At 34.0% G+C, this 144,179-nt stretch overlaps 8 protein-coding genes, 1 long non-coding RNA gene and 2 other non-coding genes across 12 annotated transcripts; 8 read left to right on the forward strand and 3 right to left on the reverse strand.

The window, feature by feature from the left end:
• The first annotated feature begins 10,162 nt into the window (after nt 1-10,162).
• Nucleotides 10,163-17,131, forward strand: LOC146956864 (uncharacterized). The gene is made up of 12 exons (XM_085732167.1): nt 10,163-10,342; nt 10,962-12,431; nt 12,684-12,691; nt 12,874-13,055; nt 14,545-14,605; nt 14,687-14,785; nt 14,966-15,060; nt 15,134-15,247; nt 15,736-15,803; nt 16,063-16,173; nt 16,489-16,720; nt 16,816-17,131. The coding sequence occupies exons 2-12, from the start codon at nt 11,047-11,049 to the stop codon at nt 16,924-16,926; spliced, it is 2,466 nt and encodes an 821-aa protein (XP_085588293.1). The 5' UTR covers nt 10,163-10,342; nt 10,962-11,046; the 3' UTR covers nt 16,927-17,131.
• Nucleotides 17,132-18,231: 1,100 nt separating this feature from the next.
• On the reverse strand, nt 18,232-19,984 carry LOC146956865 (uncharacterized). Its single transcript, XM_085732175.1, has 2 exons — nt 19,510-19,984; nt 18,232-18,777 (listed from the first exon to the last, which is right to left on the reverse strand). The coding sequence occupies exon 2, from the start codon at nt 18,770-18,772 to the stop codon at nt 18,377-18,379; it is 396 nt and encodes a 131-aa protein (XP_085588301.1). The 5' UTR covers nt 18,773-18,777; nt 19,510-19,984; the 3' UTR covers nt 18,232-18,376.
• A 2,912-nt stretch (nt 19,985-22,896) lies between these two features.
• Nucleotides 22,897-22,970, forward strand: TRNAI-AAU (transfer RNA isoleucine (anticodon AAU)). Its single transcript has one exon. It is a non-coding gene; the product is annotated as a tRNA-Ile (tRNA).
• Nucleotides 22,971-31,338: 8,368 nt separating this feature from the next.
• Nucleotides 31,339-31,412, forward strand: TRNAI-AAU (transfer RNA isoleucine (anticodon AAU)). Its single transcript has one exon. It is a non-coding gene; the product is annotated as a tRNA-Ile (tRNA).
• Nucleotides 31,413-39,863: 8,451 nt separating this feature from the next.
• Nucleotides 39,864-41,062, reverse strand: LOC146956868 (uncharacterized). Its single transcript, XM_085732186.1, has one exon. The coding sequence runs from the start codon at nt 40,981-40,983 to the stop codon at nt 40,066-40,068; it is 918 nt and encodes a 305-aa protein (XP_085588312.1). The 5' UTR covers nt 40,984-41,062; the 3' UTR covers nt 39,864-40,065.
• A 6,456-nt stretch (nt 41,063-47,518) lies between these two features.
• Nucleotides 47,519-50,312, forward strand: LOC146956869 (eukaryotic translation initiation factor 6-2-like). Of its 2 annotated transcripts, XM_085732209.1 has the most exons (8): nt 47,519-47,603; nt 47,831-47,876; nt 48,059-48,155; nt 48,295-48,380; nt 48,597-48,641; nt 48,865-48,995; nt 49,694-49,804; nt 49,883-50,312. In XM_085732209.1, exons 2-8 carry the CDS (start codon nt 47,867-47,869, stop codon nt 50,090-50,092), a joined length of 690 nt encoding a protein of 229 aa, XP_085588335.1. In that variant the 5' UTR covers nt 47,519-47,603; nt 47,831-47,866; the 3' UTR covers nt 50,093-50,312. The 2 variants fall into 2 exon arrangements, with proteins under 2 accessions (XP_085588335.1, XP_085588326.1); XM_085732200.1 differs by lacking the exon at nt 47,519-47,603 and having other exon boundaries at nt 47,616-47,876.
• A 1,424-nt stretch (nt 50,313-51,736) lies between these two features.
• On the reverse strand, nt 51,737-54,060 carry LOC146956870 (uncharacterized). The gene is made up of 2 exons (XR_015021350.1): nt 53,915-54,060; nt 51,737-52,015 (listed from the first exon to the last, which is right to left on the reverse strand). It is a non-coding gene; the product is annotated as an uncharacterized LOC146956870 (long non-coding RNA).
• Nucleotides 54,061-63,129: 9,069 nt separating this feature from the next.
• LOC146956871 (eukaryotic translation initiation factor 6-2-like) lies at nt 63,130-72,091 on the forward strand. Its single transcript, XM_085749786.1, has 9 exons — nt 63,130-63,264; nt 69,198-69,261; nt 69,442-69,496; nt 69,573-69,671; nt 69,770-69,855; nt 70,021-70,065; nt 71,231-71,361; nt 71,502-71,612; nt 71,691-72,091. The coding sequence occupies exons 1-9, from the start codon at nt 63,130-63,132 to the stop codon at nt 71,946-71,948; spliced, it is 984 nt and encodes a 327-aa protein (XP_085605912.1). The 3' UTR covers nt 71,949-72,091.
• Nucleotides 72,092-82,476: 10,385 nt separating this feature from the next.
• LOC146956872 (uncharacterized) lies at nt 82,477-99,859 on the forward strand. The gene is made up of 22 exons (XM_085732228.1): nt 82,477-83,078; nt 84,609-84,671; nt 87,148-87,247; nt 87,347-87,473; nt 87,602-87,701; nt 87,777-87,854; nt 87,954-88,013; nt 88,131-88,235; nt 88,405-88,515; nt 92,523-92,564; nt 92,756-92,869; nt 92,951-93,135; nt 94,805-95,091; nt 95,683-95,804; nt 95,947-95,989; nt 96,079-96,170; nt 96,898-96,946; nt 97,484-97,554; nt 97,674-97,793; nt 98,245-98,345; nt 99,099-99,144; nt 99,598-99,859. The coding sequence occupies exons 1-22, from the start codon at nt 82,887-82,889 to the stop codon at nt 99,646-99,648; spliced, it is 2,259 nt and encodes a 752-aa protein (XP_085588354.1). The 5' UTR covers nt 82,477-82,886; the 3' UTR covers nt 99,649-99,859.
• An 8,583-nt stretch (nt 99,860-108,442) lies between these two features.
• On the forward strand, nt 108,443-113,668 carry LOC146956873 (uncharacterized). Its single transcript, XM_085732239.1, has 2 exons — nt 108,443-108,886; nt 112,864-113,668. The coding sequence occupies exons 1-2, from the start codon at nt 108,719-108,721 to the stop codon at nt 113,407-113,409; spliced, it is 714 nt and encodes a 237-aa protein (XP_085588365.1). The 5' UTR covers nt 108,443-108,718; the 3' UTR covers nt 113,410-113,668.
• An 8,666-nt stretch (nt 113,669-122,334) lies between these two features.
• Nucleotides 122,335-125,295, forward strand: LOC146956874 (heat shock cognate 70 kDa protein-like). The gene is made up of 2 exons (XM_085721602.1): nt 122,335-122,554; nt 123,579-125,295. Exons 1-2 carry the CDS (start codon nt 122,335-122,337, stop codon nt 125,192-125,194), a joined length of 1,836 nt encoding a protein of 611 aa, XP_085577728.1. The 3' UTR covers nt 125,195-125,295.
• Nucleotides 125,296-144,179: the final 18,884 nt, after the last annotated feature.

Here is a 144,179-nt window from a genome sequence, read left to right on the forward strand (position 1 = left end):
AATCATCAACATAACCAAATTCACCAATTTCTCAATTCATTCTCAACTTTCAACAACAATATCAAATCTCATCATTAATTCACCAATCTTGATACCCAAAGTACCAATTCAACAACAACATGTTCCAAATCAATAACAACAACTAATGAACACAAATTCATGCATAATTCAACATCACAACATCAATTCTCATCAAACTTGCTCAAGAACACAAAACACCATCAACTATGCATTTGAACATGTTAATTCACATACTAACATGCAATTATCATATAAATCATGTTCTCAAACATAACAACAACAATTATGCACGAATTTGACAACAATTAGGTTCAATTAATCAATTCAACAAAAATGGGTAAAGAGAAAAAAAAAATGAATTATGGTTGAAACCTAACCCCCTTACCTCTAGCACCAAGAATCTCTAACCCAAGCTTCAAATGAGCTCCTAGATGATGAGTCCCCTTTTCAAGCTCTAACCCTTGTTCTTCCCTCTAGCCTCTTTCTCTTCTCTTCTCAAATGAAATGAAAATGTTTGTAAAACCTAGTTTTACCAACAACTAGAGTTTATATACTAGCTCTACTCAATTGGGCTTATTTCTTAAACCTTAATGGGCCTAACCCATTTCTATTCTAACACTCTAAATGTCACTACTCACTTACCGGTAAAATATAACACTAACGGTCACTTAACGGTAAATAAAATAATTACTACACCCTCTAGCAATTAGTAAAATAAAACCCTCACTAAGCACTAAAAATAACTTTCTGCAAAATTACAAAATTGCCACTGCCCTCAAAATGACCAAAATGCCCCTAAGCCCATAATGACTAAAATACCCTTCTAACACCGAACTCTACGAATCCCAACCAAAAATACACACAGAGACAATTAATCACATAAGAGCACATAGAACACACATAAATAAATAATAAAATAAATCTAGCGAAAAACGGGCTGTTACAACATGCCTCGCGATTATAATAGAAATAAAGAATAAAAAAGTTGGTCATACCATCTCAATTCCATGTAATTCTTTCTCTTTTCAATTTCTTTGTATTTATTTTATCAATGCACATGTTAAAGTACATATTAGTTGACCTATTTAAGGACTCTTTTTAGTTTAGTACCATTAGAGTCATCCAGTCTTTAATAGGTACCTTTATTTAAAAATTATAAATAAATAACATGTACACCTGGGAATCATTATTTAAAGATCCTTGTTAGTTTACTACTATTATAGATGCTCTAACGCTTGATTGTTGTAAAAAAAGCTTATGGATTTTTTTAAAAGAAGCTAAAATGGAATTTTAATAACCAAACTTCTTTATTTGCCTCGCACAAGATGTGTTAGAGAGAAGCAAAGAGAAAAATCAAATTACATCAGAAACAGTAATGGAACAACTGAAAGAAAAATAAAAAATAAAAACCATTACAAGAAATTTAAAGGATTAATCCACCACGAATGATAGTCAATAGCAAAATTTTGTGCTTCGCTTTCAGCTAACCAAAAGATTGTGCCTTTATCTTGTCAAGCAAGTGGTGAATATTATTTTGTGAATTCATGAAGATTCTTGCATTTCAACCAAACTAAACGAATAATGTCTTTCTTATGTTTAGAAAAGCCTATGAATGAACCAAACTGGGCTAAATGATCGGGAATATGAAATGGCGTAACCAAGACAAAGCCTAAACAATCGTACACAACAAACCAAATTTTAAGGAAAAAATCGCAATGAAAAAATAGATGAGCGACACAAATCTGGAAGCACCCTTCTTTTTACCAAATTGTCGTTTGTTGGTAGACGGTTGAGAAGTAGGCGCCACACAAAAGATTGACTTTGAGAGGGATATCTTTGTGCCAAAAAAACATGAAAGTCATCTTAATTGATATGTTGAGTAGATGTTTGTTGAAGAAAATTATAAGCACCGCTGACGGTGTAAGATTTTGAAGTGTGAAAATTCCATCGCCACCTATCAGTAACATCATTTGGCAAAATAATATAGTTCAAACAAACACTACATTCCCTCAACTGCTCCTCCTCGCATGCCCGTAAAGGTCTGCACCACTTCCAAGCCTCACCACTCTCATCCCACCCTATGTGCTCAATTTCAGCCATCGTAGTCATCTTGTTATCAGAAAGCTAAAAAAGGCAACTGAACATATATTTCAAAGCCACACCTTCCATCCACGGATCCCACCAAAATAAAAAGGAATTACCATCAGAAGAGCCTTAAATTAAAATTAACATTGAGGCCAGAAATTGCCTCGAAAATCAAAAGACCAGCTTTCAGGAAACGAACATTAGCTCAACTTTTAACTCCCATCAAAAGAGTGTCATCCGCGAATTGTAAGTGAGAGATTAGGATATTATCTGAATGGCCGACATAATACCTAGTGAATACCATCCACAATTGTTGCTTTCATGAAGACATTAATATCTTCGGCAAATATTAAGAAAAGAAACAGTGACAAAGGGTCGCCTTGGCGAAGACCTCTTCCAAATTTGAACTCATTGGTTGGACTCTCGTTAACTAGAACAGAAGCGGGAGCTGTAGTAACACATTCCATGATCCATTTCCGCCAGAGGGTACACAAATTCATCTTAACCATCACTGCTTCTAAAATATAATGTCATAAAAGCTTTCTCAAAATCAACTTTGAATAACATCAATTCTTTCTTTATGAAAATTTTTAAGGGTCTAAAGTCTCACGTAAAATTTTACAAGGACTCAAAAGTGGGATTTTTTCATAGGGACTAAAAACAAAATTTTGAATATTTATAACGATCGTTTACTTAATTAACCATTTATTTTATAAGCATGAATCTATTAGATATTTGCACTCAGCCATTTGTGTATTTTTATGTTCTTATATATGCACAAACAAATTTTCATCTTGATATGATGAAATTTTGAAAACTCGTGAATATTCTCAAAATATCAACATTAACATAATGTTTTCAAAATACCAACATTTATACAAAAGGTCAATGTTGAAACATTGACATCATAAAAGACTCACAAGAAATCTATGAAATAAAAGGAGAAAATATGTAAGTTGCAATGAGAAATTGTGAAAAATAAGTGGGTATTTAAAGTCATAATGCATACATAAATTGTAGCAATAATTAAAGGAAGTCTGAACATGTGTTTTTTTTTTTTTTTGTGTGTTTTTTAATACATTTTTGGAATCAAAAAATGGGTATCTATGTTTAAGCTTTAACTTTTGATTTTTTCATGTATGTTTAAATAAAAATTGTTTCTTTTATAAATACCTCACACAAGTCACAACAAAGAGAACACACCACAAAGTGAAGAACAATAAAAAGAAATCTACACTCACTTTCTCATTTTTCTAATGAGTAACTTCACAAATTTCTCCTCTTCCCCTTTTTTTCTCTCTTGTGTGTATTTGTTTGTTTCATTCATTTGCTACGAGAACTCAACAACTTTGTTTTGTGTTTTTTCTTGTATGGAAAATGCTTAAACACACGACAAATGTGTTTGTTTATAAGAAATGACAAACACTTCTCTCGTATGGTAGTGTTTATCCGAATCAATCTTGCTTGTTAGTTGCCGCTTCATTAATTGTTAAAAGGTGAAAATAAGTTGCATTACCCCAAGCCTAAAATCTTACCACCACATAGTATGTATTCTATAGATGCTTTTTTCTTATATTGCCTCTTCTATTTAAAAAAATTATAAAAAAGCAATCATTTACATATAAAATCAAATGAAGATAACTTGTCGTGCATGATTCGTGTATCATGTTTATCGTGTCCTATACATACTATGTGGTGGTAAGATCTTGGGCTTGGGGCAATGCAACTTATTTTCACCTTTTAACAATCAATGAAGCGGCAACTAACAAGCAAGATTGATTCAGACAAACACTACCATACGAGAGATGTGTTTGTCATTTCTTATAAACAAACACATTTGTGAGATTAAACTGATCATTTAGAATAAAATCAAAAGCAATAGAGAAATCAAATGGTAACCAATAACTTATTCGTGCGACCATAACAAACAATATTGTGATGTGTTTAAGCATTTTCCTTTTGTATGTACCTTTGGAATAAAAAAATGGATATATCTCTTTAACCTTGCAGTTTTGATTTTTTTTTCATGTTTAAATCAACTTTTATCAACTATTAAATAAAAAATAATAATTGTTTCACTTTCATCTTTTTCTCATAAAATTTCTCATCTTCCCTTTCTTTCTTTCTTTCTTATACTTTTATGGAATTGAAACTTTTTATGACTTTTTTTAATTTGGAATTTCTTTGTTTTGTGTTTTGATTTTCATTATATGTATTGAATATTGAATGCAACAGCAACAGATTGAGATTCTCTTATTTACTATGTTGAGTTGGAGTTTAGATTCAGATTATGTTATATGAAAACTTTTTTAATGATTATTGAAATGGTAATTCATTGTGTTGAGTTGGATATTGTTTTCTTTATTTATTTTATGTTTTTAAAATACATGTTTATAGTGCAATATGAGGAGGTTGAGATTATATAGTTTCAGAACTTTTTGAATGTTTGCTACATATTGGTAATTTACCATTGTACTATTTTGAGTTGGATTTTTAGATGTATTTTAGGAGATTATGTTATTTTAGAATTTTTTTTTTGAATGATTATTAACACATCGGTAATTTTGAGTTGAATTTTTTGGCTTGTTTCATGAGAATAAGATTATGATATTTTTCTGAATGATTATTACTTATTGTCAATATACTGTGTTGAATTGGATTTTTAGGTATGTCTGAAATCACCTTTGACGAGACACGTGATCATTTTGTTATTTGGATCATCTGTCTTCATTAAGCTTATTTAAATGTACAATTGAATCAAATTCTCATCTTGACGATAAAGAGTGGCAAAAGAGCAACTCTAAGACACTGAAAGAAATTCAACTATACTCTGGACATGAAGCATGCAACAAAATAACATCATGTGCAACTGCAAAGGAGACATGGTTTTTACTGCACTCTATATATGCCAAAGAGTTGAATTGCAAAGAAAATGAAAGAGAAAAATGTTGACACTAGAAGTAGACTGTTATGAAAGCAGCGATTATGGCCTTATACCCGTCTTGATTGCGGCGTTACGAGGTCATAAAAAAATGACAAATTATTTGTTCTCGCCTATGAATCTGTCTATTTTCGCCTCTGATTATTACAATCATGGAAAGAAACTCATGACATTTTGCATCCACAATGACATTTATGGTATGATTTATTACTGACAATTAATTATATTATCTTTGATGATATTCAAGCATGTATTGCTGATTTAATAATTAATAAAATGTTATAAGCTGTTTTTTTTTTAAAAAAAAAATAGTTAAGGGATTGAAAGAGCAATTTAGTCTAGTATTATTACAATCAGAAACAAGTTTTGTCAAAGCAATATCAATCCAATTAACTCTCTTAATCCCTTGGATTTGGTCAAATCCTTCGAACTCTTCTAATTCCTTGGATTTGGTCAAAGAGTTCAAGACTCACACGACCAAATCCTGCCTTCCCCCAAGCTGAGCTATAAGAGTTTTGGATCACAACATATTCTTGTCCTTTGGCCCTTTTTGTTGAGCAATCTTCAATGCCAAAAATGTGCTTTGCACGTAGTGGTGTCTTTGAGTAGTTTCAGGACTATCTAATTTTGTCCACTTAACTTCCCGTCTTCTAGCTTGACGAGGTAACCAATCGATCAAAGACTGAGGTGACAACATTGGTTTCTTCTCTCCATCAAGAAAGGAAGAAACAACTTCGGCAAACTGAGTGGTGCTCACAGCCCAACAAAAAGTATGTTTTCCTGGTCTCTGACATCAGGTAGCCAAACTTTGTCTTGGTTGCTAAACTCAAAATCTCTTACATCTCCTTCATCTTCGGTTTCATCTTCGGATTCAACCCTTTCTTCCACCATTACCAGATTATCGAAATTATTCCCTGTTATTTTCCCAACTGACTTTGGTTGTGGGTATTCAGATGTTGGTTTCTTTCTTTGTTTTTTTTTCTTTACCTTTTTCTTTTTGTACATTTGATGTTTGTGAAGTTGTACTGGGTCTGAGAGAATATCGAGGGGTTGATTGCCCTAGCTTACTTCCTTCTCCTTTTGATTTGTTGTCTCCTTTTCCTTTAGATTTGTTGCCTCCTGTTTGCCCTACCTTACTTCCTTCTCGTTTTGATTTCTTGTTTCTCTTGCTTGCACCATCTCCTGCTTCTGGTTGTGCCGCCTTTCCTCTCACTTCTGATTTATGGTCTTTCTTATTTGCACTGTCTCCTACAATGGTTGCTTTTTATATAATGGTTTAACTGGATGAGTTTAATCATTTTTTTTAATAAATTGGTAAAGGGATTGTATAAAAAGTAGAAACAACAGCGCAACTTCAATCGTAATAAAAAAAGAAAAATGTTTCAAACATTTTTTAATGAACCGGTAAACGGATTGTTTCAATGAAATGTTATAAGCATCTTTCTCTCAAAAAAGAAAACCTAATATGTTGATTTGAATCGAACGAACATCGAAACAAAATGGTAAAATAAAACAACAACGCCTTGCAGTGGGTCGAATTTAATTTCTTATTTCAATTTCACATTTCAATTTTTTCTTAGTAATTCACCTTTTCTTTCAGCATTAATATTGTTTTCATCGCTTTGTTTATTATCTAATTTTTATTATTATATTCATATTTTTATTCTCATAAAAGAATATCCAATGTTTTATTAAGATTTATCGTATTAACATATATCGTTGTTGTTCATGATTAGTGTGAACTCGAAGAGCTTGATTTGAATTTATATCATTGTGCGTTGATAAATATTAAATAAAACGCGAGACAACTATTTGTCATAGGTAAATATATATACGTGACGTAAAAATCCATACCCATAAATATAAGTACATAAAATCCTTAACGAGTACAGTGCAAATATTTAAATAAATTCTCATATAAAACAAAAAAATTATTTTTTTCTAGGGTAAAACAAAATATTTAAAAAAATATTATATTAATGTTGATATTTTAAAAATACTCATGAGATTTTAAAATTGTATCGTTCATTTGTTGAAAATAAGCCAAAATTACATCATTACTGACTGTTCTAAGAATATATCTTTCTATATTCGTTACAACACGATCATTTAACCATTGATCAAACAAAAATCAATTTAAATAATAATCCAACATGAAGAAAATAATAATCCAAACAAAAATCAATGACAAAATAATAATCAAAACAAGTACACAAATGTTTCAAAGACAAAATAATAATCCAATTTAAATGTATTAATGTTTCAACAAGTACCCAAATGAAATCAGTGACCTAAAACCACAAGAACAACAACAATAACAGATATTTCTATGACAAAAATCAATGTTTTAGTTTCTAAGTTTCAATTTAAATGTTTCAAAACCTAAAACCACATAAATTCTACAATGTTTAAACAATGAACAAGATGAAAAAGAAATGTACAACATAAAATGACGACCCCTTATGATGTGTTCATGATAAGTTATACCACCCCTTGTGATGTGTTCATGATAAGTTAATCCATATATAATAAATCTTAATGTTGGTAAGAATGTCTTAAGTAAAGGAAGAGGCCCTTTGAGACATTCTCGTTGAATCTTATATAATCCTAAGTAGACTTTCTTGTTCATGGTGTAGTAGATACATTCTCTCCCTCTATCAACCTCAAGTTAAAAGGATCCATGTGTTCGAGTATTTGATGATTATGATGCATGAGTTATTTCCATGCGTAATAACTGTTGATTGTTGTTGTGTGTTCGAATATTTGTTGATGTGCAATTAATATTCTTTTACCCGCCATACTGTATTTTTGAAAACAATTACTCATTTTCGTATGTTTTCCTGTGGCTACTTGCACATCATTTATGCGGGTAGACTACTAGACGACAACAATCGAAAAGCTCAAGATCAAAGAGACAAAATGATAATGATTGACATGCCACCATCACAATGGATATTCTAGGTTTTGTTTTATATTTTAGTCATTCAACATATTGATCTTGATCGATTGTCAATTGAGTTAATTAAAGCCAGATTTGTCTAACGTGACACATTGTTGAGATTGTTGTCTATATTTTAAATAATTTTTTCAGCAAGTTTACAATGTGATACTTTTATGCTTGTGAGTGTTTAATTTTAAAACAATTTTACTATATATATTTGTTATTAAATTATGCTTTTAAGCAGTTTTAAGATAGATGATGTCACAACTTTCAGTTGGAATCATCTCCATTTCTTAAATAAAATGGATGTGCCTATTACAATGGTTTGAATTCAATAAATAATATGAATGCACACATTTTTAAAATTGGAGACATCAATTGAATATTTATACATCAAAACTTTGATAAAGGAACAAATGGAAGGGATAAAAAATGGAAAGGATCTTGACTCCACAACAAAATCCTATATGATCCCTAATTAACTATCCATCAACACAAATACTACGATGAAATATTAAGTCACACCATTTTTTTCCACTTCTACCGTATGCTAATAATACTTATCTTAGTTTTATTTATCTATTTATTGATGGTGCTAGTCATAATCTTGTGACTACGAAATTGATAGACCGCTACAAAAAAGTTTATGGGATTATGAGTTTGTTAGGTGTCTTATTTTAATTTTTTTTTTTTGGAAATTTGATTGATAAATTTGTATCAACTTTTTTAAATTATTTTACATTTATTTGTTATAACTAGGAGTGAACATATGTTGAGTTGAACTAAATTTTTCAAGACCTAAATCTAGTCCAATGGAAAATTCAAGGTTCAAGTTAATTTTGTTATCTATCATATACTTATTTTTTGACTCGAACTTGATTTTCTAGAAAATCTGCTCTAATTTGCAAGTCTACTAACATATTCAAATAAGTAATATGACACGTTTAAATAGACTACAAGCTAATATGTCAATGAGATTAAGTTCTATTTTGAGATTTAACATGATATTTAGATTGCGACATATTTTGACAACTTTTTTGAACTATATTTTATAATAATATATTTAAATATCTCAAACTAAGTTAATATGTTTAAATTAATAAAAACATTTTCCATAAAAATGTTAAATACAAATATAATAAAAATAGTTATTAAAATATATTATTCCAAGTTATTTAAGTAGGCTAACACGGTAGATCCAAAAGATTTTTTCCGTTGATTGAAATAAGACATTTTTAATAAAATTAAGTTTTTTAAAAAACTTTAGCCTTATTTATTTTAAAAAAATGACCTAACCTAAGGAACCTAACCTAATCTTAAAGCGCACTCAAACATAAATCGTACAATTATCTAATCAATTCCACCTTAATTATAACCAACAATAAATATAATGAAAATATAAATTATTTCTTTTTCCTAGAAATTAAACTTTAGAAATAATATTAGTATTAACAAATTTAATACTTCTTTGTAATTTTCACAATTTAATTAAATTAGTCATACTATTTTTTTGTTACATGAGCAAATGACAAAAAAAAAACTATTAACCACAATAATAAGTAAGATCCATACTGTCTGTTGCATAGCAAACGAAACTCAGCCAAAAAAAAAAAATCAAGTATACTCAGGTCACTGATAAATCTTGTTTTAAGTTTAGATGATATTCCTCGTGAGTTTAATTCAATTGGTATGAACAATGCATAAAATATGCAAGATTTGGAGTTCAAACCCCGATCATAAAAAAAAAGCTAAAAAATCATCATACGTGTTACCCTTCTCAAAAGTTTGACACAATTTAATCGGTCTTTACTTATAAATTATTAAAGATAAAAATAGTCTTTTTTAAGGGAAAGTAGATAGCTAAAAACAAGTGGCATTGATTTTATAAACTCACTTTGAGCTGACATATTTCAATACCCAATGGACATAACTCATATCCATATGCTTAGCAAGCATAAAGACACAAATGACATGAACTCAACCTACAACATGATAAGGGTAGATTGGTCATTAAACATCTGCACTTTGATTGCTTCGTGTCTCATTGGAACAACACAAGCATACTAGATTTGTAATAAGTTTCAACTGGAACGGTATTAGATTCTGACGTGGCTTTGTAAAAAAAAAAACATAAACATAAATAAACTTAACAACATTAGCTTCCTCAAAAAAACATCAAACGAACGAAGACACAAACACAACAACGTAGTAGAACAACACAAACCTGTTTCAAACAAAAACTGTTCTATGTCTCAACAATTCCCAAACTTCAAATCAAATCAAAATTAACCGAAACTTACCACAATTTCTAGGGTTTTCATCTCCAAATTCCACAATCACAATTCAACAAAAATGTATGTTTAGTTCCTTAACCACTCTTTCTTTTCACTTTTTCATTTTTTTTTTTAAATTATCATATTACTTAGTGCATCTTCTTTCATATTGTTTCTCAGTAGAAATTGTTACATGTTTTCACCTTAATTCCACACTTTAGTGCTTACTATAACGTTAAATTGTGTTTCATATTCTTCTTTTTGTTTCTCTAATTCATCTTGTTTCTCTAGGTTGCTTATTTTTTACTTTTTTCATAATTTGGTTTTCAGATCTATTACTGCTATAATCTTTCTTCTTAATTTCAATTCCACACCATTTTCTTTTGGTAAGCTCACACATTTAATGTAATTTATTGTATATATTGTAACCCTACTAACTGTATTGTATGTTTGTAACTATAGAAACAAGTCAACAATTTCAATTTGGATTTTTATATTTGCTTTTATATTTTATGTTGTTAATTTGATTTTCTGCTAATTGTACTGTATTGATGGTGTTATTTATCAATTGTTGTCTCTTTGATTAGAGCATATACTGTTTTATATATTTAAGGTGTTTCATTTATAGTAATGCATGTGTTGTTCAATGATATTGCTTATTGAATGCTTCTGAAATTCGATTCTTTTGTTGGCTTTGCAGTTATGGTGTTGCGGAATTTTGTGTAAGAAATAGACGGCAAAGATTACTTTCTTTTTGAATTGTATGATTGTGTTGGGTTTTCATTATGAGTGGTACACCTAAGAAATCTCATGAAGAGTCTGTTCATCTGTCTTCAAAACACCCGCATGAAGACGCAGGTGCATATCCGAAATTGGCGCCGTCTTCAGTTTCAAATGAGTATCATATGTCTTATGATATAGGTCAGGATTCTCGGGTGGTAAAAGCGCCTCGTGATGTGGAGAGAAGATCTCCTCTTCATTCAGTGTATCGGATGCCGTCATCTTCTAGTGATCCTCATGCCGAGCATCCTGTTGGTCCTGAGAAGAGGTTAGAATCAAGGGAATCCAAGGATAGTAGAGATATCCGGTTTGAGAATCGTGATACGAAGACTGAGAAGAAGGAGATGTTTGGAGAAGTAAGAAAGGATCCTCAGAGTGCTAAAAGTGAAAAGGATGCACATGTTGAAGTTAGAGGAGATGACAACAAGGATGGTAGACATGATCGGGATAGTCATAATGATTCAAAAGGTGATACTAAGACAGAAAAGGATAGTTTTAATGCGGCTAGCGGCCTTCACTTGGATTGGAAAGAATCAGAAAAATACCATAGGGCAAAAATATATTCTGATCCTCCTGGCGCGAGTTTGGAACCCTGGCCCATGTTACGTGGGAATACACAAGGTTCAGTTGAGGTTGGAAAGGAGAGTTCATCAGCAGAACCAAGGGAGTATGGCGGGGAAGCTCGTGAAGCTGTTGGGGAGAACAAAATTGATTCCAAAGGTGACGATAGATCTAAAGAGAAAGATAGAAAAAGAAAGGAAGTGAAGCATCGGGACTGGGGGGAGAAGGAAAAAGAAAGAAGTGATCGTAGAAACAATATACAAGTTAGCAATACGGGTAGTGACTGGAAAGAATCTGTGAATGATCGTAGAAACAATGTACAAGTAAGCAATACGATTGGTGATGGCAAAGAACCTCTGAAGCAAGATAAAGATGTTGAAAGGTGGGAGAGGGAGAAAAAAGATCTTCCCAAAGAAAAAGAAAATTTAAAAGAGAAGGAAAAGGATCAGATGAATAGGGAGTCGTGGAATGGAGCCGAGAAAGATGTTTCAAATAGCGAGAAGGAACCTGTTGATGGATCGGCTAAGGTTCCTGAACAAGAAACTGTCTTACCGGAGCAGAAGAAGCAAAAAGATGTTGATAGAGAAGCTAAAGACAAGAGAAAAGAAAGGGAAGCTGATTTAGTAGGAGACAGGTCTGATAAGCGCAGTAGGGGCTTTGACAAGGAATCAGACGATGGATGTGCTGATGGGCAAGGGGCAATAGAAAAGGAGAGTGAAGTCTATAACTATAGTGGTCAGCACCGTAAGAGGATACAAAGATCACGGGGGAGTCCTCAGGTGCCTAATCGGGAGCCTCGTTTCAGGTCCCGCACCCAAGACAACGAAGGGTACTTTCTTCCTCTTCCTTCATGTTTCATTGTTTGCTAAATCATCTATCCAATAAATATATTGTCATTCAAATATCTTGTAAAATTGTCTATATATATTTGTGTTTTAGTTATAAAAGTTGAAGCTTCATAATTACATTGGATAGATGTTTACCTTAATTGATTAGAATCCTATTTTTATGGTGTTTTTTTTTTAGTATGGTCCTTCGTTATATTCATTCTAGTAACTATAGCTGGACATATATGTTGCAGGTCTCAAGGTATGCTATCATTTTGTTTCAGTGGCTTCATGAAGGAACACTGGTGCCGGCAGAAATTATTATTGGCCCATTGATAATCAATTGCTGGCACTGTTTAGCTGTGGAATGGAGTAGATTAGAGCTTAATATTCTTAAGTGCCTTTTCCTTTGCTTTTTCCAATATATAAGTTCTGGTATTTCAGGTAAAGTAGAGGTTTCTTATGTTGTTTATAAAGTTGGTGAAAGCATGCAAGAGCTGATAAAGTTGTGGACGGAGTATGAATCATCTCAATCTCAAATTGAAAAAAATGGTGAAAGCTCTAACAATGGCCCCACTCTGGAAATTCGGATATCGTCCGAGTATGTTACTGCTACAAATCGCCAAGTAAGCTTCATTTTTCTTATTATTGTACAATTGACAAAAGAGTCTCATCAATTGCGTTCTTTTGGTGGCTTCATTTAATATTCAGAATGTCTGCTTCTATTTTTTAGAATGTCTGCTTTAAAAGATATTATTATTCTGATAAAATTAGTTTGTGTAGCCGTTCCTTCTATTTTTTTTTTTTCATTTTACCTTTGCTTCATCTTTTGCTTGCATTGATGCAGTGAATATAATGCTGCATTAAATTTATAAATTTGTACTAGTAACATTTCAATATAAAATACTAAAATTATGATTTAACCCTTTTTCTTTTTCACACATTTTGTTCCTTTAATTGAGCCTTTGATTGTAATTGGCCATTCTTCATAATTTTCATGAACATTTTGTAAACTATTAGAGGCCTTTTCTAAAGAGGCAGCTTATCAAGACACTATAAATATTAAATACACATTGATGCTCTTTAATATGCATTCCTTTTAATACTTAAAGGCCTTGTTCCTTACTGTTGAACATTCACTGTTGGCTTTGTCTGTTTAACTTGCTGATATCTGTGTTTGGGTTCTTAGTTTTTCAAAACAAGATTGCTTCCTTTGTTTATGAAGGACAGTAATAATTATGTAATAAATATTTAACTCTAAAACTAATAATCCGGGATGCTAATATGGATATGGATATTGATGTCTCAGAACAGGATTGCTAATAATTATGTAATAAATATCCATATTCTGCCAATAATCCGGTACCTTTTGATTTATCTGAATCTTCAGCTTCTTCCATAGTTCCACCTCTATTTAAGACTGCGTAATTTTTTTTTAGTCAAGTAGTTATCCTCTTATTCTTGAAGTCTTCCTTGGAAATTTAAGTCCCTTGCTTGCTATTTTTAAACCAAAAAACTATAGGTCTGAACTTTTCAGTTGATCTTGAAATTGTCGTCAGTATGTAATCCATCCTATACTTATATCTTACAGCATGCTTTTTCATCGAACAGTTGAAAACAACTTAGCTTAGTGATTACTATTATAAGGGTGAGTCGTTTATAAACTGTACTAAGTTCCATAGCCATTAAGTTTGCATAGAAATCATTTATGCAATGATTATTGGACTAGATTGACTAGTCTGGTCCAAGTAACTGCAGTCGGGCCATCTTAGTGTCAGTCAAATCTGGTTGAAATTCTTTGAACTTGTTCATAATGTTAGGCGATGGAGCTGAATGGGGTTAAAAGTAGTAACTTCCAATTTTATGCTATTATGAAAATCTGAGGCTTGGTGACTTCCAGTGCTACCACCGTAAACTAATTTATGCACCCTAGTTTGGCATGAAGATTTATATTTAAAAAAAAAAAAATGATTTCACAAGATGGAAATCTCGATGTTTTTTTCTTTTTTTGCCTTTTTTCTATATCCTTAAAATTTAATTGTAATACTTTTCGAACATGATTTTTCTATTAATGCTATATCATGTATTAAGTAAGAGTTACATTATTGTATTCAGGTCAGAGGCGGCCAGCTTTGGGGGACTGATGTGTACACATATGACTCCGATCTTGTTGCTGGTATGTCTTTTACAAAACTGGTGCATTAGGGTGTTCTTACATATACTGGAAGATACATGCTTGACGTTAGTATCTGCACAGTTCTCATGCATACAGGTTACTGTCGCCCAACAGCATCTCCACCTCCTGCAGCCATACAAGAATTACGCGCAACCATTCGGGTGCTACCTCCAAAAGATTGTATGTCCATACAGCCATAATCACTATTATCTTCAATAATATTTACTTGCCTTTTAAGTGGTAATGACTAAGAACTGAGAGTATATTTAGAATCGGATTCAGGAGACATAAAGTTTCTTTTCTTTCCATTTAAATATTTATTTGGCAATCTAAAGATTTTAATTATGTATGTAACATCAGGCTATATTTCTACACTGAGAAACAATGTACGTTCCCGTGCTTGGGGTGCTAAAATTGGCTGCAGTTATCGAATTGAACGGTGTTGCATTGTGAAGGTAATATCAAAAGGTGTGCAAAATCTTCTATCGATATTACCAACTTAATATCTAACTGTTTGTTTATCTTCAGAAAGGAGGTGGAACTATTGATCTTGAACCTTGCCTCACACATACATCAACTATTGAGCCGACTCTTGCTCCCGTGGCTGTGGAGCGGACAATGACTACCAGGGCCGCAGCCTCGGTTTGTTTCAGCATCTATTTTTTTTTTAATAAGCAAAATCAGCATCTAATAATTGCCTCCAAAATATAATCAATAACTGTTATGTTGTTTCATAGATGGAACTTGTCGATGCCTGCATTTGTGCTTCTCAATAATTCAAGCATGCACTGTTAATTTCTTGAAGTTAAAGTTTTGGTGTTTATTTTTTTCTATTTGGACTGTTCAGTTGGTTATGTTCTATTTTCTGGATTCAGAAATTGTGCTTTGTTATGCTTTCAGGTGGTGCAAACAAACTATTTTTTATTTTTTTTAAAAGATTGTCTTTCTATCAGTTTCCATAAATGTGTTATTAATTCCAATGAAAAGTAAAGTGTTATTAATAAGAAAAAAAGATTGAGAAGAATATAATGTCCTACACGTGTTGAAGCATGGTATTTATGTTGCTAGCCTAGCTAGAACGACCCGGCCTTTAGTATTTACTGTCTTATTTTGCGGCTTTCATTTTTCAGAATGCATTGCGGCAGCAAAGATATGTTCGAGAAGTCACGATTCAGTACAATCTTTGCAATGAGCCTTGGTATGGTAGTTTATGTTGGTAAATTGATTGACTAATCTAATATTGTGCTGTGTTGGTGCAAAAATAATAAAACCCAATTTGTGTTATTTTAGTAATATTTGAAAACATGTCAATATTCGGCTATGCAACGTGGATCAGGAAGCAGTATTTCTTATCCTATATTAGATAACAGATGCAATACGACATATATTCTGCACCTTATCTTGATATTATTTTATACACCTATCCTTATCATGATTTTGTATTTCTTAATCATCAGGATCAAATATAGTATAAGCATTGTAGCAGACAAGGGTCTAAAAAAGCCACAATACACATCTGCTCGATTGAAAAAGGGAGAAGTTTTGTATTTGGAGACACATACGACCAGGTATTTTGACACGGAAGTTGTTGCACTAAACGAGTAATTTGTACTGTACATAAACTGTTATGTGCTTCATATATGATATTGCTTAAAACGTCATTGCATTGAATCCACTGATTGTTATTTTGTTGAATGTCAACATGAATATGCTTATGTAAAATTACATTGAATAAAGTTTCAATGTTATGATTGTTGTTTTCATTTATAATACAACTTCATTCTTTGAGAAATTTTTTAAGTTCAAAGAATTCATGAAGGTGTTGTTGAAGTCACGTAGAAAAAGCCTCCTGGCGTTCTTTTAACTGAGTCATTTTGTTGTAGATACGAGCTTTGTTTTGCTGGAGAGAAGTTGGTCAAGGCTACACCAGCAACTCAGGCGAATGAACCAGGCGCAGAGAAGGCTCAAAATCACCATCCACATTCTGCAAATGGTGAAAAAAGTGAGCCTGATCATGTTATGATTGATGCGTTCCGGTGGTCTCGTTGTAAGAAGCCTCTGCCACAGAAATTGATGCGCACAATTGGCATCCCTCTGCCTCTTGAACATGTCGAGGTATTTTCATATCATTCTAAATATGTAGAATGCATACTTAAACTGTTTTCGAATTTTTTAGTTGTATGATGATTGGATATTTGCACTATGATTAGGTGTTGGAGGAGAACTTGGACTGGGAAGATATACAATGGTCTCAAACTGGTGTTTGGATTGCAGGAAAGGAATATACCCTTGCAAGGGTGCATTTCTTGTCAATGAATTAATTTTTTTGTTTTGTTTTTTGGAGATTATATTTGTCTTTCGCTTCTACTATTAAGGGAGTGATGGTGGGATGAAATAATCAACAAACATATTAATTAATTAATGTACTTATTTGGAAAGATATTGTCTCGTGTAACTGAAGCAGTCATAGTTTATGTAGCACAGTTATTGACTTAAGACCAATAGAAATAAAATTTGCTTCCTATAGTTTTCATAGTGCTATTGTTTTCACAGAGATTAATTAATTAATGGTCTATTGAAAAAAAACAAGTAAGAATGCAACAAAGGCAAATAAATTAAACCAAACAATTGGACTTGAATAGCTAATGGACGATTGTTTAGAAGAACCGTTTGATTCCGACTGTTTAATTAAGAATCAAAGGGTTAACATAAAAAAGAAAAAAAAAAACAGCAATCAAGAGAATAAAGGTAATGCTGAAAATGCAGTTGAGAACACAACGTTGAACACAGACAAGTTACTTATTAATAAAGCCAGGGTTTTAGACTTGATTTATAATTTGGTTATAGATTCTTTAGTTTAAATAAATTGGCTTAATCTCAAAAGTTGACTACCATGTTTCATTGCTCTACATCGCTGCAGTCGATATGTTTGCTGTCAAGCAATCCAAACCATATGATTGATGCTCTAAAAAACAAAACCATATGATTGATGATAAGACAACCTGCAAATGTGCAAATTTTAAATTTAAATTTATTGATAAATATCAAACTTTAAATCTGGGCCATTCAATCTTAATCGAACGACAGTTAATGTGTTGACTGCATGAATTCCTTGACTGCACCAAATTCAGATCTTTATTTGGTTCATATAAAATGTCAATCAAAATTTACTTAAGGTTCAACAGTGTTTATTATTCTGATTGGCCAATTCAATTGGCAGCCTAGAACTACAGATTTGGTCCATCTAAAGCATATGTAATTGCAAGTCTGAAGCAGGCCAACCAAGGTAGATAAGTATAAATGTATAATCTGCAGCTCAGTTGTGCAAGCTCGCAGTCGCAGCTCCATGATAGTAGCCAGCAACAGGTGTATCGAGTTCCATCTCAACCATTTCAAGGTCAACCACACCCAGCCCGACTGGTGCAAAAGATGAACTCGGATAGTACGAATGGTGCGAGAAACAATGTGTTTTTTTGTATCACGGTGGATTCGACAAGATTACAGTGACACCGTGATTTTGTCAAAATCACAGCGATATCAAACATGTACTATTTTATTTATTATGCATCTACTACATAGTTTCAGAAAGCATTTCAAATTCCACCGGTGCATAAAACAGAAATAGATTTGACATTATGAAAACGGCAAAATATTTCATTAGCATTCAAGAATTCCAAATCCATATACATAATTCCATTTCAATCTACTTGACTGTACACAGAGTTATGAGACCTATTCAACATGATAATCAAAGCATTTTCATTAACAATTTCAACTAAAGGGGATACCACATTTGCACTGCAACCATGGCAATCTCTTTCCACTCTTGATAGAGATGAAAATCTCGCGGGCACAAGAATTATTCTCAAACAAATCCAAAGCATGAAAATAAACTGTTTCATCAACACCTCGCATCTTATCCAACACCTTAATGCATTTGCTAATAGAGAACATGTCCTCATTCTTCAAAATTGCAGATGCCCTCATCTTCGAAGCAGCTGCTATCTCCAGCATGGCATCAACTATTGCGTCACCAGTAGCCTTCCGGCTTCTCTTCCGTCCACCGGAGCCAGATGGAACAACAACAGTAGGGCGACGTTTGTGTCCATCCAACATATTCAAATCTTCTCCAGAGCCAGAAGTACCATCCTCATCATCATAAGCCATTGTCACTGCAAGAAAAGTTACATACAACAACATTCAGGACCTGTTTGGATAAACAACTACGGCCCTGTTGGATAAACAACTTAATTTGCAGCTTATAACATAAGCACTTATGAATAAGCTGTTTCTTTTACACAAGATAAAATAAAGTAAAACTGTGTTCGTATAAGCAATAAATTGTTTTGATAAATATCTTGGAAAACTTATGGAAATAAGTTGAAAACAACTCATGAACATGTCATAAGTTGTTTTCACAAGTTCTGCTAAAGAATCTCACAAATGCTTATACTAGTAGATAAACTCAAATAAGTGTATTAAACATACCCTAAATTTGCAGCTTATAGCATAAACACTTACAATGATAAGCATTTATGTATAAACAGGTCCTAAATAAAGTTAAATTGTTTTTGTATAATCTAGAAGCAATTTTCCTAAATTATCTCAGATTAATGAAAAAAAAAGCTGAAAATAACTTATGAACATGTAATAAGCTCTTTTCACAAGTACTACTAAACAGTTCACAAGTGCTTATACCGGTAGAAAATAATCAAATAAGCAAACCCAAGCAGGACTTCAATATGCATAGAACACAGTAGTACAGTTCACAACAATGAAACAAATAAAAAACGGAAACTTTAATAAAAACAAAGAACCTTAAGCTAAGAGTAAGACTAACGAAACATGCAAAGATAAACTGAATATTTTTAACTCTTTGAAAGAAAAGGAACGAAAAATAGTACCGTGTTGAACAAAGCTATTGATTTGTCGAAATTGGTAATGAAATTGTTATGACCTTCAAGAATTGGTTATTGGAAACGCTTAATTTGAAATGTGAGTGAAGAAGTGAGGGAACATTGAAAACCCTAATTTGAACACGATCGTGGAAGAAGACGGTGACGGAATCAGTGTCATAAAACGCAGCGTTGCACTTGCATCAGTATTTGGCTATTTTCAACTTTTTTTTAATTCTAAAATAGCTATGTATATTATATTTGGGATTCAATCCCCAAGTGGCCCATTAGCTCAGTTGGTTAGAGCGTCGTGCTAATAACGCGAAGGTCGCAGGTTGCATGGGCCAACTTTTTATATTTTTGTTGCTGAAATCTTTGCAAAACCGACGCAAATTGAAAATCATGGCTGAAAAATTCTCACAGAACAAGTAGTAACCAGTGAAAGTAAAAAAGTGTATTACATGTTCTCAAATTACAAAACCTTTTCCAAGTAAGTATGTGCTTAGAGGTATATGAACCTGATTCTCCAACATATATGCATATTTCCCTTTAGCTGGAGTATGGTCAAAATTGATACTCCATATGTGTTAATTCAGAGAATATGAATCCAAATAGACAGCTAGCTCGTGAAGGGATGCAAATGCATAGGAAGTAAGAACTTTTTCTGTTACAAAGAACCCATAACATAATAATTTTTGTTGTGTCTCATTATTCCTTTTTCGGAAGAAACAAACTTTATGTCCTCTTCAAGCAAAAATAAAAAACTACTTTTGATATAGACATTTGCTTATTGCTCTCTAGCACAGATTGAACTTTACAGAGACAAGGACAGCTTGTTTTGTCATTTCCATTATTCCATAAAAAAATAAAACTTAGTTATGCCTACACATTATAACCGGCTCTTTCTCTTGTTCCTCCTTCTCCTGTAGAAGAATAAGTAGTGATGGAGAAAGGGGTAGGAGATTGTGTTGGATTTATAACCTTTTGTGTTATATTCCCTTTGGTGATATTAATGGTGTGTTCTTTAGAGTCTAAAGAGAGTTGTTGTTCATGAGATGCTTCCATGTTGATTTGGATTTCGATTAAGAGAGGAGTTGCAATGTATAGAGATAAGAATAAATTAATTAATAATTTTTTCATATGAAATTTATTCTCATACAATTCCATATAACTTTTAAGATGGTTGTAAAGCACGAAGAACACTTTACTTTGCGTTCGAAAAGTCTATTTTTCTGTGATTATAGTGCGTGGTGAACACAAAAACTCGGCTTGCGAGAGGTGGAACGCGTGGTGCATGACTTTTAATCGTGATTCCGGACACATTGTTAGAAAGTTACTCTCAGATGTTTTTCATGATGACAGTACGTGGTGTAGACGAAACTACGTCTGCCAGATGTGGATGACTTTCAATCGTGATTCTCAATACATTGTTAGAAAGTTATTCTCAAAATGATAAATGTTCTAATCAAAGACGTGTCTATTATATGATTCGTATATACACACGCATTTACACATTTACTAATTACGGGGTCTTGTAAATTTACTATAAAAATATTTGGTAACGTAAATTATTGAATTTCTTAGTCTGAGAAAACAATATGTCTATATATGTTGGAGTTAATTAAGGGAAAAAAGTATACTAAAATAGCTATATATAAAAAAGACTATTTAAGAATGAAGTTTAATGTGTGAACATAATCATGTCAAGAGCATTAGTTCGAAAGACAACAAAGGAAAAGCCAAGAATGATTAAAAAAAGAGATGAGGAGAAACATGAAGTTAATTTCTTCAAAAAAAATTTCTTCAAATTTCCCAACTCTCTACTTTGTGATCTAGACCACAAAAAATATGCCAAAATTAATCTTGTTGGTTACTAGCTACAGCTAAATTCCAGTTCTCATCAATGAACCTAATGATTATTCCAATTTTATAGAATATTTTAATGAATAAGTGATGAGTTACAACCAATTTTTTTTTGTAAAACTGTTGGTGAGTCTCACACTATCATGTACAGGAGTATTATGGGACTTAGTGAAAATAGCTAAATAAATTTCACGACCCACCAAAATAATAAAATTTCATATGCAAAAACATACTGTACTAGTTCCTATGAATTTATAATAGTATCCCTAAAAAAAAAATGAATTTATAATAGTATATAGTCTGTCCATTGTTGCAGGTTTGGTTTAGACAATACAGACCAATCTTTGAAAAAGAGATTCATGTTTGTAAAACTTTTTTTTTTTTTTTGGAAGATGCTGCAAGAAGAATGAAAAAAATTGATGAAGACTCTACTTGAAACTTTAAAGAGTTTGTTTCTGCACTAACCATTAGTTCAATTTTCCTCCACCAATCTATGTATATTGGATTCAAGGGGGTATATTGTGAATCTCATTCAGAATATTTTAAAAATCTTAATGTTATTTGCTTAAACACACTAAGTGTATGTTTCAATAATAGTTTACATAAAAATGTTTCATACACTTCACTCATGCTTTACAAAAGAGAATGATGATTTAGAGAATGAAAATGACAGAAAATTGACGTAAAACAATGACAAAATTTGTGAACTTTTACTTGCAAGAACCATGAATTTCACATATAATTAGTAACCTTTCACCAATAGTCACTATCATATAACATATATGATCAAATTTTTGAATCAACGGTTGTGTTTGTTCACTTTCAATCCAGTAATGACAATGAAACAATGTCTCTTAATCAAATCTATGAAGAGACACAACTATTGCAATCCAACAATATGATAAAACTGCAAAAGTACGAGGTTCAGGCTGCCCATAAGGCGCCTAGTAGGCATGACAATGATATTTTTTTTCCCCTTTTTTGGTCCCGAACCTAATGGAATTCGAGTATTCGCGTACCCGTCCTTTATTTTGCCGGGTTGAAAAATAAAATCTCAGTCTCGTATGCAATGGTTTTCGGGTATCCCCCGCCCTATTCCCGTATGAATTTGGATCTTATTTTTGTTTATTAAAAAATATAAAAATTCAAAAACTAAGCTGATTGAACAATCTTATTTTTTTAACCAAAAAAAAGAGGAGAGGAAAAAATTAAAAATAAACACATCAATGTAATTTAAGAGTTTGTTTAAGGGATTCTACTTGAAGAGACGTAAAAATGTAATTGTGTTACAAGTGGGATGTAGTGTTCCAATTGCCCACCTCGATGCAGTATTTTAAAATTAGAGAAAACCCAAACCTGAACCTAATCAATTCAATTTTTTTTCGGTCAAAGTTGGGACATATTTGGGAGGACACCTGCGGATACAAGTTCTTTTACCATGCCTAGCATCTGTGCAAGCATTGTAGATTGCACAAAGGTTATGATACCACATAAGTAATTTTGGCAAAATTATAATTGATTGAAATAACAAGTGGCCCATTAGCTCAGTTGGTTAGAGCGTCGTGCTAATAACGCAAAGGTCGCAGGTTCTAAACCTGCATGTGCCAAATTAAATTTCATTTTTAAATGTATTTAACATGTATTTAACGCTCATGGCTAAAGCCACAATTCACAAGACTGTTGTAGTAGTAATGAAAGTCTAAAAAGTGTACTATTGGTTCAATTTCTATATTACTAGACTTTAACCCGTGCGATGCACGGGTTTTGTATATAAATATCATATTGATTGTACATTCAATACTATGTTATGAAACGACTTCAAAATTCAACAACAAAAAATGCAAAAATTACACTAATTTAAGTTATTAACTTTATTTTCTTACCAAATAATATTACCAGGTTGTGTTCTTGAATTTCTTTTTTCTCAATCTTCATATTTGATTACATTCATGTTAAAAGAACAACTAAAATAAACTAATTGAAAATAGTAAACATGTCTGAAAAGTCAAAGGGAGAAATCAAAGTAATGTTATAATCTAGTGTAGTGATTTTTGAAAATAAAAAGTCAGAATAAATAACTTCAAGTAATATAATATATGACAAACAAAGAGGCCGACAAAATTACACTAAAAAATGAAGTTTCTAATGACAAAATTATCATCAGAATCAGTCAAATTATCAACAATTTTAAAAATGCAACTTTAATATCGTAACACGTAGTAAGAATACACCAAGAAACTGATCCTAACCGCAAGGGCCGTTAATTCTATAAAAATGAAAAGGAAAATGAACTTTTATGTGGTAACTGAAAGAAGAAGAAATATGAACAGGAACTTTTATGTGGTAAACGACAGAAAATAATAACATCATCAACAACAAATATAATAATAATAATAATAATAATAATAATAATAATAATAATAATAATAATAATAATAATAATAATAATAATAAAAAAAAAAAAAAATACTGCCATCAATAAAGGAACCATTAAGCATGAAAAGAAATTGTTATCAGAAAAGGAACCGCTAGGGTGTTTACGTCTTTTAAAAAATGTTTTAGTACGGTATATCAATTTTGGAAGCAACAATATTTCAAACAAAAAGGAAGTGGCTTAGTGGTGAGAGTTCCAATGTGTAGCCAAAATGGTACCCGGTTCGAATCCCGCCAAAAAGGGCGGGATTAGGGTTAGGTCAGACTGTCTAACATTTATATATACTACGCACGGGTCATATTCACTGTATAATATAGTCTGTAATACTACGCACGGGTCATATTCACTGTATAATATAGTCTGTATTGTATAAAGTATATATAGAAATGAAATAAAAAGTTGATGTTAAAAGTATATATAGAAATGAAATAAAAAGTTGATGTTAAATAAGGTCTCCAATTTTTATTTATATTTTAAAATTTTACTTGATAAAAAGATCTTATTAATTTTGGTTAAATTTAAAGGTCTCGTATTTGAAAATTTCTGCTCTCCGTTGTACTTTATTCCACATCAGTTATTATACAATCAAACTTGTTATTTCTTTAAATTTCTTTTTTGGAATAAGACAACAAATAAATTCATTAAGTTAAGGCACAATAGTATGAGTCTAATGAGGTTTAGATCATACAACTTTTGCTCCGCGCATATTTGCAACTTTGAATTACACCAAATACTTAAAGCAACACCAATGTATCACAAATTATACATACAAAATTAATAAACACTTATAGTATTCTTGTACAAAAACAAAAAAAACACTTATAATATTTATTTGTCACCTGCACCATTGCTCTTATGTATTGCATGATCAGCACTTTTTTCATTCCTCATTGAGTATATCTTGTGCTACATTTATGCATAAACCAGTATACCCAACATCTAAATTATCTTCCTTCCTACTTCAGTATTTTTAACTTCAACAAAGAAGCAAAAACCTCCATACATGTTTGCCAAATGCCTTGCAACAACAGTCCTGAAACTCCAATAATTGACATATCTTTCTCTCGCAATATTAACCTCCAAAAATTGCATTAGTGAACGCACACATATATGACAATCATGAGATATTATTGCATTAGTAAACCTCCAAAAATCATGAAATTCAATATACATGATGTGGATTAGTTATGCAAAAATGAAGTCTCCCACATAAGATATAATGATTTTTATAAAGTTATCGTTTGCTGGACAGGTTGTTTGTAACAGAAAAGCAGGATATCAAAACTGTAGTTTGTAATGCTTAGTAAGGGAGAAGACATTGGATTAACAGCTAAGTAGCAGAATTGTATTTATTTATAGAGCAATTCTAAAATACTTCATGCATATATTGCAAGCATTTGTGCAAAGAATAGATGGAAAAGAATAGATGAAAGACAATTTTAAAAAGACGGCTCAAAATTAAATACACCATAAAAAACAAAAAAAAAATAGAACTACAATTATAATTAGCCTACGGTACGTTGCAAAATTTTATATATTCTTGCTTACATTTTTTTCCACCTTCCTCTTATTTTTGGGATGAGTAATGATATTTTGACATCAATTTGATGACAACTTTGTTGACAACCTTGTTTTTGTCACTTCTTATTGGTCAAAAACAATGGAGAGAGAAAAAGGAAGAGAGAGGATAACAACATCATGTGAGTATGAGAGAGAAAGTTGTCCAAAAGTTGTCAAAAAGTGGTTGTCAAAATATCATTTCTCTTTTGGGATTCATAAAAGTAGAGATCAATGATCTTTTGCCCTCTTTTGTAAAAAAAAAAAAAAAAGCAGAGATCAAAATTGTCAGTGAAATTTATTGGAGACTAAAACCAAAAGTTTGAATATTTATAATCTAATGTTATCCGTGATTATTGTCATAGTATTATTCCCAACTCATCTTTTGTTATGTATTGATGACTCAATATTAATGGATGAAACATATAGTTTTGTTAAGAAACATGGACACCAAATAAAAGTTGCAGAACAATTTGAAGCAGTACATAAATTTCTCAACACATAAATATAAGTTATATAACAAATAGCAATTTGAACCAAAGTGTCCTAAAATCTGCATAGCAAATAGCATAATTTGCATACCACAAAAGGACTGACATACAAAGGTTACTCTTTCAGCCCAAGGTGTATCCGTTACTGTAACAAACGAAAATTGTCATTAGTTTCACAATACCCTACTCACTGCTTAGCAACAGTATTAATAGAAATGACAAAGGACAGTCCTGAAGTATCAAGTATTAGAATTCATGTTACATATCTTCTCACTCAATAAGAGAAATCCTAGAAAGAAAAGAAACCTTAAAAATTGCAGTCCAATACTGAATCCTAAAAAAAAGAAACTTACACATATTATAAGATTTATAATTCGAATTTCAAAGTAAAAACATAATAGGGTTACAGAAAAAATCAGGACTAAAGATTTTTCAGTAAAATATAATATATTGAACGATGAAAACTTACACCTGTCGTGAGGAATTTATCAAGAAAGCATACATCCCGAATGTATAGCAAAGAAAACAGGGTCATTGGATGCTAAAATTGTTTTAAAACACACATAGCAGATGAAAAGGAATAAAGGCTGCTGCAATACAATTACGCCTGTCGCAAGGTTGTCGTGAAAACACAATTCGCGATATCTATAGGGTTAAAAAATCAGAAATCAACAAAAACTTGTAATCAACAATTAAACATCACCAAATAGGAATACAAACTTAAAATCAACACGAAAATCAAGTTAAAAACATAAAACTAATTGAAGCAAGAAAATTCAGGGATATCATAATCAAGAAAATTACAGCATAACAACATCATAGATGTGGAATTAAGATCAAATATATAGTAGTATCTTCAATCCCTAATCAGGGATATCATAATCAAATTCAAACAAAGTTCTTAATTCACATAATTAAAAAGGGATTAAAATTAAACATTCGCAACCCACTTACATGATAGGTCTTCTACATCGAATAATCACCGTTCTGCCGCCGTCTTCGATCCATCAGATCTTCTGTTCAAGAAATCCAGTCAACTATCAAATGAAACAATGAAATTGAAGAAAGCGAAAGACGATTAAAGCAGAAAGAAAGAGGGAAATCAGAAACCAATTGGGTTGGCCATGGTAAGGGCAGTACGATCATGGAGAGGGAGAGAAGGAGAGAAATAGAGGTGTCATGGAATGAAGCTAGACAGATGAGAGTGATTCAAACAGGGGTGTCAGCGTGTGAGGGAAGCAGTATAGATGGTTGGCATAAAGGAGACGGCGAGAGAGAGGAAGTGAAGAGAGAATTTGGAAATACAGAAAAAGAAACTGAAATACAGAAAAAGAAGAAGAATTAGCGTGAGGGAAGAGGGAAGAGGGCTTTCGTAACATTATCTGTTTGGGAAATAGTAATTGGGGAATAGTAATTGTCAAATAAAAAATTAATAGGAAAGTAATGAAATTGATGCGATGCATTTTTTTAGATGTAATTTGTTACGGGTTAAATATGAAATAGTTGTTTCGGAAAACAGAAGAGATAAATATGAAATAGTTGTTTCGGAAAAATAGGGCTATAGATAAATATGAAATAGTTGTAGGGCCAATTTGTTTCGGAAGTAGAGATAAATATGAAATAGTTGTTTCGGAAAATAGAAGAGATAAATACGAAATAGTTGTTTCGGAAAATAGAAGAGAAAAATATAATATGATCAATGGCTAAAATTGAATGGCGCCTAAATGCGCAAGATCCAATGGCTTAGAAAAGTGGAGGAAAAAATGGGGGGAAAAATTAGGTTTAGGGTTAGCTTTACAGGTTAAGCTTTAGTAAATAAGATAAGATAGTTGTTTCGGAAAACAGAAGAGATAAATATGAAATAGTTGTTTTGGAAAAATAGGGCTATAGATAAATATGAAATAGTTGTAGGGCCAATTTGTTTCGGAAGTAGAGATAAATATGAAATAGTTGTTTCGGAAAATAGAAGAGATAAATACGAAATAGTTGTTTTGGAAAATAGAAGAGATAAATATAATATGATCAATGGCTAAAATTGAATGGCGCCTAAATGCGCAACATCCAATGGCTTAAAAAAGTGGAGGAAAAAATGGGGGGAAAAAATTAGGTTTAGGGTTATCTTTACGGGTTAAGCTTTAGTAAATAAGATATTTTTTTTAATTCTCATTGTTCAAGTATATAAATGTATTCTTATAAAAAAAAAATCTATATTATATTTTTTTTAATTCTCATTGTTCAAGTATATAAATGTATTCTTATAAAAAAAAAAAGGACAAAAATATATTATTATATTTTTTTTACAGTAACAAATATAATATTACAAAAAACAGCATACACATATATTGACATGCACGTAGTTGTTATAAGTATATGAAACTGATACAAGCATATATTCTTAAAGCTCATTTCCCTGTCGCTGGGGTATGTCACAATTGATACTCCACTGTCACTCAAGCAACCATATATGTTAATTCAGAATATGAGTCCAAATAGACACAGCTAGCTCTCATGAAAAGAATTCCTTTCTGAAGGGTAAATGCATTGCATAGGCATTAGGAAGTGAGAACTTTTTTGTGACAAAGAAAGAAGCATAAACATTTTGTGCACTGTCTCATTCTTATAATTCCTTTTGTGGAAGACGCAAACTTTACTTCCACATCAAGCAAATTAGAACAAGTTTAACATCAATGGTGACATTTGCTTATTGCTCTTCACCACAAATTTAACTTTACAAGAAGGTCCAACTAACCAATCAACGGAATTGACAAAACACAACCACTCACTTATTTAAAATCAAAATTTGAATTTAAAATTTCAAATTATCCGGTTTAACATTAAAGAATTTACACTCAATGAGATTAAGAGCATCTCCAACAAAGGTTTTATCATTGAGTTTCAAACACTATGCAACCGTTCAATGATTTTTGTTTTCATTGGTGGACATCTACTTGGTAATCTGAGTTCCATAAAAATTGCATAGCATCTTATTTAAGTTATTGCTAATTATGTTGACAATCCATAACCAAAAGAAATAAAGAATTAATTAAGCTATTGTATCTTATGTGTTGCTTAAATATAAACCATTGGAGTAAAAATATGGTGTGTTGCATAAATGTAATGTGTCACATTGTAGCCCACTAAATGAAGGATAAACTACCCAAAGTGAGTTACTTAGATTATGTAGCATTAGCCAACATCTTTTTTTCATAAGAAGAAGCTAGAAATCTTTTTTTCATAAGAAGAAACTTCTAGCTAATACATATATAAAAGAGATAAGAGATTTTGAGTTGACTTTTCATTCTTCTAATTATGCATTTAGACAAAATTATTGGTGTCAGTGAAAAAGAAAAATATAATTTGTCGCAATTTGAAAATCACAAACATATATACATATCAATAGTATATATATAAAGTAAGGTTTTTTATGCCACATGTCACTTCCACATTCATTCTCGATATTTTTATTATTTTTTCTATTTTTAGAAACCAATATTTTATTTAACATAAATATCTCAACAACATTTTGATCTTATCCACTCAATATTTTCTTTAAATTTTTATTGAATTTCTAATATTTTATGTCGCAGAAATATCTCAACAAACTACTCATAATACTTTCAACAATGTTTACATATACGATCTTATTTTATGATTAAAAGACTCCAATTTGTTTATTTGTTTTTAGGAAAAGAAGCTTCAATTAGTTTTTACTAAAGGTTTGATTAGTTATTATGTTATCTTTTAGCAACATATTTTAATGCAAATGTTAACTATAAATAAATAAATTTTTGTTAATCACATATTTACATATTTTGAGCACAAGCAGAAACCCTAAACCATCTTTTCATCTAACATTTTTTCTTCTTCAGGTTTGCCAAACACCAATTTATTATCTCTGATACATATACTTTGATATATATATATATATATACACACACACACACACACACACACACACACACACACACACACACACACACATTTCAACCACTTTCTTCCCTTTCAATCGATTTTTCTCTCTCATACGCATGGCCCATGAAACAAACCCCTGACCACATGTTTAAAGGGACCCAAAACTCTTACAACTTGGACTAATTCATTATTGATTTTGTTACACTTTTTATTCTCTCATTGGACATTCATCTCATCATTTATATTTATTTTTATGATATTATTATAATCGTAAATTTAAATAAATTCAATCTAATATACTGACACGTGTATTCGTGCACACAAACTTACTTATAAAACTTATTTAATATCTAACCCGGGCAACGCCGGGTCTCTAAACTAGTAATATAATTAAAACCAAAATTTTATGACAAACATTGTTCACAAATCTACTAACACTTGGTCTTAATTCTAAATATATATCATTAATGATTTGGACACACACATGAGTGAAAAAAGTAAAAGGAAAATGAATCAAATAATGTATATATATTTCAAAAATAATAAATGCTATGTATTTTTATGTGCCTAAATCATTTTTGTATATGGTTGTAATAATCAAGCAAGTGTTATAAAAAAAAACAAATAAATCAAGCAAGTTTTTCTAGAGGAATATTATGGGATTGCTTGCTTCCAATTATTGGGACACACCTTTTGCATTACAAGTTCATTTTTATCATATAAACTTGGTGAAGTTTTATAAATAGATTCAATGATCCATAAAAATAATAGAATTCCACATACCAACAGGGTTAACATTTTAAAGCGTAAATGACTAAATTGAAAAAATAAGTTAAAAAATAAATCGTTATATAAAAGAGAAGTGCTATATGGAGTATTGTCACTTTTTTTTTTCCTTTCTTAACACTCGGTCTCTTATTTGGTAAAACTCGTGTTGAGTTTCATCTAATAAGAGAGCGAATGTTTGAAAAAAAATCAAGTGGTTAATGAGCTTCATTAAAGGATGAATTGTTTGGAAGAACCTAAATTTGGTTTTTGGATGAAACTATTTTTGTCAAGACTTTTACTTACCTCTCGACCAAACTCTGAATTATTAGGTCCCCTTCCCATAAGAACGTGAAGGTTAGAGCCCCCTTTCCCTACTAACTTTTACTATGGGAATTGTTAGCAATTTAAGTTGTTTTTAGACCAATGAGGTTTATGATATATTTTTGTTCTCATAAACCTTAGTTAATTTTTTTTTTATTGAAGTTAAAATTTGAAGATTAAGGTATACTTGTGTTCTTATAGTTTTTTTTGGTTCATTTGATTCGAGCTATTGAATTGAACCGAGTTTCTCGCGAACTTAAATCATGCCGAGTTCAAGTTGAAGATAAAGTTCGTGACGAACTCGAGTTGAGTTAATTATTATCAAGTCGAGCCGGACTAAACTAAGTTCGACTCACTTTCAACCCTATTGAAGGTTAACACACAAAAAAAAGTGTTAGAAAGAGAGTTTTCCTAACATTTCTCTATTTAAAATTAAGTTAAGGAATGCCTAGAGTAATTTTATCTAAAATATTCGTGATTTAACTAACAATTGGCCTATTAGCTCAGTTGGTTAGAGCGTCGTGCTAATAACGCGAAGGTCGCAGGTTCGAGACCTGCATGGGCCATATGTAATATAAAAACATATAATAATTTTATATAATAATTTTTTTAAATAATACTTATTTTTTTGTCAAAAAAAAATACTTATTTTGTATGGACCATATGTAATATATTTTGCATAATTATGCATAATTTATATATGTTTTTATTTACTGGCGATATTTCACTGTTCATCGTCACCCTCATAACCTAACAACCCATGACCACCGCCACTATAAAACAACCACCGATGGCCTCAAAAAACACCATTGTCAACTGGCCTTGTCTCAACGATTCTCCCATCCCAAAGATCGCACAAAAAAACCAACCCTCAACCCCGAAAACTTTCGCGCAAGCATTGAATAATGTTTGTGATATCCCGATGAGCCAACTGCCCAAACCTAGCCGGAAAGGTGATGATTTTGCTATACAAATCCCTGATGATGAGTATGATATTGGTTTAGAAGCATGCAAGAACAATCTCCACGCTCGCGTTATCTGGCCTAAGGGTGCGACTCCTCTGACGGTGCATGCCTTACGTGAAAAGTTAAAGCCTCTTTGGAAGAGTTTAGGGCGTTGGGGAGTAACGTCCCTGGGCAAGGGTTACTATGAATTCTGTTTTTCCTCTGTTGAGGATGCTCGTAGTGTTCGCTCTGTGGCTTCGTGGAACCTTAACCCTGGGGTTCTCAAGTTGTTTCCTTGGACCAAGGAGTTTGATGTAAACACACAAAGGAACGCTTCAGCTCAAGTATGGCTGCGCATCTACGGACTGTCCCAGGAGTATTGGCGGCCTAAGATTTTGTTCGCAATCGCCAGCAGCGTGGGTACGCCAATCTGTACCGATACAAATACAGGTAAGAGCATGTTGGAACGTACCTTTGGACACTTTGCAAGAGTTTTGGTGGACATTGATTTGACCTGTGAGCTGAAATACAAAGTGCTGGTTGAGAGAAAAGGGTTTGCAAAATTTATGAACCTTGACTATGAGAGGATCCCTGAATACTGCAAAGCTTGTAGTATTATAGGTCATACTGATGGAAATTGCAGGAAAAATATGACAAAGGTTACAGTTGAACCCGGAAAAACTCAGGCAGCTAGAGAGGAAAACAAAGAAAAAGGAAAAGCTGATATCGAGGAGAAGGAACCTGAGGTGAATAACGTGGAAAAAGAAGCTGACACAAATGGACGAAATGACACTGATGTCATTTTAGGAGACAATGCTAAGAAAGCAATTGAAGTCGCTGCTTCAGGTGACTCCCACTCTACATCTCATAACAGGGCACCTCATAATGATAACACCTTTAAAGTTCTACAAGTAGATGAGAATGATGATAGTGATGATAATGAAGATTCAAGTTCTGAATTTGTGGATGCAACACAGTTGCAGGATGAAGATGATAGATCATCCACTCATAGCTCAACTCATAAGGTATCAACACCTGAAAGGATTCAAAAGGATATGCACTTTCTTCATGAATCCTGGGCCAACTTAGCAGAAAAAGAAACTGATGACTTAACTTTAATAAGAGCTGCTGGTGATGTGGTTCCAACAGTTAGTGAAGACTGGGATGAGTCAGAAAGAATCATTGACGAGGCCATTTTGAATGAAGAACAAAGAAACATTCATGAGTCAGGATTTCAGGAAGTGATAAACAAAAAGAAAGCACAAAAATCAAAAGCCAGCCAGGTAAAAAGTAGCTACTCAACTAGGTCAAGACCTAGTAATCCTAAACCTTTCAAATGAAGATCTTCTTTTGGAACATAAGGGGTCTTGCGAATAACCCCTCAAAAAATATTCTAAAAAGTCTTATTATTTCAAATAAACCTGATATTATTTTATTAGCTGAACCTTGGTTAAGCTATGATAAATTTCCCCCCAACTGGTTTCATAGGTTAGGTTACAAAATGTTTGCTTGCAATACCAAACAAAACAACATCCCCACACTCTGGTGTATTTGTAGTCTGTCCATTGATCCCTCTGTTGTAGACATTTCTGACCAGCAGGTTTCTTTTTCCTTTACTATTAACAATTTGAGGTTTGGAGTCTCGGCAGTCTATGCCTCTACCTGTTATAGACACAGACGTCAACTTTGGTGTGATCTCTCTAGAATTCAAAACAGCATACACATTCCTTGGTGCTCCATCGGAGACTTCAATGCCATCATTGGAGCTCATGAGTATAGAGGCTCCTCTATTCCTGCTCGAACGCCCATGATTGAATTTTTGAATTGGTCGGATAGTGAGAATCTTGTTCATCTGCCTACCAGGGGAGTCCAGTTCACTTGGTGTAATAGAAGAAGTGGTAGAAGGCTCACAGAAAAAAGATTAGACAGGGCACTGTGCAACCATGAATGGTTAGATTCTTGTTCTTCAGTTTCGGTTTCATCTCTGATTAACCATCACTCTGATCATCATCCTATTTTGATGGAATCTAATTTATCTGAAATTTTGGTTTCTCATCAATTCAAGTTTCTTAAAATGTGGACTTTGCATGAGGATTGTAAGAATGTTGTTGCTTCTAGTTGGAATCAAACTTTTGTTGGTTGTCCAATGTTTGTTTTATCTCAAAAACTCAAATACCTCAAAAACAAATTGAAAGCCTGGAATAAAGAAGTCTTTGGTAACGTGCATGAATTGGTGGCACAAGCTGAATCACACCTGAACCATATTCAATCTCAACTAGATACTTTAGGACATACTGATACCTTATTAGAACAACAAAAAACTGCCCAAATTAATCTTGAGAAAGAGTTAGAAAAGGAAGAAACTTACTGGAAAGAGAAAGCAAATGTCAAGTGGCATTTAGAAGGAGATAGGAACACAAAATATTTTCATAACCTAGCCAAACTAAAAGCCAAAACCAACAAAATCTCAACCATCAGACATGGTGAACAGTTGATATCAGATCCAGAGCTAATTGCAACACACATAACTAACCATTTTAAATCTATTTTTTGCTCTTCTTCTATTTTGCAGGATAGCAGGTTGGTGGATGAAGCAATTCCTTGTTTGATTTCTGAGTCTATAAATAACATGCTCACTCTCACTCCTTCTAAGGAAGAAATTCATAATGCAGTTTTTGCTTTAAACAAAGAAGGTGCACCTGGACCTGATGGTTTTGGAGCAGTGTTTTTTCAAACTTACTGGCACATTGTCAAAGGGGATGTGGAGAATGCAGTATTGGATTTTTTCATCAACAGTTGGATGATGCCAAATTTTAATGCTAACACTCTCATCTTGATTCGTAAAACTCAGAATGCTGACACAGTCTCTCAATACAGGCCAATAGCTTTGGCTAATTTCAAATACAAGACAATCTCAAAGATCATTGCTGATAGAGTTGCAACTATAATGCCAACCATTATTTCACCAGAGCAGAAAGGTTTTATTCAAGGAAGACAGATCAAAGATTGCATTTGCCTTGCTTCTGAAGCTATTAATCAGCTGGATAAAAGATCATTTGGAGGAAACTTAGCCTTCAAGGTTGATATTGCCAAAGCTTTTGACACTATTGAGTGGCCTTTCCTTTTAAAGGTTCTCAGAGCTTTTGGCTTCAATGAAAAGTTCTGCAATTGGATCAGGGTCATTTTGGAGTCTGCTACTCTTTCAATTTCTATTAATGGGGCACAACATGGATACTTCAAATGTAACAGAGGGGTTAGACAAGGAGACCCACTCTCCCCTCTTCTTTTTTGCATAGCAGAGGATGTTCTTAGTAGATCAATATCTCTACTGGTGGAGCAAGGCAAGATTAGTCTTATTAACAGCTCCCGATATCACAACATTCCTTCACATATCATGTATGCCGATGATGTTATGATTTTTTGTAAAGGAAAAATTTCTTCAGTAGAGGCTCTCATAACTTTATTCAGAAGATACGCTGAATGCTCAGGTCAATGCATCAACCCTTCAAAATCAACAATCTTTTCAGGTTCTATTTCTAGAGGTAGACTTGATCATTTGGTAAATATGCTGGGGTTTAATTCTGGCAACACTCCCTTCAACTACCTGGGCGTCCCCATTTTTAAAGGTAAGCCTAAAGCATCTCATCTTCAGCCTATAGCCGACAAAATCAAAACAAAGCTGGATTCTTGGCAAGCTTCATTTTTGTCAATAGCTGGTAGAGCTTTACTAGTCAAATTTGTCATTCACCCTATGCTTACTCATAGTATGGCTGTTTACTCCTGGCCTAAAGCTTTATTGAGAGACATTGATAAATGGTCCAGGAATTTCATATGGAGTGGTAACACTGAGATAAGGAAGTTGGTAACAGTTTCTTGGCATAGAACATGTAAACCGTTTGATGAAGGGGGGTTAGGCATCAGGTCACTGGTGAAATTAAATGAGGCAAACAACTTAAAACTTGCTTGGGACATGTTGAATTCAAAACAGCCTTGGGCTGTTTCACTAAAAGACAAAGTCATCAAGAAAAGAAGGCCAATTACCTATCATGTCTCATCATCAATTTGGAGCAGCATTAAAAGTGAGTACCCCATTATCTTAGAAAATTCTTCTTGGCTGCTTGGAAATGGAGAAAACATCAATTTTTGGTTGGATAATTGGTGTGGTGTCAATATAGCTGATTGTCTGAATCTTCATGATAGTGTCTCTGTTAATCTCTCTGATACGGTTAAAGACTTCATTGTGGATCATAGATGGTTCATTCCAACCTCATTGCAGCATACCTTTCCCCAGCTGAGAAGTCTAATACAACATATCACCATCTTAAAGGTGCCTACTGAAGACAGACTTGTTTGGAATGGGACAAAAACTGGTAACCTGCCCCTGAAGGAAGCCTATTCGAATAAAGCACCAGCTGACCAAAGATTACATTGGTCCAAAGCTATTTGGAGCCCTGACATACCACCTTCAAAGTCTCTGATTTCATGGAGGCTCATGCATGACAGAATGCCAACGGATGAAAAGTTAATGGAGAGAGGCTGCAACTTAGCTTCCATATGCAACAACTGTTCAATGCATGGTGAATCTACTCGTCATTTGTTCTCCCAATGCAGATTTGCTATGAACATTTGGACTTGGATGGCCTCCATTTTGAACACTCCTTTTCAGGTGAATTGCATAGCAGATATTTGGAATCTTTGTGATAGGAATTGGACCCCTCAATGCAAAGTTGCTATCAAATCTTGCTTGATCAACATAATTAGTACAATTTGGTATGTCAGAAACCAAGGGAGATTCCAAAACAAAAAGATAACATGGAAAGTGGCTATAAATCTTATTATCTCTCATACTTCTATGTCCGGAAACAAAACCAAAAAAACAGCTGCTGTTGACATGACAGAGTTTGTGTTCCTCAAGGCTCTAAAAATTAACATACATCCCCCAAAAGCTCCCATGGTTAAGGAAGTAATTTGGCAGCCGCCCCTCTCCAATTGGCTCAAGGTGAATACGGATGGAGCTGTAGTGAAAAATCCAGTTAGAGCAGCGTGTGGTGGCATTTTTAGGAACTCTTTTGGATTTACGGTTGGTTGCTTTGCCCAGAATCTTGGTACTGATTCAGCATTTGAAGCTGAAATTCATGGGGCAATGATTGCGATAGAGATCGCGCATGAAAACAGATGTTTAAATCTGTGGTTGGAATCAGATTCTTTATTACTAGTAATGGCTTTCAAAGATGCTTGCATGGTTCCGTGGTCTTTAAGAAACAGATGGACTAATTGTATTGAGCTGTCCAAGGAAATGAATTTCATGGTTTCTCATATCTTCAGAGAAGGTAATGGTTGTGCAGATAGTTTAGCAAGTTATGGTTTAAGTTGCACTGAGTTTGTTTGGTGGAATTTTCCCCCTAGCTGCATTAGTGATGAAGTAGTTAGGAATATGTTGGGTTTCTCCAATTTTAGATATGTTACCTTCTAAGTAAGGTTGTCTTATTTTCTTCAGTTTTTGTATGTTAACTTTTATTTTGTTTAATGCATTTGGGTAGTGTGCTTTGCACTACTCTTGTTTTAAAAAAAAAAAAAAATATATATGTTTTTATTTTTGTATCATGAATTGCATTAATATATTATTTTGTGGTTGTTAATTTTTTTAAATTATACTTATTAGTTTAATTTAATTTTTTCTTATTTCATGTTTTAAGCACAAGTTGATGATTGCTAAAAAAACAACAATGTTAATTTAATATCTTTATAGAAAATTAAAAATATCCAGCTACAAACACAAAAACAAAATCCCTCAAAAAAAAAAAAAAACACAAAAACAAAAGCACACCAAAACCAAAACTAGTACACAGGGCCGGCCACGAGGGAGCGCAAACAGCTCTACCGAGCCGAGCCTCCAAAATTTGGGGGCCAAATATTTTTTTTTTAAATATAATACATGTAATTATTTAATATATACGAATGGCGTAGCAAATATATCAGTAAAACTGAAACGGCCTAGCAGTAGCAGCATGAGTTGAGATGGTATCAATGTCCTGGGTTCGAGGAAACATAGATTTGTCCTGGGTTCGATACCCTAAACATAGATTTTTTTTAAATTAGTACTTTTTTTTTCCTTTTTTACTCTTTAATTAACCCAGATCCGTTTTTCTTGAATTAATTTTTCTTTCTTAATTAATTATTCCTTTTTGGTTTGGACATAATTTATTGTGGATTTGAGGATTCTCAATCTTCTCTCCAATTCAACCAAATTCTCCATAACATATTGGATTATATATTTAAAAATAAAAGCACAATATCATTGTTTTCTTCTTATTTTTGTTAGAGCACTTCTTATAATTTTTGCCTCATACTTATCGTATAAAATTATATAGCACTAACAACAAATATTATAATTTTTCATTTGAAAGAAAAAACATTATAATTATTCTCTAAAAAAATATTATAAATCTTTTATTTTTTCCTTTGTACAAATTAAAGTAAATAACACCCTAGAAAATTGATAATGATATTCGTTTGAAGTTGTATTTTTATATTATTGATTAGAATATCAATTTTTTTGTGTTAGTTACAATAATGACTTTTTTTTTTTATCTTTACGTACCTTATTTTCAATTTAAATTGATAATTGCTCTTTCAAAAAAAAAATTATGTTTTTATTTTATTAGGGGCCTATTTTAATATGAGAGCCGAGCCTCCAATTACTCAGGGACGGCCCTGCTAGTACATGTAACATATATAAAAATCAACAAAATTCTAGAACTAGAATCAAGAATTTTTCAAAATACTCTTCCACTTTTAGTGGAACGATTTATAACTCAAGTTTATCTTATTTAGTGAATAAACTTAATTTCAACTCAAATTCATCTCATTTAATCTATGAATTAATTTCAACGAGTTTACGATTAAATCGAGTTCCAAATAATATTTGAGTCAATTTGATTCATTATAGACGCTAAAGTGTATGGATTGATTCAAGCCTATGCATATTCTTAAAGCTCATTCCCCTCTCGCTATACTCTCGAACAACCATATATGTTAGGTCAGAATATGAGTCCAAATAGACAGCTAGCTCATGAGATTAATTAATTTCTGACGGGTATATATGTGTCTAGGAAGTGAGAACTTTTTTTCATTTTGTGACAATGAAAGAAGCATAAACATTTTGTGCACTGTCTCATTCTCATAAGTCCTTTCCTTTTGCGGAAGAAACAAACTTTATTTCCTCTTCAAGCAGCTAGAACAAGTACACATCAATAGAGACATTTGCCTATTGCTCTTTAACACAAATAGAACTTTACAAGAATCTTATGAAGGTCCAACTAACCAATCAAGGGAGGCATATAAAGAGAAAGAGACAGATTTATTTGTCACTTCCATAACAAAACACAACCACTCACATAATTATGTAACATCCTAATTTGCTGCGGAATTATTCAATAGTTAACATTAAAAAAATTACATTCAATGAACTAAGCAAAGAATCAGCCAAATACTCCCTCCGGTCACATTTATAAGCAAAAAAACATTTTTTAGGTTCATTGAATACATAATGTATTTGGTCTATATTATTGACCAAATACATTATGTATTGAATGAATCTAAAAAGTGTTTTTTTGCTTATAAATGTGACCAGAGGGAGTAATAGTTTAACATCACATTTTGTCCTAAATTCTCATTTTTCAAATCAAGCTTATTTGAACAGTGCTATATAAAGCGAATGACATTCTTGCGAATCCATCGCGACTTTAATTCCATCCAACCACTTTTTCTTTGACTTTCACCTTTTAATTTGACTTTTCGTGAATTCCGGCCATATACAATTTTATTACTGGTTGGTTTCGAATTCGGGATGCTTTCGCGATAATTCTTTCACAGTATTTATCAATGCTCATATTTTTTTATGTAAATTTTTAACTCACATCTTATACTCAAAATCTGAATGTTGTGAAATGAGTATAACTTATAAGTTATTATGACTATTGGATTGGATGTTGTTGAACAATCAAGGACAAATAACCATATGCATATAGCATTGAGGAGATCATCACAAAAAACTAGAAGTAATTAGAGATCACAAGAAGAAACTGGCTTGCTAATATATAAGATAATAGAGATTAATTTTTTGCTTTCACAATATACCTCACACAAAATCTACACATCAATAACTTCTTCCTTTTGAACACTATACATTAGCAAAGTTACATCATTATGTAGTGACTATCCTAATCAACAAAGCTTCCTAGCTAGCTATTCTAATCAGATAGATCTAAAGAATTCAGGCTTGAGAAAGAATTCCCAAAAGGGTCATCCTAACATTAATTAAGCATCTATACAAATCTTTTACTTTTCCCTCAATATCCTCAATTTCATCCTCCAATTCCTTGCAGTTTCTTTTCAATCTATCAACACAAGATTGCATCTCCTTTTCCCCCTTCATCTGTTGCCTCAATTCTCTTGCTGCATCCATTGTTTGCTGCAACAAAGATGATCTCCTTTTCTGCAGCTTCTTCTCATCAACACTTGCTTCTGCTTGCTTTGCCAACTCATGTAACAATCTCAACCATGAAGAACTTGTAGGCTGAGATAGTTTCATTGTTGGCAACATTCCACTTTTTGAATCAAATGACAAACCATGTTCAAGAAACCTTAAACACATCAATGTCACAGCCTTAGAACCAAACATAATCTCACTTATATTTGTTTCATGATGACATAGTCTTTGCCTTAACAAATTTTTCAATCCTTTGCATGATCTATTTTCTACACTTTTACATGATGATTCTAAAAGTTCCAATGCACGTATTGTTGCAGCTTTATTAGGCTTTGCACTAGCACTACCATTATCAACTAAATGTACAACCATTTTCAATGTGTCTACATAATTATTGATGCTCTCAATTTTTTCAACAAAATAATTGCATACATCAAGAATCTCAACGTTGTCTTCCAAGTACTTATCAACATCCCCGCGATCGGAATCATCTCTATAAGAAACGTTCACTAGGGAATTCAAGACAATTTTTTGAGTAGTGATGGAAGCATCAAGCCATTGAGCTAACCCAATATCACCACCAAGGGTGTCAAGTTCAGCTGTGAGTTCTTGATCGAATCGGCTTTTTTCCGGCAAAGGAGCCACGGCCGCCGGAGACCTTGAACGCAAGAGGTAGCTCTTTAGGATGGTTGATGCTTTCATGGTGTGCAAATATATATTTTTTGGTTTTGTTTTGCTATGTAGAAGACAAGGTTGCACTAATATAACATGACCAATTGAAAATGTTGTGCAATGTATGCATATATATAGAGAAGAATAAGCATATTAAAAAAAGACATGTGTCAATATTGGATTGAGCATATAAACAAAAAAGTGAGTGTGATCATGACATATCAATAAAGTGGATTCTATTTGTGCAATTGGGGTGTGAAAAAAGGGACAATGTGGACCTAATTAAATAAAAGTTTATTGGGTTTTGTACCGTTGAAAGGGGTTCATGAAGGACCCATTCCACATATTTTTTTCTTTGTTTTGCGGTGAAACAATTAAGCAAACTATTGAGGGATAATTATTTGCTCAAAGTGAGCTGTAATGTGAGTGCGTGGTACTGCAGTACACTACCACGTACTATTAAAGGAATATTATGGGACTTGCTTCCAATTATTGGGACACCCTTTTGCATTATAGCTTGGTGAAAATATCTAAATAAATTTAACGACCCATTAAAAAATAATAAAATTTCATATAGATACAAAAAATGTATGAATTTTTATGGTGCTATAGTATATGGTATGTCCATTGTTGCTGCATTTGGTTAAGAAAGAGATCTAAATATAGACTAAAATATAAGATTGGCTGTATATTCTGACCATGTGAATAATTTTGCATTGAAAATGTAAAGAATTGGAAGCATAGTCACAAGGTTATTCCTAACACTAAGAGCTACTTAGAGTCACACAATCGTTGTCATAGTAGGAATCCCCCACATGGCATACACCATAAATCTAACATTTGCTTACACTGTCCCTTTGCTTGCCACGTTGAGATGGACCTATTATTTTATTTATTTTTCCTTTTAAGGAAAGACTCATATCGATCATTGAAATGGGTCGAGAAAAAAGGCCTATAAAAAACTTCATGAAACATGAAAAAATGGGGAAAGAAGAAGATTTATGTTTCGGTTCTAGTAAGTTACTCCCATAATTTCAAAGTGTTGACCACAAGTGTATGGACTTTACTTGCCTTTGAATCAATCAACAATAGCATTTTATTTAGCGCAAAATGAGTTTAATTTATTAAAATTTAAAAAGGCTCCTTTCAAAGTAAGGTGTGAAAGATGAGAATGATAACCAAAGAATAACAACAATACCAAGCCCCCAACACAACAATCATACTCCAAAGTAGGCATGGCAATGGGGCGGGGTGGGGACGGGTTTTACCTTCCCCGTCCCCATACCCGACTCTCACATACTTACCCGTTACCCTACACATACCCAACGAGGATGAGAAATTGAATCACATCCCCGTCCCCGACAGGTTCGGGTATCCCCGCCTCATCCCCATCCCCGCATTGAATAATTTTTTTTATTAAAAAATAGAAGTTTTTTGGCATCCCCAAGAGCAATGTTGTAATATATTATATCCAACAATGCGCTCACTTTAACATTTGTTAGACGGAATGATTTAGTTGATCTTTAAATATCAATGGTAGTTTTTATTAACATGACAATTATCAAACAAAATAACATGACATATCAACATAAAGTAATTTTTTACATTTGGGACGGGTTTGGGTATGGGTTCGGGGTGGGTACCTATATACCCGTTACCCATCCCATACCCGTGTTTTGAAATCGGGGAAAACCCATACCCATACCCATACCCAATCCCAGTCAAAACGAGGAAAACGCGTCAAATTGGGTTTGGTCGAGCGTGTAACCGCGGGTATGGATTTTGTTGTCATGCCTACTCCAAAGAGCTTCTCGTATCTTCCAAAAGACTAGTTTACACTTTGAGCTTTCAAGCAACCTCAAACTATATCCCCTATAAACCCATTAATTATGACCTTTGTAAGTGTTCGGCTTCATTGCTAGATCGTGTAACTACACTTTGCTTCTTATTTCTCCAAACAATAAGGTTTTAATACGAGAAGGTACAATAGTCTAAAGTAGATCTTTTATCATTCTCGAACTTGCATAACCAACATTAGCTTCCATAGTTAGGCTTCCATCTCTTTTAAATAAATGTCCTCTCACTAGTGTGGGTCGCTTTAAGATATCGCAGAATGTGTCCACTATACTCATTGTATATCTCAAATTCAGTTGTTGATTCGAAATGTTTTCTCCACAACAAAAAAATTTGACGAGCAATCTATGATTGGAGTTAAATCCTTATGAAAGGTTCTTAGTTGACGGATTTATGTGTAACAAGCCTAAAGTTATGAATCGAAGAAACATGCGTATTTTTTAATACAGTAAAAGGAATAAAGGAAAAGAAAAACAAAGGCGCGTGAATATATATATATATATATATATATATATATATATATATCGTTCTTTCAATGATGACAATAAGAGTATTATCCTTTGATGGTGAATGTGTTTCTAGTAGGCGTAGCTTTGTCGAACAGAAATGAACTCATTCAACGAAGTTTGAGATTACATTATATACAATTAATTTGAATAACTAACTACTACAATGCATGTACGCCAAATGTCCTTTAACCTCTTGAAACAACTTTTGCAAGTTTTTTCCTTTTAAATTTTAATTTGTAGCGCTTTGAAGCGAATAACCGTTGGTCTTAAAACTTTTTGAACACTTTTAAGATGGAAGTTTTTGGATGTTCTAGTGTTTGGAATCTTCGAGCATTAGTAGCTATCCAGCCAGTTATAAAACTTCTTTTACATGTCTTTGCTTAACCCGCTTCCAAGTAACATGTTTGCTCGAAATGCCATTCTCTCGAAAATATAATTTGATTGTAACAACGGTCTAGTGTGCGTCAAATAAATTAACTTTTCCAATAACCTCTGACATTGACCCTTGTCAGCTCTGACACTTTCCTCCTCAAAGTTCATTATGCGATTTTGCTCAACAGGAAGACTCGAAGGTTTGCATCCAAGTTTACTAGTTTCCTGCAAAAGGTCAAACATATACTTTCTCTGATATATACATATTCCTTTATTTGAGTAAGCTACCTCAATTGCGAATAAATACTTGAGTTGTCCAATCTAATTCATTTAAATTTTGTTGATATCCGCAAGTGCACGGTTTATCGAAGTAGTAAAAAGAGAGTATCGTTCCGATAGGGACAATTAACCTTTATGGGTGATTAGAGAAAAGTTCAGTTGTAAAGTTTGGATTTTTAAGGATTAAAATTAACAATTAATAAAAAGCGCCTCAGGATTATTGGTTCATCTAAATAACAAGCCCTTCACAAACAAACCCTAAACCAAAATTTTATATTGGATTTACTTTCTAAAGACAAGTTTCTCTTAGGCCTATCACATCTCCTTTCGGTTTCAGTGGGTGTGTTCCTCTAGCAACCACACCTATTCTCATGGTTGATTGCTATTTGAATCCTTGAAGAACAAAACTTTATTTGTCTCAAGGTTTGCTAGACTATTATCATATTTCACAATCCTTGTCTAATTTCACTTGTTCCAATATCAAAACTGCACTTTCGCTTTATGAATTAATATATGAGATGATGAATTAACAAATACTAACCCTCCACTTTTGCTTCATGAGTTTGATATTTGTTAATTCATTATAATAACGGTGAAATTAGATTAGAAAGTAGATTTATATAAAATTAGGGTTCAAGACTTGGTTTGATTAGGGTTATGTTATTTAGATTTACCCAACAATCCCAAGACAAGAAGAGTCTACTCACTCATGTTCATCGTAGACATAGAAGAGGAGAAAAAGAAGAACATAAAATAAGATAATAAAAAGGAGAACTTTTATTAAGAGAAAGCAATTGTCACTATTGAATTCCAAGAACAAAAGATGATTTGTTATGATAGCTAGCTACTCTATTTATAGTCTACAATGACTTAAGCCTTAAGCAATACATCACTAGAATCTAGAATGTTCCACAAGAAATCACGGGCTTTTAGGTCAGAAATAAACTAATAGGTAGCTTGTCTTTGAAGCAGAAGCAGCAAAAGAGAATCCTGGGAGCTGGCACGACCATGTGGCTGGTGGCACGGGACGTGCCAAGCTTCTGACTTGGGAAATCATATTTTTGTCTTCAATCTTCGTATTTTTAACCTGAATCAACTCCAAATCCTCTTTCTTTTGCTCCAAGACCCAATCTTTCAATTATTTGTTCCTGAATAACTTGCAATTGAAGTAAAATAGTTCTAAAAAGGAAATAATATTAAATAAAACGGAATCAAATCTAAATAAAACGGACTCAAATATTATATTAAAAACACTAATTATTGACTCATCAATAACCTATCTTTGAGTCGTTGTCTCTTAGATAAATCATATCCTGTAAAATAATATCATCAACATAATCAAGAAGTACATACAATTTTCTCCCTTGTCAACGTTTAAAGAACAAAGTATGACCTCTTTAGCTTTGCCTATAGCCCAAGCACAAATTTATCAGTGTCAATCTTTAGTACATACATTTATCTGTGAATCTTTAGTCCATATAGGGCCTTATTGAATGACACACCTTGTTAGCTCCATTTGTAAGACCAAAGCCACATGGAATCTTCATATATAGCTCTTCCTCCAAGTCTTCATGCAAGAACTCATTTTTAACATCAAATTATTGCAATTCTCAACCAAATGAAATAACATGAGATAATAAGATTCGAACAATATTTATCTTTTTTACTAGGCAAATATCTCCTCATAATCAATGTCGAATGTGTAACATTTTGCCACTAGTTTTGCCTGGTAATGAACAAGAATTCCATCTAATTCGTGCTTTATTATAGTATAAATTCGCTTGTATCTTACTGACTTCTTGCCTCTTTGCCTCTCAATAATATCTCAAGTACCATTTTCTCAAATGCTATCATTTCCTCATTCATTGATCTAACCCAATTTTTATTTTCCAATGCTTCTTCAACATATGATGAAATTCTCATATATAATCAACAACTACAATAAAACTCTGATCCTCCATGGAAAAATGTTTGTGGTGTGCTTCTTTTTTTGTGAGCCCTAGGTTACGGTTAAAGAATTGTAGGTCACTTACCTAACAACTAACGAGAATACAATCACATGAGTAAATTTACAAGTGATACACATGTACAAACTAAGTTTTACTCCTCTTGCAAATTTGTTTAGGTGACGTAGTTGTTGGATAAATTACCCATAATATTTTAAAGGTAACCTAGAAAAATCTTTTTTGATACTAAAAATATTAACCTATGAGCAACACCCTATTTTTTATGCTTCATAGATAATACTAATGTGTTAGTCGGTGAGAGTAATATGTTACAACAACAACGACGACAAAAGTATTTTCTTACCAAATGAGTTTGACTACATGAATCACACTATAAGATATTCTACTAAGTTTTATGTTGATTTTGAATTTTTGACGGCCTAACACAGTCCGTAACATAGGCAGAATTTGAGGAGTAATATGTTAAACCTTAAAAATAAAAATACCAATAATTTGTACATTTTCATACATTCTGCAATATTAAATATAGCAAATACATTACAAAAGCCTTTATTCTTTAATAATCAACAATATTGTCTTCTATATTTTACAAGGACATTAGTTCCTCCCTGGCATACGGTTCATCCGCAGTAAAATCCTTTCTTTAACCGTTCAAAAAGCAAAAATCTGTGCTAGGTACACAAGTATGAATTATGTCCATCCATCAATTAGAATCAATAATTGAATAATAAGGGTCAGTAGTGGACCTTTTCTAAAAGATGAATAAAATTAAAATAGTTAGCAAAAGTTGTTAAAGAAAATCCAATCCATATACAAGTATCATAATTGAATCCATAATATAACATCTTCCAACTTCCACGTACAAACTTGTACAGCCTTTACAATGGATTATGAATGCATATGAATTTAATAATAGTTTCTCAACATCTTGAATCTGAGTTAGGATATCAAATCCATCAGCAAGATATTAAGCTATTGGCAAATCTTGTGAATCTCTAACCTGTAACCTTTTGTTTCAGCTTTGTTCTTTTGTATCCTTGTAAGCCACATAATTTTACACCTTGCTGGAAAGATGCATGTATGCCAAAATTTATGTTAGGGGACAGAGCTGTGCGAGCCAACTAATTAAAGATGTAGGGTTGAAAATTTTACCTCAAATGTTTTCTTTTATTTAAATTATTAATTAAAAACTTCACATATATAAATTTAAAACCTATTTAACGAAAGTTAAATATATAACTAACCACTAAAAACATGAAAATTATCGTTCAAACATAAAATTACATCAACTAAAAATCTATAATAAATCAATAAGACATCCAAAATAAAAACTTCATGAGTTACCAATTGACTAATTGTTAAAAACATAAGCTAAATTAAGAAACAAAAGTGATAAAAATAAATGATTTTTTTCTCCAATATATAAAAGAGAAAATTAGAAAATTGATTGCAACTTATAAATAAAAATTAGTAAAAAAAAAGTTTTTTTAAGCTGGTCATACTTTTTTTCTTGTTTAATTTCTGAAAGAAATAATTTTGATAATCCGAAGTTGGTCCATTTTATTTCTTAGCCCAAAAAATCTAAAACCCAAAGCTTATTTAAAAAGGAAATTCTATGAACTCATTTTACTTTACTTTTCACCGCTATAGTCATCACCGTAAAGTAAAGGTACGTTTTCTGTTGGCTGTAATTTTTATACCTTCTCTAATTTTTTAACCTCGTGCCCTAGCTAAGAAGGCCGCTGCCAAACCCCTTGCCCCTCTGCCTCTCGGTTTTAGACTGAGCTTGTTGCTAAATAATAATAGAACTTAATCAGATATTTCTTTGTTAACATGTGAAACTGTGAATCGTGGTTTCTTTGTTTTCTTTTGCTAATTATGTATCTAATACTGCAGATATAAATTTGGTTTATTAGGTCAAGGATTTCTCTAATGGCAACTAGTAAGTGATGAGACGTTTACATTTTTCCGTGTGTATATCAGTCTGCAATTCCGTATTTTCTAAGGAATTTATTCACATCGGTTATTATTTGACTATTAATACTAACATATTGCTATTGATATAATTCTTTTGTGGAAAACATCTTTTAAACGATTTACTCTATGAATGTTGGTTTATTACAGGGCTTCAATATGAGAATTCTTGTGAAATTGGAGCCTTCTCAAAACTTACCAATGCGTATTGTTTGACTGCTATTGGAGGTTCTGCAAATTTCTACAGGTTTTCATTCTTTTCAAACTAGTGGAAATAATTCCCAATTATATTTAAGTTATTTATTATTTATTCGTGGTTTTAAATGGATTGAAATTGCAATGACTGTTAACCAGATGAATAAATTAATTTGTTTTTTTTTATATAGTGCATTTGAGGCTGAACTAGCAGATATTATCCCTGTGGTCGAAACATCCATTGCTAGCACTCGCCTTGTTGGTCTTCTTTCTGTTGGTAAAGTATTTTCCTTTGTTTCTCGAATTTTAATTCGTCTTTGCCTTGGACTATGTCAAGATGGCTCCACAGCCACGCTCTTTCTTTATCAGCTACAAGTTTTCCTCCTTTAATTAAAGATCGTTAAATCAGTTTTTTCTATTTATTGATTTATCATGTATTAGATTTAGACCTATCACCTAATTTGCGTGCCTTTCTTCTACTACTGGTTTACAGGAAACAAGAGCGGGCTTTTGTTGCCCCATACCACCACAGACCAAGGTGATTCATGTTACAATGTTATTATGTTTGTTTTTATTTGTAGACATGTTTGTCTCCTTAAAGTATAGGCTGTTTAGGATTAATTTGTACCCCCCTCTTTTATGGCGTGTTACCTGTTTTTCATCTTTGCTGGTGGCATAATAAAGCTCGGCACCAGTTTTGAATCTTCTGATATTGTACTGACTTATGGAACTTGATCTTTTTGTCATGGTTATTGTTGAAGAGCTTCAACATTTGAGAAACAGTCTACCTGATCGTGTTGTTGTTCAGCGTATTGAAGAAAAATTGTCTGCTCTGGGAAATTGTATAGCATGCAATGACTATGTTGCGCTTGCACACACTGATCTCGACAAGGTAATGTCTCATTTAGATAATAGCCTTTTTCTGTGGTAATGTCTCATACTTATGTCAGATTTGAAATTAACTAGGTGATAGACTTGTATTTTCATGTTAAATTAACATTGGTGCTGAATAGAGGCGAGCAATCACATGCCCAATACTTGTCACTCTAAATCTGTTAACTTAAATTAGGTTATGATCATGGAAATAGTTTCTTGAAAAGAATAGAAAAAAAATTCTTTTAAAAAGTTTGCTGTGATGTATGGGAATACTAAGTTACTTGACCTCCTTATTAATCTGAGACCTGTAGAAGTTAATTTTATCTGAATATCGATTTGGGTGTTTGGAGTTGTGTGTGTTTTCTATATAATCCAAGTACTTCTGCTTTAATAGGAAATAAAAGGAAACTTAATTGAATATCCAAACGATAAAGAAAATTTGAAATATATTTGCATAGATAGCATCTAGTGCTGGTATTGTAAATTAGCCAAATTCTTTCTTTGAATTTACAGTGAGTGTTATGTAAGTTCGTTATCTTTATCAAGGGTTTTGCAATTTGCATCAAGGCTCATGTTTGTCCACCAAATCTATTCTCTTGTTTTGATAAATGTAGAGTTTATGCCTCGTATAAGAGTGTTATTATTAGCACACTGTCTTAAATGTAAGAATTGTTCTTCTGTTGGTCCAGTATTTATTGTGAAATTGTTGTTCAGGAAACTGAGGAGCTGATTGCTGATGTTCTTGGAGTCGAAGTTTTCAGGCAGACAGTTGGTGGTAATATTCTTTCTGGCAGTTACTGTGCTCTGTCCAACAGAGGTGGTTTGGTAAGTGCAAGACATGTCCTTTTGAATGTTTCAATTTGAATAAATGTTCTATCTTTTGATCATATACACTGAATGCAGGTCCACCCTCATACTTCTGTTGAAGACTTGGATGAACTCTCTACACTTCTTCAAATTCCGTTGGTTGCTGGGACTGTCAATCGCGGTAGTGAAGCAATAGCTGCCGGCATGGTAGTAAATGATTGGACAGCATTTTGTGGCTCAGATACTACAGCAACAGAGCTCTCTGTGATTGACAGTGTTTTCAAGCTGAGGCCTCAGCCTCAATAATGAGCTAATTTACATATCCTATTTTAAATAATTTTTCCATTATCACTCAATTCAGTAGATTAAAAGTGAACAACTTTGTACATTTTGCAAGATTTGAGGCATTACACGACTTATAATTAGTTTATTTAAAAGCAAAACTGAATCTCATATATGAATTGTTTTTTGATGGACACAAGTTTTTTCATACCGATTAATATAAAATAATTGATATATTTATGAAGGACTGTCGATTTGTTTAATCTTGATGATTAAATAATTTATGTATGTGGAGAAAATAATGTCATATGTTCAATCAAATATTAGGGAAAAGGATAGTTTGTTTTCTTATAAGGTTAGATTGAACCCTTCTAAGTGGTGATAGTCCATACCACCTCTCTTTCTTCAGTTATAAATTTAGAGTTACTTTTATCCTCATTGGTTTCTTAAATTCCAAATGGATACCTCTTGAACCCCATAAAAATAGAGTCCTCAATCTACAAGAGCTCATCCATTACAAGGAAGATGGGATAAGAAAAGAGCTTAGTATATTAGAATAACTTGCATAACTAAATTTTTTAAGTACCTCTCTACCATCCATTTGACAAAATTTTCCACTCCAAGAATTGATCTGCTTACAATTAGGGGTGGCAATTGGATCCATCAAATCCATATCCATCCGTCAAACAATTTATATTTAATGGAATTTGAGATAGGAGCACATTTCAAGTTCCAAGCCAACCAGAATGGTTTTATTCATAAGCTATAATTTTGGCTTGTTTAATCAAGTATGACTTGTGTATTTCAGTTTTCAATTTCTCATTAACAATTTAGTAATTTACAAATGGCCTCTCTCTGGATTTCTTATTGAAGATGTGACGTCTTGTTAGAGGTGTAAAAGGAAATTGCTCTTCCCCCATTCAAAATTGCTCCCTCCCATACAAAGTGACAAAAATACCCCCCCACGCGACTTAAGTCTCGCAGATGTTATACCAAGTGTGACTTAAGTCAATCTGGATTACAACCTGAGTGAGTTAAGTTACTCTGGGATGCAATCTGCGTGAGTTAAGTCACTTTGAGTTACAACCCTCAGGTTGTAACCCAGAGTGACTTAACTCACTCACGTTGTAACCCAGAGTCACGTGGGGTGTATTTTCATCAGTTTGTATGAGAGGGAGCAATTGTGGATGGGAGAGGAGCAATTTTGGGGGGTATTATTAAATAATATGAATGATAAAATAATTAATTTAACTCATTAAATTAAGTTTTAAAAACATTGACCATAATAATCAATATTGACCTTGATTAATCATTATTTTTTCAAGCTTATATTATTTAATAATATATTTGACCATAATATACTTTTATTATATTTCTTTTCACATTTAAGCTCCTTTTTTATAATTATTATTAAATATTAAAATTAATAAAATAATAGGTATTACTCTTTATAAAAGCCACAATGCATAAGCAAAACAAAGTTTTGATTCCTCATTCATTTCCTTGCAATTGCATTGCAAGGCCATGGCTAGGAGTAGGGTGAAACTTGCCTTTATCTCCAATTATTTAGCAAGGAAGGCTGCCTACATGCGGAGTGTAACACCCTATTTCTATTAAGCGGTAAAACGCGCGAACATACGAATATATTCTAGAAATAGATGTTACGTCTTTGAATAAACCACAATACATACATGCATAAAGATCATGTCACATCACATAGCAGCGGAACATATACATAATTCATAAACAACATCAAATCTCAAAATAAAGATACATCCTCCGATCTCAAATACAGTAATATCTCAACTCCAACTACATGTTCAAAACAAAATCCAACATGCAAGAACTATCCTAGATCAGAGCCCTAATCTAGACGCTTGCACATAAAAGAGGAACTCCACTCCTCGGCAATATCAAAGCACACAATCTAAGCATCCTGCACTCCATCTACCCGTCCATACGGAAAGGTAGGTGGTAAACCACTGAGGGTTAGCATTACATCATCATAATCCATATAAGATTAATAAGAACTTTGAAAATGAAAGACATGATCAAGGATAAAGGATGACAATTCATACATAGTTCCTCAATATTCACAACATATAAGCAATCCAAGATCATTCAATATCATTATATCAAGTTCATATCCACAAGTGTATCATACACATATCACAACCTCACCTTGTCAATCAACAATTAACAATTCAATCCACAAGTACAATTAGCAATAATCAACCATCAAACACATCTTAATGCAAATGAATCCACCAACAGTTTATGCAATGTCTCTAGACTCATCTAGATGCATGTGGTACCAAAACACCTCAAGGTCGTCACCTTCGATGCAACAAAAACATCGTAATCACCTCAATTGGATATAAAATCCACCACCATCAGTCATGAATGCATGAACATATGACTCAACTACAATGCATATGTTCACACAAACAATTCACCTCAACATCACCAAAACTTGTATATATGCAATTAACAACAATTCACCACCACATAACATATATACAATTGCCAACAACATCCACAACACAAGAAACATATAGTTGTCACACAAATATACACCACCAATCATCTTCATATAAGTTATATCAAATATCCATAAAGGATTCACAAGTCAATTGGCTCTTAAAACCATTTCCAACAAAATTCGTCTCTTAAGATCACAACATTAGAATATTTGAGCATGTAAGTCAAAACCAAGCAAAGAAGCTCAATTGCCTATGCCATGTATTCTCACAAGTCACATATGCGTGTAGTAGAGATTACATAAGCATTTCATCGGCCAAATACGACAAATTCAATAAAAACTCAAAGTTCGTCTCACTTTATCATTTTTCACAAAAACTCTCATTTTCAAGCAAAACAAGGTAAGACTTGATGGAACCAATCACAACTACTTTTTAAAATCGTACGAACAAGAGCCTATGCCAATTATAAGCAAACAAGCCTTAATTCCAAAAATTAGCCTAAGTCGTTTGAGGAAAATCCCAAGTTTCAAACCATTTGAAAATTCGAACATTCAACAAAGCCAAGTATGTTCCAGTTGAAAAGCAAGTGAAAACAGTACAAGAACACCTTCAAACGGTCGCTACGGACCCCTACACAACTGCCCCCGACCCCCCGAACACGGAACAACGGGCACGTTGCCCTGTGCAGAGCGCCTGGCGCCAGGAGTGTAGCGCCTAGCGCTAGCTCTCTGAGTGTGGGCGCCTAGCGCCCTAGCTCAAGCGCAGCGCTCCGCAACGTGCGTTTTCGCGCGTTTCGGCCGCGGGTTTATGCTGTTTTCGCCCCAAAATCGGATGTTTAAAACCCTTCAATGTCAAAAGTGATCCGAGGCATAACCCGAGGCTCCAACACATCAAACTCACACGTTTCGTAGCATTTGAATAAGTTATACAAACCCTTGAAAATTCATTTTCTCAAAACAACAAGTTTTCTTCTCTAATCAAAACCAATTTTCACAACAACCATTTTCAACGACAACATAACAATTCTCATCACCAATTCACAATTAATGATACCCAATGTATCAAATCAACAACAACATGATTCAAATCATCAACAACAACAATTGAACATGAATTCATTCATAATTCACAACCACCACTTCACAATTCATCAATTTCATCCAAAAACATACTATGCTCATTTCTACTCATTTTGGCATACAAATTCAACAACAACAACACAATTATCATACTAATCATGTTCTCAAACATAACAACAACAATTATGCACGAATTTACATCAATTAAAACCAATTCATCAATTTCATGAAAATGGGTAAAAGAGAAAAGTTATGAAATTATGAGTGAAGCCTAACCCTCTTACCTTAACTCTCCACAATCACTAGCTAGTGCCTCACTTTAGCTCCAACCCTTGATTCTCTAGCCTCTTCTAGCTCTCTCTAGATCCTTCTCTTCAAAACCCTTTTTCTCCTCTTGTGTTTTTCTCTCTAGCTCTCTCTAATTGTGAAATGAAATGAAATGAAATGTTTGTAAGTCCCCAATTTTACTACCAACTAGTGTTTATATAATCTCTACTCAATTGGGCTCAACTCACAATGTTTTAATGGGCCTAACCCATTTCTATTCTAACCCAAAATGTTACTACTCACTTAACGGTAAAATACCACACTAACGGTCACTTAACGGTAATCTAAATAATTACCCCACTCTTCCAACACTTAGTAAAATAAAATCCTCACTAAGCACTAAAAATAACTTTCAGCAAAAATTACAAAATTACCCCTGCCCTCAAAATGACCGAAATACCCCTGAGTCCAAAATGACTAAAATACCCTTCTAACACCGAATTCTACGATTCCCAACCAAAAATACACACAGAGGCAATTAATCACATAAGAGCACATAGAACACACATAAATAAATAATAAAATAAATCAAGCGAAAAATCGGGCTGTTACACGGAGAAAGAAGGCTCTCTTTGAGAAGGTGAGAGAACTCAATATTCTTTATGGTATTTCAGCTTGTGTTGTAATTTCCAATCCTTTTAATTCTAAAACAGAGGTGTGGCCAGATCTAGAGGGAGCCAAACGAGTTCTTAAGAGCTACCGAAATTCATCTATGATAGATGATGTTGGAACAAAATGTGTTTAACAATAAAACTTAAAGAGTTTTGATGATAACAAGGTATTAAAAATTGTAAATTGGATTAGCTAATATTTGTTCAAGTGTACAGGACCATAATTATAAAGTTACATCATCATTGGTTCTGAATGAGCAAATAAAGAGCTATGGAAACAACAAAAATTTGAAGCTTGGACGCTCCTGAAGGCAACTTGCTCCTGAAGAAAAAGCGCTCCTGAAGTCAAGCTGCTCCTGAAGAAATAGCGCTCCTGAAGAATAGTGCTCCTGAAGACAAGAGGTCCAGAAGTCACATCATCAGAAGCTGCAGAAGTCATCTCATCAGAAGCTGCATCATCAGAAGCTGCATCATCAGAAGCTGCCTCATCAGAAGCCATTTCACCAGAAGCTGAATATCAACTGGATTTGCAAAGAATCAAGAATTGAAGAATCATCAATGCAAAAGCTGTCTATTGGATTCGAAAACACAAACAAAGGATTAGTGGAGCTTGCAACGGTCATTTCAAAGGTGTTTGAAGGTGTGTGTTTGCAATTTGGACGAAAGCGTTGACATTGTACTTTGTACGAATTGTACAACCACGTTCTCCACTACTCTGTTTTGTGTCTGCACTTCAAGACAAGAAAACAGCTCCAGAATACGGTCTCGCCTGCATAGATGTTCCTTTGGATAAGGAATGGATTTCAAATTTGTTCTTCATAGGACAACAACCAAATCAGGCAAAAGATCATTGGTGAAAGATCAAGCTTCAACAACGACTCTTTGGTGTGCTGGCAATTTCACAACGTCTCTTTCACACCTCTATATAAAGGAGTGAAGACCTAGAGAATTGGTAATGCAAGAACGCTGAACAAAAGACTCACAAGATTTTCACAAGTACCAAACCTCTGCTGAAATTGTTCTGCATTCACTTAGAATTTCTGTGTCTCAAAGTCATATCTTAGAAATTCTTAAGTCCATTGAGTCTGTATCTGATTTGTATTGTGAGCACCTCTGATTGTATATCAAGTGTTCAACCTTAAACATTTTCTGTGTAATTTTGTTTAGTTAGGAAGTCTCTTGCAGTTGTGCTTGAGCAGGAAGTCTCTTGATTGTGTTCTTGAGCAAAGGAAGTCTCTTGCTTGTGTGCTTGAGCATTGGAAGTCTCTTGCTTGTGTGCTTGAGCATTTGTAATCAGATATTACTCATAGTGAAATCTCCTTGGAAGTGCAAGGGGGACTGGACTACTTCCGGATTGTGGAAGGAACCAGTATAATTGCTTTGTGTCGTTCTTCTTCTCTCTCTCTGTTTTATTCCGCTGCATTTAGATTCTGATCATCACTTCAGAAGCTGTCTCACTTAGCTTCTGATCTGTGTATTCAGTTATTTAGAGAAACGAAGAATTTTTCAAAACACAATTCAACCCCCCTTCTTGTGTTTTTCTCACCTTCAATTGGTATCTAGAGCCTTGGTCTGTTGTGTATCACTTAACCGTGCAACAGTCAAAGATCTGAGAAAAACATGACTACTCCTCCTCCTGATGGTGATACTAGCTATAAAAATGTCTCACATGATTATAGTGATAGTAAGAAAACCAGTGTTGGAAAAGTTCCAAAGTTCAATGGAGATGCTGAAGAGTTCTCTTGGTGGAAGACCAATTTTTACAGTTACATCATGAGCCTAGATGAAGAATTGTGGGATATTCTGGAAGACGGCGTTGGTGGTTTAGTCCTTGATGAAGAAGGAGCTGCTGTGGATAGAAAGAAACATACTCCAGAACTGAGGAAACTTTACAAGAAGCATCATATTATCAGAGGAGCTCTTGTCACTGCCATACCCAAAGCAGAATACATGAAGATGAGTGACAAATCCACTGCTAAAGCTATGTTTGCTTCTCTCTGTTCAAATTATGAAGGGAGCAAGAAGGTCAAAGAAGCAAAGGCTCTCCTGCTTGTACATCAGTATGAGTTATTCAAAATGAAGGATGATGAAACTATTGAGGAGATGTACTCAAGGTTTCAAACCTTAGTTTCTGGTCTACAGATTCTAAAGAAGAGCTATGTTGCTTCTGATCATGTAAGCAAGATACTCAGAAGCTTACCTGCCAGATGGAGACCAAAAGTGACTGCCATTGAGGAAGCTAAAGATTTAAACACTTTAAGTGTCGAAGATCTTGTTAGTTCTCTCAAAGTTCATGAGTTAAGTCTTAATGAACATGAGTCTACTAAGAAGAGTAAATCAATAGCTCTTCCATCCAAAGGCAAGTCATCAAAAGCTCTCAAAGTGGTTGAATCTGAAGAGGAAGAACAGTCAAGTTCAGACTCTGAACCAGATGCTGCTGAAATGGCCATGCTCTCAAACAGACTTCAATATCTGGCCAAGAAGAACAGAAAGTTCCTCTCCAGAAGGGGTAACTCCAGAAGCTCAAGGAAAGAAGATCAGAAGGGATGCTTCAACTGTAAGAAGCCAGGTCACTTCATTGCTGAATGCCCTGATCTTCAAAGAGAAAAGTCAAAGGACAAGTCAAAGAGGTCTACCTTCAAACCAAGCAAACTCAAGAAGCAGATTAAGCAGAGTTTAATGGCAACCTGGGATGATTTGGGTAGTGAATCTGGATCTGATAAAGAGGAAGCTGATGAAGATGCAAAGGTAGCTGTTGGGTTGGTAGCAACAGCAACTTCAGAAGCTGGATCAGATTCAGACTCAGAAGATGAAAATGAGGTATATTCCAAAATTCCCAGAGATGAACTTGTTGAGTCACTTAAAGAACTTCTTACACATTTTGAAGTAAGAACCAATGAGTTGAAGGATTTAAAAGAAAAATATGCTGATTTGGTACAACAGCAAAAATCAACTCTATTGGATCTGAAAGCTTCTGAACAGGGACTTAGGGGCTTTGACTTCATGTGTAAAACATATGAAGACCAGCTCAGGTTCTTATGTCAGAAGCTACAAGAAAAGTGTAATGAAAAACCTTTAAGTAATCATGAAATTGCTCTTGAAGACTTCATTATATCTGGCATTGACAGAAGCAGAGTGGCTTCTATGATTTATAGCATTTACAAGAACAATGGCAGAGGAATTGGCTTTCCAGAAGTGAAACTGGAGAAAACCAATCTAAAGTCTTGTTGTGAATGCATCAAGGAAGGTCTGAAAACATTCTTTGTACCAGAAGGGGCTGAGTTGGAAACTGTTGTTCAATCAGAACCTGAAGCTTCTAGTTCTAAGGCTAAGATTACTTCAAAGCCAAAGAACTCTAAGTCAAAGGCTATGATCAAATCTGATTCCAAAACTTCAAAGGTTAGGATCCTGAAAAGATCAGAACCTATTCCTCAGAGTCTGGTGAAACCAAAATCTGGGGTTCTGAAGTCTAAGTTTCAGAAGAAGACAGTTACTGCTTCTGAAGTACCAAAACCTAAGGTGATGGCTAATCAGAAGCAACCCAACTCACAGCACAAGGTACAAGAAGTGAAGAGTAAAGCCTTAAGTACTAACCTTCCAGGACCCATAGAACAATGGGTACCTAAATCTAAAAATGTCAATGATGCAGGTATGTCTAAGAGCAGTGCCAAAGCAAAGATCATGGTACCTAGACAGCGGTTGCTCAAGACACATGACAGGAGACAAGTCCATGTTCCTCAGCCTAACAATGAAAGAGGGAGGAAATGTGAAATTTGGAGGCAACCAGTCAGGCAGGATCATAGGTACAGGAACTATTGGTAATTCCTCTACCTCAATTAATAATGTATGGTTGGTAGATGGTCTTGAACATAACCTTTTGAGCATAAGTCAATTTTGTGATAATGGTTATGATGTGCTTTTTGAAAAACCCAACTGTACAGTAATCAACAAGAAAGACAAATCCATTGTGTTCAAGGGAAAGAGAGTTGACAATGTCTATAAAATCAATTTTTCTGAACTGGCTGATCAGAAGGTGATCTGCCTACTATCAGTAAATGATAAGAAATGGATGTGGCACAGAAGGTTGGGACATGCTAACTGGAGGTTAATCTCTAAGCTTAGTAAGTTACAACTTGTGAAAGGGCTACCAGACATTGACTATCATTCAGATGCACTTTGTGGTGCATGTCAGAGAGGGAAAATTGTGAAATCATCTTTTAAAACCAAAGACATTGTCTCAACCTCAAGACCTTTAGAATTACTCCATATTGATTTATTTGGACCAGTGAGTACTGCATCCTTATATGGAAGTAGATATGGATTAGTCATTGTTGATGATTACAGCAGATGGACTTGGGTGAAATTCATAAAGAGTAAAGATGTTGCGTGTGATGTATTCAGTAGCTTCTGCACTCAAATTCAATCTGAAAAAGAATCAAAAATTTTGAAAGTCAGAAGTGATCATGGTGGAGAATTTGAAAATGAGCCATTTGAAGCTTTTTGTGAAAAACATGGAATTTTCCATGAATTCTCTTCTCCTAGAACACCACAACAAAATGGAGTTGTAGAGAGAAAGAATAGAACTTTACAAGAAATGGCCAGAACCATGATTCATGAAAACAATTTACCAAAACATTTTTGGGCAGAAGCAGTGAATACAGCATGCTATGTTCAAAACAGGATCTATATTAGACCTATTTTGGAGAAAACAGCATATGAACTCTTTAAAGGAAGAAAACCCAATATCTCTTACTTTCATCAATTTGGATGTACTTGTTACATTCTGAACAACAAGCTCTACCTAAAGAAATTTGATGCCAAGGCCCAAAGAGGAATCTTTTTAGGTTACTCTGAAAGGTCAAAGGCATACAGAGTGTATAATTCAGAAACACTCTGTGTTGAAGAATCTATGCACGTTAAATTTGATGACAAGGAGCTTGAAGATAAAACTTCAAAGCAGGGTGAAAGTTTTGCAGAGATACAGGTTCCTGAAGCTACTCCAGAACCTGATCAGATAGCTGAGTCTGAAGATAGTCCAGAAGCTGAACCCACATCAGAAGCGCAAGATGAAACTGCTTCTGATGAAGCACAAGATGGCTCACATCAAGAAGATCCTCCCAGAAACACATTCAAACACAAGTCTTCACATCCTGAGGAGCTAATCATTGGAAACAAAGATAGTCCAAGAAGAACAAGATCACATTTCAGACAAGAAGAGTCAATGATTGGACTAATCTCAATGATTGAACCTACAACAGTTGATGAAGCACTTTCAGATGATGGATGGATCCTAGCTATGCAAGAAGAGTTGAATCAATTTCAAAGAAATGATGTGTGGGATCTGGTACCCAAACCTCAGCACAAGAACATTATTGGAACAAAATGGGTATTCAGAAACAAGCTGAATGAGCAAGGTGAAGTAACAAGAAACAAAGCCAGACTTGTTGCACAAGGGTATAGTCAACAAGAAGGCATTGATTACACTGAAACGTTTGCTCCAGTTGCAAGATTGGAAGCAATCAGGTTACTTCTTTCCTATGCAGTTAATCATGGCATAATATTATATCAGATGGATGTCAAGAGTGCATTTCTCAATGGTGTCATAGAAGAAGAAGTGTATGTTAAGCAACCTCCTGGATTTGAGGATATTAAATATCCTGACCATGTTTTTAAACTGAAGAAATCACTATATGGCTTGAAACAAGCTCCCAGAGCTTGGTATGATAGACTAAGTAATTTCTTAATCAAAAATGATTTTAAGAGAGGACAGGTTGACACTACACTCTTCAGAAGGACCCTTGGGAAAGATATTCTTGTTGTGCAAATATATGTTGATGATATAATATTTGGTTCTACTAATGCATCTCTTTGCAAGGAATTTTCTGAGTTAATGCAGGATGAATTTGAAATGAGCATGATGGGAGAGCTGAAGTTCTTCCTTGGCATTCAAATCAATCAATGCAAAGATGGAGTCTATGTTCATCAATCAAAGTACACAAAGGAGCTTCTGAAGAAGTTCAAACTTGAAGATTGTAAAGTGATGAACACTCCAATGCATCCTACGTGCAACCTGAGCAAAGAAGATGAAGGAGCTAAAGTAGATCAGAAGCTGTATAGAGGTATGATTGGTTCTTTGTTATACCTCACTGCATCTAGGCCAGATATTTTATTCAGTGTATGCTTGTGTGCAAGATTCCAATCAGATCCTAGAGAATCTCATATGACTGCTGTCAAGAGAATCTTCAGGTATTTGAAGGGAACAACTAATCTTGGACTCCTTTATAGGAAATCCTTAGATTATAAGCTAATTGGATTCTGTGATGCTGATTATGCTGGTGATAGGATTGAAAGAAAATCAATCAGTGGCAATTGTCAATTTCTGGGTGATAATCTTATATCCTGGGCTAGCAAAAGACAAACAACTATTGCTATGTCTACAGCAGAAGCAGAATACATTTCAGCTGCAAGTTGTTGTACACAACTACTTTGGATGAAACATCAGTTGGAAGATTATCAGATAACTGCTAACAGTATTCCCATTTATTGTGATAATACTGCTGCTATTTGTTTGTCTAAAAATCCAATTTTGCATTCAAGAGCTAAGCACATTGAAATCAAACACCATTTTATCAGAGATTATGTTCAAAAAGGAATTTTAGATATACAATTCATTGATACTGAAAATCAATGGGCTGATATATTTACTAAGCCTTTAACTGTTGAAAGATTTGATTTTATAAAGAAAAATTTGAACATGCACTTCGTGTCTGATTAAATGTTTGCTTGCTCCTGAATAGGATTTTAGATTCTGAAGTTAGTTCAGAAGCAGTAGTCCATCAGAAGCTCTTTATTGAGGTTCTGAGGAAAACTCGCTTCTGATGATGACATCAGCATCTGAAGTCCAGAAGCTGGATTTGTTGCTTCTGAATAGTTGAATAAGTGGAAACGTTGGGAGTTACTTTTTAAAGTAACTTCTGGCCCACTAACCTGGTAGTTACTCTGTGAACTTCTTACGTGGCCTGTATGTGTTGGTGTATAACTAAAAAGGGCAATGATGATTTAAAAGCTTTGAAAGTACTTTTCACGCGCCCCCAATTTTGTCATTAATGTTATGTTTGTTTGTCTCTTTTGAATTGCAATCGTTTTACTTTTAACACTTTGTCAATTCACACACTACTCACTCACAACAAACACATTTGCTCTCAAACCGTTTGCGAAGTAAGCGCATTCTCTCAACCTTAGAACCCTAAAATCTTCATCTTCTTCAAATCTTCGTCAATCATCAAATGGCATCATCAAGCTCAAAAGTTTCAGAATCTACTTCAAACAAGCAAAGCGTATCAGAATCTGGGTCCATCTACAAAGAAAAGACTATGGATATTCCATGGGAATCCTTGATAGTCCAAATAGAGTCACCAGTGGATTTTACTTCACTCAAGAAGTACGAAGTAAACATGGAAGGCTTAATAGAAACACAGGAGCTGTCTGAGTATTTCAGAATGCTAAATGGGCCAACATATGTGAATTTGGTCAAGGACTTTTGGTTAAAAGCTGAAGTGTACAATGAAAAGCCTGCAAAAGTTGTAAGCAAACAAGCTGGGTCAAAGAAAGGGAAAATGGTCATGGATATGAATCCTACATCATTTGACAGCTTAGAAATAAGGTCTGAAGTGATGGGCATTCCTATAACCATCACTGAGGAAGTTATAGCTAAAGCTTGTAGAAGGCATGCAGAGGGAAGATTCCAAGAAATAGTCAGGAAGGAAGATGTCCTGCTACAAGGTTACTACAACACTCTTTTGGGTGGGAAGAAGGATGCAAAGCCTTCTGAAATGGAGATTCACAACAGGATGTTGGTGAAATTCAGTAATGATTGCTTCTTTCAAAGAGCAGGAGGATCTGACCAACCCAACAATCAACAGAAGCTGGCAATCTACTTCATGGCTATTTTGGAAAAGATAAACTTCCCAAGATATGTAATGGATCATCTCTGCTGGGCCATAAATGAAAGCACTATCAGAGGAAGAAAACAAGTACCCTATGGAAGATTGCTGTCTGAAATCTTTTATCAAGGAAGGGTGCTGGAGTTCTTAAAAAGGACAAGGAGTGCTTCTGATAGATGTTTCGAAGTCTCTACTGCTGAAAGGACTATCAGTAGCAGGAGCTTATGCTCTATGAAGTTCATCAAAGAAGCCCCTAAAGATGAAAAGTGGTTAGAGATGACAACTGCTGAAACTGAGATAATCAGGGACTTTCCTCCCATCGTTAAGGAAAGTGACTCTGATTTCCTAGTTCAATCAGTAGCTGAGTATGTCCTGGAAGAAGATGCAAGCACTCAGGAGGAAGCTGTTCCTGCTAAAGTAAAGAAGGTAAAGAGTGCCACTGCATCAGAAGCAATTACTGATAAGGGCAAGCAAAAGAAGGATGTCAAAAGAAAGAGGGGGAAAGCTGAAACAGTTTATCACAAGGAAAAACTGGATGAAGCTTTGGATGAAATAGAAAAGGAGGAAGTTGAGCCCAAGCTGAAGAAGAAAAAGGCACCTGTTGATATAAAAAGCTCTATGGTTGAGCTGACTCCTGCCAAGGCCAGAATGGCTAAGGAATTTGCTGATTTTAAGTTATCAGAGTTACAGGAGAAGAAGAGAATTAGGGCTGCTTCTATTCCCATAAAAAGAAGCAAGGACAGATCAGAGTCAGTCATCACAGAAGAGCATCTGAATAAAGCTCTTGATGGGATAAAGGCAAATGAGCACAAGAAGAAGGCATCTGAACTAACCTTCACTCCAATGGTTGAAGTAACTTCTGATATGGAGAAAGAAGCTGATGGGCAAGCTGTTCAGATGCTAGCTGAATTAAAAAGGAAAGAAGCTCAATACAATTTGGAGAGGGATCAAAGGCTCAAGACTTCAGGTCTGGAGAATTGTGATGAATTTTTCAAGAAGAAGTCTGAAGAAGTCAAGGAAGTGGCTGTTAAAGCTTCAGAAGCGGTTCTGAAAGCACCTAGTTCTATCACTTCTGAAGCTGGCCCTGCAGATCAGGTAATCCAGATTCCAGTCACCTCCATCCCCACTTCACCCTCTTCACCATTAGCACCTGAACCAATAGAAGACACTTCTGTCTTAGACAATCTTGCTCTCCACTACTCAGGTGAGTTACCCATAGACAAAGCCTCAGAAAAAGCCTCTGAAGCAACTCCAGAAGCAGCTGCTTCTGAAAACGTTGTTTCAGAAAACCCCCATCAACAAACACCTGAACCACAAAAACCCACAACACCCCCACAATCACCAACAGCTACCATTGACCCCCAACTCAACACTCAAACATCAACTTCACCACAACAACCACCATCTGAAACTGAATTTCAACCTTTACCTGAACACTCTCCTGAACCAACTCCCATGGATGTTGACATCTCTCTAGTCAATGTTCAAGCCTCAACCTCCACCACACACATTGATTCTGACCAGCCCTCATCTTCTAACACACAAACACACCTTACCATTCCAGTTCCTAACCCTATTCAAGACTTAGAAATCAGTGATTCTGATCTTGAAATCCTTGAACATCCACCCACAAACATCCTGGAATCTGGATATATCAATTCTGAGCTTCTGACAATCCTTAGTCAATTGCTTAATCTTGTGGATCAACGAAGGACAATTGATCTCACAAGTGCATATGAAGACTCCTGGGCATCACTTCAGAACCGGGCAACTGAGCTAATTGAAAGCTTAAGGGCTAAGTGCATCAGAAGCAAGGAAGCTTCTGTCAGGAAGTTAATGGAGCATCTGAATCAGAGTCTCAGAGTAAGAAGTTCTACACTGCTCCTGGCAAACCAGCCTTTCTTCTTAGAAACGGATTACTTGACCAGAGAAGCAAGGTTGTGTAAGCTTCTGAAGAAACAGATGGCACAGCAGCAGCAAGAAGCTAAGGAAAGGGAACAGGCTCTTCTCCAGAGGCAACAACAGCTTGAAGAACTGTTGCAGAAGAAGATTGAAGAAATGGAGGAGATGAAGAAACAACATCAAACCAACACTTAGTTGCACACCCTTGTGTTTTTCTTTTTGTTTGTTGTTTGTTTTGAATTCCTAGTCCTTGCTTCTGAAACCATTCTGTTTTAATTCTCTTTGCTTCTGAATGCTTACTGATTCTGACTGTTTAGCTGCTTCTGACAATTGAATATACATGATTTTTGCTCTGATTTATTTAGTTCATTGCTTAGTATACTCTCTCACGTTTGAGTTTTTCTCATATCTTTTTGTCTTTTGTGCTTAGATTTATTTTAATTTTTTTTGATAATGACAAAAGGGGGAGTATATGTGACAAGTATTTAAAGGCTCTGAGCCCCATTAATGGCATTTGAAATTTTTGAAAAACTTCTATCTTTTTACCTTATTGGTATAAGCTATGAATGAACGAAGGAGTATCAAAATTCAAGTAAAGTTAATTGAACCATTCTTCTTATCTATAAGTAAATTCTTTCATGATTCCATTTTGCTTTTAAGCTCTGATAATAATTATTGCGCGCAAATGAATTTAATTAACCTGGATAGAACTTAGGGGGAGCTTACAAACCTCACCTTAAAGACAAAAAAAGCATGGCACTTCGAGTTCGATATACAAAAATAATTTTTTTTTTTTTTCAAAACCATTAGATTATATATCGAAAGAGTCGTATGAAAAAGGAGTATTTACGATTTTATATAATTATAATACTCTATTTTAGATAATTATAATACTCTAGTTTAGTGTCACAATTCTTTTTTGTTTTCATTTTTCATAGCAGAGACATTTAACAACAACATTAATTATTTTAATTGAATTTCAAAACAAAAAAGAAACTTTTGGATTGCTTCAGACTCAGGGGGAGTTTGAGCTTACAAACCTCAGAACCCCAAAGTCAACTTGTTAATTAGATTAACAACAATTGATCAATTTTAAATACTTTTGTTTGTCATCATCAAAAAGGGGGAGATTGTTGGAACAAAATGTGTTTAACAATAAAACTTAAAGAGTTTTGATGATAACAAGGTATTAAAAATTGTAAATTGGATTAGCTAATATTTGTTCAAGTGTACAGGACCATAATTATAAAGTTACATCATCATTGGTTCTGAATGAGCAAATAAAGAGCTATGGAAACAACAAAAATTTGAAGCTTGGACGCTCCTGAAGGCAACTTGCTCCTGAAGAAAAAGCGCTCCTGAAGTCAAGCTGCTCCTGAAGAAATAGCGCTCCTGAAGAATAGTGCTCCTGAAGACAAGAGGTCCAGAAGTCACATCATCAGAAGCTGCAGAAGTCATCTCATCAGAAGCTGCATCATCAGAAGCTGCATCATCAGAAGCTGCCTCATCAGAAGCCATTTCACCAGAAGCTGAATATCAACTGGATTTGCAAAGAATCAAGAATTGAAGAATCATCAATGCAAAAGCTGTCTATTGGATTCGAAAACACAAACAAAGGATTAGTGGAGCTTGCAACGGTCATTTCAAAGGTGTTTGAAGGTGTGTGTTTGCAATTTGGACGAAAGCGTTGACATTGTACTTTGTACGAATTGTACAACCACGTTCTCCACTACTCTGTTTTGTGTCTGCACTTCAAGACAAGAAAACAGCTCCAGAATACGGTCTCGCCTGCATAGATGTTCCTTTGGATAAGGAATGGATTTCAAATTTGTTCTTCATAGGACAACAACCAAATCAGGCAAAAGATCATTGGTGAAAGATCAAGCTTCAACAACGACTCTTTGGTGTGCTGGCAATTTCACAACGTCTCTTTCACACCTCTATATAAAGGAGTGAAGACCTAGAGAATTGGTAATGCAAGAACGCTGAACAAAAGACTCACAAGATTTTCACAAGTACCAAACCTCTGCTGAAATTGTTCTGCATTCACTTAGAATTTCTGTGTCTCAAAGTCATATCTTAGAAATTCTTAAGTCCATTGAGTCTGTATCTGATTTGTATTGTGAGCACCTCTGATTGTATATCAAGTGTTCAACCTTAAACATTTTCTGTGTAATTTTGTTTAGTTAGGAAGTCTCTTGCAGTTGTGCTTGAGCAGGAAGTCTCTTGATTGTGTTCTTGAGCAAAGGAAGTCTCTTGCTTGTGTGCTTGAGCATTGGAAGTCTCTTGCTTGTGTGCTTGAGCATTTGTAATCAGATATTACTCATAGTGAAATCTCCTTGGAAGTGCAAGGGGGACTGGACTACTTCCGGATTGTGGAAGGAACCAGTATAATTGCTTTGTGTCGTTCTTCTTCTCTCTCTCTGTTTTATTCCGCTGCATTTAGATTCTGATCATCACTTCAGAAGCTGTCTCACTTAGCTTCTGATCTGTGTATTCAGTTATTTAGAGAAACGAAGAATTTTTCAAAACACAATTCAACCCCCCTTCTTGTGTTTTTCTCACCTTCAGATGAGACAAATTATATGAACGAAGAAAGTATCCTTTTGCAGAAGATTACTTATTCAAAACAATTTATGTTATTCAAAACAGAACGTAATAAACTGAGGTAGTTATTACAACTTATTACAATCTCCTATGATAGATGAGACAAATGATATGGTATTTCAGATTTTATTTCTTATCTTAGGAGCACATTAACAATCCTTAAGATAAGAAAGAAAATCTTATAGACCATATCATTTGTCTCATCTATCATAGGAGATTTGTAATAAGCTGAAATACCATATCTTTTGTAACAACTTATTTAAAAAATAACTTATTCAAAACAACTTATTTATGTCAAACAGCTTATTACATTCTCTTTTTAAAAAAACAGCTTATTCAAAACAACTTATCTTATGAAAAAGGAGACTTTCTTCGATCATATCATTTGTATCATCTATCATAGATGAATTTTGGTAGCTCTTAAGAACTTCTTTGGCTCCCTCTAGATCTGGCCACACCTCTGTTTTAGAATTAAAAGGATTGAAAATTACAACACAAGCTGAAATACCATAAAGAATAGTGAGTTCTCTCACCTTCTTAAAGAGAGCCTTCTTTCTCAGCATGTAAGCGGTCTTCGTTGCTAAATAATTGGAGATAAAGGCAAGTTTCTCCATACTCCTAGCCATGGCCTTGCAATGCAATTGCAAGGAAATGAATGAGGAATGAAAACTTTGTTTTGCTTTATTTTGCTTATGCCTTATAGATTTTATAAAGAGTAATACCTATTATTTTATTAATTTTAATATTTAATAATAATTATAAAAAAGGAGCTTAAATGTGAAAGGAAATATAATAAAAGTATATTATGGTCAAATATATTATTAAATAATATGAGATTGAAAAGATAATGTTTAATCAAGGTCAATATTGATTATTATGGTCAATGTTTTTAAAACTTAATTTAATGATTCAAATTAATTATTATTTTATTAATTTTAATATTTAATAATAATTATGAAAAAGGAGCTTAAATGTGAAAAGAAATATAATAAAAGTATATTATGGTCAAATATTTTTTTTTGAGGGATTATGGTCAAATATATTATTAAATAATATAAGATTGAAAAGATAATAATTAATCAAGGTCAATATTGATTATTTTGGTCAATGTTTTTAAAATTTAATTTAATGAGTCAAATTAATTATTATATCATTCATATTATTTAATAATACCCCCTAAAATTGCTCTTCTCCCATCCACAATTGCTCCCTCCCGTACAAACTGACGAAAATACCCCCCACGTGACTCTGGGTTACAACCTGAGGGTTGTAACTCAAAGTGACTAAACTCACGCAGGTTGTATCTCAGAGTAACTTAACTCACTCAGGTTGTAATCCATAGTGACTTAAGTCACACTAGGTATAACATCTGCGAGACTTAAGTCACGTGGGGGGTATTTTTGTCAGTTTGTATAGGAGGGAGCAATTTTGGATGGGAGAAAAGCAATTTCCTTTTACACCTTTAACAACACGTCACATCTTCAATAAGAAATCCTGATAGAGACCATTTGTAAATTGTTAATGAGAAATGAAAACTGAAATACAAGTCATACTTGATTCAACATGCCAAAATTATAGCTTATGAATAAAACCATTCTGGTTGGCTTTGAATTTGTATTGTATCGATGTACTCTATCAATTTGAATGAATGAATATCGTTTATTGTTGTAAAAAAAATCAATTCATGTGTTTTTATATTTATTAATTAACGTGACAACAAATTATTTAATGCATGAGTTAGAGAATTATACACCGACATGGTATGTTAATTAAATTTTTTATTATATTTAAATTTTTGGCTAAACTGCACTTTTCGCCCCGTAAGTTTTAAAATGTTGCACTTTTGACCCCCTATTAAATAAAACACCATTTTGGCCCCTTTCGTCCAAACATTGCTGAGAAGACACCACATGTCCCAAAAAAGGGGGCCATAATCACACTTTTTGTAAAGATAAGGGGTCAAAAAACATATTTCCCTTAAGTTAGGGGGTCAAAAGAACATATTTCGCTAAACATGAGGGTCACTTTTGCCATTTTTTTTAATAGGAAGCCAAAATCGAAACATTTTAAAACTTAGAGGCCGAAAAGTGGAGTTTAGCCCAAAAAAAAATTAAATTACAAAAATTGAAATAAATTCGGTATCGATTGCCTACACTTTTTTTTTTTTTTTTTTGTAGTTTTTACTCTTTCCGTCCCTCCATTCCATTCCATCCACCGCTTCCTCTTTGCTCCTCTCTCCTGGTAACCGACACAACCATTTTCTGCATGTTTATGAATGATGCTTAGTTTCAAGAATTGCTTTCGTTTACTTATATTAATCAATATTATTAACATTTAGGTGATTTATTTGTTTTCATATGTATCATTGGTTTCTTTGTCATGGTAACTATTAAGTGATCATGAAACTTATTAACATTGCAGATATTAACTTGGTTTCTTGGATCAAAGATTTTTGTCATCTTTATCATGGCAACTAGTAAGTGATCATGCTTTTATTTTATCTTGTCATAGAAATAGCTTATTCATAAGCACTTATATAACGACTGACTCAGTGATAATCAGTTTGAGAATTCTTGTGAAGTTGGAGTATTCTCAAAACTTACCAATGCCTATTGTTTGGTTGCCATTGGAGGTTCTGAAAATTTCTACAGGTTTTCATTCACTTTAGCTTACTGAAACTATATTTCCGAATATATTTCCACTGCAACTATCTTGATGAATGAATTACTGTGTTGTTTGATACATACAGTGCATTTGAGGCTGAGTTATCAGATGTTATCCCTGTGATCAAAACTTCCATTGGTGGTACTCGTATTGTTGGTCGTCTTTGTATCGGTAAATTATTTTTTCCTTGGTTTCTTGAATAGTGTCCAAATCAGTGACAAATTTTCTTCCTTTAGTAAAACAATAAAATGTTGGTTACATCAGTGTCTTCTAGTTAGTATTGTTTTATGATTTATTAGATTTAAGTTTATGAACATACTTACTATTGGTTTGCAGGAAACAAGAATGGGCTTCTATTGCCCCATACCACCACAGACCAAGGTGATTCCTATTATTATGTTATTATTTGTAGTATTGTTTAATGCTATTTTATGTCATGCGCATACCCCCCAACTGTTGTGTTAAATAGCGTTGTCAAACTAATCTAACCTCAACTTTCTGCCATTGTATATCGTGAAACATCTATATAAAAAGAGTTGTCTTTTTTACAAAGAAAGGAAAAACTGAAAAAATCAGTTACTACGAGGTTCTGTTCGTTAATGATTGCTCATTCATGTTTTGTAGTGGAGGTGAGAGTGATTAAAAGTTACTCCATCTGGCCTTAATTATAAGTAGGTCAAAGAAATTTGATGTATTTACATCAAATTTCTTTAACCTACTTTTGCTTATATAAGGCTAGAAGGTTTAATGTTTTAGCCCGTGATTTTGGGATATAAATATCATGGCCTCGTAGATTCTTTGTTTTCATAGTTCTTTTTAACAAAGATCAGACTTTTAATTTGTTAAAAAAGATTCTGTTGTAATGCTTTATTTTAAAGCTGATGTGATCCTTTTCGTCATTAGCGTCCTCACCTCCTACAATATGAAATGTAATTGAGGGGTTATGATTTTGGAGCTACATTGGAACCTATAATCTGTCGTTCTCATTTCTGCATTAAAAACTATTCATGCATTCAAATGAGCTCTCAGAACGTTGCATTGCTTTTGAATGATGATATCAACGACTGTTACCCGTGAATCACGGGCCGTGATGAATTGCTTAATAAATAGTGCTACAAAGCTTATATGGCAGAGTCTAGGGAAGGTTGAACCCATTGCAGGTCTTTTCTGATGTACGATGAGAACCTTTTCTGTGGCTAATGTATAGTAGTAGCAGTTTATTCGTTAAAGTGTAAACATGGTACCCTGCAATTTGATTAAAGCACCTAGAATCTTTTATCAATCAACACCCTAGGTGCTGGCTGAGGTTTGATCTGTCTAGTGTTTACATGTCTCGTTTAGTACAAAACTACTCTTAAGTCTAGTATTTTTTTTTTCCATCAAAGAAAGGGGGTCTTAAGTCTATGATCAATTAGCATTTCTTTCCTCATATATGGCATATTGGGCATATCTATTGTTCCATCTTTTCTGGTGACAAAAACAAGCACTTGTTATGATGTTAGACTGACTTAAGGATATTGATCTTTTTTCATGGCTATTGTTGAAGAACTTCAACATTTAAGAAACAGTCTACCTGATCGAGTTCGTGTTCAGCGCATAGAAGAAAGATTATCTGCTCTGGGAAACTGTATAGCGTGTAATGACCATGTGGCCCTCACACACACTGATCTCGACAAGGTATTGCATTATTATAGATGATACCTTTTTTGTGTGCTAATCTTAAGAGATAAACTCGTGTTTTCATGTTAAACACGGATGCTGTATAAAGAAGTGGGTAAACTCGTATTATTAATATTTACTGTGCTATTGTTGTTCAGGAAACCGAGGAGGTGGTTGCAGATGTTCTTGGAGTAGAAGTTTTCAGACAGACAGTTGCTGGTAATATTCTTGTCGGCAGTTACTGCACTTTCTCCAACAAAGGTGGTTTGGTAAGTGCACGACACGTCCTCTTGAATGTTTCAATTTTAATAAATCTTCTATATCTTTTGACCAATCACTTAATCCAGGTTCACCCTCATACTTCCATTGAAGACTTGGATGAACTATCCACACTTCTTCAAGTTCCTTTGGTTGCTGGGACTGTGAACCGTGGTAGCGAAGTAATAGCTGCTGGCATGACAGTAAATGATTGGACCGCATTTTGTGGTTCAGACACTACAGCAACAGAACTCTCAGTGATTGAAAGTGTTTTCAAGCTGAGGGAAGCCAAGGCTAGTGCCATTGTGGATGAGATGAGGAAATCTCTCTTTGATGGCTATAACTGAGTTTCTCAAAAAGTATTAACTTCTCATACCAAGCAGTACTGCTTCTTTTAAAGTTCCTTTTACTTTTGATGATAGTTTCTTTTCTAATATGAATATATGATCACATAGTCTAATCAATTTGTGAAACTTCGTTTTTCGGTCAATTGGAAGCAAATCACCATTTACCTATGAAACTAGATTACCATAAAGGATCATCTACCTTTTTTTGATTTTAGAAAAAATTAGGATAAAATAGGAGAGATAATGACGTCAAAAATGGAGAGAAAAAGATGCGAGAGAAAACAAATTAAGAGAGAGATAGAGAGAAATGTAGATAAATAAAAGTTTGAAGATCTAAATCCTTACCATCAATGAAAAATGTTTGTTAGACACTAAATGTTTGTTAGACACCCTAAAGGTGTATACAATTCAACATGAGAGGAGAATAAGATAAGAGAAAGTGATATGATAGATGTGATATGTTGATGATGTAATAGGAAGAGAGATATATAGATAAAATGAAGTGTTCAATGAATGTATGAAAAATTGAGGTGTTCAAATATTATTTTTGCTTTTGGAAATAATTAAAAACAAAAAGTTGAATGATTCGGTTAAAATAAATGAGAAGATTTTTTTCTTTAATCTTTTGATAACGTCAAATTTTGAACTTATAACTTATAAGCTCGTATGATAAAAAAAAAGATTTGTTTAATAACTTTTTTTCTTGCGAGCTTATAACTTATTTTCACTATTATTAAAAAAAACTAATTTTCACTAATTTATAATTTATTTTTAATAAGGAAATTCAATTATCTTATATCTTATATTTTTTCTCTCTCGATTTTACCTTTGTCATCTTACTTAAAAAAATATTAATTGGGCATATCTATTTATATTTCATTTCATATTAATAAGCTAGTTCAAACACTGCGTATATTAATAAGCTAGTTCAACTACTAATTTTATCAAATAGTACGTTATTCACTACAAGCTCATTTGCTATAAACTAACTCATCTAATATTCGTTATTTTTTGCCATATCCATAAAAATCATAGGAAACCTTTTTGTCAACCCATGTATATTCCAAAAGGAAAATCTAGTATCTAGATATTTGTTAAGTTAGGTAGTGAATGATGAACGAGTTCTAATCTTAATAAGAGACAAAACAGGAGATAAGAAAATAATACATTATAATTGTCCATAGTAAACAGAACATGACAAGGCAAGCTGTCACCCTTATGTTTTGTCTTATCTGAATTACATTTCTAATATTGAATTGTCGCATGCTTGAGGGAAGATATTGACTGCTAATATGTGAGTGCTAGCAGTGGCAGATATTACTTGCCTGAAAAAAGGGGCATTGCACATGATAATGCAAATATTAAAACCCATCCTTATTTGTATAAGAATGAAATTTAGGACACAATCAGTATGTTTATGTCTTGGTGCCGTACCCTTAAGACAACTACTACTATTTCACAATTGACCTTTTAACATGTTGATCAAATTTAGTATAATTTTCAAATAGCACATACAATGGTATCCAAAAATACAGTATGAAATATGTCATCTGGGTGCCATTAAGATAATGTAGTATTGATATTGCTCTCCTGCATTTTTATCCACATTAAGACTATCTCAAAAGAGTTAACATGAAGTAGTTGCATTTTCACCCTTGGAGTTTCACTTTAATAGTTATAATATCAAGGCTTAAATGTTCAATTGGTCCCTTAACTTGATTTCAAGTATCGGTTTGGTCCCATAAGTAATAAAAGGTTTCGTTTAGGTTCCTTAACTTTATTTAAAGTATCAGTTTGGTCCTTTATGTTAATTTAATTCAAAAAAACGTTAAATTTTGGTCTCTTAACTTATTTAATTAGTATTAGTTTGGTCCCTTAACTTATTTAATTAGTATTAGTTTGATCCCTAAACTTAACGTTTTTTTGAATTAAATTAACATAAAGGACCAAACTGATACTTAATTTAAATATAGTTAAGGGGCCTAAACGGACCTTTTATTACTTATGAGACCAAACCGATACTTGAAATCAAGTTAAGGGACCAATTGAGCATTTAAGCCTAATATCAAAAAGAAGATTTTCAGAATAGTTTCACATGAAGTAGAGCATGAGTAATGACATAAAGGACCAAACTAATAATTTAAATAAAGTTAAGGGGCTTAAACGGACCTTTTATTACTTATGAGACCAAACCGATACTTGAAATCAAGTTAAAGGACCAATTGAGCAATTAAGCCTAATATAAAAAGAAGATTTTCAGAATAGTTTCACATGAGAAGACAATTTACTAGTTATAAAAGGAAGCATCTACATATGCTAAAAACATGCCAAGAATAATGACAGATGTTGTTGCATCTCCGACTTCTTCATCCTGCGTGCGACTCAATTCAATCAAAGACTGCAGCCACTGTGTGCGACTTAATTCCATCATTTGTGACAACAATATTAGGAAAATACTTAGAAACACAATCCATGCAAATGAGTCATTATAGTAAGCACCAATGAAAGGACAGTTTCTAAGTCAAAACCTATACATAGCAATGCTGCCAGTCTGAGACAATTTTCAAATTGCAATAAGTCAATAGGAGTACACTTTTCAGGCATTGAAGACGTAAATTGGAAAACATTATGCTCTTCACAAGTTAATATTTATGGGTAAAATTTACAAAAATCCTCATTAACTAAGCTGTAGAAATGTTTAGAAAGAGAATACACTATATGTTTGAATGATACAGATTAAGTTCAATCCTCACCACCACCTAGTATAATAGTTTTTCCATTACCACCACCCAATTATTGACTTTAAGCCAATGAAACCACTATGTTTCACAATTTCCATTTTATTAGATTGTGCTTCCATTGATGTATTAATAATAAATTGTGAGTTTCTTATTTGAGAGTTAGAGAGTGGATTCTCTTTTGGCTTCTGAGCAATTTTAACATCAGAGCCAGTTCGAAATCCGGAATTGACTTTAAGTGAGAGAATCAACGGAAATTTGAGTTTTCTAAGGATGTTTTTAATGCAAGTGAGCTGCCATGCCACTCTAAAAACTCAAAAACCTTGGACCGAAGGTTTTGGCCATAAAAAAAAGCTTCCACATGCCACCACGAGTGTCGCAAGAAATCCAGAGGTTGAAAACAACCGGTCAGCTGCCACATGTTACAACCAACCAACCACTATTGATCATGTGTCAACATTACCACATCACTTCTAACATGTCCAGCAACGACACATCTGCCACTTATTTTCTGTCATGTTAGTCACTCAATTATCAAAATTTCCATAAAATTGCAAATCTGACACTCATCTTTTGGAAATTGCCCTAAACTTTCTTAAATTACAAAATTGGCTTAGAAATTATACAATCACCGTTTGCTTCCATAATTATAAAGTTGCCCCAATATTTTAAACAATTACAGATTTTTTCTCTCCAAACTTTTGGAAATTACATATTTGCACATACATTTTCTAAAATTACAAATTCACCCCTAGTCTAACTAACATAATTTTTCAAGAAAACATTTTTTTGCACCATTTTCATAGAAACTTCTTGTTATGTTATGTCTTTGCGGTTTAATATGATTCCACGTTAGAAAAGAATTATTCCACTTACTGAAAAGTAGTTGCAGTTGCAGTGAAAGTGCACCATTTTCTAAAAATTTACTCGGTGCATCATTCACAATTTAGTATCTACAATAATTAATCTAGTAATACGATACATATTCTCATTTCACCTTCTAAAAAGATGTCTCAAAGAAGAAAAAATTAACAAACTCTAAGAGATATTCAAATGGACCTTTATGTAATAATTAATCTAGCAATACGATACATATTCTCAGTTTGGTCCTTTCTGTTAGTTTGGTCCATACCCAAAAAACACTAATAGAGCAAACCATCGCCTCAAATAAACTTTCTTCTCAATCGACAAAAGAAAACCAACATAGGACACTCAAATGCTTCAAATGTCTAGGTATTAGACATATAACTTCAAACTTCCCAACCCAAAGAACCATCACCATCATAAAAAGGAGAAGCATATAAAGTACCTGAAGAAAAAGAAACTATATAAGAGCTTGAAGAAGAAGAAAATGTAGAGTCATTATATCACGAAGAGCTCATCAATGTTGATCATGGAGAACCATGAGTGATTAGGCGTAGCCTACACACAATGTCAGCAAAGGAAGAACCTTTGGTTAAGACACAATATTTTTCCACACCCAATGCCCTAGTGCAGGAAAAATTATGATGTTATCATTGATAGTCGAAGTTGTGAGAATGTGGTGTTTAACTATATGGTGGACAAAATTGCGAAATAACAATTCAATGTCTTAAATTGAAAAACACCATTGAATTGAGTCCTTTCCCAAATTCAAAAATACCATTTTAAAGATTTTTTTTGACACGAGAAATGTGGTGCTTAACTAGTAAGTAATCGAAGATGTCCAACCTATCGGTCTCTGTATTGTTACTTAAGTTAAATTTTACAAACAGGGTTTATTGTTATACAAGATATTGAATTTGAATATATTTATATGATTAAATATTAGTTATTAAATAATATAACTATTTACAACATAATTAATAAATGTTACTTTATTATACTTCTTTCTAGAAGCAAGTAGTTTGATTTTGAAATAGTTATTACTAGATTACACTTGTATGACGTTAGTTTTTGGTGAGATTTTTCATATTTATATGTTAATCAATCATTCTCTCTCATTTAAATAATTTATTTTAACACTCATCTACCTTTATCTCTCATCTAAAATGCACTAATGTCACCAATGCCACAAACGCTAATGTCGTCCAAGTGAAACCCGTTATTACTCTCTCCTTTCATTTTTTAAGTGTTGCATTCGAAGAAAAATTTGTTGATAATATTATTGTCGTTTTCAAAGTTCAAAAACACTCATTATTGATTTATGAATAATACGTGTAGCTATTTATCACGCAGAGAGAGAGAGAAATAGATGGAATGAGATAATAATTGATTAAGGGTAACATAAGTAAAGTATAAATAATGTTAGCAAAGATAACAATATTTTCTTATTGTAAAAAAACAATATTTACAGGCTTTTATATGTGTTTCGTCCTTGCAAATAGGGGTCATTTAAAAATTGGTCCATGTATTTGTTAATCCTGGCGATCTACCCTCGCAAAGTTTAATCATTTAAAATTTCGTCCCTTAACCCACTTAATGACTGCCATGTCACCAGATTACTGACGTGGCGCTGTTAATTGTCTGACCACTTGAATTACTCAGCAAAAGGGCATGGGAATGGACAAAAATGCCCTCTTCATCTGAGACCAAACTGAAATGACAAATATGCCCCTCCTTCGTGGTCAGACAATTCCCATGCCTTTTTGCTGAGTCATTCAAGTGGTCAGACAATTAACAGCGTCATGTCAGTAATCTGGTGACATGGCAGTCATTAAGTGGGTTAAGGGACGAAATTTTAAATGTTTAAACTTTGCGAGGGTAGATCGCCAGGATTAACAAATACAAGGACCAATTTTTAAATGACCCCTATTTGCAGGGACGAAACACATATAAAAGCCATATTTACAAGTTTGTTTTAACGAAAAAAATAAATATATTCCATAAAAATAAAAAGATACGGAGACTGGAGGCATTAGATTTGACACAGATACAACCCTATAAGGAACACACCGTGATAATACAAATTAGGTGAACCAGTCCTGATCAATCCTAAAAAAACAAGCGCTCCTCACGGGTGCAACCCAGTGAACTTGCGTACAGGCACGAAACCAGGTTACAAAAAACATGAAGAGTGGGCACTTGTAGGTATTAAACATGGTTGTAAGTTGGCAAATAGTCGACCGTCAACATGATATCAAGATCCACTTACCAACAACCTCCTGACCAAAGCAACATGCATAATAGCTCTTTCGAGCATAACAGTCAGAGAACATACACATGGACTGAGACAGAAAAGAAGTCGGTGCTGAAGTGGGGCCACACTTGACGCCTTGAGACATGTAGATCTCAACAAACCTGTAATTTTATAGAATATAACACATAAACACCAACCCAACTTGTTTATGACACACGTGAACCCAAATCAAGGGATGTCTCCAACTTGATGGTAACCAAACAACCACTTCGAGTTAATAGAACCAGACCCTTTCGAGTTTACGAAACCAACTCACCGCAAAATAGGCCACATTTGTTACCACCCAATCTCTAATCAAGGAAGAACACAAAAACATATTATCAAACAATATGAAAATAAACAGCAACAAACACAGCACAAAAGAGCTTCCTGCAAAAAACGACTACAACGAACTCATAATCCGAGGACGTCGACAACAACGTAGCTCCGACCACCCACCACCGTTAAGAATCACAAAACCTGTTGAGAATCCAATCATCGACCCTAGTGAAGAAACAAAAACGAAAACAACGAAATCTAAAAACCAATCTCCAACATTCGAACTCAGATCCATGAAAATTATGAAGCATCCCGCCAACACAGGGCTAAAAACCCAGAAACATGTTCACTAATCGAGAAAAATTACCGAGAAGACCCTTACAACACGACGTCGAACTGGAACGACGATGGAGGAAGATAACAAACACTGTAGTGACATGTCACCAGAGGAGAGACGGTGAAACATTGGTGCGAATGATGGAGGGTTCATCACACCACCAAAACATTATGTCTTCATTGTTACAACTAGATTTGGATCTTGAGGGGGAAGGAAGAAAGGCGGCGAGTTGGTAAAGTTAGAGAGACGACATAGGTTTTTGTTTTTTACAAGCTATCTTGATATGTCTAAAAACTATAAAATGATACTTAAAAAGGAACGAATAGTCTTTAATAAAATGGAACAAAGGGATTAATGATGATGATAATATATTATTTTACAATGGATGATATAATTTTATACAATGATAACTACACATTTCCAAAAAAGTAATATAATGTTTAGAAATATAATTTTAAAATATTAAAATGTAACTTTTAGATTTTTTTTTTTGTATTTTCCATTGCCAATAAAAATTATTTGTTGAAATTGATAATTAATATAACTTATAAAGTATTGTAATATTTTTTACATGAGTAGTATACTTTTTAAATTTTGGTAACTTGTACACATTAAATATCTGTGTTACTTTTTTTGGTAAATTTTCTACAATATATCTTTTTTTATTTAATTTAAAAATTATAACTGTATAACTTGTACACATTAAATATCTAGAAATGATCCTTCAAAAAAACAAAAAAATCTAGAAATGAAGAATTGCGCGTTTGAATCTATACCTTAGGGTATCAATTTTTTTGCAACTTTTCACTGTTAAATTGTACCTATGACACTACACATTTAAAGTGAAATGAGAGAAGATAGAATCCATAATTCCGAAGTAAATGATCAGAATGGAACAAAAAATTACAATTTTTCATTTGAGAATTAAATATGTATATTATTATCAAGGTTAAATATGTTTCATTTGAGAATTAAATATGTATATTAATATCAAGGTTAAATATGTTTTTGATCCCTATAAATATGTCAATCGTTTTAGTCCCTCTAAAATTTTCCTTCAACTTTTAGTCCCTAAAAAATTTCCCATCTTCACTTTTAGTCTCTCCTTTAAAGTAAACAAATATGTAGAATTCATATTTTTATATAAAATTTTACAGAAAAATTCATAATATTATTAGAATCTCTCCAAAAAAAAATAGATTTTTTTAACAAAATATGAATTTTTATATTATTTACGGTTAAAAATTCATATTAATTTGTGTTTTGTTAAATTTTTTTTTTGGAAAATTGTTTTACAATATTTTACACATTTCTACACAATTTTATTAAAAAAAAAATACAAAAATTAACTTAAAAATAGGGACTAAAAGTAGTGATTGAAAATTTTATAAGGACTAAAAGTTGAAGGAAAATTTTAGAGGGACTAAAACAAAAAGTTGATATATTTATAGGGACCAAAAACATATTTAGCCCTATTATCAATAATGAATTGATCTAAGTGGAAAGGAGTTCGAACCCCTTAAATAAACAATCATAGATTCGATCTATGACTTTTGTGTGGGAGAAAATTTGGTTGAAAGAGGATAATCTATCTTATGTGTTCACATATATTCTTTAACGCAGACTAATTACTGTGTGACGACGGTGAAAACTTTCTACTTATAACATAAAAAACAGTATTTAAAGAAAACAAAAGAAAAACAAATTAAAAAAAAGAAGAAGAACAAAGTATGTAAGCACAATCTTCATTTTATTGAATTATCAAGAGAGACATATATAGGGCCTGTTTGGTTTGGCTTCTGAGAAGCAATTCTAGCCCAAAATCAATTCTCTACAGTGCCAAAAGCAATTCTAGCCAAAAACAACGTGTTTGGTTCAGCTTTTCAAAATTGCTTTTATCCTCCAAAAGCAATTCTCCATGAAGCTACAAATCCTAGCTTCTAGCTTTTCTAGAATCAATTCTCCTTGAACAACGTGTATATGTTTGTATATTTTATTATTACAACATGTTATTTTACTTTATTGCCCTTTATCAATTCTCATTCTTTATCAATTCTCCTTTAGCTATGTCTATTTTAGTAATTATACATTCAAAAACAATTCTACATAATTGCATCCAAACATAAATCATTTTGTTTAATCAATTCTACATAATTGTATCCAAACATAAATCAATTCTCTCAGAATCAATTCTGTCGGAATCAATTCTATCAGAATCAATTCTCTCAGAATCAATTATATTCAAAGCTGAACCAAACGGGCACATATTTGCCATAAAAAGACATTTGCAAGTTGCATCACATCATAAATAATTACAAAATAAACAAACAAATATATTTTGTCAAAAACAAAAATGTATTCTTTTTACCTATCCACTGACATGCAAAAACAACTATCAACAGAAAAAGCAAAATAGTCATATCAACAAAATAATAGCAAAACAATAATAAGTAAATCAGGAAGTCGTGGATTGTACTTCACTCAAAAGGAATAATTTACTATAATGATATTTTCCTTCTATTAAGCGCTGGAAAAAGGATATTGAGGAAGAGCTACAAACACAAATCAAGTGATTGATCACAATTTGTCAACAAAAATAAAATAAAATATTGATCCCAAAGGATCAATAAGCTTAGTTAAAAACGAATTATTAGAACATCTCCAACAAAAAAGTTATCATTGAGTTTTAAGCACTATATAATCGACCTTCAAAAAAACAAAACACTATATAACCGTCTTTAAAAAAAAATACTATGCAATCGTTTCATAATTTTTATTTATATTGAAGCACATCTAAGTGACAATTTGAATTCCATAAATAAATTCTAAAGTACCACTCCTATCTTATTTAAGCTACTAATCCATGCAAATATATAATTAAATGATGCTTGCAATCAACCAACAATAGAATTAATTAAGCTATAATACATATAGGTTTCTTAAATAGTCCATATGCAACATTGGAGTAAACATATTGTGGGTTGTAAAATTGTGATGTCACACGACATAAAGTTGTAAATGAGATATAAGCTGCATAAAGTAACTTACTTAAATTATGTCCATTAAGTGAATTATTTCTTGTAAAAATGATATGAGGAAGTATAATTTTTTTTGAAGGATCTGAGGAAGTATAATTATTGACCAAATTGTTTTTATTTTCCGATCAAACTCTAGATTACCATAATCTTTATTTTTTTTTCGAGAATCAAAGACTTAAGACAAATAAAATAATAACCATATAAATATAAATTATAACCATGAAAAAGATTATCCGAGTATCGTTGAACAATAGCAAAACATCGCAACATTAATTAATTGGTTGGTTAAAAGAAAAATAACTAGAAAAAGAGTTTCTTTTCTCATTGTCACATTCACTTAAAAAGCACACTTCTACAAAAACACTTTTTCCTTTTGCCTTCCTTAAGTATATTTCAATACAAAAACTTAAATTTTTCCATTTGAAACTATACTTTCACATTTGTTTTTCTTGGATATAGAAAATACGACCAAAAAAGAAGCTCCCAATACAAAAAACATTTAATTATTTTATTTATTTTTAATTTAACTAATATATTGATCGTGTAAAAAGATTAACACATACACCAACTCACAATCATTCATACACGTGACTTTGTAAATAACTATGATTAAAATCAAATAATTTTACTCTTGTGAGCTTAACTTAGTTGATAGATATATTACATATTATATGTAGGGACCAGAATTTGAATCCCGGACACTCCACTTCTCCACAATTTTTTCAAAATCCACTTTACGCGCCAACATATATTCGACAAAGACTAGTCATTGTAAAACGAGGATGATAACATTTTGTTACCTATTACGATTTATTCAATTAATCTCAATCGTTGTAGGTAGACGATATCTTATTCATTTATTTTTATTATTTATATAGAAAAAGATAATTTATTTATAGATGTAAAAATAAGACAATGCCAACTAGATCCTATGAATGAATGAATATCATAAGATCAAAGACACACACACACCACACTCACAACACAACACAACTCTTTCATTTCTCTTCTTTGTCTTGTTTCTGTTTTGTGCGTAGTTTTCACATTCATTCATCGCTCTCTTCCTCAAAACCTCTTTCTCTTTCAAATTAGGGTTTCAAATTCTTCCATTTCCTCCAAATTCAAATTCCAATCCGATTTCCTCATCCCTTCAATCCCCACTCTCTAATCGATTCATTTCATCTGCACCGATTTCAGCTTGATTGGTGTTTACGAGTGTTGAAATCGATGATGAAAGAGTGTTCAATTTCAATAGTTACTGGGACCTACTATGAAGATTAAAGTTTGAACCTTTTTGCTATGGTATTTAGTTTTTGATTGATTTGGGATTTTGGGATTTTTTTGATTTTGATTTTTAAGGGGAGTGGATTTGATTAGAGAAAAAGGGTTATGGAGAATGGTTACGATGGGAAATTGGCTGAGAAATTTTCAGGATTGGGTATTAACAATCAGAACGGTCAACAACAGCAACAACAACATGTGCATGATGATCATCAACCTGATAACAACAACAACAATAATGATAACTTGTTTCAGGTTATGAAAGCTGTTGAAGCCGCTGAAGCCACAATCAAGCAACAGGTACTTTACCTCTGGTTTCAAGTTTCAACAATGATGTTCAATTTTAGCTGTTATTGGTTTACGTTGTCTGAGTTATGATTAATAAATGTGTATTGCTTTTATGTTTTTGAAGTTTTTCATTGTTTTGATCATTGGTTATTTAATATGATATGATTTGATTCGTGACGTGGCGTTTGGCGTTAGCTCGGTGAATTTATTAGTTTTAGGTTTGAAATTGGATTGGAAATGTACTTTTGTACTTCAATTTGGCGCAACATGATGTTTTTTTGATCATGGCTTACGTCACGCGCTGCTGGCTCGGCGAATGTTTTAGTTATGTTTATTTAGTTTGTAAATTGGATAGAAAATTTACTCTTGTACTTGGATTTGGATCAATGAGATATTTGGAAGTTATAGGAACCTTTATTAGTAGAGATAGTGAGTAGGATTTGGTTTACCTGCTTTATCGGTAGGTTAATGAAACACAGTCACCTCTAGGTCTAAAACTGTTACGACACGTGTCAAAGAAATCAGATAAGTTTTTCATTGTTTTGATCATTGGTTATTTAATATGATATGATTTGATCCGTGACGTAACTGACATTAGCTCGGTGAATTTATTAGTTTTAGGTTTGAAATTGGATTGGAAACGTACTTTTGTACTTCAATTTGGGGCAATGAGATGTTTTTTTGATCGTGGCTTACGTCACGCGACGTTGGCTCGGCGAATGTGTTAGTTATGTTTATTTAGTTTGTAAATTGGATAGAAAATTTACTCTTGAACTTGAATTTGGGTCAATGAGATATTTGGAAGTTATAGGAACCTTTATTAGCAGAGATAGTGAGTAGGATTTGGTTTACCTGCTTTATCGATAGGTTAATGAAGCACAGACACCTCTAGGTCTAAAACTGGTACGACACGTGTCAAAGAACTCAGAAAAGTATCCCGGTTTTTATTTTATTTTGTAATTTTTTCATTACTTTGACACTCCTTGGATAAGTGTCTGACACCCGTATGACACTCCTATGTCACGTGTCGGACAACGCAGACCCCAACGTACTACTTCGACACATTTACGAGGGTTAAAGATGTGTCGAAGCAATGCTGATCAACGAGGGGTTAAATACGTTTAATTAGATTACATCACTTTTAGCTTTTCTGATAGTAGATAGATAGGTAAAGGTAGATACCATGGTATGTTGTTTTAGAATTTTTTTAATGAAATAAATTGCTCAATTTCTACCCGTATATATGTTTATTGTCAAGTTAGATCTTTTTATAAATAATATTAATATTTTATTTAATTTAATTATAATAAATAAACAAATGCTTACGCAATGGTATTAGTGGGCTATGTTTTTACATTAGCAGTGTCGATGTGTCCATGTCGTGTATGGTGTCTGTGTCGGAGTTCGTGCTTCATTGTTTAACTGATGTTCTTGTGCAAAAACATTACCTTCCACACAGTTGCAATTGGCGGTTCACTTTCTAGTTCAACGGTGGTTTCTTTCCTGTCATATAATAAGGATGCAATATGTTACTTTTGACAGGTAGAAGAGAATAACCGGCTTAGGTCCGAGCTTCTGGGTAAAATTCAGGAACTGGAAAAATATGTAAGTTCTATAATGGTCCCTGCCCAATTTAATGTATATTGATATGTTCGATTTTAAAATATGTAATTTTTTTATACATTTGATGATTGCTATGTTCTTTTCCCTTTTACGATTCTCTATTCTTTTGCTAAGGTAGGGGTTACGTTGTTTGGTTTCTACATAATCATGATCTAGATTCTAGGACAATCTTAGACTACTAATATTTGAAAATGGGGTTGGGAACATGAGAGTAGCGCAAAGGTTGTATATACGTGTATGCACATTGTTTGTAATAAATAAATACTAAACAATTTGTTAACTCAGAGAAGATAATAACATAAATTTTTGAGGATTATTGGTCCCCTTAGCATAAAAAAGAGAGAAGATAAACAACAAAGGAAAAAAGCCTTCAATGGAGCCAAGCTTTTTAATACATCAAATATACCTGCACTGTAGAATATATAATTCAATGATGTGCCTAACCTATTTGAGAAAAAGTGGGAATATTCTCTCACATACATTTGTTTCTTCTCTTATCTTTTCTTCTATGTCCACTCATCCATCAATCCACATTGACGTTCTCATCTACACTGCACCTTTCATTATGCTCTTGTTGGTCTTCTCCACTCAAAGTTTTGCAAATGCTGGTCTTACTATTTTTTTTAGAACTTTCCTTTGAGTTTGATAGGTGTTTTCGAATAAAAAATTGACATCTACTCTGAGGAATTTTTACATTTCATCAGCCTGTCTAGAATATTATGTTATGTCTGATATCTCCTAAATCCTTATCATTTCGCTAGTATGACCAAATATTGGCCATGGTATTTTTTGGAGCCTGTGTGGACTTGAGATGTTAACTCTTGTAGACCTACTTGGCAATAGTGTGGTTTTGACAAAAAATGTTTGGTTCAAGGGACAGACACTGTTACGACAAAATAATTCTTGTATTTGAAGAAGTATTTATTTCCAAGCATTATGCAGTGATGGCATTAAGCAGATACAAATTATAAATTATACACTTCATCTCAGAATGAAGATTCTGCTCCATGGAGCAATATTTTGATGAAAATTTTATCGTATCCCATGATTTATGACATATGGAAAATGTAATTCTGTTTATCGAAGATGAAATATTATTTGAGAGTAAGGACATGGTAAAAGTAAAAAGGAGTATCTGGGATGTTAATAGCAGACAGTAACGCCGCTATTGTGAAGTTGGGGGTTCCAGCCATTGTGCACCTCGGTGCGTTGCAGCCTGATAAGACCTTTTCCTGGCCCAAAATTGCGGTCCAATATGCGCACGGAGCGCATGATGGCACTACAACATGTTGTTTTCAGAAAACCCCTAAAATAAGGGAAACTGTGAAGAATCACAAACAGAAGAGTATACAGTGGGAATAATTGAATAATGAAAAACGGCGCCGTTGACTATTGCAACTTAGGTACTGCGGCTGCTGTGACTTGTGTTGACAGATTCTAGGGATTTTGTTAGTTAAGATAAATTATAGGGGTGTCTTTATGAAATGATATAATGGAGTTATTGTTTTCTTTTAGCAGAACAAGTCTATAATTCTTTTGAATAATAAGAAAGTCTTAAGTCCTAAGTTTTAACTGATCATTTGACTGATATTTTTTTAACTGAATAAAAATATAAAATATATAATAAAATGAAAATAAATAGAATATATATGGTAATAATTACATTATTGTCAATCCTGGATCACCGACAATAGCGGCTTGTTCAGATTCCGCTATACGACAGCACTTTGTAGTTTGTACTTAATAGTGTATTGCTGAACAATTACTATATGTTTAAATTCCACCATGCTTAGTGGATGATATTTTCAATGTTAGGTGGGAGCCTCTGCTCCCCCAATTTTTTTCTTAAATAGGTATATATACATATATCAGCTTTGCCATTATAAGGTATATAATTCCTTGTGGCGCAGCTGTTAAACTTTACCGTTGCAAGTGATAGTCTTAGTATCGACTCCTGATGGATCTCTTTTTTTTTTTTGGACACTGAATATTTAAATAAAACTGACACAAATGCATCTGTACGGAGTTGAGTACAGTTAACCACGTTTACAAAACTAGTTTTGCCTTGCTTCTCAATGTTTGATGGAACTAAAATGACATAATATTTATTTGCCCCCTCGAATTAATGACCCAACCTTCGGCCTTGGCTATGCTATAGCATTATAGTGGCGCTATTTGAAAACACTGATTTTCATCAAAAAAAGAAAAAAGAAAGAAAGAAAACAATGATTAACTATTATTTATTCTTAATAATTTGAAGTATTAATTATTCAATAAAGATAAATTATTAGAATTTAAATAGCGTAGTTCTGCTACATGCTATACTGCCACCCCAGTTTTGGGGTTGGCTGCTCCATGCCACTGTCTGGGATCGACAACCTAAAGTAGTATAGTAATTTGCTCTTAAAAACTAATTTAAAAGAAAACTAGTAAAATCTAATTGTGCAATTTTTGACAGAGGTTATATGAACCACTGGATAAAAAATCAAGTCCAGGTGCTCCATGGAAGGAACCAGGTCATGGAACGTATGAAGCTCGTCAGTCATTTCCATCATCAGGTAATTGAATATGTATGCTCAATGCTACAAGGGCCTATTTTTAGGCGATCTAACTGGTAAAGTAGTTGGTCAGCTATAATTGATGTCAAAATTATGCAGGCAACCATTTTGAGAATAGTCAAATAAATGGAACATCAAGAGTACATCCAAATGATCAGCTGCCTGTGGATAATGTTGGCCACTCTCAGCTGTCCTCACCATTTATGAGGTCAATCTCTCCAAGCATGTACGTGATATCAAATATCAATTATAATGCCAGAGCTATGATGTGATGTTATATTCATTCTATATATAATAATATAATTAGTTTTGAAGAAGGATTTGTGTAATCGTAGAAACCTGTCTTTGTCGTAGGCATCTACCAGAAGGAGATCATGATTCTCGATTTAGTTCACCCCGGCAAGGCTTGATGGCAATGCCTGAAACAAATAATTCTAATTCCTTACTGAAGCAGGTACCACCTTCAGTTCTAAATGTTCATCTTAAACCAGAGCTTGATATTTATTGAGCCATATGTGTATCTATTTAGGATCTGGCCATTAAGGCCCGGGAACGCGAAGAAGAGATCATTCTATTAAGGAAACATCTAGCGGATTATTCTGCTAAGGTAAAGATGTAAATATGTTTTCTAGTGGCGATGCATAGATCTTCTGATTATCTTCTATCTTGATGTCTATTATGTTGACCAATGGTTTTTCCATGATAGGAATCACAAATACGCAATGAAAAGTATGTCTTGGAAAAGCGCATAGCATATATGCGTCTGGTATGCATGAAAATTTTGAAGTCCTCCTGAAATTCTATAAGCATCATTGTATTTTTCCCCTTCCCTTATTTGTGATTTGAGATTATGCTTGTTTAAAATTTGTAATGTTGCTGCCAGGCCTTTGATCAACAGCAACAAGACCTTGTAGATGCCGCATCAAAGGCTTTATCATACCGACAAGACATAATTGAAGAAAATATACGTCTTACCTATGCATTGCAGGTTAGTTTTCCTACTTGTTTCTTCTTCTTATTGGCGTGGTTTATGTTGAAATTTCCAAGATATTTTTGCTGTTTTCACTTAAAATTTTTCAAGATATATCCACATCCACGGGTAGTACCTTGTTTTGTTGTGTGTTTTCAAGTTTTTAACCTTCTATTTTTCTTGTCAGGATGCACAGCAAGAAAGGTCAACATTTGTTTCATCGTTGCTGCCTCTTCTTGCAGAATACTCCCTGCAGCCACCTGTTCCTGATGCCCAGTCCATTGTTAGCAATGTCAAGGTCAGTCTTAACCTGTTCCCTTTTCTTAAATAAATAAGTAGTGCTGTTACTCTTCGCCTAAGTGCTTTCAAGTTCAAGTATAACCTAAAATATGATGCCTGGATGTATTTGATAACTTTCATCTCTCTCTCTCTCTCTCTCTCTCTCTCTCTCTCTCTCTCTCTCTCTCGTGAGGGTGTTTGAAGAGGAAACAGTAATCGTCAATAGTGCCACTGTTGCGGACGAGCACTGCAGAGTGGCACCAGACAACTATTGTTTCACATTTTTAGAGCATTTTTAAAGTTGCAGAGTTGCAGCCGCCATCCCCGAAAATCACGGCCAAGGCCCCCACTGTTCTTGTTGAGGAAAACCCTCAACTTATTTGTCCTGTTTTGTGCTTTATTGAATCCTTTGGGCGGTGGTTTGTTTTTAAAATTTTCACCGGTTTTACATCAGAAAGCCTATGTATTTGTTGTTTGAAGCTAAACACACCTGTTGTTTACACACATGTGAGGGCTGAAACTTCAAACCGATACGTACAGCAAAGCCTGACCTTCTCTCTTTCTAGCCACCGACTCAGCTCTCTGGAATTGTTAACCAATATCAAACTGCAACATTCCAGCACTGCTTTTTGATAGAAACTGGTATCTATATTGATAAATTTAGAAGAAAACAACAATTTTAATTGCAACAATATCTGGAATGCTGTCAAAGAACAGAGGAGAGTTCTTTTGCAATAAAGCACAATAGGAAATAACATTGATATCAAGGAAAGAGATAGTATGTGGTTGCAAGGCAATTCCTATAAAAAAAAATTGAGAGTTTCGGTCTCTCTTTTCGAAGAATTCAAGAGATTGGTCTCTCCCTGCCAATAAATAGTCCCAATTAATTGGCCACTAACTCTTCCTTCAGTTTCCCTATTTATTTAATAACTGTCCAATAACATAATTGCTGCCTAATAATATTATAACTACTGCCTAATAACATAAGAAATGCCTAATTGGTTCAGACCATTCATTTTAGACCTATGGGCTACCTTTTTAATGTTCAGGGGTTGGTTTAACACTTTTTTTTTTATATATTTTATTGTACTGTTTGTTCTTTTTTAATATGATTATATATATGAATAAAAGAAGACAATCGATTTGTAAAATTGAAAATGCAAGACCTGAAGACCATATATTGTCATTGTAATATAGAATTATCGAGCAATGAAATGGAATAGGAATTCTGAATCAGAAATATGAAATAAATTGGTAAACCTCTTGGAGAACATAACATAAAACATGTAAAGTAAATAAAAAGTTCAAAACAATGTTTTAAACCAAAACAGGAACCTAGTTGCCCGTGGCTGGTGGCTCGAAACTGATAACTGGCGGCAGATGTAGAACATGAAGAAGAGGTAAGGGTTGTTTGAATTGGAACCTAGGTACTTGTAGCCTGAAACCGATAGCTGACAGCAGATGCAGAACAGGGAGAGAAGTCAACTTAGGCACCGAAAAATCAAGCTAAAGACCGCTGGATGCGTGGCTGATGCAGCAGCGTGTGGGTAGAAACGTGGTGGATGGTGAAGGCGCGTGAGAGCGCATTGGAAATTTAGTTCGGGAGATTCTGCACACAATTTAGGTGGTTGTGACAGTAAACACGCCAGATCATTCTTTTGGACACGGCAGGTAGTGCCAGGGACGGTAACACGTTGAAAAGGAGGAAACTATTATATATTCCCAACGGGAACTTGGTAGCGGAATAGTGACGAGTGCGTTCAGGGAGGATCAAATCAGCCTCTAGATTTTATATTGAGGTTGAGATTTTAGATAAAAGGAGGAGAAAAATAATAAGAAATATTATTAGTGAAATATCTTTGATACTAACTTAATACAAATTATACTAAACACTAATCCTTATTTATAGGGATAGATAGAGTCAATCCTAAATAAATTGGAAAAATCAAGATCAAATAATAATAATAATAACAATCTTGTCAAAAAAAAAAAAACAACAATAACAATAACAAGAGATACTCTAAATAATATAAGAGATATTTGTAACATTCTAGCAAAGATAACGGAGTTCTAGATGAGGAAAGCTCATTTTGTTAGTTTTGGAAATAATTTGTGCGAAATGCAAAAAACGACCAATCTAGAGGAATCAATACCGGTACCTATTAGCAAAACTACAGTTTAGCCACTGCGCCACTTGAAATAGTTGTTTCATATGTCCATATGTAATAAGTTATTTGGGGGGAGCCATGACCCCTTCTGCCATAGAGATGCTCCGCCAAGGCTGAGATACGGTGTTAGTTTTTCAAGGAAAACTGGTTTTGTGATGAATAATTGACTGTCTTAATTTTCTTTAATATAGTGGTCAGCAGTAATGTTAATAGCTGGGCTTTGGCCCTCTTTGTAATAAAAAAAAGTAATATTAATGACTGGTGAATTTTTTTCTTGATTTTCTTAACCGTGTTAAATCAAGAAAAAGGTAGTGGAGTGTAATTTATAACCAAGTTTCAAATTTATTTTCATTTGACAAACCTTATGTTAGATCCATAATTTTTTGGAGGATAGGATGGGAAATATTGAAATTATCCACCCATAATGGGGCAATTAAAAGAACGGGACAAGTGACAGCGAGTGAATGGTCGAGAAAGTTTTAGAGTTAGGAAATGACAGAGAAGGCTGAATATAAGAATTGGGGGTGGGGTGGGGGGGGGTGGGGGGGGGGGGGGGGGGGGGGGGGGGGGGGGAGGCTTAGTGGAGAAGTTGGCTCTTCTTCTTCCTCAGAGAGGAGTTTTCTATTGGTATTATCCGTTTAGTTTTCCATCTCTGCAATCTAGTGTCCATTTTCAGTATTAATATTATATTTCCATACTCTGTTTCTAGAGTACCACTACTTATATTCAATATTCCATTTATTTAGCTTGGTTTAAACCTTTGATGCAACGGAGCCTAACTCACTCTATAGGAAAAAAACACCATTATTGTGGGATATTAGGATTGTGATTTGCTCAACTATTAAGATATTTGTGAAGGTGCTTGTGTTATATGCTTTTTACACACATGGCACCTATGATGCACAGACACAATACAACTGCCGATATAGGATGAAAGCTTTTTCCCCCTGCTGATATCTTGACATGTCCTTCAATTTTAGATTAGCATCTTACACAGAGATTTGCGTGTATCTATTGGCTTGGAGTTATTTGTTTCAATCTTCTCCATTGAAACGAGAATCTTAAATGTAATGAATAAATTATGGAAAATATTTGTTTCCTTTTCCTTCAATTGTGGTGGGATGTTAAATATTTGAAATTTGACCAATGTTTCGAAAACTTGACCGGATATTGAACGGGTGAAACCTCATGTCACAATTTTATTGGCTCAATCAAACCATATGGTTGAACTAGGTGACTAATAAATAAACATAATAAGTTGTATTAAAAAAATATTTTCTACACAAAAAAATAAAAATAAAACCCCCGGCTGAACCAACCACACGGTTCAATTGGGTTCAACCTTGTTCGATCTGGTTCTAACAGACTAAGGACCGACCGTGGTTGAACCAAACGGCAGACTGGCCGGTTACCGCTTGAACCGGACGGCCAGGTTCTGACAACATTGATTTTGACTCAAGCAGTTGGTTGATATATCTCGTAATATTTGGGTTGTATAGTGATTTTGAATCTTATATTATTTCGTAGGATTGACTTACATTTTTTGTTATATTTCATGGTTTATTTTTTATTTTAATATATAGAAATATGATTAGGATTCTGCTCTTATTTACTTTTTATAAGGGATAATCTGTCCTGTCTTTTGAATAATCAAACCATTATCAAAATTCAAAGTTTTCATCCTTTCTCTTCCTTATTTCATCTATAATCCTACAACTTCAACAATTTTGACATGGAAAAGTGTAGTTTTCTCTATATAAAAGGTCATTTTAGTAATACTGAAACCTGTCCCTCTGTTTACATCCAAAATATAGGACCTCGCCCATCTTGAATTCACAGTTATTTCTGCTTTTGGCAGGTTTTGTTTAAACATTTGCAAGAAAAACTTTATCGCACTGAGGTACGTTTGTCAGATACATGAATGGTCACTTTGCATTTACATTAATATTAATTGATGTCTATTATTCGAAGGAATAAGTGCTGAAGTTTAACTTGCTAGCTACTGCCAAAATATTGGAAGTTTATATTTCCGTTTTTGCTAGTGGAATTGGTTTTTATTAATTATATCTGTTCTTTATTGCTGTGTTACAGTCGAAGCTAAAGGAGTCACAGTATCAAATGACACCTTGGCGTTCAGATATGAACCATACAAATGTTGCTACACAATCACCATTGAACTCCATTGGTGCACCTTTGGCAACTTCAGTACGCTTACTCCATCAACTTGGCACTTTTCATTGTTATGCTTAAATCAAATTCTAAATATTGCATTTTTTTTTTTATCAGAATAAAAATAGCCTTGAACTGGTACCTCAGCATAGGTACTCTCAAGTTATGACTCAGGCCCCTGTTGATCCTCAGGCAGGCACTGGTTGGGATGCAATGGGTCGCTACCAGAGTGGGATAGGTGGTGGGCTAGCAGCGAACGTTGATGCTGATGACTTGGGGAGATATTCACCTCTTGGAAGCAGGTGAGCCTGATCAAATGAAGACTGCTACTCTGAACTGAATGTATTGGTGGGTTCTGTTTTCAAGAAATCTTAGTTAAAGTGGTCCTGAATGCATGCAATGTTGTTCCCTTCCACTAGACTCAAATGAATAACCTATTCTTGTTAGGCAATCTGTTTGGCACTATTCTTAACAGATGGGGAATAATATTATTTAAAATGTGGTCTCGTCTCTATAATCCGTTGCTTAATGTGATATGCATTTTTTACTGCCGCATAATTATCTAACCTAATTATATTAATGTCATTGCCATCAATGAATAATTAGGTTGACTATATTTCCTTTTGTTTTTGAAATTACTGTCTTAAAAAGGAAACATGGTTTGCACTTGGCATCCATGGTGATAAGTACAATTAGATGCCCTGTCAGTTATAGACAATAGAGTAGGAAATTTAAGGTTAATGTTACCTCTTTAACGTTGCCAATTTCCAACATATAATGGTTCACAATGTTGTCATAGCAATAGTAGTATCCATGTTCCAAGTTGGCCATGATATGAACAATAACTTTTGTGGAGTCTTCCATGTAGAGTTTGGTAACTCACTTCCCAATGATACTGACTTCAAATTGCAATCGATGCTTAAGTAGGAATATTGTTGTAAATAGTAATTGCTTTTGGGTATTCTGATATAGATGAAATGAATTCAGGCTGGATTGAGTTACCATATTTATCTCTGTTGTCAATAGCAGTCTGTAGCGCTGCTATTGCGGCAAAGCGGATCGGAGTGGACCTCCCCCAATACCCCTTGTAGCGTCGCAGAAGGGAGTAGCGGCTGCGAAGGCCGCCATCATGGAGGGAAAAGCGTAGTGTTTTGTGCTCTTGGCGGCGTTATGCAGACGTGGAAAAATAAATGGAGAAAAGTCAAAACTTGCGATGAAAAAGATGAAGGAAATTGTCAAGCAAGGAGAGTTTTGTAACTGTTTCTGGCAAGATCTACATTTTCTGAGCATAAAGATGTGTTTTCCGGCCAGATCTGAGTTCTTTGAGAGCTTCAATGGAGGTTTAGTTAGTGAACTGAGAAGAGTGTCGAAGAAGAATATCGCTGTGGCACTGTGTTTGAGTGTTGCGGTTGTTACATAAACTTTAGGGTTACAAATAACTTAATGGGCTAGTTCTTTGGTTGGACCAATATGGGCCTTTAAATTTTAACCGAATAGTAAAAGAAAGTGGTCTCTCATAGCAACTAGTAGCTCTTTGGTTGGACTAAATATTATTTTATATACTTTGACCTATTAGGAAAGATAGAGATTAATGAGTTGGATCCAAATATGGTTTATAATAGAACTTTATGGCGTAATTTGATCTATGTACCCGATCCCACTTAGTGGGATAAGGCTTGGTTGTTGTTGTTGTTGTAGCTTGTTGTTTAAGTTTGTCAAAAAAAATATAAATTCTCTTGGTTTTTATATATTACAAATTGAGAAGGGATGTAATTCATTAGTTGGTGTCTTTTCATAAATGAACAAGTGCTAATTGGTATGATTTCCCTCAATTTACCTGCTATGTAATTAGTTCCTCATATCGAGTTTTGTTATACTTCATCCAACAATGGTAGAGTAGTGATGATAGTAGACTTTCTATGGGCTGTTAGATAATGGCATGTTTGCTCAAATATATTGGTCATTTTACAGGAATTCTTCAGCCCATGATGTACTCAATCACCAGGTAGTTACTCAGGGTGATACTCAGCATGAATACTATGGGGAGATGTCTAACAAACAAGTCAAATTTCGTGACCCGGTCAGCAACAATGAAGTGGATGATCCAGAGGGTGATGGGGACCATAGCGAGAGAGAGACACCTGCTAACTGGAGTTCTGACAACCCTCCTTATAATACTACTGTTGATGATCCCAGTTCCTCATATTCTCCGTATTTACCACCAGTTCTCGAAGAACCTTCTTCTTCGTTTTCTGAAGGTTAGAATTATGGTTTGTTTGTTTTTTCTTTGCCAAAACACTTTTAATTTGTTCATAAAACTATAGTGTCAGTTTTTTTTTTTTTAAAAAGCAAAAACCTCAAAAAAGTTGTTTTTATGCTTTTTTTTGGAAGCTAAAGTAATAGTTTCCAGAAAGAGCTCCAGACAAAGCTGGACTGTACAAGCATTTTTTAAGCTTAAACAAGTGGGCCCTTATTTTCTTTTAAAGGTTTACTAAATATTTGAAGCTTTGCTGTTGGCCAAACTAAGTTGAGCATTGTTAAGATATAAGTAAATATCTTATAATATATTTGATATTATATTAGAGCATCTTAGTTTACTTTCTAGGATCAGTTTGTAATCTTAGAGTATCGTAGATCATCTCTTAGGATTAGTTTTATTTTAATTATTAGTATTATTTGTTTTATGATTTCCATATTTATTTAGGATTAAGTCTCTGTCTCTTAGATTCATGTTTAATCTTTTGTATCGAGTTACTGTCAAGTTATTTATCAATACTATTTAAACTTTTACTATTGCTCTACTCCTTTTATCTAAAACACGTAACTTCAGCAAACATGTCACTCTGCAGCTGCAGATGATGATCCATTACCAGCTATAGAGGGCCTTCAAATTTCAGGAGATCCCTTTCCAGGAAGGGAACTTCAGGCATGTGGATACTCCATCCACGGAACCACTAGTTGTAACTTTGAGGTGCATTTTATTTATATAATTTGAAACTCGTTACTTGTTGCTTTATTTGTTTAGAGTTTTTTGCTGTATGGTATCTATGTGGATATCCCTTCCAATCATTTAACATTGTTTTTTTTTTTTTTGTTCCTTGTTGGACTTCCAGTGGATTCGGCACCTGGATGATGGTTCCTTTAATTATATTGAAGGTGTTTTTATGCTTCTGTTTGAGCTTTTTTTCTCTCATTCTTGTATCCTTATGTCATAAACTCATTCATAGCTGTTGTCTAAAATATAGGGGCAAAGCAACCAAACTATCTTATCAGTGCTGATGATGTTGACACATTACTTGCCATTGAAGTCCAGCCTCTGGATAACAGGAAGCGCAAGGTACGTTTTTGAACATACCATAGCGGCAGTGTTTTACATGTATGTGAAAATGATTGGAATTCTTATGATGTGGCTTTTATTTGATAATGAACTTTCCCTGGTATGCAACCCATCTCATAAAGCTAGCTGTGTGTAAAGGTTTTTTATGAATTTGAAGGAGTGTTATGTTGACTTTGGAAACTAACCATAGTGATCAAACTGAGGATTAGTATTTACAGGAACTTGTATTTGTTGTTGCGTGGCTTCTTTTAATCTTCACTTCGTTGATCATAATAAATTTTCTTTCAACATTGAGTTCTGTGTATTTTATCTCTTTATGTGAGTGTACCTATTTATTTATCATAGCAAGTATTCTTTGAACTTCAACATGCATCATATTTTTGTGTAAGGACATACAATATCTTTCACCAATGCTGGCATCAGTTGCATCTGTGACCATAATTGATTAGATTGAAAATTCTTTTGCATCCTCAAAAACAGCATATAACCACATCTCTGTTTCACTGTCATTTCTGTTCTCTTTGTCAAGAACCCCTGTTTCCCTCTGCAAAGGAGGAAACAGTAGTGCACTATGCTTATTAAGTAACATAAGATGCAAAGGGGGAAGCTTAAACACAATTCCTAAATGTGTACTTTGTAAATTGAGTTAGAGTAGGTTTGGTTTTCTGATTATGGTTATCTTGATTTTTACTTTTCGCAAAATCTCATGCATTACTTCTTATTGTAGGGGGAACCCGTGCAAGTTTTTGCGAATGATAACAAGAAGATCACTTGTGGTTAGTACCTGTATCGGAATTAATGTTTTTGAAGTTTAGTTGTTGCTGCCTTGCATGTAACTCGTGAGATAGACTGCAAATGATTACAAGTTCCAGTGATTTTTTCAGTAATTTGAAAGTGTTGTGTATGAGGGTTATCTGCTGTAGTCTTTTTGAAATTAAGCTCCTATTACTTGTCTTATTTAACTTGGTATGTACTTGAGAAATGAGACATGTATGTAGAGGGATATAGTTTAACATTTTTTATCCATTCGTTGTGCTGAAGTAATAAAAAAAAGTAAATAACTTAAAAAACTATCAGAAAGAAAAATATTACATATAATGAGAATTAAATACCAATCAAAGAGGAGTGAAAAACAATTTAATCTAATATTCCTAGTTACCAACTTATCTGACTTAGATATGTCATACTCTTGATTTTAACAATTTGATATTGGTTTCCTCTGGTCTCCCTTCTTTTCTAATGTTTTTGGGCTGCAAATATTTGAATTCCTAAAATAGTTTGTTGAGTTGTTCTCTTTTATTATTTGTTCTCAGAGCCTGAAATGCAGAGCCATATAGAGAAGAGTTTTCACAGCGGACATGCTTCATATAAAGTTTCTCTTTCGGTAATTTAATGAAAGTAGTTTTCTTTGAATATCATAGGGTCAAATTTTTATTTTACTTTCAGTTTTCTTTACAAATATTTCCAACAGTTTAATATTTTTTTTTTCTTTTGATATTACAGACCGGATATCTTGATATATGGGAACCAGCAACATTGGCCATTAAGAAAGAAGGTTACAGTATCAAATGCAGCGGACCAAATGGAGTTGTAATAACAGAAAAGTTTTCTCCATTGACCAATGTATGTCTTATTCTTTGAAATACTGTTAAGATTTTGGCTAGTTGGAACTGTGGAAAAGTTTTTGTTTGGTTTAGGAAAATAAAGTAATACAGATTCTGGTAATCATTCAGTGAATTGTTTCTTTCTGCCTTTGAAGATAAATTTCTCCATATTATTATTTCTTTTTATGCTAAAATTCCTTATAATATTCCTTATAATACATAAAAAAAATAATAAAAGATACTCCCTCCATTTCTTTTTTATTGTCATTTTAAAGTTATTTACACATCCAAGAAAACCAATAAAATGTTACTTTTGATGAAATTATTTGTCTTTTTCCTACAATAAGTTGTTACTTTTGATGAAAATGCTTGAGACGTAGTCTTGTTACTTTTGATGAAAATGCTTGAGACTTGGTCTTCAGTGATTGACTAATTTTGTTTTTATCCCACTTCTGCATTTCCTTCTGTAGGTTGTGATTCCATATGGTCATATTTCAGAATTTGTTATAAATGGCTCCACTGGTGCTGAACATCTGTTAAGAGCAGAGAACAGCCCAACAGATGTCAGTGGGTAAGTATTCTATTTCTTACTACTGCATTGTTGCACTAATTGACTGACAAAAAAATTAAGTTGTACAGCATTGAATGGAATCATGATCCCTTATCTAGTTGTGCATCTATCTTCTAAATGAAAAATGTTCACATTAAATGGAAACCATGTTATTTTTCATTTTTGGAAGGAAATCTTGGATGCAGTCGTGCTCTACTATAATTGAGTAATAATGCATCAGTCTGGGTTGACTTGACGTGACAAAATGGCTTCATTATTCAGCCTAAGCTGATCAGACTTAAAATTTTGAACACCTTCGAAAGCATTAAAAAGTCTAAACTTGGTTCTCTCTCTCTCTCTCTCTCTCTCTCTCTCTCTCTCTCTCTCTCTCTCTCCCCCTCTCCCTCTCCCTCTCCCTCTCTCCCCCCTCCCTCCCTCCCCCCCCTCCCTCCCTCTCTCTCTCTGCCGTGGTCATTTGTGGTTTGCTTCTCAGTTAATTTTAAATGCAATAAAAAAGATCATGATCTGAAGATTAGTGTTTTTCTTTGGTATCCGTGTCCTTGAGTATTTTTGTAATCTTTGTCATCCAAAGTTCATCGATTCTTGCTTTTGTTTGTTATGGATAACAGTGGCAAAAACATGCTTACCTTGCATGCAATGAGTTTTTGTTTAATCTCTAAGTATCAAATGGTTGTGTAATAGGGCTATTTCTTATTCTTGTCTATTTAATATTTTTCTATTATTTTCTGATTATTTATGTTTCTTCTTTTGCAGTCATAGAGACACCATTGTGCTCACATTGAGATTATTCATCCGAAGGGTATATAAATCTTTACTTTCTGTGCTGCCGATCGATATAAATGCCATGGGTGTATATAGAAATTTTCCATTTTCCCTTCTATTTCCTTCGCATATCATGTTATAGAAAATAATTCTAAATCAATTTTTTCTCCTAAATATGGCCGCCTAAACATGATAGAGTGGTAAAAAGGGAAAAAAATAGTTAGAGAGGAAGGTAGAACGTTGCAATCATGACATCACCGAGTCTGTAAAAAAGTACGGAATTATTTAATTAGATTACTTTAGCTCCCTTGATCTGGAGTCAATTAAGCTTTGTAAATTGCAAGTTTGTGATTCTTTTTTGTCCTTGAATCTTCAGTCTTATCGCTCTACTTCATTTTACACACATGAATGCCATTTATCTGTTTTTTTGTTTTTAATTTGTTTCTGCTAAGTATATTCAAGTTATTTTTGTTTGTTTTTGATTCTGCAGGCAGGGGACAGAAAGAGGGGAAGGAGGAAGGGATTATTCTTCAACAAGTAAGGGAGAGTCACTACTTGGCAGAACTTCTCTGCTATAAGTGATATTTGCTGATCATAGATGGAGACTGGGAGCTGTGTTTTGTGTGCTACATAAATTTTTGCTCGTTTCATATATTCTATCATAGGGCAGAATTAGCTTGAGATGTAATTGTGATTCTATATGCTATCATTTATTTTTCTTTTTAAAAATATTTAATGATTATTTTTAGCCATTCTCCGTGTTATGTGACTTAATCTGGAAATTACCCGTTGTTTATTGGCTAGGGTTAAAACCCGATCCAAATAGCAAAGAACCGACTTAACCAATACTTAAGGAGGTAATGAATACTTTTTTTACAAGTTAGTCTTAGGGAGATTTTGAAATGTGTGAATCATGCTGCTATAAAATTCAAAATTTTACTATTGAATAATTTATGTGTTTGCCAAATGTTACTGGTTTGTTTGTTAGGTGAGGAAAAATTGGTTTGCAGCAAGAATTGAATTATGTAGGTCCTTTGTAATCCTTCTTCATAGTTCCATATCATATCACAGAGCTTCATCTTTGGAGAAAAATAGTAAGTAATTATTTGTTTGCATCTAATCATTTTGGCGAACAATCCTGAATATGCAAAGTTGAAGTAAAGCATTCAAATGTGAGGACTCACTGAACTTGAAGAACTTTGTGGAGTAGAGTCATCTCCTCATGAAGGGACAGTCAGTGAAGACAACCCTAAATTTTTTCTTGAAGAAATGGATGCATAATAGTGAAATGAATAGTTCCAGGCAGCAATTGCTATGATCAGCACATTTCACTTATAGCAAAAGATAACCCTAAAGAGCTTATGTGAACTGTTGGTTCTTCAACAAATGTTTTGATAAAGTTTGTTTGAAAAACGACTGTAGTAAAAAAGTGAAAAGCTTTCGTTTGATAAGTTCTTTTTCGGATGTCTCGTAATTTACCTCAACAAATTTGAGGCTCTTGAACATTAAACATAGATACCTTTTTAAGTTGCGATTCAATTTTAGTTTGTCACGTTGTGAAGGACTAACTCATTCTATTGACTTTAATTTACGTTGTTGAGTCTTGCGAATTCGATGATGATCAAGTGAACGAAAATTATTTAAAAAAAAATATTATTTTCAAATTAGCCACCGAAGAACATAACATATTCATAAATTCAATATATTATATCGATAAATCCAGAAGATTGAATCTTATTTTTAGAAAAATTACCGGAAAATTTGTGCAAAGTTTATCTATTTATATGTTTTTGTTTTTGCTAGATACTATTTTCAGACCATATTATAAGTCTAATATCAACAAGGTTGGTTTACACTGATTGATAAAAGTTATAAATAAATGAAAATATTTTAACATTAAAAAATGGGTGAATTCTAGGGTGAGGGCTCAATTAAGTCCCTCACCGGTGGACCATGAAAAATATATCATCAGATCTTATCAATGGCTAAGATTTTTCAGAATTAAAATTAGAACATGTACGTATTCCTGCACAAATCTTTAACCCCCACTATCAACAGTTAAGTTTTCATTCAACTCTAGGTGATTCTAGCGGCTAAATCAAGCATTTTACTATGATTCATCAATTAAATGTTAGTATAACCCAAAAAAACAAAGTGCAGAAAAAAGATGTTTTGAATAGAAACAAACAAGACAAGAGACATTGATTGCTGATCAATTTGAGTTGGTTTATATTCATTGACTATCATCACGACAGAAAAAATGCATTCCATCGATACCAGTTCATTGAAGTATGAGCACAACATCTTCCAATCCTTTTGTGTTCTAATCCTTCATGAATATGAACAAAATAAACATACTTCAATGACCTTTGATTAAATCGAATTGAAATATGAGATATGAAATATTAATGAATGACCAAACCTCTTTAATTTTTCGTAATTTCGTTTAATTTATTTTAATTTATTCATAGCTTAGCTCAGTTGGTAAAGACGATGCATAAAAAAATATGCAAGGTCCGGGGTTCGAACCCCGGCCACCACCAAAAAAAAAAAAACAAAATGAACATACTTCAATTTTGTTCATCTTCCAATCCTTTTAGAGCATCCATGGAAACTAATGGGGGAGATACATGGATAGTATTGTGTGTGGGAATGTCTAGATTTTCTTCTTTTTATTTTTAACAAATATGAACCTTTGATTAAATCTGATGGTATATTTTTCATGGTCCACGGTGAGGGACTTGATTGAACCCTCACCCTAGAATCCATCTAAAAAATGAGGCTACCAACACATTTTCTAAAACTCTTTTGTTGTTTGAAATTCACGAGTTCCACTAATATTATGTGGGCAATGTGGAATGGATTTAAATTTCAATCTATAGAAGAAAGTGTTTTAAGTCTCTGTGAGTTTAACTTAGTTGGTAGAGACAATACATGATATATGCATGAGTCGGGCTTGAACCTTGACACCTCATTTCTCCATGTTTAAAATGTGTGAGCTTCCGCCACCAGACTACTTAAAAAAGAAGAAGAATGTGTTTTAAAAAAGTGTGCTGCTTTTACTCATCAACTAATCCTTATTGGTCATTGTATTGTATGCAATCATTGCCATAAATATATAATGAAGTATGATATACTGTGAGTAATATACTACATTCGTCCTTGATTATAAAACTCTTTTGAGAATTTTTTTCTGTCTTTTTTTATAAGACCTCTATGGTATTTCTAATTACATTAATTATTTTCACTACCAAAAAATTACATTAATTATTTCATTCCCAACATACCCTTATTTATTTTGTATTTTTTTCTTCAATCGACAATAAATAAATACTACGTTGAAAACATAAATTAACTCTTTTTCATATGGATAAAATTGTAAAAACAATAGTAATTATAAACAAGTTTAATACTACTACCAACTTTCTCAATTCCCATGATTTTGGCAAAAAAATCTTATATTTAGGGACAAAGATAGTACATGATAACCTTTTTTTTCCCGCATTATTATGATAACTGTACGAAATTTCCATTATTATTTAACAATGATCAATCTCCGTTGAGCGGCCTAAGCATATAAGGTGAGTTTTTCCCTTCCAACCAAATACTTTTCATACACAGAGGTTAATGATCGAATCTATGACGACTTGCTTAAGTAGCCCAAATCCTTGATCATTTGTACAAATTTAATGTTGGTATAATATTAATTTAGGTTAAAATTGAGATGAAATAATTAGTGTTACATAAAAAACACAAAAATATATAACACTTATTTTGACATAATTTTCTTTTAGTAACGTGGCACTTAAGATAGACCATAGGGTATCTCTTGAATAAAATAATTGCTTAAAAATGTGAAAACATGTCAAAAACAGTTACGAACCTATGTCCTTAAATTACAAAAGATATCGAAATTTATCTGTATACGACTTTTATTAGAAGAGAAGATAATAGTATTATTTCTATAGCTTATTTGCATGATAGAAGTAGTTTTCAAATAAAGTCTTAAATTTGCCTTTATGGGACATATGATATGATGATGGGAACAATCCAACAAAAGTAACCTACAGTATTACCTTTACTTCTTTAATCATCAATGCACAAAGATCAAACTTTTTTTTGCATCACAATAGCATCCTTTCCTTGTCTCATTATATTTTGTGGATGAAATGAATCTTTAATCCTTTTTTCTTCAATAAGCAATGAATCTTAATCTTTATTATTTACTTTAGATCCTTTTAGATTCTTTACATAAAATTGATGAAAGGAACAGTTTACATGTAACATGGTCAATACTGTTTGGGTAGGCTTTGTTACGTAAGGTTGTTGATAATTAAATAGTATTTTTTTGGTTACAAAAGGAAACTGTTGCCACTGCACCATGTAGTTTTTTTTATTGGTAATAAAATCTAAATTTAAAGTTTTATCTACATATTGGAATTAAAATTGAAAATGTTTAACACATAGACACACATATAAAAGTTTTTACGCTTGAATTTCTCTAGCTCTTTCTTCTATGAAAAGTAAGATAGGTAGCTAGTGTGGGAAGCAGATTTCCTGTAAAGCATATTAGCCATCCGATCAAAATTGCACGGTCAAGATTATTTTATCAAAAAGACAGTTTTTAATCTTAACCGTTCGATCTCAAATCAACGGCCGAGATTGAAAACTGCGTTTAACTACATGCATTTATTACACCACCAAATTCGGATCTGCCGGTGTGATCACAAATAAAAAGTCATACTCCTTTAGTTTCAACATGTCATTTTTTTTTCTTTTGATAGTAAAATAAGTTTCATTTAAGTGTTGAAATAACTAGAGTACAATCAAATTGACTATGAGTTGAGACAAATACATGTTATCAATATACATAAAAGTACATACTAGACATAACTAGAGTACAATCAATTGACAATCAAATTCATATTTTGAAAGTCATCAAATTCATATTTTGAAAGTCAAATACATGCTATCAATACACATAAAAATTTCATAAGCTTTGTACCAAAAAAATAATAATTTAAGAAGCTATAAGTCCGTTTAGAAACCAACTCTTAATCCTAACAACCAAACTAAATTTTCCTACATATAGTCAATGATCAAGAATAATGAAAGATCTAGTCTTAATTGCATCTATCCTTCAGAATTTTTTGTTGTTGCTGGTATTCGTTCATTTCAACTATATATGATCTTCAAAATGACCAATTTAACTACATGTTAAACAAATTTTTTAAGGGAAATGTTAACCGGTGCCCCCGGGGCACTGGTTAAGGATACCAAAAAAGAAAATTATATAATAGTTATTGCATTGAAAACCGTGTAATTAATACTAAAAAAGTCAAAAATGTTTCATTTTATGGTATTAATTTCCTTTTTTGGTATACTTAACTAGTGTCCCGGGGCACCGGTTAGCATGACCTATTTTTTAAAGCTAAGAGAATATTGAGTTTGATGATAACAACCATAAAACAAACTTGTTTAAAGAGTAAATATCATTTTTCACGTAACTTTAATTGTAGTTGCTCGCAAAATATTATACTACACTTTGTATTTATGATAGTACTAAAAACACATTAATATTTTGATATCATGGCGGCTTTGGAACGCAAGTCAAACTACGGAAACGTGATTCCAAACATCTCTTATATATCAACGTAAGTTACAAGGCACCACTATACCAGCTATGATATATCCTTGCACATTTATTTTTTAAAAAGGACAAACATATCCCTCCCAGGGACGGAGCCAGAAAAAAATATTGAGGGTGGCGGAAAGAAAAAGAAGACAAACAATATACATAATTACTAAAAAAAATTGAGAAAAAATATATAAGTTACAACTTATAAGCACAAAAACTACCTTGGGTAGCTTAACGAAAAATACTGTAAACAAGTAAAGCTTTTTAGAAAAACTATAAACTAGTAAAAACTTTACGGCTTGTGAGAAAAAGATGACATTTAATAGAATGATTTAATTATACTTTTGCTTACATTTGAGATCATCAATTTTTTGTTTTATTTCTTACATTCGAGACCAAAGAGAGTATATATATTAGAAACAAACAATCAAAGCACAAAAAATATTAAGATAAAAAAGATACAAAGTTACCAATCACAAATATACGACCTTCAAACCAAGATAAAAAACCGGATTATACAATCATTCCTAAACATATTAGAGATTGAGTACACCACTAATAAAAACCAAATGAAAAATTTCGGTTTTAGACTTGATCCAAGACCATACCAAAAACTGTACCATTTTTAAAGGTGTACGAGTTAACCAATCTTGATTATCAAACACCAAATAATGTATGCATCCAAATTATTGAAATGTATGCCAATAAAATGGCATGAAATTATCCCTGCAACTTAATTAATTAATGATATAATTTAAATATAACTACAAGGCAACTGCGTTGTGCATTTGAAGCTAGCACACCCTTTATACGAAGGTGTCAAGTGTGAAGACTATCATGCTAATTAGCTGGGAATTTTTTCATCATATTGTAAATTGAACCGTACCACATAATTTAAACACTCGCACATATTAGCACCAATTACTTGTACCAATTTAAACACTCAACAATATGTTAAGCTAGCTAGAAAAATTTACAAGACCAACTCAGGTAAATACAAATTAAAAGAAAGAAAAGTGATGTGATAAATGTAATTCATTGTTTATGTGAGAGGAAGAAAAAAATAGAGTTAAACTGAGTGATGTGTTGATAAATTTTGATTATTTACAATTGTTTGCACCACACGCAATTTAGATGTAGCCATATTTTTAGTGAGGGTAATAGTTGTGACGATAAATCGACAAATTTTATTGCAGTATTCCGAACTTAACCGAGTAGGATTATCTACCTAATATAATTAAGAATAAGTTAGGCCTTCCTAAGTTTCATTTTTCTTGACTTTTAATGAGTTAGGTTTGGCCTCATCCTTTTTCATCTATTGGAGGTAAAAGTTCAATTGTGTCGTCTTCAATGTTGGCTCTTTATGATGTCTTACATATTCTAAACCTTTCATGTAGTGTAGTGCTTGTTAGTAACTTAACCCAAGATAAAAACTGTTTGACTAAATTATTCCACTCTCATATATATTTTAGGATTTGAACTAAGGAAAGACGGTCGAGAGTGTTAAGGGGGATGAACAACTCTACTACTTCGACATTTGACTTGAATCCTACTACCTTCCAAACCAATAAAAGTTTCTTCTTTGATTGTTTTTAGTTCCAAATAATTATGATGACATTATGTTATGGCGATTACAATTTGACCATCCTAATTTTCGTTATCTAAAATTATTGTTTCCTAAGTTGTTTCATAACAAGGATTTGATTTGTCATTGTTTAAATGTGAATCATGTGAACATTTTCAACCATTGTTGTTTTACCATTTCCTCTGTATTTCAATATTTTTCATGCCTTCAACGTCTAAGTTTCTTTTATCAACATGCCTTACATTGTTTTTTTGGCTAGTCCAAGTTAATTATCCATTCTTTATGCCTTGTCATGTAATAAGAATACTCCGTATGTAAGTACAAATCTTTACAAATAGGCACTGCACCATTTTTGAACTTAGGCCATACTTCAAAAAGTGTAACCAAGAGCAAAAAAATTCATGGCCTAAGCTTTAGACCACGGTTTGGCCACTGTTTTTCATGTGCGGTCTATGCGCCTGAGGCCTATTCCCTATGACCACGGATTTTTTCCTAGCCCACAAAAATGTAAAAAAATGTGGCTTAAGATACATCAATAGGACACGTTTTCTAGCTTAGTTAAAACCACAGTTTTTGGCATTTGGCTTAGGCTACGGATTTCTAGGTGTCTCCTAAACATTAGACCACACTTTATGACCGTGGCTACTGTTTTTTACAATTTGAACCATCATCAGCGATTTGTAACCTTGTCATCAATTTAAACCTTATATTTCCTTTCCCATGCCAGCACTCATCAACATAATTTCCAATTTTTTTACAATTGTGGCATCAACTTTTCTTTTCTCCTCCGTCGAGTGAAGGATACGTGATGATAGAGAAGCCTATTCAGGCAACTGATTCTTTCTCAAGGCCACTAACTCATAATGCGGGTCGTCAAAGAGTCAAAACTGAGTCATAAACATAATAAGAATGGACAATGATGCATTACCCACGATCTCTGCTCTCAGCGCCGATAACCGTTTTGAGGAATGAGGAAAGAGAGACAATCTGTAGTGGACCTGCACACAAAGAGATCTTGTTAACATATCATACCGAGGAGAGGAAGCTGAAACCGAACGTGGGGCTCCACGATCCCACTATAAATGGAGTTATCACGCAACACCTGCAAAAAATTGGTTGAATAGGAGTTACGCACTGTAGGCCACATTATTTGGTTAATAAACAATAATCAGACTATAAATACTTTGTTCGTACATTGTAACTAACACATCTAATCAATCAAACAAACTTATTTTTACAAATTTATACTTTTATCTTTATATTTTTATTTATGCCTTTGTCAATGTAGCTCAAAACCTAAAAACAATTGTACCTAGCATTCTACTTGAGAGTTAGGGAACCCATAACTGAGGGATATAGTTCCCTCCTCGGCCAACCTCGACTAATTTCAGCTTCCATAAACATACCCAATTCTTTGTAGCCTCTTTGCACAACGTCAAACACTTCTTGAGCTACAAAGCCAACACCTTCATCAGGGCACACCATCGTTCTCGTTCCTTTCCCTTAAGATCTTGTAAATTTAAAGGGAAATAAGAAAACCCATTCATGATTCCATGAAAAAATCTCTCTATTTTACAGTCACACTCGTGTTTCTTGTTATGGAATTTCTCACTAGCTAATCCATTGTGCTACCCATAATCAGAACCCTAGTTGTCGATGCCAATTTGTTATCGCATCAATCACTATACTTTTTTGTTAGGGTACAAAACTATGAGGGTAAACAAATGCCTCAACTTCCATTTTAATTTTCTAAATCCTTTTCGTATATGTTTATCTCTATCCTTCTCTTACTTTTTATCTTCTACAACTTAATTACATGCATTTTCAAAATAAACAAAATGCTAAACAACACCGTATTTTACATCAAAATATTGATGTTCAAAATATCATTACTCAATAAATAAGATTTGCTATCAATTCTCCCTCTAAAAAAATACTGAATTGTTTATATCTTTAAATTAACAACAACTTGAGCTCTCCATAATACTAGTGCTTAACCACGGTGATTATGTAATTGCCAGCAAATTTTGCCATTTCATACTTCCACTTACATCCATTATCATCTCATTACCTAACCATTTAAGTATATAAATTACATGTGCAAAATAAAATAAAATAAAATAATAAATGCGTAGTATGTATGTATATATTGATCAAATAAAGATTCATTATTTTATAGATCATGCCTACTAGCTAGTATATAAAATTTCACTCCACTCACGTAGTTTTCTTTTCCTTTATAAACGCAACATCTTAGTCCAAAATTGTGCAAATTAAAACGTTGTATTCTTTGTGAGAAAGAATCACCAAAGGTTCCCTGCAAAGAGAGGAAGTACTGAAATTATACTAGCATACATAATATAGTTCCATAGCTTTAAATTCATTGAGATGGAATGGAGGAAATACTATTTGGATGCTTTGCTAGTACCCTTAGGATTTATGGTAATAATTGGTTATCATGTTTGGTTATGGCATAAGGTTCGAACTCAACCTTCTTCCACCATAATTGGAATCAATACTCATGGAAGACGTTCCTGGGTACCTTCCATGCTTAAGGTACGTATACTCATTTTCTTATCCTAAAAAAATTAATAAAAATATATTATATTATGATATGATTTTGACATATGATATACGTGAAACTACGTATTGATATCATATGACCAAATGATTTTTACGATCTTATAATACCTCCTATATAATCTTGCATGTTTTAATTTTTACGATCTTATAATACCTCCTATATAATCTTGCATGTTTTAGCTACAAGGTTTATGTACAATTCTAAATGATTGGTGAAAGATTATCATAATATTTCAATTGCAAAATAAAAAAGAGTGCCCTTCATACTTGGAATATTATGGTTTTTTTTAAGGGTGGAATATTTTGGTTTTAGAAGTGAATGAATCCAACATGTTTGTTTTCAATGCCTACAAGTTGATATTTTCTGTGCGTAAATCAGATATTCTCCGCATCTATATGACTAAAACATACAATAAAATTCTCCCTCAAGATTTTTTTTCCCTTTTTTGATTTATCTATACGATTATGATCTTTTATGAAGTATTTTACGATAAATATGTTACAAAATATGATTACTAGGTGATATTTTCCAGTTAGAAATTTAAGTAAATTTTTACAGTCTTTAAAAAAAGAGAGTAAATTTTTACAGGAATTCCCTTAAAAAAAGTAAATTTACGTTGCTAAGCCTGATTACTTTGTTTTATAACTTATTAAAAATATTGAATTTTGTTGATCCGATGTTGAATATATTCGTCATATCATATTAATGATCGAAGCACACAAAATTTTATATAAATTAGTAGTTATGTAATCCTATAGTTGGCCTTTTATTTGTGTATTTAAAAAACTTATAATACCTTCTATTGAAGTTATTTGATAAAATAACATATAGTTTTGATTTTTTCTGAAATTTTAGACTTAATTCATTCAATAAAAACTTTTAATTTTTTTTGACAAAATAAAAACTCTTAGTTAGAAGTTCGAATTTGTGAAATTTGATATTTATAGTAAAGTTAAATTGACTAATTATGCTCAATATTTGTTTGTTAAACCATCGTATCTTTGCATGCAATTGCGAGGAGTTCTCCAAACATATTTTTTCGCACGCATTGACTAGGAATTGAATCACTGACCAAATGATCGAAAACTCAAACATCTATCACTTGTGTCACACTAATTGGTATCTCTCTTGATTAACTCAATCCCTCGAATTTGTATAACTATATTGTTGGAAGATCTCCTTAAAAAAAATATATTGTTCGAAGATCCTTTAACTAAGGACAATATAAAGTCTCATTTAGATATATCAATTTAGGGTTAAATATGTTTTTGGTCCCTAAAAATATACAAACTTTTCGTTTTAATACCTCTAAATTTTTCCTTCAATTTTTAGTCCCTACAAAATTTTCAATCACTACTTTTGGTCCCTATTTTCAAGTTAATTTTTGTATTTTTTTAATGAAATTGTGCAAAAAAATGTAGAATATTGTAAAAACAATTACCAAAAAAATAAGAATTTTTTTACAAAACATAAATTAAATATGATTTTTCAACCGTCAAAAATATAAAAATTCATATTAAATACATGTTTTGTTAAAAAATTCAATTTTTTTTGGTAGAAATTTTTATAATATTATGTATTTTTCTGCAAAATTTTATTCAAAAATATGAATTCTACATATGAGTTTACTTTAAAAGAGGAAGCAAAAGTGAAGATGGAAAATTTTTGAGGGACTAAAAGTTGAAGAAATTTTTTAGAGGGACTAAAATGAAAAGTTGACATATTTATCGGGACCAAAAACATATTTAACCCATCAATTTATATTGTAATTGGGGATCTCTGAAGAATGTGAGTGAGGAGTACTCTCCACCCTGTTTTGATCTTGAAATAGGATTCACTGTGGTACATTCTCCGCATTCACGCAGTCAAGACATCGTAAGCCGTTTGATCATGATTGAATTGTTCACAATATACATATTTAATTTTTAGTGTTTAATTCCTAAAATACCAAACTCGAATCAATATCGACTGATCTCAATCGAACATTCATTGAAGCATGACTGCGTACTGACTGCGTTGTTTTGCTGACCGCAACAAATCATGATCATGAGATCCCTAGTCTCATTGAAATTTCTTCCTTAACCTTTTTTAAGTTAAGAGTAATATGGGATGGGTTCGAAATCCCATTATCGTCGAACATTCATTGAAGCATGACTGCGTACTGACTGCGTTGTTTTGCTGACCGCAACAAATCATGATCATGAGATCCCTAGTCTCATTGAAATTTCTTCCTTAACCTTTTTTAAGTTAAGAGTAATATGGGATGGGTTCGAAATCCCATTATCGTACACCCAAACAACCATCTCTGTTGCCTTATCATTTAGATAGTTAGATGCATTTATATATACTAGCACTTATTTTTATTGATTAACCGTAATGAGAGTTTTTGACTTCTAATAGGCAGTTTTTGAACTTTATTTGCATTTGAAATATATTTCCTTATGATAATATTGATTTTAATCGATTGTTAAATTCTCAAGCGATCGTGTTTCTTCTTTAATACTCCTCTTAATATTTTTTTTGTTGAATAATCCTCCTAATATTTATATACTTGTTTGTAAGTATAATGAAGTTACTTATACCCCAACAAGTGTTTCTCGAGGCTTCTGGTTTAATTATTTGGTTTTTGATAGAGAAAAATAATAATTTATTTGATTTGGATTATTCCGAATCACTTCATATCTATCGAATTGTTTTTCAATTCTAAAGTAGAAGTGTACCAAAAATTATATACTTAATTATTTAGTTCAAGAATATTTTACCGTGAGTTGTATATAGATCCAGTCATGAGCAAGCCACCAATTCAAAGGGAAAATAAACACTATGAATATATTTTGCACATCCTTAAATTACTCCAGAATCAACGTGTTGAAAATGAAAAGTGCAATTAACAAAATATAATCAAAGCATAAGAAAATTAAACAAAAAAAATAATCCCACATGGAAGATATTGCTCTAGCTAAATGGATTTCAGGGCCCCTACTTTTGGTATGGTCGATGTTTATCACTTTGGAATCTTGAAATTACATACATACAAAATTGAATATTTGAGAGAATCTTTATACAATTGGTTGGTGTAGGTTTTGAAATTCTTTAATGCAAATGCAGGGTCTTTTTGCAAAATATGGCCCATCACTTTCTCATAAAAGTGGGTTAGTAAATCCATAGGAAAAAAGTGGGTTGACGTCTGCATTTGTTTTCGTGGTCCTAAGTTGATTTATAAATTGATATCTTAGTAAAAAGGAAATGTGTCATATTCATGTTTCTGGCCACAATCCATGATGGTTTGTCTTTACATTAAATGGAGAATGCTTTTTCAAGAGATGTTTAAATAATTCCAAGGCATATATATGAGCGTGTGTTTGAGATCAAAGTGTATGAATATTTTAATTGTAAAATTATTTTGCTGTGCCTATTTTTATTTATATATCAACTATCTAGATCATCTCTTTGGTGGTTAATGATATTTAGTTAAGAACAGATCATTTGAAAGAATTTAAGTTTAAATTTTAACTAATACGATTGTTTACCTGGTTTTATTTATCTCTTGATGCAACTTGAAGTTATCTGGACCCTTTACCTGAAAATCAGATAATCAAGTTAAAAGAATAATCAGAGGTAGATTAGTCAAGTAAAGAGATTATTCTTTTAACTTGACTATCCTATAGATATTTAGTGATTGTAGCGTACCTAAATTTATATTCCATATACAATCCATGCAAAGTTATGAAGCACGGACATAGACACCGACACGGACACCGACACCGAATACGACACGGACGCGCCGACACCGCTAATAATTTGAGAAAATCACATAATTCAGTGTAATTTTATGTGTTGATGTCGTGTCAGTGTAGGATACCAGGACATGCCTGGTCCGATGAGTGTCCATGCTTCATAGATGCAAAGGTAGATTCACAAAATCAACACTTCATTTTGTTCATCACAGGACATTGAAAAGAAGAACATCCTAGCAGTTCAAACCCTACGTAATCTAATAATGGGATCAACACTTATGGCAACTACATCCATTCTACTCTCAGCTGGTTTGGCAGCAGTCATAAGCAGCACATACAGTGTGAAGAAGCCTCTCAATGATTCCATTTATGGAGCTCATAGTGAATTTATGGTAGCCCTAAAATATGTCACACTCCTAACTATATTCTTATTCTCATTTTTCTGTCACACATTGTCCATTAGGTTTTTCAACCAAGTGAGCATCCTTATTTGCACACCACAAGATGTCTTGTCCTATGCTGTCATCACACCTGAATATTTGTCTGAGCTTTTGGACAAAGGAATTGTTTTGAGCACTGTTGGAAATAGACTTTTCTATTCAGCATTCCCTCTTTTGCTTTGGATCTTTGGACCTGTCTTGGTTTTCTTGTGTTCTGTTGCTATGATTCCAGTGCTTTATAATTTGGACTTTGTTTGTGGGAATGGAAAGCAACATATAGTGAAGATTAATGACAAAGGAGGAGACAATTATGTTTGATGTTTAGAGATAATTAGAGGTTTAATTATGAAGGTCCCTGAATTATTTGGTAATTTTTCAATAGGTCATTGAAAAAAAAAATGTAATTATTGGATCTCTAAACTTATTACCTGAACTAAAAGTTTTTAATCTTATCTCTGGACTTTTAAATAATTTGTAATTAAGTATTTTAATCAACTTTTAAATCATTTGTTTGTAGAGATCCAAATACAAATTATTTTGAAAATTCAAGGATCAATGAAAAACTTTTTATTGTGGAGATGTTTTTTGTTTTTTTTTAAATAAATTATTAACAAGTTTATGAACTTAAATACATATCTTTATTTTAATTTATCGAGCTATTTAAATTTTTTCAAAGAGTTCAAAACCTAAATAAAAATTTAAGCTTGATATACTATAACATGAAATAGATAGGAGATATGTGTGTGTACGTATGTAATATATTTGCATCATCTACCACTTTAAAGTTGTAAAGGTGTTTGTGTTTTACTCACACAAGTTATTTATGAACTTGCTTTTCTGTCGTGGCTTTGATTGTGATTACCATATTCATTAACCTTTTATCCTATATATCCTAATTAGTGGAGGCTTTTAACTGATTATGGCACTAAAGTGCCTTTAGTTTTCATTGTCTGAACAAATTAGGCATACTATTAAAGATAATTATCTTCATCCTCGTGAGCTTAGTTCAGTTGGTATATGGACAATACATAAAATATGCAAGGTCCGTGGTTCAAACCACGGTCACCACAAAAAAAAAAAAGATAATTATCTTCGAACAAAACCCCCACTTGGGTTGGCCTGATGGTATTGACTTGGGATCTGGGAGTGTGCTTCTCCTCGAGGTCTCAGGTTCGATTCTCTCTTGGTGTAAAGTTGGGTGGACTAATTTAACTTCTTCAAAAAAAAATTATCTTCGAACATGACACACCTAGTGTGTACAATTATGACTAAATATAAATAGTCTCTGAAATTGGACATTTGTATCAATACAGTCATTGGACATTTGTATCAATATAGTCATTTGCTTTATAAATATTTTTTTTTTGAGAGATGCTTTATAAATATTTTAAATAGTCTTTTGTCATTGTTTTTTTCTTTTTTGAAGGAAGTCATTTGTCATTGTTAGTCTCTATTTTTAATTCAAGAGTCATGTTTGAATACCTATAATTTCTTAATACCCAATCAACATATTATTTTTTCTTTATTCCTCTTTTCATCACATCATCAAAATATCACAACTGTCATATTGATTTATCTTTTTATTTTTCTCTTAAGTGTATGGTTGATGTATGAGTGTCTAAATAACATTTTGTTTTCTAACCTTAGAGATCTAGCATTTTTCTTTATTATTTTTCAATAAATTTATACTAAAACAATTTAAAATTTAACCATAAAACAAATGAAAAATTAAGACACTACTAAAAGTATTGTAACAACAGTAAACATCACATATAAAATAAGTTTATAAACATTGTGAAAAAACAAACAAGTATGACATATAAAATACTTAAATATATGTATATATAAATGTTTAATTGCATGTATGGTCCCTTTGCATTTATTTTAGATTTCAAGTTGGTCGATTATGTTGTAAAAATTTCAAATTGATCCCATGTGTTTTAAAGTTTTAAATTGGTTTCAAATGTTACTTACGGTTGAATAAGTTAGTTCCTTCTACCACATAATATTGAGTTTAATAAAACAAACAAAATGAAAAAATGTTTTAAATGATTTTGTAATTAAGTTATATTTCAACACCCATATTCTCAACTAAGATATCTAAATGGCCAAGTGACGGAAAAGACTAACTTATTCTAAAGTGAGTAACGTTTTAGACCAACTTGAAACTTTTAAACATAAGGGACCAACTTGAAAAATTTAAAACATAAAGGACCAACTTAAAATTTAAAATAAATATAAGGAACCAAACATGCAATTAAACCTTTAATAAACTATTTGGGGACGGGATCTCCTCAAGAAGGAGGGTATGATCTCCATCCCCGTCCCCAAGAGGAACGTTATCTTCAATCTTCATACTTGTAGAAAACTAATTCTTACCAACGGAGCCCCAAATATGACAATCTCCACGATGATCCCCACTTATAGATATAAATTGACATTCAACTTGTAATTATGGATCAGTAGAGGGTCCTAAGTTGGTTTAAGGGTTTTATATAATAGTTGATTTGTTTCTGAGGTTTGCTTAATTGAGCATTAAGTCATGGGGTAAAATAGCAATTAATTGGGTGTTGGAGTTGAAGAAGTTGGCAAAGTTACAATTCCATGATGGTAGTTCCAAGCTTCCTAGTTTTCGGCCCATTAATAAGATTTTAGTCCCATTTTCTACTTGATATGTAGCTCCTTCTATTTCTTATTCCTACTCCTAAGTTGAATAAGAATTGTTCCACCTGAGAATTAAACTTTATTTCCTACGAATTTTAATTTTTAGGTGACATTCATTAACTATTTAAATTCATTCACTTGGTTATTTTTCTAATTTATTAGAGCATTCGAAAGTACTTTGAATTTTTTATTTTTACATTATATATTTTGAAGGTATTTTATTTGATTTAAGTAAGCTATGTTTTGTTTTATTATGTGTAATATTGAATTTAGTGATCTATTTCAAAGTTTTATTACTTGAAGATTCGTGTGAAGTATTTTTAGTTTAGAGTGAAGATCCATTTTATTTTATGAGAAAATTTGAAAGATTCAATTTACTATGTGAAAAAAATGAACTGGGAGAAGTTAATCCATGCCTTCTTTACACTTTCTTTAGCTGATGAAGAAAATATTGAAAAAAGAAAGGAAAAAAAAAGTGAAAATAAGATATTATTTAGTAGCTTTTTTTTTATCGAAAGAAAATATATATTAAATAAAATTATTGTTGAGACCCTAACATTTCTCTTTAGCAAAAACATCAACAACTTTATTAACTTCTCTAAAAGTATGTTGCACCTTAAAGTTGGACAGTTCATTGAGCAACCCAGTGATTTGAGACACTAGAACTTAATAGGGATGACCTCTACCACACCTAGAGTTGTCAAATAAGTTCTCGATCCGGTGGGCCATCAAACATAAATGAGTTAGGGGCCAACCCATTTGCTGAACGGTAGTGGGCTATACGAGCTGATCCCATTTGCTAAATGTATTTAATCCTAAAAAAGTTAGACTATTACTTTTTCCGCCCTATAGGTTTCTCACACCCCTTGTTTTTTTCCATTAAACCCTTTCTTCGGATTCTATAATCCGAACAACTTTATAGGGATTTTCAGATTATATAATCCGAAATCTGTTGAAACCCAGGAATTGTGTATCAATTGATATCAAATGTCTCTGCTGATGACCACCATATGATCCCTAGAAAAACCGCAAAACAATTTCAGGGATCATATTAATGGTCAGCGGTGACCATGATATCATGAAACACTCATAACTACACAAAAGAAAGAAAAATTTAAAATTGATGAGAAGTGAAGAATGAATGAAAGTTTTGAAGGGTTTAAGGCTATATATAGTCATAAATCGGTCTTAGATTGTAACTACAGTCAAAGGAAACATTTACAAAGTGTAAACAGACCAAAAACACATGAAACACACCACAAACCGTCCAAATCTTTGGTATAACGCCACCTTCCACAGTCTGGAACAGTTCAGATTATATAAGCCAAACACATCAAAAACAATTCAGATTATAGAATCCGAACTATTCCAAACAGTGTTTTAGCTTGATCTTTGGAGGATTTTCATGGTGAATAACACGAAAAAAAGGTAAAAGACATAATTCAACAACGTAAAACAAGATAATAAGAGAAGTGAAGATGAAAGAGAAGAAATTCCAATAGGTGTTTTTTAACTTGGTCCAGATGACCTATTAACTGACATATTTTTATCGGTAGGGCAACTGGATAAAGTCCACAACGATCTCTTCATGTTCAGATCTGTAGGATAATGATGAAAGACAAGGTGTAACAAGAAGTGTTTTTGAATTTGATCATGCTGTCTTGCCAGCTGACATATTTCTATTGCCAAGGCAATGAAATCAAGTTCAAAACAACATCTTGGTGTTCAGATCCGCCGCATAATTTTTCATAGTTTTTCGTTGTGTTTTACAGAAAATGAACCAAACACGTATATTTATACTAGTTTCTATGTGTCGTGGACCACATAAACTATCGACAGAATGTCGATCAGAGAAAAATCTTGTACATGATATGTTTAGATTATAAAATCTGAATTGTAAATCTTGTACTTGATAGGTTCGGATTATAAAATTAAAATTGTATCTCACCCTACAAAGACCACCCTATAATACATGTAATTTAATTTAAGCTACATACATTAAATATAACAATTTCAAATACATTATAAAATTAAACAACATAATACAAGAACGTAAAAACACATAATAAAACAAAACATAACAGATTAGCCAAACTACCTTCTTCATCTGGTCCTTTGTGAGATCCCTGATTTCTTTGTATGTTATGGACTGAATCAAAATTTATCGAATATCTTCAAAAGATCTAATCAACGAAGCGTCAAACTCGATTGATCCTTTAGTACTCTATTGAATAAATATCAGAACATATTTGGTTTTTCCCTGTTGTAGTAAACTATAGCTAGTTTGGTGTTGAGATTAATGATTGAAGGATCTATGATTATTTGGTGTGTGTGCGTGTGTGTTTTTTTTTTTTTTACATCTAAACACATCTATTTATACAAGTTTATGTGCGTTGTGGACCACATAGACTATCAGTACATTGTAGACCACAATTTTTTTTTTTTTTTTGTACTTGATTGGTTCAAATTGTAAAATCTGAAACTTCCCTCAGTCTACAAAGTACACATTTTAACACAGTCTAGACACAATTTCGATTATATAATCCGAACAATTATGGAGACATTTCAGTTTATGTAATCTAAACCACCACAAAAACTGGACGATGCCTTTGTCGACAAGACTGACTCATTGCAAATGTTTTTCTTTGAGTCACTTAACTAGTCAGACCAGTTTTAACATGTTTTTTTGACCCTAATTAATGTACTGTTACACTCTATGCACTATCTTTCACAAAATCTCCCCTAGCTATAAACACCCATCAATTCTTCACAAATTTTTATTCCATCATCTCACTTTCTCATTCCCCTTCTATTTTCTTCTACAATGCGATTCCATTGTTGTCTTTCATACAAAAAAGTTACTCCAATATTTTAGAGATTGTATGAATGATCAAATGACATGGTACCACTCTGTAGGTTGGCACCAATTGTCTGGGTGTAGGGTTGATCTGCCTAGGTGTATGGTTGATCATCAACGTCTCCTTTGCCTAGAGAGGAAACCAATAGGGTGTTAGATGTTTAATAAACTAGCATTAACTATTTAACAATTTTGTGTAATAAGCTTCAATTTTAATATAAATGTACTATGAATGTATTTAAATATTAATAAAATGAGAATTTGTAACATGTTTGTCTCTTTAATTTTTTGTGTATTTACATTTTTTTTTGTGTCATTTTCAGTTATGTTATCTTAATAATATACGTCACGATTGGTTTTGGTGTTTTGGTGTTCCGTATATATGCGGCATCTTGTTGTATTTTTTTCCCTACTTTCCGCGAGTTTTTTGTGCGTCTTGCATATACTCGTCAAGAATAAAATTTGCCATTTAAAAAAAAAACGTCACGATTGTTCTGAAAATCTAGGCAATAATACAAAGATTTAGATTATATAATCCAAAAATATCTATAAAATGATTTTTTTTGAAGGAATCTATAAAATGATTTGAATTATAATATCCGAACAAATAATATTTTAGAAAAGAAATAAGGCCGCAAGATAGAAAAGTAGTAGTAATTTTTTTTATTATTGCACTAAAAAAATAGCATGCCTTGTTGGAAAATAGTTTCAGCAATTTGTATTGGAAGGTGAAACGGTGAAGATGAAACTAATTGGGATGATTATAGGCTAATTAACAATATTGATTATCATTTAAATCCTAGAATGATAACTATTTATAGGAATTTACAAATTAGGTTGTCAAAATCAATGGAATTTGGAATAATTTTGTTTTGCTCAATCAAAATTTTAGGACCAATTTTGATGTACGATTCATTATAAAATGAATGTTTATATTTTTTTTTAAAGAAAAACCATTTTTTTTATTAAAACTGTTCGTAGGATAAAAAGATATAGTAATTCGTAGCTCGGCTAGTTGGTAAGTAAAGCCCGACAAAAAAAAACAATATTTTAGAAAGACACATAATTGCATTGAATATTGATAATGATAGGGTGTACATACTATGTTGAAATCAAGGGGAGATATGAGAATCAATCTTCAGAAATTATTGCCAGTCGTGATAATTACACAACATATACACCCTCCGGTCATAAATATAAGAAAAAATTCACATTTTAGATTCATTCAATAAATAATGTATGTAGTCTACAATAAAGTCCATATACATCATTTAATGAATGAATCTAAAACATGTATTTTTGCTTATATTTGTGACCGGAGGGTGTACACTGTTTGTAGGATAAAAAGATCTAGTAATACGTAGCTCAGCTAGTTGGTAAGTAAAATCCGGATTTTTTTTTTTAGGGGAAATTGCACTGACCACCCCTAAGGTTTCATGCAACAACATAGACACCCCCTCTATTTTATCAATAAACATTAACCTCCCATGCTGTTAAGCTCCATCTAACTGCCGTTAAAAGGAAAAACATGAACACGTATCTCACTATCTCCCACCTTTTATCATTCTGTTTTTCTTTTTTAACATCCCATTAAGTGATACTTTGGGTTTTCGATTTCCACCAATGAATCACCCAAACTTTTAATCCCATATGAAGATTACACTCAAATGGAGTTGCAGACCTAATTATAGCATTAGGTTTTAAGAATTGCTGGTCTGACAATTCAACAAATTTAGTAGGGAACAGTGACAAAATTACCATGTTCAAACAAAAGAACAAACTATTCATGTAACGTGTGTGTATGAGGAACTGGGATTAAGAGGTTTGCAACTCTTATGATGCAATATTCTTCAATGAAAATTGCAGAATTAGGGAAATTATGATAGTTGTAAAATGAAATTAAAAAAAAAAAACAATAAAAGAAAAAAACAATTGAGAAGGTTACAGTAGTACTAATAATAGGAAATTTCATTGCTTTGATGGGAGAAGAAAGTGGTGATCAATCTATTTTTTTGTTGGTGAAAAGTTTTTTAGTTTTGATAGAATAATAAACAGTGTTAGTAAGGTGTTAGGTTTAAAGGGGAGGTATCTATCTATTTTAAAAGAATTTAAGGGAGGTTAATGTTTTTTTAAAAAATAGAGGGGGTGTCTATGTTGTTTCATGAAACCTTAGGGGAGGTCAACGTAATTTTCCCTTTTTTTTAAAAAGACACATAATTGCATTGAATATTGATAATGATAGGATGTACATACTATGTTGAAATCAAGGGGAGATATGAGAATCAATATTCAGAAATTATTGCCAGTTATAATTCGTGATAATTACACAACATTAATGCAAATGATTGTATACGATCAAATAAAAACAATTGATGTGTATAAGCCAAATGACATGACACGTGTATTTTAAAAATTATGCAAGCCATTTGTATATTATAGGGCAAATGTTAACTTGTGCCCTCAAGGGCACATGTTAAGAAATTTATTATAGAAATATACGTATCAAAAGTCGTACAGTCAACTTCTTAAAAGTTAAATTATCATGTTTTCCAATGCAAAATTACTCATTTTGAGTTTTTTAACATGTGCCCTTAGGGCACAAGTTAACATGACCCATATTATAGAGATAGAGATAACAAGAGATAGACATCGAGATTCCATTTTGTTGTTAACTTTTGATGACTTTAATTGTATGCAAGTAATTCATTGAAATGTGATTGGTTGGTAATTATTGGTTTATATTGATTTTAAGATAATGATCAGGTGAAATAATAATATGATTCTGTTACATGATTGTGGCATCAATACTTTCCAAAATAAACACTGATTTTTACAGGTTTATGTGTATGAGACGATTTTTTCTTTTTGTTGAAGAGATTTCAAATGTATGAGATGAATTGATTACCATTAATTATGAACTATTCAATAACAACACCACCTGTAGTAGCCTAGTGTCTAGAGCTCACACAATTTAATCAACAATTTAATCAATTTAATTGTGGAGAAGTGGAGTGTCCGGGGTTCGAACCCCGGCCCCTGCATATAATATGCAATATCCCTACCAACTGAGTTAAGCTCACGGGGATGAATGGTTGATTTGTTTATATTGTAGATTGTAGACTGTAAATGTACTATATATATACACCATCCGGTCACTATTATAAGCAAAATTTTGCATTTTATATTCATTCAATTAATGACGCATATGATCATTATTAATAAAATGAGAATTTGTAATATGTTTATCTCTTTACTTTTTTGTTTATTTACGTTTCTTTTTTGTTGCCATTTTCAATTATGTTATCGTAATAATATACGTCACGATTGGTCTTAAAATCTGAACAATAATACAAAGATTCAGATTATAAAATGGTTTGAATTATAGAATCTGAGCAAATAATATTTTAGGAAAAAAATAAGACGTGCAAGATGAAAAAGTAATACTGTAGTAAATTTTTTATTATTGCACTAAAAAAAATAGCACGCCTTGTTGGAAAATAGTTTCAGCAATTTGTATTGGAAGATGAAACGGTGGAGAATTCGGAATTGATTATGCAATCTTCATTATGTGACTAGGACTTCCAATTGAAAATGAAAAGGTGACGCTTGCGTATTCTTTTCTCAACGTTACACTACAATAGGTCTATATTTTTCTTTCATAACAACATAAACTCTAGGGTCTAGGGTTCATACTTGAGTTTACTCTAAGCTTTTGAAAGATCATGGCGAAAAAATGTGAAGGACGTGCTGTGGGAATAGACCTTGGCACAACCTACTCATGTGTTGCAGTATGGCAGGAACAACATGGTAGAGTAGAGATTATTGACAATGACCAAGGCAACACAACCACACCTTCTTTTGTTGCTTTTACTCATGATCAAAGGTTGATCGGTAATGCCGCTAAGAATCAAGCTGCTACCAATCCACAAAACACTGTTTTTGGTAATTTCATTTCATTTCTTTACTTATTTAAATCTATATGAAGCACAAACACTAACAAAATACGACACTGACACGTCCACATATGTAGTAATTTACAAAAATGATATAATTGAATGTAATGACATATGTTGTGTCGTGTTAGTGTTGGACACAAACACATGTTCTCGATTAGAAGTGTCGGTGCTGCTGTAATGCTTTAAATATCTACTATTGAGAAGACCACTAAAATAGTCTTTGACATTGTTTGACTTTTCAATTTAGTTCTTGACAATATGAATGTTTTAAATTAATCCTTCATTCGGTAAAACATTTCCTTTTTTTCATCTTTATGTGAATGAATGTCCGACTAAATATGTTGTTACTTGATAATGTGCCTTTTAAGTGACTAAATATGGTGTTAATTGATATTGTGTCTGTTAAGTGTACTGTTAGAGGTCCTGATTATGGAAATTTAAAAAAAAACTACTTGAATATGTATAACATTTAAGTTAGTCACTCTGTAAAACTCCATGAGTTGACGTCATCCCAGCTGTGGACATGGTCGTTAAACCAAGTCAGCAGTTGGGACTTCGTCAACGTACTCACATAGTACAAGGCCTAAATTGACTAACATTTTATAGATTTGAGTTTTTATTTGGAATTTCTGTGATGTCAAATACTAATTTGAGACTTATTCACAAAGTCAGGGATCAATTTAGTAGTACACTTGTTCTACATTCTTCATCATGTGACTAGGACTTCCGACTGAAACTTAACGGACACATCATCTAATAAAACACATTTCGTCACAATTGTTCACAAACAAATGAATATGAGAAACGTTTTACATAGTCGGGGATTAATATAAAATATTCATATTCTCTAATCTCTAGGACTAAATCGATAGTGTATCTCAAAGTCAAGAACTATTTTAGTGGTTTACTATTTTTTTTACTCAAACAAACAATATTTACTATTATTTCCGCATTGCTATGTTTGTTGAACAAATGATAGATGAAAAATAATTATTAATATCCTTTTTCAGATGCTAAGAGGTTAATTGGCAGAAAATTTAGTGATCCCGATGTTCAAACAGATATGATGTTGTGGCCATTCAAAGTTATTGCTGGTGTTAATGACAAACCAATGATTTCCCTTAAGTATAAGGGTCAGGAGAAGCACCTATGTGCTGAGGAAATCTCATCTATGATCCTCTCAAAGATGCGGGATATTGCAGAGGAATATTTGCAATCACCAATTAAGAATGCAGTTATCACCGTGCCTGCTTATTTTAATGATTCTCAGCGAAAAGCTACCGTGGATGCTGGTACTATTGCTGGCCTTAATGTTTTGCGAATAATCAATGAACCCACTGCTGCAGCTATTGCATATGGACTTGACAAGAGAGCTGACTTTGAAGGAGAACGAAATATTTTCGTCTTTGACCTTGGTGGTGGGACTTTTGATGTGTCTATCCTTACAATTAAGGATAATGTCTTTGAAGTTAAGGCCACTTCCGGTAAGACTCACCTCGGAGGAGAGGACTTTGATAATAGAATGGTGAACCACTTTGCAAAGGAGTTCAAGAGGAAGCATAATAAGGATATTAGTGGAAACCCTAGAGCTTTGAGGCGGTTGAGAACTGCGTGTGAGAATGCAAAGAGGACACTCTCTTTCTCGGTTGTCTCTACTGTTGAAATAGATTCTTTATACGAGGGAATTGACTTTCATTCGTCAATCACTCGTGCCAAGTTTGAGGAAATCAATATGGACTTCTTTGCAGAATGCATGAGGATTGTTGTGAGTTGTCTCGTTGATGCTAAGATGGACAAGAGTAGTGTGCATGATGTTGTCCTTGTCGGGGGCTCTTCTAGGATTCCCAAAGTGCAGCAGCTATTGCGGGACTTTTTCAATGGGAAGGATCTATGCAATAGCATCAACCCTGATGAGGCTGTCGCTTATGGCGCAGCTGTGCAAGCTGCTTTGTTGAGTAAAGGCTTTAACAATGTCCCAAACTTGGTGCTGCGAGATGTTACACCATTGTCACTAGGTTCGATGATAGAAGATGATGTCATGGCTGTGGTGATTCCGAGGAACACTTCCATTCCTGTTAGGAAGACAAAAGTATTTTATACTATTGAGGATAAACAATCCAATGTCCTTATTGATGTTTACGAGGGTGAAAGAACAAGAGCGAGTGACAATCATTTTCTTGGGTCTTTTTGTCTTGACAACTTACCCCTTAGACGTAGGAGCCTTCCTTTCAATGTATGCTTTAATATTGATAAAAATGGCATCCTAACTGTTTCTGCTAAGGAAAAAAGATCTGGTACTAAGAATAAGATTACGATAACCAATGACAGAGGAAGGTTGTCGACAAAAGAAATTGAAGAAATGATTCGAGAAGCTGAGGATTACCGCGTTGAAGATAAGAAATTCTTAAGGAAGGCCGAGTTAATGAATGAATTGAATGACTGCGTTAACAGAATGAGAAATGATTTGAAACACTCATCGGAAGAAAACGAGAAGATCAATTCTTTAATTACAATGGCCACAAATTTGCTTGATGAGGATGACCGAAAGATTGAAATAGATGTTCTTGAAGATAATATAAAGAAGATTCAGAGCATGTTTGAGCACATTATAGGCAAGACTGTCTAGTTTCCTTTTATCTTTTTTTTTTTCAGTTAAGACTTTAATAATTGTGTTGCAGTTCTGTACGCGATGAATAATTTATTATGATAGTTAAAAGTTTGGTTGTCTTGTTATTATCTTGCAATTTGATCTAAGCTACAAACAAATTTGTTCACTGTTTGCAGTGTTTTCAATCTTGAATCTTCCTATTCTATATATAAATAATATATTGCTTCTTAGCTACAGCAGTTTGGTCAGAAGGTCAGTGATACAATAATCTGGTTGTGTAATTTCAGAACTGAGGTGTTAGATATTTGTGTAAACTTTGATGCTTCCTTTACCATGTTAAGATGTAGAATTAGACCATGGTGTGATGGCAGTCATATATTAAGTTTATACTGAAATTATAAAATAGTCATGTTCCTAAAAAAAGAGTAAATACCAAATCCGGACACTAGTATGAACTTAGTCCCTCATTTTATCGATATTTTAGAATAGTCTCTCATTTATATCGAAATATTGATGAAGTAGTCCCTCCATTGGTTCTACTCTATTAAGTGGTAACATGTCTCGTAAAGTGACACGCTAGCACACAAGTCTTAGTACTCGTAGCAAACGTCAAGGTCTAAACTAACACGAAGCTAGGTTTTTGAGCAAAATTTTGTATCTGGGAGTTCATGTATGTTATACCCTAATTTTGGACCTAAAAATACTTGTTTAAATTCTTCTTGTCTTGCATTATAAGTCATTTGATTTGTCTCTGATCAATTGCATCTTTCTCTGCATTTTATTTCAATGTTATTTACAAAATTCACATGTAAGGGTATTTCAGTCATTTCCTGCATTCAATTCATTTTAATCCTTGAAAATTGTTTGAGTCTTTTAAATTGGTTTGTATAAGTCCCTGTTTCAATCTCATGTCAAAATTCATTTCAAAAAATATCAGTTGAGTCATTTTCTAGTTAGTTTAGCCTCTAGGGGCATTTTAGTCATTTCCCATGTCAAAATCTCTTTCAATCTTTAAAAATTTGTTTGAGTCCTTTCAAATAGTGTGAATAAGTCTTCATTTCAATTCTATGTCAAAATCCATTTTAAAGATTGCATTTTAAGTCATTTCAAGTCAATTTTGCCCCTAGGGGCATTTTAGTCTTTTCATGTGTTAAAACCCTGTTTAAATTCTAAAATTTGTCTCTGAGTCTTTTAATTCACTTGTATAAACTCTTGCTTTAATCCCTTGTTAAAAAATCATTTTAAAATTGCATTTGAGTCGTTTTTAGTCATTTTAGCCTCCAGGGGCATTTTGGTCATTTCACATAAAATTGCTGATTCATTTTAATCTGCTTTGTTGTTTTTAATCGTCTCATTTTACGTTAATTTTCAATTTACTTTTTCAATTCAATTGTAGTTTTAATTTTCATTTTAGTCCGCGCACTTTCGTTATTTACATTTTAATCCTTTTTAGTTTGTTAGAGTCCAAATGCCATGTGTCCAAATGCTATTGGTCCTCAAAAGTTTGTTACAAGTCAAGTCCATGTGGCATTCCCTCATTGGTCCAAGGTCAATGACTTAGCCTATAAATTGGTCAAAGGGTCAATTCATTCATTAACCAATCATTTTTTACAAAAAAATCACAAAAAAACTCTTTTCTCTTTTCCTCCTTCTTTCTCTTCTCACGTGGCAATTCTCCACCACTCCTCCTCCATAACCAACTCTCTCCACCCTAACTAACCACCCTAACTAACTCTTCTCACCTTCAACCACCACCCTAACCAACCTAAACCACCACAAAACCACCAATATTCATCACTTTCCTCCACCAAAACCACCACAACAGCTTCCTTTCTTCACATTCCACCACCAATTTTCAAAACCTTCATCATCATTCCATCAATATCCATCATCATCAACCTCCAATCCATTGATTCACTCACAACAAATTCGCAAAACAACAAGCTCATCACAAATTCGGTTCATTCACATGCAAGAATCACGAACTGAAAAGGAGCGGCAGAACGGATTCGAAGCAAAGAGATTCGTGACTCACGCGAAATCCAGATCGTGAAACAGAGGTCCACCGGAACCGAAGCTTCAAGCAGCGAACAACGGCAATTTCCGGTAACGACGAAGCTTTCAAAACGTGATCAAGGAAGGAACAGAGGAGAAGACGGATTGATAGCACCGAGTCCAAATCAGAATTGTCACCAACCTGTAATAGTTCGAAGTAAAATCCAAAGAAGGAAGGGTAAGATTCTTGTCCTTTCTTGTTGCTTTCAAATTCAATCTTCTTTGTAGATCTACTTGAAGCTGTGTTTGTTTTGGAGTTTTGTTTTGCGAATTAGAAGAAAGGGGCCGTTAGAGGGGAAGGAGAGGTCCAGGCGGCGGCGCCGCCACCCCTGGCCGGCCGACCGCCGCCAGAATTTGGTTGGGGACGATGAAGCTTGTGAGCTGTGAGGGAGGGAGTTCACGCGTAAGAGTAGAAGAAGAAGAGGGAACCTTTTTTCTTTGTTATGCTCACGTGTTGTTGTTTTGATTTCCTTTAACCCATGCCAATTACCCATGGGTTTAACCCACAAACCCTCTCCATTACCCAGCCTGCCTGCTTTTTCTTTGAAGCCCAATTGCTATGGCTGCATATATGCTGCTCGCACCCCCCTTCTCTTGTGGTTTCTTGGTATTTTTATGCTGTTTACACCCCCATATGGTTCAAAGAAAATAATAAAATTCTGCAAAAATTTCTATAATCTTCTTCGTATTTTTCGATCAATCTTGACATATTGCATGTCAAGGTTGATCAAGAAATACTGGAGAATTATTTTTACTTTGGTTTATTTGTTCCTTTTTTTTAATTTTTGTCGAAAATCTTGTTAAAAAACCTCCAAAAATTGTGAACTCTCTTGCGATTATTTTTGATGCTTGAAATTGGTCTCTCATGATATTTTGGCATGTCAAAAAAAATGATAAGAGTTTATGTAGAATTCCCTTGTGATTTTGTGTCACTTCTTGTCAATTTTTTGTGAAATCTTTGTATGCCTTTTGTTCTAATATTTTGCCACATTGAATTGAATACTTAATATGCAAATGTGTGATGTGTTTACTTCTGAAAATTGTGTTTGTTTGGCTGTTTTGAAAATGCAAATTGTGATTTTCTTGTTTCATAAGTAATGTGTATTGTTGCCATGAGAAATAATGCGTAAAGTGGACTTGAAAATGCACTATAGGTCTTGGCCCATATTTGTCCCTATAATTCTCATAATATGGCTGAAATGAACCATTTGAAAATTACCATTAACATGAGAACTTTAAGCCTTAAATTTGCTTTGGTGTTAGTGCAATTTCTTCAAGTCCATTTTCCCATTTTTGGCTAAAGTGTTTGTTACTTTTTGGTTAAGTCTTGTTCATTTTGTTATGCAATTTCTACTTGCTTCATTTTCCATATTATATCTTGTACTACTAATCCCTTTGTCTTTTGTTTCATGTCTCATTTCCATAGCATCTCACATCATATTTTCATCTCATCTCTTTCTCCACTTTTATTTCTTGCATTTTAAGTTTCAATTCCATACAAAAGTTAGAATGTAAAGATTTAGGAATTCTTGTAAAATTTTACTTTCATGCTTTTAATTTCTTGGCAAAGGGGCCATAGAATGTATCTAGGATATGATGTAAAGGACAATGGACTCTAATGATGTACACCGACACAAGCACCGACACATGCACACACTTCACTTTAGATATGTAGCTAGAATATGCATGTTTAGATGTATGTTTAGGATTGTATGCTTTAGATGTATGTTTAGGCTTTAGACTTAGAAAAAACCAATTTTCCAAAAAAACTTGAACAACATCACTCAAACTATTTTCTTAATAAACCTTGGGGTCCAAAACCCCATTGAATTTTCCTTTTATTTTCTTAATCAAAAATCCAATGAAAATAATCATACTTAGACCATATTTTGCAAATGACTAATTCCACCTCACAATTTCATAATCTCATGCCCTTGAGGCCTCTTTCTATTCTTCAAATTCCATTTTCAAACTTAAAATCAACCAACAAAAACAAAAACATTTTTGAGAGAGAACTACGGTGGATTTGATCCCTTAATCGGGTACGTAGGCAAGGAACAAAATTCCTTCAATTCAACTAAAATAAAAATTCAAAAACATTCTTCTCCCTCCAATTCTTTACTTAGTAATTCTTAGATGTAAATATCATTTCAAAATAGCATTTAAAAATAAAGCGCGCGCGTAGAAATTAAAGACGGTTCCTATAGGTTACTATAGTCGTTATGGGTGCCTAACACCTTCCCGTAGCGAAAACAACTCCCGGACCTCGATTCTCAAGGGTTTTGCTTACTTTTTCCCTTCCCAAGAAAAAATAAGATATCACCGGTTTAAAAGGTTCAAACGTAATCAATGTTTGACACCCGAAAACCAAGATAAAACAGCTGGCGACTTCACTGGGGATATTCGAGAGTTACGCCTAGTCTTTATTTCCACGCTTGCGCTTGTATTTTTTTACTTGTTTCTTTTACTTGCTTTCCTATGTGAATAAATGTTTAATTTATTGCAAACGTGTGGGGTGAGAATATCAAAAGTCCTGCACCCGGGCTGAGTGAACTTAGGATTTAGGGGGGATATAATCGACAATTCATTCCGGGGGTTGCCTCGTGTTTTGGATTATGCGATCAATCCCACATAGCTGAGGCATTTTGGGGGTGATGTTGTCGGCACGTGTTGTCGCGTTTAGGCACCTTACTCCTAATTGTTCTATGACGCTATGAACCGTAGATAACCGAACCCATCCATGGCCATTTTTCTAGGACGTAGTGCGGAGGCTAAACCGAGTGTTGTCTCGAGTTTTAGTCGTCGCGCGATACTACACTCAAGTTAGACCTTCCACGTATAATCATGGAGCGAGTGTTGTCTCGTGACACCATGAGATACGTCGGAGAGGTTGCAGCTTGGGAACCTTTTTAGAACCCGGTTACTATTATCCTAAAGCCCTAGTTTCACCGGACGCCGTGTCCACCCATGACTCCACCATGTTTTCTCCGAACTTGAACATAATCATGCATTCATGCATACATGCATACATGCATAAACTTTTGTCATGCATTGTTATCGAAGGGCTTAGACAAGTTGAATTTGTAAACATTGTAGGGATGAAGATGACTAAGTCCTACAAGTTCAAGGAAGTGGATTTGGCTAGTTTGAGAGATTTGGCACTCAAGATTGAGGATCCGACTGGTTTCCGACGTCGCTACGGGGCCTTACTTCCTATTCTCCATACTAATGTGGATGAGAAGCTTGTGCACACTCTAGTGCAATTCTATGATCAGAGGTATCGGTGCTTTACTTTTCCGGATTTTCAGTTGATGCCTACTCTAGAGGCTTATTCTTGCTTGATAGGTTTATCTATTGCTAAGGGGGTACCTTTCGCGGGACTTGAGCATCCTCCTACTTCTTTGGTTATTGCTAAGGATCTCTATCTCAAGACCACCGATGTCTCCAAGAATCTTGTCACTAAGGCACGCATCCGAGGGTTCACTTCAGAGTATCTTCTTGGGAAAGCCAACCTCAATACCACTTGTCAGGACACTCTTGAGGCTATTCTTGCACTTCTCATCTATGGGCTTATTCTCTTTCCGAATCTTGATGGCTTCGTGGACATGAATGCTATTATGATCTTCCACTCCAAGAATCCGGTTCCTACTTTGCTAGCTGACACATACCATGCTATTCACGATCGTTCTGACAAAGGTCGTGGATACATTCTTTGTTGTGTGCCTCTCCTCTATAGGTGGTTTATTTCGCACCTTCCGCAGTCTTTCCACGACAATCCGAGGAATTGGTCTATTTCACAAAGGATCATGGCTCTCACTCCTAATGAAGTGGTTTGGCTCACTCCCGCTTCTAGGGTCAAGGAAATCATCTTTGGTGGTGGAAAGTTTCTTAATGTACCTCTTCTTGGTACCCGGGGTGGAATCAACTATAACCCGGAGCTTGCTTTGCGACAATTTGGTTTCCCGATGAAAGATAAACCCATCAATCTTGCTACAGCTCCTTACTTCTTTCACTACTCCAATGCTCCCACCGGAATTAGAGAAGATTTCATGCAAGCTTGGACCAAGCTTCGGAAGAAAGAGGTGAAGCATATGGGTGTAAGGTCCGGTATTGCTCATGAGGCCTATACACAGTGGGTGATAAACCAAGCTGAGGAGATCGGTATGCCTTACCCCTCTATGAGATATGTGTCTGCATCTATTCCTACCATGCCTTTGCCTCTACTCCCACCTACCCAGGAGATGTATCAGGAGCATCTAGCTATGGAGAGTCGGGAGAAGCATCAGTGGAGGGCTAGATACTATGAGGCTGAGAACTTGATCATGACTTTGGATGGAAAAGATGAGCAGCAGACTCATGAGGTCCTGACACTGAAGAAGGAGTTAGCTAAGGCTAGGAGAGAGATTGAGGAGAAGGATACGTTGCTTATGAGAGACTCCAAGAGAGCTAGGGGTGCCCGTGACTTCTATGCACGATACTGCAGCTATGAGTCTGAGTCTGAGGATGATGTTTCCACTTCCTATGCTTGAGGATTTCTTCTCCTCTTGTTATTTTCGGTTGTTTATGTTGTTTTACATTTCAAAGTCTATCCCTTGGCTTAGCATTTCAAAGGGAATCGTCTTGTAAAACTATATGTTGGTTGTTTGTTCTTGTTTATGTTTAGTTGTTGTTTAGTAATGTTTACAAATCTCTAGTTTGTCTAAAACCCTTCGATAACACATAAAAAGAATCTTTTCGCATGCATTTACACATTTCATGCATCATATGCATTCATTGGTCGCAAAAAACTTCTCTCGTGCTCATTGCCTCCTGGTTTTGTCCGCCGCAGTCTGAAAAGTGGCTCGTGCTCGCAGAGTCTACCAACCAGATAGAATTCATCAAACAAGATTTCACAAGAGAAGAATGATGGCTAACTTTGAAGAAGAAAATGCTCAGCTCCGTGCCGAACTGGCTGCTATGAGAGAAGACTTGGCTAAGGCTCATGATGCTATGTCCACTATGATGGCTGCACAGGAACAACCAGCCACATCTATTCCAGTTACTGCTGAGGTGATTCCCTCTATCCCACTGTCTACTGTGGCTACTGATGCTCGGTTTGTTATGCCCAACGGCCGTCCTTATGGCCTCTCAGCTTACTACTCTCCTAATACTGCTGCTGGTGTCTCTGGTTTTGCTGGTCAAGGACAGATTCCTCTGTCCACTGCTATGCCTCAGGTGACTACCGTTGTTACCGACCCTATTGTACACACTGTTCAACAGGTGATTGATGTTGATACTCCGCGTGGACAAGATCCCGCAATGGAAGCTATGAGAAGACAGTTGATGGAGTTTGCTGGAGAACTCCGTGAGGTCAAGGCTAGCCGGGGAAACAATGGTGCTCCTACTAAAGCTCATGATCTATGCTTGGTATCCCGATTTGAGGTTCCTAAGAAATTCAAAGAGCCAGAATTTGACAAATACAATGGAACTTCTTGTCCACACAACCATGTTATCCGGTATGTCCGGAAGATGGCTAACTATGCAGACAACGATGCACTGATGATCCATTGCTTCCAGAGTAGCTTGACAGATGATGCAGCAGATTGGTACACTGGTTTGAGCAAGGACAACATCCATACTTTTGAGGATCTGGCTGCTGCTTTTGAAAGTCAATATGAATTCAATACCCGTCTGAGGCCAAATAGAGACTCTCTTAAGGCCTTGTCTCAGAAATCAGATGAGACCTTCCGTGAATATGCTCAGAGGTGGAGAGGGGCAGCTGCCCGTGTTTCTCCTCGACTTGATGAGGAAGAGTTAACACAGACATTCCTGAAGACTCTGAAGAAGGAATATAAGGAGAGAATGATAGTCTCTGCCCCAAACAACTTCTCTGATATGGTTACCATGGGAACTCGTCTAGAGGAGGCTGTCCGAGAAGGTATTATTGTCCTCGAGAAGGGTGAATCTTCAACCAGTGCACCAAAGAAGTATGGTAATGGTCATCATAAGAAGAAAGAATCTGATGTAGGGATGGTGTCTGGTAACCCATCTGCAGCTGCTACACAATTACCTATGCCCTATCACTACATGCAGTACTCTCAGCATCCTTTCTTCCCACCATTCTACCAGCAATATCCTCTGCCACCGGGTCAACCACCAGTGCCCGTTAACGCCATTGCCCAACAAGTACAACAACAACCTCCTGCTCAACAGCAGCAGCAACAACAGGGTCCCCGACCCAGACCTTCTTTTCCACCAATACCAATGCGGTATGGTGAGCTGCTCCCAACTCTACTGGCCAAGGGACACTGTGTCACTAGACCAGGCAAGCCTCCGCCTAATCCATTGCCTCCCAGGTTCCGACAGGATCTAACATGTGCATTCCATCAGGGTGCTCAGGGTCATGATGTTGAAGGTTGCTTTGCTCTGAAATATATTGTGAAAGACCTAATAGAAAAGGGACGGTTGACTTTTGAGAATAGTGCTCCTCATGTTCTTGACAACCCGCTTCCAAACCATGCTGCTGTTAATATGATTGAGGCTTTTGAAAGGGTCCCTGTTCCTCAAGAGGATCCCGTGCTGGATGTCCGCAATGTTGTTACTCCCTTGGTACCGTTACATGTCAAGCTATGCCAGGCTTCTTTGTTCAAACATGATCATGATTCTTGTTCAGAATGTCTGCAAAATCCCATGGGCTGTTGTGTGGTGCAAGGTGATATCCAGAGCCTGATGGATGACAAGCACTTGATTGCCAGTGATGTATGTGTGATTGTGCCAGTGTTCCATGACTCCCCTGTTGAAAGTGTATCTCAGACGAGAAATGTTAAGCCTTTGGTGATCAGGTTACCTGGTCCGGTATCTTATACCTCTACCAAAGCAATTCCCTACAAATACAATGCAACCATGGTTGAAAACGGGGTGGAGAAATGTTAAGCCTTTGATGAAGATACTGGAACAAGCTTATGTCAGCCACGAAGTCTCTGTGGATCAATTTGATGGGATAGTGAGTAATATTACTGCCTGCAACAACTTGGGATTCGGTGACGATGAGCTCCCCGAAGCAGGGAAACATCACAACTTGGCTCTGCATATCTCGGTGCACTGTGGGTCTGATATGATATCCAACGTGTTGGTGGACACTGGATCATCTCTGAATGTAATGCCTGAGTCCACACTAAGGCAATTAAGGCATCATGGAATTTCCCTGAGGGGTAGCAGCTATCTGGTTAAGGCTTTCGATGGATCCCGCAAAGATGTTCTCGGGGAAGTGGACTTGCCAATTACCATTGGTCCTGAGACGTTTCAGATTACTTTCCAAGTTATGGACATCAATGCTTCCTACAGTTGTCTCCTCGGAAGACCATGGATCCATGACGCTGGAGCGGTGACTTCCACTTTGCATCAGAAGCTCAAGTTCATGAGGAACGGTAAGATCGTCACTGTGCATGGTGAAGAAGCATATCTAGTTAGCCAAGTATCATCTTTCTCTTGTGTTGAAGCAGGGTCCGCTGAAGGGACGTCGTTTCAAGGATTGACCGTTGAGGGCGCAGAACCCCGGAGGGCTGGTGCTAGCATGGCTTCATTAAAGGATGCCCAGAAGGCTGTCCAAGCAGGGCAAGCTGCTGGCTGGGGCAAAATGATTAAGATCTTGGAAAACAAGCGTAAAGAGGGCCTTGGATTCTCCCCGACATCTGCTGTTTCAAAAGGAACCTTTTACAGTGCTGGGTTCATCAATGCTATTACTGAAGATGCTACTGAAGGTGGTCACGTGCCTGTATTTGTTATACCAGGAGGCACTGTGAGAAATTGGAAAGCCATTGATGTTCCTTTAGTCATGCATGCTTCCATGTAATGTGTTTTGTTGCTCGTGTTTTTTGTTTTCAAAATAACAATCCTTTCGCTCTGCCCAAGGCGAAAGTGATATCATTGTAAGGGCATGTTTGTTTCGGCATTGCCGTTAATCAATAAAAAGCTGTCGTCTTCTTTCACGACTCTTTGTTTTTTACTTTTTAGTGTCTTTTTCTTGGAAATAATGGTAATGCCAGAAAAAACCAAAACATCTGTATTTTCTTATTAATTTTAAAAATCTGCATAGAAAACATTTTTTCTAAAAATCATCCCAATCATGTTATGCAGATTGAACCACAATAAACCCGTTGAACACAGTGACCCTATGGTTCCTCCAAATTTTGAATTCCCTGTATATGAAGCTGAAGATGAGGATGATGATGATGAAGAGATACCGTATGAGATCACTCGACTGCTTGAGCAAGAAAGAAGAGCCATTCAGCCTCACCAGGAAGAGATTGAACTCATCAACCTGGGTACTGAAGAGAACAAGCGAGAGATCAAGATTGGTGCTGCACTTGAGCCAGAGGTGAAAAGGAAGATTACTCAGCTTCTCCACGATTATCCAGATGTCTTTGCATGGTCCTATGAAGATATGCCGGGTCTAGATCCCAAGATTGTGGAACACCGGATACCGACAAGACCTGAATGTCCTCCTGTCAAACAGAAATTGAGAAGGTCTCGCCCAGACATGGCTCTTAAGATCAAGGCTGAAATACAAAAGCAAATTGATGCGGGCTTCCTCATGACAGCTGAATATCCTGAGTGGATTGCCAACATCGTACCAGTACCAAAGAAAGATGGGAAAGTTCGAATGTGCGTGGATTACAGAGATTTGAATAAAGCTAGTCCAAAAGATAACTTCCCATTGCCTCGTATTGATGTGCTTGTTGACAGTACTGCTCAATCTAAAGTGTTCTCTTTCATGGATGGTTTCTCTGGTTATAATCAGATACGAATGTCACCTGAAGATAGAGAAAAGACGTCCTTCATCACTCCATGGGGAATGTTCTGTTATAAAGTGATGCCGTTTGGCTTGATAAACGCCGGTGCTACCTATCAGAGAGGTATGACAACTCTGTTTCATGATATGATTCACAAAGAGATCGAAGTATATGTTGATGATATGATTGTGAAGTCAAGTGATGAAGAGTAGCATGTTGTGTATTTGAAAAAGATGTTCGAAAGACTGAGAAAGTACAAGCTGCGGTTGAATCCTAACAAGTGTACATTCGGTGTACGATCTGGAAAGTTGCTAGGCTTCATTGTCAGTCAAAGAGGCATTGAAGTTGATCCTGAAAAAGTCCGAGCCATCAGAGAGATGCCGGCCCCTCAAACTGAGAAGCAAGTCAGAGGTTTCCTCGGACGTCTGAATTATATTTCAAGATTCATATCTCACATGACTACTACTTGTGGTCCAATTTTCAAATTGCTCAGAAAGAATCAGCCTGTTGTTTGGAATGATGAATGCCAGGAAGCTTTTGATAGCATTAAAGAATACCTGTTGGAACCACCTATCCTTGTCCCGCCAGTGGAAGGAAGGCCTTTGATTATGTATCTGTCAGTGTTAGATGACTCAGTGGGTTGTGTTCTCGGTCAACAAGATGAGACTGGTAAGAAAGAGCATGCTATCTACTATCTGAGCAAGAAGTTCACCGACTGTGAGACTCGGTATACAATGCTTGAAAAGACATGTTGTGCTTTAGCTTGGGCTGCCAAACGCCTGCGTCATTATATGGTGAATCATACAACTTGGTTGATATCCCGAATGGATCCAATCAAGTACATCTTTGAAAAGCCTGCTGTTACTGGAAAGATTGCACGTTGGCAAATGTTGTTGTCTGAATATGATATTGTGTACAAAGCCCAGAAAGCAATCAAAGGAAGTGTCCTTGCTGAGCATCTTGCTTGTCAACCTCTTGATGATTACCAGCCGATTAAGTTTGATTTCCCTGATGAAGAGATTATGTATCTGAAAGCAAAAGACTGTGAAGAGCCACTGATCAATGAAGGGCCAGATCCCAATAGCAAATGGGGATTGGTGTTTGATGGTGCTGTTAATACCTATGGTAAAGGAATTGGGGCCATCATTGTAACCCCGCAGGGGCACCACATTCCTTTCACCGCTCGAATAACTTTTGAATGCACAAACAACATAGCTGAATATGAAGCATGCATCTTGGGCATTGAAGAAGCCCTTGATCTGAGAATTAAGCACCTTGACATCTATGGAGATTCTGCACTTGTTATTAATCAGATAAAGGGTGAATGGGAGACTCATCATGAGAAGCTGATCCCATACCGTGACTATGCAAGACGTCTATTAACATACTTTACCAAGGTTGAGCTGCACCACATCCCTCGGGATGAAAATCAAATGGCTGACGCTCTTGCTACTCTGTCTTCCATGTTTCGTGTCAATCACTGGAATGATGTGCCCGTAATCAAAGTGCAGCGTCTTGATAGACCCGCTCATGTGTTTACTATTGAAAATATGCCAGATCAAGCTGACAAAGATGTGAATGACAAAAAGCCTTGGTATTACAACATCAAGCAATTCTTGCAGAATCGTGAATATCCACCTGGTGCTTCCAACAGGGATAAAAAGACTTTAAGACGATGGGCTAGTAGATTCCTTCTGGACGGAGAAACTCTATACAAGAGGAACTATGACATGGTCTTGTTGAGATGTGTTGATAAGCAAGAAGCTGAGAAATTGATGCATGATGTACATGATGGTACTTTTGGGACCCATGCTTCGGGTCACACCATGTCAAGAAAACTGTTAAGAGCCGGCTATTACTGGATAACTATGGAGCGTGATTGCCACAAACATGCCAAAAGATGCCACAAATGTCAAATTTATGCTGATAAGATCCATGTGCCTCCACATGCCCTCAATGTTATATCTTCCCCATGGCCTTTCTCTATGTGGGGCATTGACATGATCGGAAGAATTGAACCAAAGGCTTCCAATGGACATCGTTTCATTCTAGTGGCGATTGACTATTTCACCAAGTGGGTCGAAGCTGCCTCCTATGCCAATGTGACCAAGCAAGTGGTTGTCAAGTTTATCAAGAATAACATCATCTGTCGATATGGTGTCCCCAACAAAATTATCACCGACAACGGCTCCAATCTGAACAATAGTATGATGCAAGCTTTATGTGAGGAATTCAAAATTGAACATCACAACTCTTCTCCTTATAGACCTCAGATGAATGGCGCAGTTGAGGCCGCTAACAAGAACATCAAGAAGATAGTTCAGAAGATGGTCACCACTTACAAAGACTGGCATGAAATGCTACCTTTTGCCTTGCATGGTTACCGTACTACAGTGCGCAGTTCAACCGGGGCAACTCCCTTCTCTCTTGTATATGGTATGGAAGCAGTTCTCCCTCTGGAAGTGGAGATTCCATCTCTTCGAGTAATCATGGAAGCAAAGTTAACTGAGGCTGAATGGTGTCAAAGTCGGTATGACCAGTTGAATTTGATTGAAGAGAAACGTATGGATGCCATGACTCATGGACAGTTGTATCAAGTGCGAATGAAGAATGCTTTTGACAAGAAAGTCCGACCTCGAGAATTCAAGGAAGGCGAGCTTGTATTGAAAAGAAGGATAAGTCAACAACCTGACCCAAGGGGCAAGTGGACACCTAACTACGAAGGTCCTTATGTTGTCAAGAAGGCCTTCTCTGGTGGTGCTTTGATTCTTACACACATGGATGGTGTTGAACTCCCAAATCCTGTTAATGCCGATATAGTCAAGAAATACTTTGTCTAGAAAGAAAAGAACAGCGTGGTAGGTCGAAAACCCGAAAGGGCGGCCTAGGCAAAAATGCGCTTCCCGGTGGGTCGAAAACCCGAAAGGGCGATCCAGGCAAAAGTTAGGGACAAAAAAAATGAATATGAAAAAGCTCGCTGAGATTGTACGCAACTCAGGCAAGAATGAGCGCCTCGATGAGCCGAAAACCCGAAAGGGCGGTTCATGCAAAAATGAGGTTGACAATAAAAGACAAGTAACTATATCTGGCAAATCACCATCACCCCTTGGGGCATCTGCAACTGTCAATGATCATCTTCATCAGAGGCTTCGGTACTTGTGAATTCAAAATTTCTATGAAATGTAGCGGTCATTGTGTTCAATGTATCACCAACCAATAAAATTACCATTTTCCAAGCTTTGTAAATCCGTGAAGCCGTGCCTTTGGCTGACTCTCACACTTCTACATCAATTTGAGCCTTTCTATTGTTTGAAACTCTTTTGTTCTTTCTACTTTCAATGCTTTACACAAAACAATTTCTCGCTATTTGATGATGTCAATGTCTGAAACAAACATTTTTGAAAATTGAAAATTCTTTTTCTGTCTATTTTGAAAGCAAACCTGAGCAATAGGGTACATTTCAATGAAACACGCATGAATAAATGAATGTCAATGTCTATTTCAATACATGTTACAAGCAGGTTACTCCCCAGGATGATCTGTGGTCAATGGCAAGAATGAAAAAAGAGAATGAAAATAAAAAAATGAAAAAAATGAAAATAAAAAGCTCGCTAAGTTGAAAACCCGAAAGGGCGGCTTAGGCAAAAATGAGCACCCCGCTGATTGACAACCTATGAAGGCAATTCAGGCAAAAATGGGGCAATGAAAAGAATCTTTACTCCCCGGTGAATCGAAAACCCGAAAGGGCGGTTCAGGCAAAAATGGGGTTTGAAAATGAAAAATGAAAGAATGAAATATTGAAAAAAGCATTGACCACAGATGCGAACATCCAATGTTTACCCAGCACTGACACGCCTAGCAACGGCGAACTGTGTCCAAGAACCTTCCAAGGGTCCTCCTTTACAAGTTTTATTGCCCTCAGCCATGGTTTCGATACGTCTCTCAACGACGGTATCTCCAAAGAGGTTTTCCCCCCCTGTGAATATGTCGCAGCACGAGCCACTACGTGCCCAATCTTCCAATGTCTTGTCTGCCTTTGTGAAACTTCTCTGCCAAGTTACAAACCAATCATGCATTTCAAGCATTCATACATGCATAATCATGCATTTTATGTGCTCATACATCCAATAAATCTTGCTATACCATACATACATGTTGCATATCCAACTGTCAGATGTCAATGTCAATATCAATGTCAATATTCAATGTCAATGTCAATGTCAATGCCAATGTTAATTTCAATGTTAATGTCAATATCCAATGTCAATGTCAATGTCAATGTTAATGTCAATGTCAATGCCAATGTCAATGTCAATGTTAATGTCAATGTCAATGTCAATGCTAATGTCAAATGCCAATGTCAATGTCAATGTCAATTGTCAATATCCAATGTCAATGTCAATGTCAATGCCAATGTCAATGTTAATGTCAATGTCAATGCCAATGTCAATGTCAATGTTAATGTCAATGTCAATGCCAATGTCAATGTCAATGTTAATGTCAATGTCAATGTCAATGCCAATGTCAATATCCAATGCCAATGTCAATGTCTATGTCAATACCCAATGTCAATATCAATGTCTATGTCAATGTCAATGTCAATGTCAATTTCAATTTCCAAGCCAATGTCAATGTCAATGTCAATGTCAATGTCAAAGTCAACTTTCAATTCAATTCAAATCAATGTCAATTTACTTTTGGGCCAACAAAAATGGTCATGTCTATTTTCAAATCAAGTCAATGACAATTTACCCTCAATTGGTATCTTGTTAAACCAGACTTTCAATTTGTATCTTGTTACTGGTCAAGTGCAAGGTTCAATCCAAAAAGAACCACTTGTACCTGCTTATATGTCTATGTTTCCGGTCAAACGGCAAGTTCGATCCAAAGAACAGTTTGTACCCTTTGCTTATGTTTTGTTATCGGTCAAACGGCGAGTTCGATCCAAAGAACAGTTTGCACCAACTTACATGTTGTGATATTGATCAAGTGGCAAGTTCGATCCAAAGAACAGCTTGTATCTACCTTTTGTCTATATTTCCGGTCAAGTGGCAAGTTCGATCCAAAGAACAGCTTGTACCCGTTTCTTGTTTGTATTTCCTCGGTCAAGTGGCAAGTTCGATCCAAAGAACAGCTTGTACCCGTCTCTTGTTTGTATCTCTCGGTCAAGTGGCAAGTTCGATCCAAAGAACAGCTTGTACCCGTCTCTTGTTTGTATCTCTCGGTCAAGTGGCAAGTTCGATCCAAAGAACAGCTTGTACCTGTCTATTTTTTGCCCGTTCTTTCTACCTTGATGTCTATAAATCCTTTGGTGGTGTGACACAACCCGTAGATTCCGGTTCGATTGTCTTGCATTCATAAATGAAATGTTGCATGGCATTCGTGTTTTTTTGAAAATCTGAAAACGTATTTTTATGTCCAAAAGCAGTGCAAATGTTAATATTTAAGTATCTTCGTCCCGTCAACTCTAAGACTCCGTCTCTTGACTCCCCGGACAAAGAAACTTAAATAGGGGCAGCTGTTATACCCTAATTTTGGACCTAAAAATACTTGTTTAAATTCTTCTTGTCTTGCATTATAAGTCATTTGATTTGTCTCTGATCAATTGCATCTTTCTCTGCATTTTATTTCAATGTTATTTACAAAATTCACATGTAAGGGTATTTCAGTCATTTCCTGCATTCAATTCATTTTAATCCTTGAAAATTGTTTGAGTCTTTTAAATTGGTTTGTATAAGTCCCTGTTTCAATCTCATGTCAAAATTCATTTCAAAAAATATCAGTTGAGTCATTTTCTAGTTAGTTTAGCCTCTAAGGGCATTTTAGTCATTTCCCATGTCAAAATCTCTTTCAATCTTTAAAAATTTGTTTGAGTCCTTTCAAATAGTGTGAATAAGTCTTCATTTCAATTCTATGTCAAAATCCATTTTAAAGATTGCATTTTAAGTCATTTCAAGTCAATTTTGCCCCTAGGGGCATTTTAGTCTTTTCATGTGTTAAAACCCTGTTTAAATTCTAAAATTTGTCTCTGAGTCTTTTAATTCACTTGTATAAACTCTTGCTTTAATCCCTTGTTAAAAAATCATTTTAAAATTGCATTTGAGTCGTTTTTAGTCATTTTAGCCTCCAGGGGCATTTTGGTCATTTCACATAAAATTGCTGATTCATTTTAATCTGCTTTGTTGTTTTTAATCGTCTCATTTTACGTTAATTTTCAATTTACTTTTTCAATTCAATTGTAGTTTTAATTTTCATTTTAGTCCGCGCACTTTCGTTATTTACATTTTAATCCTTTTTAGTTTGTTAGAGTCCAAATGCCATGTGTCCAAATGCTATTGGTCCTCAAAAGTTTGTTACAAGTCAAGTCCATGTGGCATTCCCTCATTGGTCCAAGGTCAATGACTTAGCCTATAAATTGGTCAAAGGGTCAATTCATTCATTAACCAATCATTTTTTACAAAAAAATCACAAAAAAACTCTTTTCTCTTTTCCTCCTTCTTTCTCTTCTCACGTGGCAATTCTCCACCACTCCTCCTCCATAACCAACTCTCTCCACCCTAACTAACCACCCTAACTAACTCTTCTCACCTTCAACCACCACCCTAACCAACCTAAACCACCACAAAACCACCAATATTCATCACTTTCCTCCACCAAAACCACCACAACAGCTTCCTTTCTTCACATTCCACCACCAATTTTCAAAACCTTCATCATCATTCCATCAATATCCATCATCATCAACCTCCAATCCATTGATTCACTCACAACAAATTCGCAAAACAACAAGCTCATCACAAATTCGGTTCATTCACATGCAAGAATCACGAACTGAAAAGGAGCGGCAGAACGGATTCGAAGCAAGGAGATTCGTGACTCACGCGAAATCCAGATCGTGAAACAGAGGTCCACCGGAACCGAAGCTTCAAGCAGCGAACAGCGGCAATTTCCGGTAACGACGAAGCTTTCAAAACGTGATCAAGGAAGGAACAGAGGAGAAGACGGATTGATAGCACCGAGTCCAAATCAGAATTGTCACCAACCTGTAATAGTTCGAAGTAAAATCCAAAGAAGGAAGGGTAAGATTCTTGTCCTTTCTTGTTGCTTTCAAATTCAATCTTCTTTGTAGATCTACTTGAAGCTGTGTTTGTTTTGGAGTTTTGTTTTGCGAATTAGAAGAAAGGGGCCGTTAGAGGGGAAGGAGAGGTCCAGGCGGCGGCGCCGCCACCCCTGGCCGGCCGACCGCCGCCAGAATTTGGTTGGGGACGATGAAGCTTGTGAGCTGTGAGGGAGGGAGTTCACGCGTAAGAGTAGAAGAAGAAGAGGGAACCGTTTTTTCTTTGTTATGCTCACGTGTTGTTGTTTTGATTTCCTTTAACCCATGCCAATTACCCATGGGTTTAACCCACAAACCCTCTCCATTACCCAGCCTGCCTGCTTTTTCTTTGAAGCCCAATTGCTATGGCTGCATATATGCTGCTCGCACCCCCCTTCTCTTGTGGTTTCTTGGTATTTTTATGCTGTTTACACCCCCATATGGTTCAAAGAAAATAATAAAATTCTGCAAAAATTTCTATAATCTTCTTCGTATTTTTCGATCAATCTTGACATATTGCATGTCAAGGTTGATCAAGAAATACTGGAGAATTATTTTTACTTTGGTTTATTTGTTCCTTTTTTTTAATTTTTGTCGAAAATCTTGTTAAAAAACCTCCAAAAATTGTGAACTCTCTTGCGATTATTTTTGATGCTTGAAATTGGTCTCTCATGATATTTTGGCATGTCAAAAAAAATGATAAGAGTTTATGTAGAATTCCCTTGTGATTTTGTGTCACTTCTTGTCAATTTTTTGTGAAATCTTTGTATGCTTTTTGTTCTAATATTTTGCCACATTGAATTGAATACTTAATATGCAAATGTGTGATGTGTTTACTTCTGAAAATTGTGTTTGTTTGGCTGTTTTGAAAATGCAAATTGTGATTTTCTTGTTTCATAAGTAATGTGTATTGTTGCCATGAGAAATAATGCGTAAAGTGGACTTGAAAATGCACTATAGGTCTTGGCCCATATTTGTCCCTATAATTCTCATAATATGGCTGAAATGAACCATTTGAAAATTACCATTAACATGAGAACTTTAAGCCTTAAATTTGCTTTGGTGTTAGTGCAATTTCTTC

The sequence above is a fragment of the Medicago sativa genome, chromosome 1, assembly GCF_051527215.1.
Source record: "Medicago sativa cultivar Bolivia chromosome 1, Bolivia_mono, whole genome shotgun sequence".
Taxonomy (NCBI): Eukaryota; Viridiplantae; Streptophyta; class Magnoliopsida; order Fabales; family Fabaceae; genus Medicago; species Medicago sativa.

Bases quoted from the DNA above. Each gene is read 5' to 3' on its own strand.
- LOC146956868 (XM_085732186.1), bottom strand. From the start codon at position 40,983: ATGAAAGCATCAACCATCCTAAAGAGCTACCTCTTGCGTTCAAGGTCT.
- LOC146956865 (XM_085732175.1), bottom strand. From the start codon at position 18,772: ATGGCTTATGATGATGAGGATGGTACTTCTGGCTCTGGAGAAGATTTG.
- LOC146956872 (XM_085732228.1), top strand. From the start codon at position 82,887: ATGGAGAATGGTTACGATGGGAAATTGGCTGAGAAATTTTCAGGATTG. The intron at 88,236-88,404 runs GTTAGTTTTCCT...TTTTCTTGTCAG, and splicing joins GTCTTACCTATGCATTGCAG to GATGCACAGCAAGAAAGGTC. The intron at 92,565-92,755 runs GTACGTTTGTCA...GCTGTGTTACAG, and splicing joins AAAAACTTTATCGCACTGAG to TCGAAGCTAAAGGAGTCACA.
- LOC146956864 (XM_085732167.1), top strand. From the start codon at position 11,047: ATGAGTGGTACACCTAAGAAATCTCATGAAGAGTCTGTTCATCTGTCT. The intron at 15,248-15,735 runs GTTTGTTTCAGC...TTCATTTTTCAG, and splicing joins CTACCAGGGCCGCAGCCTCG to AATGCATTGCGGCAGCAAAG. The intron at 15,804-16,062 runs GTATGGTAGTTT...CTTAATCATCAG, and splicing joins AATCTTTGCAATGAGCCTTG to GATCAAATATAGTATAAGCA.
- LOC146956873 (XM_085732239.1), top strand. From the start codon at position 108,719: ATGGAATGGAGGAAATACTATTTGGATGCTTTGCTAGTACCCTTAGGA. The intron at 108,887-112,863 runs GTACGTATACTC...TGTTCATCACAG, and splicing joins GGGTACCTTCCATGCTTAAG to GACATTGAAAAGAAGAACAT.
- LOC146956871 (XM_085749786.1), top strand. From the start codon at position 63,130: ATGGTTGAGCTGACTCCTGCCAAGGCCAGAATGGCTAAGGAATTTGCT. The intron at 69,262-69,441 runs GTAACCGACACA...TTAACATTGCAG, and splicing joins CTCTTTGCTCCTCTCTCCTG to ATATTAACTTGGTTTCTTGG. The intron at 69,672-69,769 runs GTTTTCATTCAC...TGATACATACAG, and splicing joins GGTTCTGAAAATTTCTACAG to TGCATTTGAGGCTGAGTTAT.
- LOC146956874 (XM_085721602.1), top strand. From the start codon at position 122,335: ATGGCGAAAAAATGTGAAGGACGTGCTGTGGGAATAGACCTTGGCACA. The intron at 122,555-123,578 runs GTAATTTCATTT...ATCCTTTTTCAG, and splicing joins TCCACAAAACACTGTTTTTG to ATGCTAAGAGGTTAATTGGC.
- LOC146956869 (XM_085732209.1), top strand. The intron at 48,156-48,294 runs GTTTTCATTCTT...TTTTTTATATAG, and splicing joins GGTTCTGCAAATTTCTACAG to TGCATTTGAGGCTGAACTAG. The intron at 48,381-48,596 runs GTAAAGTATTTT...ACTGGTTTACAG, and splicing joins TGTTGGTCTTCTTTCTGTTG to GAAACAAGAGCGGGCTTTTG.